Source organism: Accipiter gentilis, chromosome 17 (assembly GCF_929443795.1).
Source record: "Accipiter gentilis chromosome 17, bAccGen1.1, whole genome shotgun sequence".
Lineage (NCBI taxonomy): Eukaryota > Metazoa > Chordata > Aves > Accipitriformes > Accipitridae > Astur > Astur gentilis.
This window is the reverse complement of record NC_064896.1, coordinates 23,679,442-23,823,620: the sequence shown is the minus strand read 5'-3', so window position 1 is coordinate 23,823,620 and position 144,179 is coordinate 23,679,442. Positions and strand designations below refer to the sequence as shown.

The window sequence follows — 144,179 nt, the reverse complement described above, 5'->3', positions numbered from 1 at the left end:
GTGCATTAATTGTTGCACCCCTCCTTATACTGGTCTGGTGATAGAAGGCGAAAAGGTAGGTCTTCATATTCCCTTACCTTCCTGTAACCTGTCTGTGCTATCATGACTTACTTGGAGAAGAAGAAATAAGAGATAAAGAACACATGATTAGGAGGTTAAGAAGTCAATTCCACGAGAGAAGGCCTGGAAGGCATGCAATGTGCTGCGTCCTACAGATGAAACATTTGCTTTTCAAAGCAGCTGGGGAGAATGAGCTTCCAGCAATGACAAGAGAACCTAGAGATCCATTAGGAACCAGAGTTCAACTAGATGAAAGAAAAATCCCACCCATTTCTATCAGCATTTCCATCTAAACAGAACAGATTGAAAACATCTTTAGAGTCAAACTCCTTGCCATTTGCCTAATGCACTGATTAACTGATATTTTCTTTGAATTATTTGCTTTGCAATCTTTTTATTATTTAAATCAAGGTGAATGATTACATATTATAAAACTAAAGCTAATGGGAGCAGTAATAGTAATCTTCCACTGGGTTAAGAACTGGACAAACATTGCAAACCTTTCATTGAGACGAGGATTGTTTGGTTGGACAGAATTGCTTTCAGATTCAAAAAGTACTCATTCCTTCTGAAAAAGCATAATTAGTGCTATATGGTCTAATTGTGTAATGAAATCCTCATCACATGAGGAGGGCAATGAGGAACGTACATTCTAGATACTAAAACCCAGAAAAGGTTTTCAAGTGGATGGGACTTGTGCTAACAAGTATGGTTCCAAAAAATTCAAAACTCCAGTTATGTCTCAGGTTCTCTTTCAAGACTCAGTTTACCAAGAACCATATAATGTCCAGAATATTACAGAGCACCAAGACATCTAGTGAGTGAAAAATATATTGCAAGTAAAATTACATTATAAAAACTAAACAGCGTTGGGTTTAGTTATTAGATATGAGTCGTCTATGGGATCATTGCTAGAGGAGTATCATTACCGTATGAATTTTTCACCATACATTTACGATTCTTAAAGTTCCCAGGAAAAAAAATGAGTGGAAAGAGACTCCATCAAAACCCACCTGTGTGGGATGTCTGACACCCAACTGTATTCATATATTGCATTGCACTCAGCAGTGAAAGGAAAAAACTCAAGTTCCACCAGGAAAGGAATACCTCAGCTAGTGCTTTTGCAACTGCCATTTCCCCCTTCCCCAGAAATGGCAGAGGCAGATCCTTCAATCTGTGTGTCTGGGTGTCGTTTAAACTTTTATTCAGTAGTTTTTCTTATCTTGGGGGTTTTTACCATTGCAACGCTCTGGTCTTTTATCATGTTCTTGCTTTAGTAGAGACCCAGTACCATAAGAACTCGGAGAAATAATGTTTACTGGTCTTGCCAATAGTGCAGGTCTGGCATTAAGTCCTACCCGTTAAACAGATACCTGGCGTATTTATCACTATAGAGCACATTTATTTAACTTAAAATTCAAAACCCATGTGATGAAGCACATGGCACAGGATGCCTGAACCCTCCTTTCTTTCTAAAGGAAACACAAGTTTTTCACAACTGTATTGACATAAAGAAGTATGACAAAAACCTGGAATGACTTAATTCCTGAATCAATAAAAAGATGAAGCTAATTATTTTCCCCATGGGCCTGGCAAACACCGTTAAAGCGATCTACCGTCATCAGCTTCCAATATATCAGAACTGCTTCTTGAGGCTCACAAAATAAAGAGCAAGCAAATCAGTTCAGAGAGCAGAACCCCTGACATTCTGCTAGGAAACCATGTGTGGAAGACTACGTAGCAAAGAGGTAACATCGACACATGAATCACATTTGAGAAACAGAAACATATTCAAATCGAGGTCAAAATTATCAAATAATCATAATCAAAAATGGAGGTTTCAAAAAAAAAATCAATGTATTGTAACAGGGTCACTATAAATTGCCAAGGGTTGGTAATGATTAGAAACATTCGGATTCCTTGAAATTGCGAATTAGGTCAGATTCTCTTGTTTACACCTTTGTCTTTATCAATTCCCTTTTTTTTTTTTTAATTCTAAGCAAATTCTTATTGACCTTTATACACAATAAATAGCATATATTGGATATACACTGCATATATATTTGTTTCCCTATGAATCTTTCACTAAGAAAAAATATTCTTTACAAAAAGGAGCAGTAGGACAGAATTTTTTTGATTTTTTTCCCTTCAAGAACTTGAGGGGAAAAAAGTATTTTCCAACCACACTATTACAATCCCTGTTAAGTATGAGACTGACTATGTTAGTAGGGCAGGAAAGGCTTAGAGGGAATTTCTGTTTGTCAGAACCCCTTGAAAACAGACCCCTCAGTCTTTAGTCCTACATTTTATGCAGCGGTCTGCTGAGATGGAGACAGACCTTGTATTACCCATTGGCTGGCCTTTTTGCTAGGTCAGACATCCTTGACCTACTAAACTGCTTAGGTTTTAATTGCTTAGGTTTAATTGCTTACGTTTGACCTGGTATTTTCAGAGTTTTTGGTATGTGAACTTTGCTTCTTGTGGTGATGTGAGAAAATTTTGGATTGAAAGAAAAGGGAATCCCATAAATCTTGAGTTCAGACCACCTTCAGTTATCTGTAAGAGTTTCTTCTTCACATCGATTAGGATTCCATCATTAGTTATGGTTACATATCAAATTACTTTTGACAAATCTCTTGTATCACAATCTGGCCAGAGGCTTCTAAACCAGGATTTCTCAGAAATTCCCAATCATTTCACGAGTTGCAGCTTGTCTGGATTTTTAAAGGTGTTTGCACAGCTGCTGAAAAGCACTAAGAAATGGATAGTTAGGTAATCTAGAAGGATTGGCGAGTAACAGTCCTAGTGACAGCGAACACAAAATTAAGGGTTATATACTGGGTATTTTACTGCTGCTGGCAAAGAATTTTTTTAAAAAGTAGGTTAATTAGGTTTCATAAAAACCCTTCTGTTTTTTCACATATCTCGATTTTCAATACTGCAATATCATTACTAAACCGCACGCTGAGAATTTATGCATATCATCAGCTAACTACCTCATCAATGCCACAACCACACAAGCTTCAGAAGTCTCATAGAGGTTTCTTCCCAGAGATCATCTTCCAGACCATTTGCAGGGTGTTCAATTTTGCAGAGTAAACAGAGCGTTATTTTTTGCTTTTCTTTGTTATGTTGCTTTTCTCACAACATATAATGCTGCTAGGCACCAGATGCACAACCTGTACTGTTCATTTATCTGTGATACATTTGGGTGCTGCTCAAAGTGATGCTGGAAACTCTGTAAGGGCTGAGGGTATACAGGCTGCTAGCAACTCTTCAGTCCTACCAGAAACCTACACAACCATATAAGCAAATGCTGTCTTTGTACTTCTAAGACCTGCTTCTTGGTTTTCTCCGTCTGACAATGCAAATTCAGTTAGCTGTGAGACACAGCAACAGCTAAAATCTGATAGACAGGTACAATTTCTGGCTGGGAGGAACCGGAACCCAAACAAATAGAAATTTAGTTTGGATTGACCAGTAGTGTCGCTCACCAAAAAGCACAAGAAGCATGAGTTGATTCTCAGAAGATTATTGGGGCATTAGTTTACAAATCACAACATTAAGCCTCCTCTGTTTTCATAGTATTTTGAGGTGGTGGCGTGGTGGTTTTTTTAAATGGAAGTGTGATTATCATTCAATCCAGGTTTTTAATGAAAACATACCAAATACAAGACTCCGAAAAAAGTTGTGACAGTGACAATAATAACAGACCCAGTTGATCTCAAGACACAGCTAATGCTACAAAAGCTATGAACTGAAGTGACACAGGTAGGATTAACCTGACCAAGCAGGAGAGACCTGCACGGTAGATACCCTCCAAGACAGTAGTTATATACAATGGAAAGAAACACACACTTCTAGAGTTGAATTTGCCTTTCTGGAAGACCATTGCTGCACCCTGAGTATGCCAATACGTATCCACCGATACAAAAGAACGTGGTGGGAGTAGTTTACAAGGTAGGTGCCTAAAGTTAGGCGAGATGAAACTGAACCCAAGTGACTTTTGCTTTTCCTTTGTCTCCACTCCTTTGAGATAAATATTAGGAAAGGTATATCTGATTTAAACTGACGAGCAATTTCTAAAATTCGCCCACTTTGAGGCATATCAACAGTTGATCACCTAAGGAAAAACCTAGCACTTAAAACCACTCTTGAAAGTACACAGCACTGAGGCCAAATCTCGATGTTGCAAATCAAGTTGCATTTGAAATCCATGACACAGACTTTCATCCCTCCCCTCCCTTCTCCAGCAACAGGAAGAACTCGTCTTTCCAAAAAACTGGATTCTAAACTATGCCTCAGGCTGCAGTGAGTCAAGGTTTCATATGGGATTGGTTGAGCGGTTGTTTCTTTTTTGCCTTGTGGTTTTTGTTTTTTCTTCCCCTAAAAAACTACCAAAGGGATTTGGGGTGGACTCAAAGTGTAGGAAAGTTACCATGTCTTATAACTGGTAAGAGACAGGAAAACTTTTACTAAGTAATAACTGCTCTGCATATAGTACTTATTTGTGCGGTATTGGACATTATAATTGGTTATGATTTCCTTTATTGCCAAATTTTTTTTTTGTTTTTTTTTTTCTTTTTTTTCTTCTTTTTCCTTTTTTTTTCTTTTTTTTTTTTTTTTTGAAAGGGCAAGCACATCTGGCTTATAATGTTAGTTCCAGACATTCTTTGAGCTTGGTTTTTGCTCTACCAGGAAGCTTTTATTATATTTTTTAGCTTTTTAAAAAGTTCATATTGCCAAAGTGCATTTAGTTGCCTAGCAGAGCATGCCTTTAACTCATAATCAAGAACAACAACGTGGCAGCAAAGATGGAAACAAAATTAAAACAAAGTTGTGGAAAACATGTAGTGATCTGGTTTCTAGATAATATTCAATTGCATCTGTTTGAGACAGTGCCTCTTACAGCAATGGATCATCAGTGCAGTTAAAATAATACTGTACATGCTAGCCAATACAAAAAAGCCAGACAATTGAAAGTCTCCCTTATCACTCAGCTATTCAGTGTAACCCTGCCTCCTACACCTTCTTCCATATGTGTGTTTCTACCTGGCAACCAAAAGTGCTAATTTATGAAAGCTAGTAGCTTTCAGACATGCTCTAACATTGGCAGAGAGAAGTTACTTAGCTTGTCCTAGATTTATCAAAGAGTCAGAGGCAGAGGCAGCTATCTAACTCGGGAGTTTGAAATCAAGTTCTTTGATTTCATCACAAGACAGCATTCTCTACCCACTGTATATTGTCTCAATGTTAATTAAAGACTGTACTGGGTAATTCTACAAACTATACACAGCTAGACAAGAATTATTTTTTGAGATCATGATTCAAAAGCTTATAATTATTCATTTTACTTCCCTTTTGTGTTCAGGAACTGAAGCAACACTAAAACTTAGCCAAATGTTTTCCATATATATAAAAATACACATATTATATATATTAAGACTCCAAGAGAAGTACGTTTGAAATCTTTATGCAAATAAAACTATAATTTTATACCCTTGAAAAAGTCCCAAGATAAAACAGAACAAAAATGCTTCACAGTGTTAGAAGGAAGAAGAAAACAAACCAATCCCCGGATACACTTTGTAGATCGTATCATTAACTTGCGAGGTGTGTCTTTTGTTTACCAGTGATTTCGTCTAGAAAGTCTAGATGCAAACTCTTTTCATATAGGACTTAAGCATAATTTGCGACTGAATATGTGCAAAATTAAAAGGAAAGAGTAGCACAGTATTGCAATACTTGTATGACAAAGTCAAAACGCTAATTAATCCTGTTCTCTTCCTAACTAGCCTCTCTGTTGACCACACAGGGAAACGCAAGTTGCAGTGCACAGATATGAGTCACCATCCATGCATTCGTATCCTGCCAACCAGCTGTGTGCAGCAAAACCTTAACTGTAACTTAGATGCTAAGGGACACTGTTGTAAAAACAATTGGGGTTTTAGCATCAGTAGAGGAACTACATTTTCCTACCTCAATCCTTTCCCCCGAATATCCTTCAAAATGCATCCAAACAGAAGCTAAAACTGTCCTTATCAAGATCAAAAGCCTAAAATATTGTTCACTCAACATTAAACTTTTGAAATAAAACAATTTTAATTGTTACTATAAATAAAATAAGACGATTAAAAGACGTTTTTTCACAACGCTTCTGAAAAAACCCCAAACACTTTACTTCCCAGTAGTCAACACTTACCAGTGATTTCCATTCATTTCTCCCATGCGTATTCAGGTGAGAGAGCTAGTGCCCAAATAAGAATATACTACCTGGAGATGTTTAATCCCCTCTGCTCGAAGTATCTTACTTTGCATATATAAGTAGAAGTTCATGGATCAGAGACTGAAACTCACGTATCTTATTTTCTAGGCCAGTGGCTCCGGAATCATTATTACTTGTAAGTTATTCTGTAAAAAAACACAACAGTTTCAACAACAATGTCTGAGGGAGGTCAAATTCTGTAAATTTATTGGCAAGGACAGTAAATTAATGATAAATCACTATTCAAAACACTGAACTAGGCATGAAGTCGATTCATATTTTAAGTGACTATACCAAACATTTGAACCGCTTTACAAGAAGATTATGCCTTAAAAGTATCAAAGGCTTAAGGGTAAGTTGGAAGGTGCAATGCCACTTTTCAAGAGTTTTAAAAGGTATAATGTTGAAGCTTAGTTGCCTTACTCCTGTTTAAGCATTTCAATCCTGAAATATTATACCTCTGAAGCTGTCTTAGAAGAACCCTAACAATTTTATGTATGAGCAACACACCCAGACCACCTGAAATAACAAAAAAGTAGGGAGGTTTTTTCCAAAGATTTGTTTGTGTTGGAATCTCATGAAACATGACCAGCACATCCACTACATTCAGGAGATTACATAAAACCTTACCAATTTTCAAAGCTGTTCATCTTAACCAATATGGAAGTGAAAATAGTTCCATAGTCAGCATTTAAGTATGGACTATTTACAAATAGTTCAATAACAATTTAGGCCTAAAAAACAAGGGAGAAAAAACGCCCAAAACAAAACAAAAAGAGAAAAAAACATCAGCGGCACTTGGATCCTAGAGTTTCTTCAAATTAGAGTTCCTGTAACATTTTCTATTACTAGCAGATTAAACCAGTATGAGAATACTTTCCTTGCTAAATTCATTGGGGTCATATTACCCACTTCCCCTACACCAAGAATCTTGGTACAGTTAAACAGACTTACCCTCCCGTTTTCCTTCCTGAGGAGTACAAGAATTCGGATATGAAACAGTACCAAGTTCTGGAAAGCCATTTGAGGTTGAAGTACACGCAAGGAGACAAGGAAGTTTCATACAGTTTATGTCAGCTGCAATAGCCTGGAACATTATAAACAAGTGCTAGCCAAAAGCTTTGATGTTCAACCCTGTATCCATGCAGCAGCTTTGGCATTTAGCTTAATAAATATCACACTGTCTGGATACTACTGGTGAGGGTACTTCAAGCTGTTGTCGTTCACACTTGGCTCGGGATAATTTTGATACACCTCCGACAAACTGTGCATAGGGTGGCACAGCAAAAAGTGCTGGATGAGCACAATCACTCACTTGTTCTGGTTCAACATTGCATACATTCCTATGTCGTGTGAAACAACTAATGCAACATAGGTACCTTATTCTGCCCATTCACAGCTGCAGCCTCACTTGCCATCTGCCTTTCATCTTTGTTTCCTGCATCCCTGGCAGTTACATCTAGTGTGGAAATTGTTTTTGCAAACTTCCCATGTCCTTTTATCCATTTGTCATTGCCTGACTCAACATGCTCTGAGCTATGCTCAACTGGAACAGACATTCTAACAAACAGAGAGAGAAATCACTTCTGAACAGTGGAAATAAAACCATTGGCGTTAGCCTTTTAAACTAGTGCACTCGCTTAGCAAGAACAACACAGGAATTCCTGGGACCCATCCTCTCTAACTTGAGCGCAATTTCGTTAGCGAAGGCTGACATGTGGATTTATATCGGTATATTTGAAGGGCTCTTTGAACTCGGGCATACCACAGCTGTCTCGCCTTCCTCCTGGGTACTGATAAATATTCTAAATAGCTTTCGCTAACTGTTAGTTAAAGATGGACGCACAAGTGCCAATGTAAAGGGGAAACGGAAGAGCTTTCTCCTTACGCTAATCAACGTCTTAACAAAAAGGACCTATACCTTATGGATTTCATACCTGTACAACTATATATGGTGGCATTGTATAATAAAACTTGTAGGGGTTTTTTGGTTTTAGTCAGACTCAAGTTAGGGAGAAAACATTCTAGCATCTACTAACATTTTGGCATTGCCGGATTACTTATTAACAACTTGTTGCCTTAATCCCAAACCACATAACCTTGTGTTGTTTAAATGAATTACCTGTGAAAGTCAAAGACCCATCTTCCACAGAACCTATACACGAAAGCACCTATTGTGACATTTATCTAGGTGGGCTAACCACTTATTATTGTTTAGCACTAATAATACTGAAATAATTTCTGTTGTGACTTTAGTAAAAGAAACCGAAGTCCAAGTCCTTTGTAACAATATCATTATCAGTAACCTAATTGAATCCACCCTTGCATCTGGCCACAGCATAGTTCAATAGATTTTGATATTAAGGGCCTCAAGTATCCCACTTTTCAAATCACCCACCTTGCCAATTTTCTGTAAATTCAAATTTGGGTGTGATTTAAATATTTGCAATCCTTGCTTGAGTCGCTTAGACCAGGCGAATGCTTAAGTCCATGTACTAAGAAAAAGTCTTCACATTTTGCAAAAATTTACTCTCGCTTAACTACAGTTTTAAAGAATTGCCTAATAGGTCATTATGAAATGAGTTACACGTGTGAAAACATGGACATAACATTATATATGAGATGGAGGCTATGCTAACTGAATAGGCTTTAGGTCCTAGGCCTCAAATCCAGGAAAGCGTGACTGCTTTTGCCCTGCTTTATCAATGATCTCCCTAGCACATTTCAAGTTAATCGAGTGTTTATACACTTTACTAGATCAGGGTGCTCAGATTTCCTTTTCATTACCGAGTTTAAACACAGCTCGTGACGTTGCCCAGGGGACAGGAGTCTGGAACGTTCACCTTTTGACCACAGCGATAAAGTGTGAAATCTTCCATATTTACTCACAAAAATCTCCCAGTGAAAATCACCTCAGGACTACTGGCTGCTTTTCATTCTGGTTTTCAAAATGATAAATAAAGAAATTAATTTTACAATTAAACATGACACTGTCAAGGACATTATTAGAATCTGATGCAATTATTGGGTTCAGGTGAAGCCTTGGCTCCACACCAGAACCAGTAAGAAAACTTCCAACGGGGAAGTTGCATTATGTTACATTAACCAGACTACTTCCTAAGAATGAATGCCAGGCTGCCTACAGCAATAGCGACCTCTTATCACGTGCTTTTCTATGGCTTCTTTGGATCCGCTCTACTGCTTGTAGACTTTCAGCCCTGAAACATCGGGGTGAAGATCCACCGTCAACTACTGGAAAGTCAGGCTACTTTACAGAGCACCTACGCAGCAACTTTCGAAACCAGTAAAAGCTCCTAGGAGCTGTAATCCTTCACGGTGAGGTTGACTGGGGCGCTCTATGACAGACAGGTGGAGGTTGTGAATCCGAGAAGGATGCAGCAGCTGGGATTTTGAAGTGGTCTATGAATTCTTGCAACCAGAAGTTCTGCAAAACCAAGGGGATGAAAATAAGCTGAAGTTGAGTCTCATATTATTTTAGCAGCATAAACATCAAGATGCAAGATCTTGGATGGTTTCTAGCGAGTAATTCGAGATCCTGAAACTTGATCTACTGTGAAATTCCATGAGCAGAGAAATCCAGGAGAGAACTTAATAAGAGACTACAGAACGCTGTTTAAGCTACAACAAAGTGTTAAGATTTTATCTTTCTAACATCTGAGAAAGAATGGTGTAAATTAATTATTTGCCGCAACAGCATGAAATTATAGCTTTCTGTAACATACAATCTTAAGTTATGCCACAAGGTCAGATCGCTTTATTGTGTGGTTGATACCCTGTTGGAAAAAATCCAAACAATATTTCTCTTTGCTCAGCAAAACCATTATGTTGATTGAATGGGAGCCAATATGTACACTCATGAGATATCTTGCCTTAACCTTATTTGTAATTTCGTTAGGACAGAACTGCATTTACAATGCTATAGATAAGCTACAGCAAGGGCCTCACCTTAAGGCTGCTATTTCAGGGGTTGTAAGTCCACTGAAAGCCGGCTGTCTCCAAATGAAACACTGTTCTGACTCTGAAGACAGGATAAACCTTTCCACAGAAAATTTGGTGGAGGAAAAATAACACTATCTTTGGTTGGGAACAAAAACAGAATAATGGCTGTAGGTATTTATTAGTATTTTCTAAAATCTCTAAACCAGAATTCCAGTAAGTACTCAGTTTGATTATTCTGGCTGAGGCATCTGAAAGAAAACTACTAGACTTCAACATTTACTGCTATATTCCCATTCCTGAACGAAATGCACATTGAAGATTTATTTAGCCCTTCACCCTGGGTGCACACATGCAATCCTGAAGGACAACTCTATTTGGGTTAGCACAGGAACCCCTGTTAAATTGCCATTTGTCACTCTTCAACAGAAATCTCGTCAGTGATGTGTTATAGCAGAATCGCGCCAGAGATTCTTTCTTACTCTGTTAATATAAATGCTATCAATACCTATCTTCATACGATAGGCTATTTTATGTCACTACAAGCAAATAAATGCTAACTCAAATACCAAGTCTGAAATATACACTCAGATAATTATGTCCACACACCTTACCGGTGGCCACAGGCTATATTTCAGAAAAACTTTTAGAGGAAATACTAACATGATAGTATATAGCTCTTCAACTAAACCAGAGTCCCAAGAAACCTCTGTAAGCTAATCCAAAATTAATCATTTAAATTACAGTAAAATGCTGTCCCTTCATCTAAACACTAATGAGCTTCTGGTAGCATACACAATTGTCAAACTTCTGACTCTCGTAAGATGTCTCCACAGGGCAAGGTCAGCTGGAGACATTAACAACTAATCCATTAATCCACTAGTTTCATACCAATCCATCGTGGAGGTCCTTATAGAGAAAGCCGGGCACAGAGTTCTACATCTTGAAGATAATGTGCAGACTATTTCTGTGAAGCCCGTGTTCTCCTACTTAACAGAAACACAGTTTGACACTCTGCATATTTTATGGAGTCCAGACTTCTCCTAAGTGTATATAGTAAAATTAATATCAAATAAACACACAGAAGAGAATAGTGCACGAGCCATTAAAATTACTTTCTGCCTTTAAAAAAAACCCAAAACACCAAATCTGCAGTGAACCAAAAGCTTTACGTACTTTAGAATATGGAAGTAACCTATAAACAGCATTAAAAGAACATTCTAGTAAGTCACGGTGGTGGCCTTGCTAGGAGTTTTTATTGTCTTTAATGAGAGCTGCCTTACGTATCTTTGTTTTATTTACATATTAGAATAAATAGGAAAATAAACTGTTAAATAAATACAGCATTAAAAATTAACAGTTTTTACTCTGTATGCCCTGACAAATATTAGACTGCAGAAAGTCAGGCACTCTTAACAGACGTTCATTAACTAATACAATGATAACCCATGTTGCATATGACATATTTATAAATGTTTGGCGCTTGATTTACACGCTGTTACAGAGGTAAGAAGAACAGACCCATCAGGGACGCTGTGGAGCCTGGGTATCTTAGTGATAGTAGAAGTGAAATGCATCAGGTCAGCTTTTGCACCCACCGTACACGATAAATTGATGAATATCCTCATATACTCGTACTAGCTTTTGTCTATTTTGTCAGCTTAAATGATGCACCTTCAAGTATTAAAATGGACTTACACTGGTACTTAAATCTGTCCTACACAGCGGTCCCAATTTTAGTTGGTTTTAGCCACTACTATAATAAAATTATAGAATTGAATTAAAGAAGATTCACACATTGCTCTTTAAATCATTTTTTTCTTTTCCTTGTGATGAAGAATAGCTTTACGTTCAAGACTTTACATTTGACAGTGTAAAATGAAAAGTTAAACTCAATTGTATAACGTCCTTTGCACTGCTTTAACAATAGGTGAACATGAAGTACTTTGCGAAAGTCTAAATATGTGAGACTTCGCACTAATTCATATCATAAATTACTGACAAACACAAACCCGATAATCTAGTAACTACTGTAAGATGTTGCAGTCTTCTTATTATTTGGCATTACCTAGAAAGAACAGTCATAGGCATATTGTATAAACTGATTCACTCAAGGTAAGGGTACAAGTAATGTTTTAAGTATAAACTTGACATGAGATAGTTTAGTATTTTTCATGATTTGCTCTGAAGATATTTAAATTAATTATTAAGATTAGAAGCAGAATCAATACATTGGACTACTTACATGCCAGAATGTGCCTTAGTGGTTTTTTTACCATTTAAATTTTATAATATGTAATATACTTTTTAATATTGTGTCATTTTTAAAGGATGACAATGTATTTCTTAAAGCGATACAACTATGATAACAGGAAAAAGGCTTACTTCTTTCTGCTTTCTCCTTTTCACCACTGATCACAGAATTGCTGAGATTGGAAGGGACCTCTGGAAATCAGCTAGTCCGACTGCCTTGTTCAAAGCAGGGCCAGCTAAAGCCGGTTGCTCAGGGTCGTGTCCAGTAAGGTTTTGAGTATCTCCAAGGATGGAGACTCCACAACTTCTCTGGGCAACCTGTTCCAGGGTTTGATCACTCTCACTTCAAAAATTTCTGTCTCACGTTTAAATGGAATTTCCTGTACTTCGGTTTGTGCCCATTGCCTCTTCTCATGTCACTGAGCGCTACTGGGAAGGGTCTGCTCTGTCCTTCTCTCTCCACCCATCAGGTATTTACAGACATCGGCAAGATGTCCCCAGAGCTTTCCCTCCTCCGTGATGAACAGTCCCAGCTCTCTCAGCTTCTCTTTGTCCGTCAGATGCTCCAGTCCCTTAATCATCTTTGTGGCCCTTCACTGAGCTTGCTCCAGTATGTCCATGTCACTCTTTTACTGGGTTGCCCAGGACTGACCACAGCGCTCCAGACGTGGCCTCCACACCAGTGCCGAGCACAGGGGAAGGATCGCTTCCCTCAACTTGCTGGCCAACGCTCTTCCTCATGCAGCCAGCAGGCTGCTGGCCACCTTTGCCGCATCCATCACCTTTCTAGGTGACTGAGGTGAGGCTGACTGGCCTGTAGTTCTCCAGACCCACCGCCTTGAAGATAAGAGTTGACATCTGCTTTCTTCTAGCCCTCAGGAACCTCCCCTGATCACCACGACTTCTCAAAGATAATTGAGAGTGCCCTTACAATGGTATTTGCTACCTCCCTCAGCATTCACAGGTGCACCCTATCAGATCCCGTAGACCCGTGTATGTCCAGTTTGTTTAGATATTCCCTAAACTGATCCTCCACCACCAAGGTTGCCTCCCTTGCTCCAGATTTTTCCACTGGACACTGGGACCTGTGATTGCTGAGGTCAATCAGCAGATTGCCAGAAAAAAAAGAGTGAAGGCGGCATCAAGTACCTTGGCCTTTTCTATGTCCGTTTTCACCAAGCTCTTGCCCCATGCGGCAGTGGGCCCCCATTTGTCTTAATTTCCTTTTGCTGATGATATACCCACAGAAGCCCTTCTTGCTGCCCTTCACATCCCTTGCTAGTTTCAACTCCAGATAGGCTTTGCCTTTCCTAATCCCATTCCTGCGCACTTGGAAAGTGTTTCTATGTTCCACCAGGGTCACCTGTTCCTGCTGCCCCCTCTTGCATGCTTCCTTTTTCTATTTCATTTTAGTCAGGGGTTCCTTGTTCATCTATGCAGGCTTTCTGCTACTGCTGCTTGGCTTTCTGCTCAGTGGCATGGACCACCCTTGAGCTTGGAGGAAGCAATCCTTGAAAATCACCAGCTCTCCTGGACCCCTCTTTTCTCCATGACCATATTCCATAGGATTTTTCCAAGCAAGTTCCTGAACAGGACAAAATCTGCTCTCCTGAGTTTCAGGGTTGTGATCCTGCTATTTGTTCCCTCCTCTCAGGATCCTGAACTCCACCATCCGACGGTCACTGCAGGCAAAGCTGCCCCCAACCTTCCCATCCCTGACCAGGTCTCCCTTGTTTGTACATCAGGTCCAGCAAAGAGCTTCCCCTTGTCAGCTCCTTATCGGCTGTGTCAGGAAGTTCAGGAAGTTACCAATGCTCTCCAGAAACTCCCTTGACTGTTTGTGCCCTACTGTGTTGCCCTTCCAGCAGATTTCAGGATGGTTCAAGACTCCCTATGAGGCCAGGGTCTGCAAGCATAAGGCTTCTTCCAACTGCCTGAAGAATGCCACACACTTCCTCCTGGTCAGGTGGTCTGTAGCAGATGCCCACCACAACATTGCCTACCTCAGTCTCCCTTTTTACTCTTAACTCGTTAGGTCTCAGCTAATCATCAGCAAAACTTCATGCATTTCTCCTGCTCTCTCCCCGCCACGCCGTCCCAGCCTATGCTTCCTAAAGAGCCTGCATCCATCCACTGCAGCACTCCAGTGATGTAAGCTATCCCACCTACATCTCTGCGATCCCAATGACATCATAGCCCCGCAACTGCATGCAGGCCTTGAATTCCTTCTGCATTAAGCCAAGAATTGTCTTAAAGTCTGTTATAATGAGCACCTTTAAAATAACCCAGTAATACTGCTGCCCAGAAGAATAATCACATACAGAAAATAACTTCTTCAACAACAAAAGAGGAGAAAAGGAAGAAACAATCTGTGTGTTTTATTGGTATTGACATACAGTTCCATTACAATTAGCCAAATATGACTTTTTTTTTTTTTTTTCTCTTTTTTTACTAAAATGCAACATATAAAGAACCATATAAAAACGCCGATTGGTCAGCTATAAATACAAAGCCTGTTCACCCACCCCCCCCAAAAAAAGCAGCCTGTTTTGGACATATAACTACATATAACTTTATATTTATGGCCCAGTTCACTCAAGATCATAAGAATAGTTTTGTTTTCTGCACTATAACTGCTTTCTGCACAAGGATCCAATACAAGGGTTGGTTTTGGGCTTATAAATTACTCTAGATGAAGACACATGTGACTGACAAGATACAGGTCTCTTACTCTTCTTCATGGTAAGAACACCATCTTCCTTTGGAGGAGGCACATTTATAGGTTTCCAAGGAATGGGGTTACAATATGCTGGAGCTGGATACAAATTTCCATCAGCACACCCTAAAACATTTAGAAAATACGCATAACTAAAAAGGAATATTTACACTACAAGCTTTACAATGCAAGCAGTTATAATAATCATCTGGACTAACAAAGACAAAACAGTGTCTTCAGAGGAAGACAGCATAGGCACATCACATAATTTAAATGATTCAAAGTAATAAATCTTCCACCTTTTTTTTTTTTTAACCAATAACTGGCATATTGTTCATCTCTATTTAAAATAATAAGCAGGTCAAATGCTGTGTAACATTCAGAATGCTCAGTCCTTCGTATACTTAAAAGCTATAAATGTCTATGAATTGGATCCTTAGCATTATTTCAAAACATTTATAAATAAAACTTCCTGTCACCACGTATGCAAAGCTCACATATTTTTCCGTCTTTGCTTAACTGTTATTCTTCATTTTATTGAGGAGAAAAATACACTGATTATCCACATATACATTAATAATCTGCAATTAATAACCTACGGCCCATAAAGCAATATCAGAAAAACTAAAATGCAACAGAAGGAACATGTTGCCCCATCAGTCATTTGTCTGTAGTGAAATTTCAGTGCATACATCATGTGGTTCGGTAAAACAAAGCCTGTAATATATTCTATTGCATGAACACAACTGAGTAGAGAAATATTTTTCAACAATCACTTAAACAAGTGATTGCAGCTGTGGGGAAATAATGAAGGTCCAAAACAAAACATGAAGGCAAAGTGTATCCCCGTCTATAAACACATGTAAGCAAACGAGCAAAGGTCGTTCACCTGCTTTATACATTTTCTTAAACATTCAGAGCCTGGAATTTACGTCCTAAAATATTTTCTGTTGTGAATTCAAATAATAACAATGATTTTAATTATATAAAAAAATAAAGGCAAAAGTATATATGTACTTTTTAAAGAAAATTTAATTAAGCACTCAAATGTAAAAATGCAATGCTATTTCTTACTGCTCTTCTGCTTTTGTACCATGCGGGATGACAAAAAAATACAAAAATAAAGTGAGACTCACAAAACACCACACTACCAACAGCATTCTCTTTAACACTTCCTTTTAAAACAAAAAAGGAATAGGATTACAGAAGCCAAGAAGGTGTGATGCAAGTGTAAAGCTAAATGGAAAGGAAATCTTAGCTTGGAACACAGGTTGATTCCCATGTCTCCTTTTTCAGACAGGACTTCTGTCAGCCTCTTATTAACCTTTGCATCTGAAAAACACCCCTCTTTTCTAAGGGGGATTCAGGTGCAATAAGGTCGCACACACCTTCTGTAACACGAACACTAACTTTACAAGTATGCCAGCATAACTGATTTGCTTCAAAGGAACCAGTGATTGGCTCTCATGATTCCTACGCCTGATAAGGAAAATGAGATCAAAATCAGTTATAATTTGGTATGCTATATTACTCTCTCAAATAATATGAATTTTCTCCCAAATAACATGAAGGGCTACAAAAAAATGCACACAGGGTCTCAGAGTAAAAGCTTCTCTGACTTATACCATATGAGATATTCATTCCCATGTGCCAAAATGAAATACTGGATGAAAATCTTAAACAGGCTTCATTTCCCATTAAACGATTAGGGGGAAGGAACCACAAACCTAAGTAACTACGTTTGTGTAGCAGAAGTACAAACCTGTAGACTTCCCACGTGGGAAGCCATAACCATTTAAAACAGGGCGTGGTTTATTTCTAGCATTATGTAGCCATTCCTTAAAGATCTTCTCTGATCTTGCTTTCTTCTCCTGTAGTTCAGCTTCCCTTTCTTTTTCTTTTTCCTAGAAGTAAAAAAAACCCCAAACCTAAGATATTTATAGACAAAGCCCTGTACAATAACTGCTGAATATATTTCAAATATGTTTTCAAATAGAAATACATTTTCCTGACCCTAGAAAAGTTGCTTTTTTTTTTTTTTATTTAAGTCTGGGCAGAAAAAAAAAATAAAAATAAACCTCTACATTAATCCAGTGTTTCTCTGAGAAAAACCTCTCAGAAGATATTCTGAATATAATGGGCAGATGGCCAGGGCCTACTGTGCTGCAGTTAGCCTAAAGAGGCTATTGCATCTGGGACAATCGTCCACTCTTCTCACTTACCCACGTTCGTACAACCCTGTATCAGCCATGACTGGGTTGCCTCCAAGCCTGGAGCAGGCTTGGGGAACCATTAATCAGAAGTAAAACAGTGTATTTAGGCATAGCGTTTGGATTTAAACTAAGTTTAATTGATACTGTGAACATGGCTTACAGAACCTACAACATGAAGAGGTAACTAAAAGAAAGCATATGGTTTAAAACTGTCTGATGACTTTCATTTTCTTGGGTTTCGAGGTCCTTCTACTGCGCATTTTAGAGGCTCAGCAGAGACAGAGAATCAGTGTGCTAAGCAGGAAATAACCACCACCAGTACAGAATATTTAAGTGTGCTTTAATTAGATGGGAAATTTTGAAAAACTGCAAAATTAAGGTCATTAAGACCTGAAAGTTGATCTGATACAGTTTACAATATTTTAAAGTTAATCCAAAGAAATTATTATACGTACTCGTGAAATACTTATAGTTGTGTTCTGCACTTTAAGAACAACTGCTGTAATTACAGGGGGAATATAGATAAATTCTTCTCACCACAATCCTTCCCCACTTAGCTACAACAGTAGTGTAGTACTCCTATAATATCACATATTCTACTGAAAAAATTATACTGTAATGTTAATTAAATTAAAATACAATCAATCAGCTTCACAGATAAGACTTCTGGTCACACATTTCATAGTTTTCAGGCATAATCATTACCAATATGTGATATTTCAGAGGAATTCTGGATAATTCCTGCAAGCGTAGCCTTGTTAGAGCATTTGTTCTAGTGAGCGAGAGGACCTCAAAGCCTGTACTTTATGAAGTTTACAAGTAAGAAGTCTTCTGAAGCTCACTATAAAAATACATAGGTGATTAATTAATATGAAATAACATTAAAATCAGAACTCTTAGCATTCAGATTGGTACAGACAGATATGAAGAAAAATGCTTTTAATTAGATATATGTGCAAGTATAATGATAATATAATGATAGCAGTGGTGCTGGGAGAAAAATGCCCAGAATATGCTGCCTATTTTCTGCCTGGGTCACCCTGCAACAGACCGAGTAATAAAGGTACACTGTGTTGTTTGCATTTACCTTTCCCTTATCATATCACAATTGCAGTGGGTTTGCAAAGACTGTTAACAAAAATGTGTTAATACGCGTCTTGCTTTGCGGACCACACCTCAATGTCTTCAGTGCACTAACATTAGAACTTTTGAAAGTTTTTCTCATGTACAACATTGCCATTTGATAAATTCTAATCAATTCAATCAACCAATATATTTAATATAAATTACAAATCAGGTAACCCCATCCAAATAAATGATTAGTTGATTAATACCTTCTCTTTCTTCTTCTTTTCTGCCTCTTCAGCTCTCTTCTTCTTTAACCATTCTTTATACTTTACTTCTGCCTTTTCTTGTAACTGCATTTTTTCTAGTTCCTTTGTGGCTTTTTCTGCCATTTCTTTGCTCAGCTTTCGTTCCCTTTCCCTTCTTTCCTACATTAAACAGATTAAAGAAACAGAACAGAAACTTTTCAGTATATTTCAGTGGGCAATTCTTTTGAGGGATACAGTTAATTTTATTACATAATTACAAATAAAATTATCACAACCCTAAAAACCCATCATATTGGAAGATCTTTGAAGACAGAACCTATTCATCACTAGGTTCTGGATAAAATAGTTTTAAACATATGAACTTGTCAGAAAACATGATTAAAAAAATACTTTCAGCAGTCCTTATGCTATTAAGTTTACTACTGTGTTTTATTTATTCAGACTTTTTTTGAAACACTTCAGACACTTCTCAATATTTCTGGGAAAGAAATATATGTTGCAATTCTTGACAATAGCGTGTTAGTTTTACTTTTCAGTGAATCCAGAGCAAACTACAGTTCCAAATGGAAGTCAGGAAAACTGTCCCCTTCTAAGAGTCATTGAGATATGCAGATTGTTCAGCACACTTAAGCATAAATTGATATGAAAATAAGAAGTTCACATTAGAATCCAGCTCATGTTTTGTGGTATTGCCTACATTTTTTATATTCTTTAGATCATTTGTGTATGGATTTCTTCTATGAATCGATCCACGCATTTCTCTGCTTCCAATGATGAAAGGGAAAATGAGAAAACACATCCTAGGGCAGGCAAAAAGTGGCAACTGAGTGTGAAGTGAAATTGCTACCTGTATAATTTGTAAGATACAACACACAGAGGTGTCATTCACTTCTACGTCTTTTCAGGGTGCGTGTATCTTAACGGTACAGAACAATGTTTTGGGGGACCATTCTCTAAGCTAACAAGCCTTTTCTTGATCTGGAGAGGGAGGTATTTTCATTTGAAGACTAACAATAGCTCTCACTTTCCTTCCCTGTAACCTTTATGAAATGACTGGGATTCTACTGATTCAGTACTACTTCTGCTTAGCTTGCTTAGCTCTGAAGAACCTGCATACACACACGCAGAGGCAAAAATCTTTACCAGACAAGCTGTGCACATGACTTGGAGGGGAGGCAAAAGACTTGAGATCAAACAGTTTCCACTTCATAGAAAAGAACTGCTGAATAAAATCTTTTTCTTTTAAGCAATCTTTTTCTTGTATGCTCCCGTGCAAACTCCTCTTGAACAAAGATGTGTAGTTTAGCATGAACCGATGCTGACTTAGAATTATTACAGTTGGCAATATGGATGTCAAATGCCTAGAACTACAACTGCAAAGTATAAACTAGGTCTGTCTTCTTCATGGAAAAGAGGAAAAACACATTTAGAAGAAGAGCAGGAATATCCTTCCCTTCCCATTTTACCTCCTATAAGCATAAAAAGGCAGAAAGCTAGAGCTCTGCTCTGCTCTCCCCATGGGCCCCTCCCTCCTTTTTTCCAGATTTATTGTACTTTTGGAAAAATCAGTTATGCATAAAGAAGCAGAAGCCATAATACTGGAGCTGGAGACCAGCACAGTTCTCTCAGTCTGGTCTAAACAGGGCATCTGCTGGTTCAATCCTTGTCCTCCATACCAAAATCCACCAGTAATTCAATATAGTAGCATCATACAGAATAAAAATTTTAGCTTATATTGCCCTGCAAAACACTAACTCAATTCTGCCATTTATTGGATGAGATGACAAGTTGCAAAACCAGGGCAAATAAAGAGGAAATGCATTGCTTTCAGGTTAAAACATTTGCCATTTTTTTTGTAAGACCTAGTACTGGATATTAAACTCTTTCATGTTTGAATCCTTATCCACACTACATGAAATTGTCTCGATAAAGAAATCAGTCTAAGCATAATCTTAGCTTACTCTTGGCATTGTTTCTCTGAGCATGTCGTAATGCTAAACTGCAGACTTCTTATCAGAAGAAACCAGTTTACAGAATTGTTTGAGTTAGTGTGCCCCTCTGTGTTTGCCAACACTAGAAGCATTACTACAATTTTAACATCAGCAGCTAAATTATGCATTAACTCTGGGGTATTTCCCCCCCCTTTTACAAGCTGTACCTTATTAACTGTATTTACCATAATCTCTGAGGTGGATGTTTCTTCACCTAAACCACGATGATACTTTCAGTACCGCTGTTTTGGTACACTCTTGACAACTATTCTAATCTGGGGACAAAGAGTTATTTGTGTCCACACTGCACACAATTTCACAAAACAGTTAGCTACTAACTATATTTTTTCCTTGGGTTTGGAATGTTGGGGTTTTTTTCATTTCACTTCTAATCCATTCTAGTGAACATCAGCTGAATCTGTTCTGCAACGTAGGGAAAAAGGTCATATATGAATACACTCCAATTTCCATGCATATTCTGGAATGTAAAACTGTATAGAACTACAAAATAATGGAAGTCATATTAATATGATTTCACAACAACGTTTGTAAGGCCTGTACATGTGATAAAACTATTTACAACTAAGACCAATGAAAAAAGAATTTCATTCTGGGAAAAAAAAAAAAAAAAAGAAGTTGAGATTCTGAAATATTTTTGCACTACTTAAGAATGGAAACAAGATCTTTCTTAACATTAAACAAACCCTTCCATGCTTAAATATGTTAAAAAGGAAAAATAATCTATTTTTGGGCAAATTATGCAGATCCTAAGTATCACCCGCCTGAACAACAAATTACCAATTGTCTAAGCTTTTCCTCATTCTTCATGTAAAATTCATCTTAATCTCTTTTATTCAGAGCTTTTCCTCTGTCCCTTCATTACCAAATATTCCCCACATGCATCTCTCAACAACTCCTGTTTTGAGACAGTGATAGTCTGGGACACATAAAAAGCATTAAAGTAGATGAGAGATATATGCTAAAACAGTGAGCTAAAACCATTGGTGAAGAAGGCTTACAAAGATTTCGAATCTTTTGTTGTTTGCTGGCTTATCTCTGTTGTACATGAAAGTTACAAAAGTAAGGATCTTTCAAAGCTACGGCCTTTAGCTAAGGGTCTTACCAAATAAAAAGCATGAGAATAAATATAGGAGAAAAATGAAAAAAACTGGGGCCCTTCCATATCTAAAGGAAATTGTTCAATAATGGACAACAATTATAAGCAGAAAATAAGAATAAAAACCTTTCTGGAGACTGTAATTAAAAGGCAGGGAAGCTTCTTAAATTATCATCTTTAATCGCAATACTTCAGATGAGTTTAGCCACTATCTAGGCTGACCCAAAGTTAAATTAGCTCCTAATGTAAACAATGATATGCCATGCACGCTATCATGAAAGTCACAACTATCGCTAAGTTTCACTTGCAGTGAGACATCCTTAAGACAGGAGAGTCCCTGCAGAATTGCAGGCTTGCAGCTGCCTAGATTATTCTGCAGACAAATCAGAAATGCTTCCTCTTTCTCTCATGCACAGAACAGCTTTTTGTTCATAAAGTTAGTGTACACCACATTCCCAGCTGCTTTAATATAACCTGCTTCGTGTCAAGTTCCTGTCACCCTGGCCTTCCCAGCTTCTCCCATCCTCATTACTTTCCCTTATACAGCTTTATCAAAAACGCTAGGAATGTGCATATTAATGTACATGTTCTTCAATCCTCCCCTCACTCTCCCTCCACGTATATACAGGGCGACATACAGGAGGAGGGAAATTTTACAATTTGTTTATGCTTGGTGTTGTCAGATTGGGTTTTAAAAATTCCCTTTGATCTTGTGTTCAAAACAGACGTGATCTATTCACTAACCCACTAGCAAATTTACATATACTTTAAAATATGATAAGACATATTACATAAATTAAGGTATTGATTGTAAAACATCCAGTTACTCATTGCAAGAAAGGCGTGTTTTCCCACCACCCCACCCAAGCACATTATTAAGGAGAAAGGATACAAATCTGGCCTGCGGGTTCACTGCTCTGGGCTGCGATCCTATCAAGCCTCGGAACCTAATGAAGCCTGGGCTAGGTCAGTACTTGGAAATCCCCCACCCAGAACAAATCCAGCTATCCCACAAAGCAGTGATGGTGACTCAGGAGGCAGCATGTGTCTCTCTGAGTCAGTACCAAACCAATGTCTCAACAGCAGAACGACTAACTTTTCAAGAAAAGTCAGACCTATGCATATGTGGAGAATTCTCAAAGGAATTTAAAATTTGGAGAAGCATCCCACTTCCTTCCTGACAGAAGGCAGACATATTAAATAATTTTCCAGGCAGAAAAAAAGCCCAATTTCCATCAAAACAGAGATGCTATATCCAACTGGAAGAAAATTAATAAAATATTTTCTGTATTTTCATATAAATGATAAAATGAGAGGCTGGAAAGGGTAAAGGGCAAAGCTGCTTGCTGTTCTGCATTTTCTATGTAGAGTGTCACTGAATAGAAACATTTCCAGATATTAATGTTGTGGTTTATATTTTTTAAGATACTTCTCGTGGTAATCCCTTCCCATCTTCTGGTCTGCAGAATATGACAACATTTTTCTTTTTATAGATAACTGATGGTTCTATTTCACGGCTGTTTGCTCTGACATCTTAGCTACCATATTCTAGCATCATTTTATGCTGACTGATGGCAAAATATAGGAAAAGCCTACACTGCCAACACCAAAACATATATCCAAATTTCCTCATATATCCGCATAATAACCCTGAATGTCAATCACATTTAGCAGCCTCGGAAATCTGGGTTGTTCAGCCAATTCTTATTATCTTTTCAATTTAGCCCTATTACACAACTCAGTCACCAAGCCTAGCCTGCAGAAATACTTCTTTAATGTCTCCAGAATTGGCATGTGAAAAGAACAAGAGGCTAGAAAGGAGGTCAGTGAAACAACACTGAGCTGCATTCGTCTACTGACAGGCAGGTTTACAACAATTTACTGCTCAAGTTCACACAAAGTCAACGCAGACCCCACTGCAGTCTAGTAGCTGGAGAATTGAAAGATGGTTACATGCATGGATCTTTCTCCCAAACTGTGTTTCCTTCATGTGGGTACTCAATATACGTGACAAACAGAAAGTCTTAGTGTACTTGGTCTCTGAACACTCTCAGGGTCTTCAGAAGAATGCAGACTCCACAAATGCTGCTGAAATACAGGAGTACTCATATTTTACTCATCTGCCACCCTGAATTCCTCCTCCACAAATCTATCTAAAACTCATTCTAACACTAACCATGAGAAATTAGTTCATTCTGCTTACAGAAATCTCAAGGTAAGTCTGGACACAATTAAGATTCAGGTACAACCTAAAACTAGAAGCACAGCACTGGCCATGCAGAACCTCACAGAAAAGTTTTGTGTAAAGACACATCAACACTTGGGGGGGGGGGGGGGGGGGAAGAGACTGTCTTGTAAATTACTCCAGGTCTAGATGCTGAAAAACCCACAACATGCAGAAAAAAAAAACCCTATGAAATTAAGCCCAGAGTTACAAAAAAGTTTAGATATGTAAAGACAGACTTGGGCACCTAAACAGAAAATTTAAATTCTTAAATGATGTTGCTCCTCAAGGCTGGAAGGTATTTATGCTAGATATTTAAGCTTCCCTCACAAATACATTTCTTGAAAGGGTTCAGTCTTCACAAATGCGAACACCTCAGCATCCCTTTCAAGTCTAAACTGTCAGCAAAAAACCATAGCACATCAGGCTCTATATAAAATGTAGCAGCAAACACAGCTTTGACTTAGAATAGCTCAGCTGTTAGAACATTAACCTAGGACAGGGAAGATCTGGATTTCATTACCTCTCTCCCTGAGGGGATTCAGACTAACCTGTCCCGCTGTGGGGAGAAGACTCCATCTACCAGGCTGCAGGCCGGGATGGCAGGATTCTCCACCCCTTCTGTTGAAGCGGTACCACTCCTCACAAAATAATTAAGAACTCATTGGATGAAAGAGAGCATGAGCGGGCATGACTTTTTAACTTGAAAGTCATGCTCAAGCTGCTAAACAATCTGTATTCTATATTAGCAGTGGTGAGATAAAGTTGCATTAAGCAAAAATCTTTGGAGTAAGAGTTGAAGTCTAAGTCTTTCTTCTGTGAGGAATCACGCAGCACACCAAGAAAGGGAAGTCTGCTCCAAGAACATGATCATTCATTACGTTATAGTGTGTTGGTTGTAAGCGTTCATATTTCTTACTGCTTTTTCCTTCTTATAAAGATTATCAGCCAATAGCAAAGTAAATCATAAGAACAAAGTTTTCAATGAAAAATCATCAAAAGAGAATTTTCCTATCCTGTACCTGTTTTCCACTAAAATTATATTTTTCTGTAAGTAACGGGGACTTACTGAAAGAAAAAATGAACAACAAAAAGTTGAACAAAGTTCTATGATTAACGCCCGCTCTGCTCTTATTTAAAGAAAAAATAAAAACTGATGCCTTATTCTCTATTCAACAATGCAGAAAGTATTTGAAAAGCTAAAGTCAAATTAACATTGGTATTAGAATAATTAGTTTTTCCAATGTAAAATGTGTAGCTTCACTACTTGTGCTCTTACAACTTTGCTAGATATCACATTAATATAGCATAAAGTATTATATGCAAGTTAAAGACTAAAGACAGCATGAGTTTCAGAATTACAGTTATTTGGGGATGCAAGCATTCCGCTTTTGAGATTTCAGTTATTGTTGCAAATATATGTATTGCATATATACACTGGGCTTTGGCTGGGATGGAGTTAATTTTCTTCATAACTGCTTCTGTGGTGCTGTTTTGGATTTGTGACCAAAACAGTGCTGACAACACAACAGTGGTTTAGTTATTGCTGAGCAGTGCTTACACAGCTTCAAGGCCTTTTCTGTTTCTCACTGCCCTGACAGCAAGTAGGCTGGGGGTGCACGAGAAGCTCAGAGGGGACACAGTTGGGAGAGGTGACCCCAACTAACCCAAGGTGTATCCCGTGCCACATGATGCATTGCTCAGCAATAAAAGCTGGGGAAAGAAGGAGGAAGCAGGGGGATGTTAGGAGTTACGGATTTTGTCTTCCCAAGTACCCGTTATGGGAGATGAAGCCCTGTTTCTCTGGAGATGGCTGAACACCTGCCTGCCGATGGGAAGTAGTGAATGAACTCCTTATTTTGCTTTGCTTGTGCGCGTGGCTTTTGCTTGACCTATTAAACTGTCTTTATCTCAACCCACGAGTTTTCTGACTTTTACTCTTCCCATTCTCTTCCCCATCCCACTGTGGGGGAGTGAGAGAGCGGCTGCGTGGGGCTTAGCTGCCTATCGGGGCGAAGCCACAACAATATATAAATATTTATATGTACACATATGCATATACATTAATTGAATACTCTAGATAATTCTAAGTTCATATGCTATTGGCATTCTAAGAATGAAGTAGTTTTGCAGAGTCAGTAAAGGTGGATTAAATATGATTGGACGATACCATATTAAATAGAGTGCAGAGGGTAGACTGCACTGCATCAGTGTTGATTTTTTAAATATTTAATCAAAAAGCCATTGTCATTAGGCCTGACCTTTAATCCTAATAGTTTCTTCAGCATCAATTCATAAGAGGTTCTGACTGTTATGACAAGGTTCTAAAGAACTAAATGGTCACATCAGTTTACAGACACTTTACAAGTTATGCATCCACAGTGCATTTCTCAAAGCCTTGGTACTTTGATTTGAAGGCAATTAATCAGGACTTCAGCAATTACACGTACCTTACTTAAGTGTTCAATCCCATAGTTATTGATAGGAATGAGACTCCACAGCTTGGGATCAAAAGTTCATGTAAAACAGGAAAAGAAAAAGAAACCTGCTACTGCCAACAAGCTTCCTACTCTATAGTAAAACATTAGGAAGTAACTCATATATAACTGGGGTTCTTCAGATACAGTCTTCTAAACACAGCAGTCTTGATAGGTGGGCAAGTCTTAAACCCAAATTATGCTTACAAACTATAAAGGCAGGGGCTGGCCCCCCATTTACATGAAGATAACAACATTTCATGTGAGGTGAAATAAAGGTCATAAAGGTCCACAGTCAAAACCATCCTCAGTTCTTTAGAGAAATACCAGTAAGGGGACACAGAATAAGGAAGAAAGGGAGTCTGGGAAAACAAAGGTTTTATAAACCAAACTGTAAAAAGGAGTTCTCCATACTGCACCTCACTCCTGGGAGATGAGGCTGTCAGGGTAAAGCCTTCTTCCTGGAAGAAGGCTACATATGTCTTGAATTAATTAACTCAAGGGCAAATGAGGGCAAAAAACCCAAAGCGGCTTCAGACAGCAGCTTACATATTTTCCAAAAGAGAAGAGAAGCTTTTCACTAGCATCTCCAGAAACTTCCACTTAATAGAACACAGTAAATTATCAGGCAGTAGAACCAGTGCCTGGTCACACTGTGAAAGAACCTGGAACTGAACCACACTGGACAAATTCTGAATAGTAGTGGTCTTCAAAGGAAACACTGAAAAAGAAAGTATGAGTGAGTGACCAACTCTGAACATCTATGGCCTCACCTACCACTTTTTTTTTTTTTTCATGTTTTATACCCAGCCAGAGTTTTGTCATCACATATTAATCCATCAGATTTAGACAAGAGAGAAAAATCCTTGGAAGGAACCAGAAATGGGATTCCCTTTAAGATATTAAGCAGTACTTTTATTTTCGTTCTTAAACTGTTATTTACCCAGGTCTGTAAACAGTCTTGGTATCACCTACAGCCTGCTAAGCCAGTCACAAAACCTTCACTTGTTAAGCAAGAACACATCTGATAAAAGACAAGTCACAAAGATGCCACTATGGAGAGGAGATTTTCAAAATATATCACACACGTAGTTCCCCCGATCCAAATAATTCCAAGACACAGTTGGGGGGGGAGGTGAGTGAGGTGAGGGTGTTGTTGGTTGCTGTTTGGTTTTTTTTAAACTTAGTCAGTGGAGAAAATGACTGAAGTTAACTGGTCTGTTCAGCATCTACATGGAGTCAGCATATAAACATGAAACGATAAGACTTTGAAGGCCTCCTTTTTTTTTAATGATATATTCTAGCCATTCTTCACCTCTTGGTTTTACTTTCAATAAAAAACGTAATTCTACTAAGAATGGATCCTTTCTTGGCCCTTTAAATACTTCTTTCTGTCTGTACATGAGTGCTGTGTACTATTTCAGAATGGTTCCATAAACAGTTCAGGTTTTGTGCTTACTTAGCATACCAGCATATTAAACTACATAGTTACACTAAATAGATTCAACTTTTAAGAAAACATTCAGGTACAAAATCATTGTAGACAATGTCAGAAGGAGCTACATATAAATGGCTTTTCAAAATCAGTCCAGTACTGAAAATTTTACAGTCTAACATTTTAGAAATCTTTCAAAGGTTTAATCTAAATCCTAGTGTTTTAAAAGTATGAGTTTAGTCCTGACTACTGCCTCTTGTATAGTTCTTGAACTTGAACAGAAGAATCACATATTTTCAAAGAACTTGGAAGAATGCGGAGAGTCAGTGAAATCAGGTACTTTTTCCCTAAAGAAAAAATACCTTTTTCCCTGAAGCAATAAAGAACTATTAGAAGGATCCTAATAGTTTTTCAAGATTTTACTGAAAAAATAGAAAATAACAGTGGAAAAAACAGCTTACTTATTAATGTGAAAAAGTAGGCAAGTGAGCTTTCTATGGGATCTTTATGTATACACATATGGGAGTATATATAACAAAAGCAGTGGCTGACTTTCAAAACAGCACCGTAAGTAAGAAAAAGTTCATAGACTCAATAAAAATTTGAATTGATTTAGGAGCCAATACAACTACATAAATCTATACCTACCTTCTCCCAGCTTAGAAGTAGCTCAGGTTCTACATTATTTCACCAAAATACATCTTTGTACTTAAAATTTAATAAAATTTATTCTTGGCATAATGAATTATAAGCTTTCAACAGAGCTACACCGTTTCAATCCAAAATAAACGATACTTATATGGTCAATTTCACCTCTTAATAGCTTTACTCCTCCACATAATGTTAACAGATTTACCCATTTGTGGTTAGTGTAACTTTAAAAATAAAAAGAAAAAAAGAAAAAAAACACATTAAGTGCCAGAATGAACAACATAGAGAAAGTAAGCTTTCGCAAGCATTAAGTCTAACCTGAAGAAATGAGACAGTAGTTAGTTTTCAATACCTATTTAAGATTTAGTTCTACGACAAGATTGGGATCGAAGACATCAATTCCTTTCTTTTTAAACTTCACAGGTCCGCTGCGAGTTGCCTCACAGAACTCCTTCCCAAACTGGAGTCTAAATACAACAATTAGCAATCAAGCAATCATTTTAACATACCAGAAGGATTAAGACAGATTCTAATGGCTTTGCTGATCTATGTCCAGTTCTGCATACCATTCAAATCAAGGCTACTTTAATAACGAAAACATGACACTGAACACCAACTTTGCTTGCTCAGCATTTATAATCACGCCCCCCTCATTTCTTATTACTAAATCTAACAGTAACTCGGAAATAAAAGTTTTAGTTACATACAAAGTCATGTTGGGTTCAAGTAAATTTTCTTCTGGAATCAAAAGCATGTTTGGAGATATTTTAGAGTTAAAATATTTTGATTAATGCTTCTGCTATTTATTAAAAACAGAGCTCTATTACATCTAAACCAAAACAAGTCAAATAGACAATTTACTGTTTGTCCACAAATGACTCAGCCTTAGGAGAGAGTGAAAGTAAGACTATTTTTGTCCAGCAGAGATCTAGTATCTTATCGAAAATTCTAAAGGCATTAGTAGAACCAGGATAGCGCCTGATAGTTGATTTTATTAAGCTTTTAATTCCTAGTGAGCTGCAAAATTTTGCCATATTTACATAAACATATTTGACAGCTTAGAATGTTCTTTGATATCTCATATTTCAATATACTACTTCTAGTTCATTTACAACCTTTAAAATCACAAAAGCTATTTACATAGAAGGATAATAAATGGTTATGAATCCTTTATTTTCAAAAATAGTTTAACTCAAAATGATTGGAAGCATAAAAAAAAAAACTTCACAGCATATAGTTTTAAATATATATTAAGCAATAAAAAAATGAAACTGCCAGTGAACAGAAATAGTGTTCAAGCTTTTCTTCCTAACCAGACCCTAAAGGACCATATTTACGAGTCAGAGCATCACAATGGACATTGCCATGCAACAAAATACAAGAAAACTGGCTTGGCATACAGAAAACCAGCAGAATTCTTTTATGTACACACAAACATTCTACCTCTGATATAAATGTATCTCACATTCACAGTGTGAAGATTTTTCCAGCAGCGTCTCCTGGTGCTGGATGCTCAAGATGAAGAAAAAAGTTTCACGAACGCTCAACCATCCCTTACTTCCTTTGTCAGTACAGTATTCAGCAATGGGAAAGGATACAGACTTGTGGACATCACATAGGTAACATCCCCAAAAGTACTGCCTCCTGTCAAGTAAAGCATTTAGTGCAGTCTACACACAGGGGCTCAGAGTACAAAAATACACAGGCTGGATACAAAAAAGGTGAGTGCTTAATGCATATTTCAGTGAAGAATACTCCGAGTTTTGCCTCAAGGAGCACCTTTTGATGCTTCTAGAAGGAAATGAAGTGAACTTTCCCTAATATGAGATGTGTACGTGCTCTCCAAGAAAATCACAGCAACTGTCAGTGCTCATGAATCTAACCTTAAACTTCGTGTGAAATCTTCATGCAATTCTAAACACCTTCTTAGTCACTGAATTGACATATTTATCCTTCAGTCTGTGTCCAGATCCACAGATAATCTTGCGGAAACTTGAAGTGGTAAAGATCTATGCAGCACAAATGTTAACATCCTAAAGACAGCTAAGCTTTTAAGTTCAGTTTGTTCTTGATTCGAGTGTGGTTTACAGAAAAGACTAGCCAATGAATCATCCGATTTAAATGAAAATCAGATTACTTTTGGTAAAAGCTTGGGACATGGCCTAAAGATGACCTTATCCTTTCAAAATATAATATGATAAAGTCCAGACACAAATATGTTTCTTCCTCTGTCCTCTGGGCTGATGCGAATACCATAAAAAAAGACCTCCTATTCCCATTGACAATAGAAAATAAGTAGTTAATCAGTAAATCGACAAAGACAAAGGTCTTTGGAAGACCTAAACAGGTAGAAGTTTACAGAAGTCAAAGGCGGGGGGGGGCGGTGAGGAAAGAGGCGGGAGGAGGAAGAACAAGAATTTTCACTGTTTTGAACTGTGAACAATTTTAACAGGCAGCCCAAACTCTTTCAAGCCAATGGTTACAGACACATATGATTTAATTTGCATTTTAGAAGAGGAAAATGGCATTGTTTGTGCTGAATAATAAATCTTCAACTTTTTGCTGTGTACTTTAATAAGGGAGGACCCTTTCTACATCATAATAAATGCTTAGAGCAGGATTGGTTTGGGGGTGGGTTTATGCCAATCATCCAGTTAGCATTGAGATTAAGAGTAATTAGGTTAGATCCAAATTCACATTATTCTAGTGGTTCTAGATTGAATCTGAAAAAAGAGTTCTGCAATGGTGAAATGTATGAGGTCTGGATATCTAGCCCAGCTAGTGCCATTGTATTCAATTTTCATCTGATTTTATTCAGAAACAGAAGTACGGAACGGTAAGAAACTGGTATTGCTACAGACCGTAAGAAAATGAATGCATGTGCCCACAAACTACCAGGGGCTGAACAAGCTTAAACCTTCCAAACGTTCCCATTTTTGCCACCCAGTACACATGCTTGCATTGTGTGACACTGAGCTGTACAGTGCCCTGTGGAGGTCAGGATTCGTCTGCTTCTGACTCTGGACTTAGGCATCCTTCTCAAGAGAGCTTAAAAAAATTTTTGATCCCTCTCAGAAATGACTTTTTGGATGAAGGAATTCCCAATTGCTAACTGTGGTGTACTGAGAATTTCCTGAATCTGGCCTCGCACCTCAATTATCCCTCTAAACTCTACCATACTATTTGCCTGTCCACAATGGTACTTAACTAAATCCTTCTTCTGGCTCTACTTGGTGTGCAAGACATTGCAGACAGTTAAGATGTACACTTTACCCAAAATGCTTGGGCATTGAACCTAGGAAGTCAGAAAGAGTAGGGTAGACTGAAGATCAGAACCCCAGCTATAATTAGCAGAAGGCTACTGCACAAGATGTAGGTCAATTATCAGTTACCTGACTACTCGGAAAACAAATCTCTTTCTACTTTATGGGAAAAAAAAGAAATCAGTCTTGGAAAAATGTTTTAACTGTGTTGGCATGGTTTTATAATTTTCAATTAAAACAGCCATTCATTCAGCAAACTAAAAACATGGTTTTCCAAACAGTCTAAGTAAATTTTACATAGGTTTACTTAAGCATGGTATGTGCTAGAATATTTGCAGTCAAAGCAATATTTACCTCTTCTCTTTTTTTTTGGACCCATTCCTTGTGCTTCTCTTCAGCTATCCTTTTTCTCCTTTCACATTCTTGCCTTTGCTTCATCTTCTCAAGCTGTATATTCATTTCCTAATTAAAGAAAAAGCATACATCTTAAATCTGTGGTGACCATCTACACCAGTACCCTCAATACTGGAAATAGTGCTGCAGTTAAAACAATGTAAGCATTAGATTTTGAATTTTTTTTCTGCATTAAGATTTTGGAAAAAAAGGATGACAGTCAATACAGAAATATTATGAAATACAATCAATGGAAATGTGTAATATTTAAAATATGAACTGGAAACATGTATTTTAATTAGGCTTTGGAAACAACTCAACATAACAAATCACTCCTCAGCTTATTTAAATGCCCTTTCAGTCAGTCGAATCTTAATTTGCAGCAGTACTTTTCTACAACACTTAAAATTTACATGGTGTACTGCTCTGCATTCAGGAAGGCGTCAAAAGCCAAGTGAAATACTACTCACTTGTGATGTTTAGTACCAGAACTACAGAAAACTTAGGGCTTAACCCAAAGCTTATTAAAGCCAAAATTACTGCAGATTTTAGCAAACTATGAACCAGGAGCTCTGTTTTGAAGGCAACAGAAGAAATTCTGAAGTATTTTATCTTTGTAGGACATACAGTATATATGCGATCACTTCTCTCTCTCCAAGGAAAAAAATCGATCAAGAAAAAAACATGACCAAGACGATAATTTGAGATGCCTAGCTTCTCTAACAGTAGCATCAGCACAAAGTGCTATTTTTCAATGAAAATTCATACCTTCAAACAGAGATGGAATTATTTCCATGAAACTGATTTTATGGTCCTTACACTGCCGTCAGTTTCAGAGGGAACCCCCTCTTCTTTTAACTTTGAATTTGAATTTATTAAGTCCTCAAGAAAAAATAGGAGCTTACAGAAAGCTCAGAGAAAACACTCACAACACAGACATAGTTTGAAAATATAGTTGTTGCTATATTGAGGGCAAAGTTACAGCAACTAACACCTCCTTTGACTTCTAAGACATCTGTAGTGCAGGGTTCCTGGTTTCTGTAAAAGGTGATGGCGCTCTAAGGACCTTAGAAGACCCCATCCACGATCCATTCAAAATGTTTATCCACATTTCCGACATTCAGGGCAGACTTGGTGCTGATGTCAGCAAAATATCTGGGACTTCACAGTTGTTTCTTAGGATATCAGTTTAGGATACTTTTTATATGCGAATGTAGTAATACATTTTTATATCACAATCGCATACTTCGTTCTCTTCTGCCATCTTCCAAAAAGGTTAATTGTATTTTTTCCCCTGATATAATCTGAGTTGCCCGCATCGCAGTTTAACACCTAATATTCTCAAAATCTTACAAATTAAAAATAAAACACTATTCCACCAATTTCTACACAGCTTTAAGTAATGCTTGTCCTATGACTGCTCCTAATATATATTTAAGAGACATCTTCTAGCTTACATTTACTACTGTATAAACGCTATTGTGTGATACACAAGAATAAATTGCTCTGGTTTCTCATCAAGACCACGTGAGAAGTCCATACACAAACCATGTTTTCTACATGACACCAGAAATTACTTTGGCTCCTTTTTTGTACTTAAAAATCAAAACAGGGAGATGACCACCCAAAATGGAATGTAAAGGGGAAGTCATGAAATGTGTGGTGCATATTAACGGATCAGAACACATTCCTCAAGTTCAACAAACTATTTTGGTGTTATGCTGACCTCTGAAAGACTGTTCCAGAACCTTCCAGCAGTGGCTGTTTTATAAAAAAACTAAGGTAGCCCACATAAAACAGCTGTATGTTATATTCACTGTACAGATAAAGCAAATCACAGAAAGGTTAGGACATTGCTCAAGGTCAAACAGTAAATCAGTAACTAAAGTGAGAAATGATGTAACTTTGATGTGATTGTTCTAACCACTACCCAATACTTCCAATTTGATCTTAAACAACAGTATGATTTAATCAACTGCAACTACAAATATATTAATCAAGAAAAGATATAATGCTCTCACTTAACTCTGCCCCAGTATTCCAGAACTGTTCATTTGCAAGGGGGCAAAAGATAGAGGGAAGGGAAAATAATGCTGGGGCAGGGAAACCTATCCTGGGAAAGGACACCAAACAGTTGTATAATTACACACTAAGTGTGTAACAACACGGTGCCTCATATCTAACCAAGTAGTTTGGCATACTTATACCCAGTACACGCCCTGTCGTGTTTTACTACCTACATGCAGGCGTATGTACCCATGATGAAAATCAAGGTACCAATTATATAAATAAATTTTAATCCTTTAAACCTGAACCATCACCTGACAGTTGGATAAGCAAAATATTATACAGCACCACTTCAATGAAGCATAACATTTAGCAAAAGAGAATGCATGTAGCATGAATCATGTCAGCATTATCAAACACAAACACTACGGAGGCCTAAGATACTAAAAAATAATGGACAAAACTACTAGTGTTTCCACAACCAAAAACCAAAAAAAATTCCCGTGCTTGCTATGTTCTATTAGACTTCACATCAGTCCAACTGGATGCATTCACCTCTGCAGCTCTAGCTTGTAAGCGGGCACGTAGTTCCTTCTCTTTGCCAATGAACCATTCTTCCCATGGTGAAAGATTATCTTTCAAAGGTGACTCTTTTTCCTCCCCTGCTATTTCAGAGTCTTCAGCCTTCCTGATTTAAGAACAAGAAATGTGAAAGAATATTATCTGCAATATACTTGGCTGAAAAGTTAAGCAGTGCTACTGCCTTAAAATTCCATTTCTATTATGGCATATTGTGACAACGATGACATCATTTTTCTACTTGCTTAGGAATCTCCAGAATGGATAACTTGCCTTTATAACGCACCTCTGACCATGCCCCTTACATTCTACTTATTGAATTCTAGCTTTTTAGTGATTCCCCGCCCGCCCCCGCCCCGTTCCAAACTGTGGAACAGATTCAAACATTACCTTTTATGAACTAAACAAAAACTAACACCAGAAACATCAAAGTGCCACCTTCCTACTCACATATGGAAACCAAAGGAAATCAGAGATTTAATATTAAAATCCTGTCCTTGGTCACCGAAAGGCTCCATGTATCAACTGGCCTTTAGCAGGAGCAAAGAATAATCAAGAGTATTTTTTTCTTCTTTTAAGTCCTACAGAATTGGATTAATGATATCAAGCAATCTCAGCCCTAAGAATCCATTCACTCTAACAGGTAAAGTTTTCCACTCTAAAAAGCTTTCACAGGAAACATACTTAAGAAATACGGCTTGCGTACAATACTTGATAATATTATACAAGGTTCTATTAGACTTTTAATAGAGTACCTTGCATAACTCACTCATAACTTCTTTACTCATGAATAATGCAGCAATCCTAGCCCCAGGCCAGAAATATCTTTTATAATATTCTAAACGTGTACTATCTCATAAGCAAGACAGTATATTAGGCTCTAAGTCAATAAAAATTGAAAACATGCCAATAGATTTCTTTATAAGATTTCTTCTGTCTTATACAGAATTCTTTCTTAAACAACAAAACAGTGAAACTAAACTTCAGTTTCGTATTTTATATGGACATATGGGCTCTGGAAATACCTACCTATGTACATAATGTGCTACAGTGAGTAACTCTGCTGAATTCAAGGTACAGAAGAGGCACCCCAACAAGCATATTATGTTAATGCTCCTGAAATAAATCTTTTAAGCATAGGATACCTGTTTTTTATCAATATAGAAGTATTACATATTCACAAGGAACAGCAATACTCTGTTAGAGAACATTTTACGTCCCGGCAATATTTAGAATATATTTCTGTGATACAAAGCATTTGAGGACAATGTCAGTGCCCATGAGTTTTGTCCTACTCTTCTCCATTGTTGTTACCCACATGTGTGTGCACTAACATGATCATTCGCTGGTCAAGCCAGGACATGCCCATGGGAACTGATTCACGCTGAAACTAACCTGGAAAAGGGTTGTTTTCCCCACACACAATCAGCCCCCAACCCGCCTCATACTGTGCTGCCACAGAGATGTAGCACAACAGAACTGACAGGACACCCTGACAATGCACGGACAGAAGCAGCACAGGCCAAGCGCTCCCAAGCCCAGTGTTGTCCGACGCATTCTGCTGCACCTTAGGGCTTTTATGCTACAGCGTTAACAAAGACCAAAAATTTAAGAGAGACAGTTTTTGAACAGGTACGCATAATAAGGGATGCAACTTGAGAATGCATAATAACATATTTTGTTAGAAAATAACTCTCGGAAAGTTTATTAAAGATAAGGATAAAAGTATTATGCATTCAAATTCAGGAAACCAACGCAACTTTGTCCAGACTTGACATTTTGGGCAGGGATACTTCCTCAACACATTCTTTTGCTGTGCATGATTTGCATTATGGCACCTTGAACTAGAATAATGCTGACGTATTAGACCGACCTAAGAAAAAGTACTAGTAGAAAGACTGAATTAAGAAAAGTAATATTTACTATGTGTTTTCTTGTATGAGTAATTATAAAGTTCACGCTGTTAACTGCTCAAAAAAATAATTCACAGTAACGAATTAAAAACTTACTGTATACAAGTAAAAAAGAACAGAAAATGAAGTTTAAACAGAGTAAAACACAAGCTCAATATGATGAACTGTTCGGAGAAACATTTCTTCTCATTCTGCAGTACTGTCTAAAGCTCTCAGGTTGCACCAGAGCACAGACTGGAATCCAATCCTTCCCAGTGTGCGTCCCAGCCACCATCACACTCTCCCTGGCACACCGATTACGTATTTTGAGCCACAGAGACCTTGAATATCATGGGACCATTTTCTGAAATGCTAGCATGTTCACGTGTATGACCTTGCTCTGAATAATTAAAATAACAGACTTCTTAAAGTACCACATTCTCAAGTGCATTTATTTTTAAATAAGTATCTTAAATCAAATTAGATGTATTTGGCATTAGAACTGAAGTCTGATTAATAGAAAACACTGTGATTATCATTTACCATATATTCACTTAAGTCACGCCATCAAACATAACACCGATCCATAATGGAAGTATGAAAACACCTAATACCATTTCACAAGGCCTTGCTTTCAGCCTTTCTCTTTTGCAAATATTGCATTTCCCACATTAAATGTCTGCCTCAGGCTAATTTTGTGTAGTTTTAAGAGGACAACAACAACAAAAAGACTCTTTGAGAGAGCGTGTGTATACGTTGAGGGTAGTGGCTGTGTAAAAAGAAGTGTTTCTTATTATTATACTTCTGACATCTTGGCAGTTGTACACGGAAGCTGCTATATGAACGTTTGGTAGACACTTATTACAACACAGCAGCAGTATTACTCAGGTACAGTGTCTGCACGAGTGAAGTATATATTGTGCTTGCAGAGTTTCATGAGATTGTTCCAAGTCAGGCCCTAACAGAGGTCATCTTCAGTTCCATCTTACCACCACCAGGAAATAACTGCAGCAACAGGCCCGAAAATTGACAGCTGTTTCAAGCAGCAGCTCAAGCTGCAAAGACACGTAGCAGTTTGAACCGAGTGCTACAGAACTTCAAGGTACGTGAACAAAATTGCTTATTGGGAAGGAGTGAAAGGACAGGTAACAGAAAACTGGAAACAGGAGGGACCGTAAACAGGCTAATATCCTTTTCATTCTGAAGCTTCTATTTCTGGCTACAGTTGAACACTTCCCCTGGACTTTTAGCACCTTTTTCAAGAAATGCTTGTAAGAAAAGTTCAGCATGGCCCGTACACCTTCAGTCCATCTGGGAGGTGTGCGCTGCTCTCCATGAGAGTTTGAGAACCACACCGGGACCCTGCGCTCCCATGAAGCTCGGCTATCCTCCCCTTACCCCACCGGCACTTTCAGCTCAGCTCAGTCTTGCTAGTTACATCCACCATCAGTTACTGCACAGATCTGCGAAGTTTCCATTGTGAAGGTTGTATTCCAGGCACTCCCTGCTCCTCCCCCTTCTATTTTAAAGGGAGGAATAAGTATTATTTATTTTCCTGTCAGGCAGAGAAGATCCCGAGGGAAAGAAGACATATTAAGTTTGCGTACAATTAAAAGGGAATGAAGTTAAGCCACAGGAACAAGAACCATGAAACTGACTCTGGATACGGCTAGGTACGCTAGGCAAAATAGCCCTTTAGTCTCCAAGATCGTTTAGAAGGATGACAGGAACGGCTGTACCTTTTTTAACTCGCAAAGACCCCGAGGCTCAGTTCAACAGCTCATAGATCTTTTACAAACCCACGACGACGCTCAACTGCCCGCAGAAAAGACTGCCGTAACCTGCCACTTCCCAAAAAAGGGACCGAGGGGCCTAAAGCGCTTATCTCCGCGAACAAGCCCGTACTTCTGTGAAATAACCTTCCGTCCCCAACGGAGGCCTCAAGCGGAGGGAGAGCCGGGTTCGGGAGCCCGGCTCCCCGGGCGGGGGGCGGCCCCCAGCTCCCCGCTCCAACCTGGGCCCAGACGCAGGGGTTACCTATCGCCTCGACGGCTCCGGCAGGCCGCCGCCCGCTCCTCCTCCTCCTCCTCCTCCTCGCCGCTCGGGGAGCCGGGGCGGGACGGGGGGGAGAGCGGGGAGCAGCTAGAGGGACTGAGGGGCTCCTCGCCCTCGGAGCTGGCGGAGGCCGGCGGGCTGAGGCGGGCGGCCCTCCTCCTCCTCCTCCTCCTGCTGCTGCCGCGGGTCCGGGCGCCGCTGCTCATGCCGGCGGCCGGCCCCTGAGGGAAAGGGCGGCGGTTAACGGCCGCCCGTCCCCGCACAGCGGCGGCGGCGGCCTCCGCCAAGCGCAGACGGCCCGGCCCGCCACAGCCCGCGCTCCCGGCGGCCCCCGCGGCTTCCCCCTCCACTCCCCGGGCTCCCCGCCGCCGCCGCCGCCATGGCAACCGCGACGCCTCAGCCGCGCCTGCGCCCGCCTCGCCTCAGCCCTCTCCCGCCTGAGGGAGGAGCGGGCGGCCCCGGCCCTGCCGCCCGCCTCGGCTCCCAGCTGCCTCGCCTTCCCGCCGCCGGCGGCGAGGGCTGAGGCAGCGCCGGGGAAGGGACGCCGGGGAAATACGGGTTCTGTGTGGAGCAGTGAAGTCCTCTCCCGGGGTGAGGGGGGGGGAACGCCGGGCCAGGGAAGGCAGCAGCCCCTGCAGGCGCCTGCCTGGCCCTGGTCCTCTCCACGGCCATCACTAACGCCCTCCTATGCCAACTGATACGAGCCCTTTACAGCTGTTCTTTATTAACGTTCTTGCACGCTTACCGGTTCCGTCAGCAGGTACCAGCAACCTCATCCTCAGATGAAGATTCCAGTATGTCAGAAGAAGGCAGCGCAGTGTTTTCTAACAGCCAAGTCAAAGTTCGTCACCTATCCTTATGTTAAACTGCAGCGTCCCATTGCAGTCCCCACACTTAGAATCTTGCTTCTGATTCAAAGTCTTAAAGACTTTTGTTTTTCATGCACTTCTGCTAGGCTAAGGATGTCCTTTTCCTTCCCTCCCATCAGTTATTCTCCAGTGAGTCTACAACAATCTGTCCTAAATAACACTTTTTTTTTTCTTAATACATTCCTCTCCTTTCTTGTTTGCCACTGGATACTTTGTCAATATTCCATCATGGCTCCAAATCCCAGGAACACAGTCCCTCTTTACTGCCAATGTTGGGCCACCTCGACCACGTTTTTAGCCAAATCCTCAATCCCAGGGTGGCTTCTGTGAGAAGCTGCTGGAAGCTTCCCCCATGTCGGACAGAGCCAATGCCAGCCGGCTCCAAGACGGACCCGCCGCTGGCCAAGGCCGAGCCCGTCAGCGACAGTGGTAGTGCCTCTGAGAGAACTTAAAAAGGGGGGAAAAAACCTGCACACCTGCAGCTGGAGAGAGGAGACAGAGTATGTGAGAGAAAGAACCCTGCAGACCCCCAGGTCAGTGCAGAAGGAGGGCAGGAGATGCTCCAGGCGCCGGAGCAGAGATTCCCCTGCAGCCCCTGGGGATGAAGACCACGGTGAGGCAGGCTGTCCCCCTGCAGCCCAGGGAGGTCCACGGGGGAGCAGATCTCCACCTGCAGCCCGGGAACAGAGGACCCCACGCCGGAGCAGGGGGATGCCCGAAGGAGGCTGGGACCCCGTGGGAAGCCCGCGCTGGAGCAGGCTCCTGGCAGGACCTGCGGCCCCGTGGGGAGAGGAGCCCAGGCTGGAGCAGGTTTTCTGGCAGGACTTGTGACCCTGCGGGGGACCCACGCTGGAGCAGGCTGTGCCTGAAGGACTGCAGCCCGGGGAAGAGACCCACGTTGAAGTTCGTGGAGGACTGTCTCCCGTGGGAGGGACCCCACGGTGGAGCAGGGGAGAAGTGTAAGGAGTCCTGCCCCTGAGGAGGAAGGAGCAGCAGAGACAACGTGTGATGAACTGACCCCAAACCCCATTCCCCGTCCCCCTGTGCTGCTGTAGGTGGTAAGTAAAGAATACAGAGTGAAGCTGCGCCTGGGAAGAAGGGAGGTGTGGGAGGAAAGTGTTTGAAGATTTGGGTTCATTTCTTATTACCCTACTCCGGTTTGATTGGCAATGAATTAAGTTAGTTTCCCCCAAGTTGAGTGTGTTTTGCCCGTGTCAGTAATTAGGCGAGTGATCTCTCCCTGTCCTTCTCTCGACCCACGAGCCTTTTGTTGTATTTTCTCTCCCCTGTCCAGTTCTGGAGGGGAGTGATAGAGCGGCTGCGTGGCGCTGAGCTGCTGGCTAGGGTTAAACCATGACAACATGAGATACCAAAGTTTGAAAGTGATGGTAAATTTGGTAGCTTTATTGATATAATTGTTCTTGCCAAGATTCTGCAGGTAGGTGAGTTTAACAAGAAATATATTTTTAGTTGGATAGGGAAGTTGAAATATAAGCAACAGCATTAAAAATTATTTGTCTAAAATGGGAAGGTCATTTGTGACATTTGAGGCAATTGATTTGCCATAAAAATTGAATTTCACTGGCTCAATGACGTAAAAAGGCCATCAAACCTACACAAACATTAGGTGTGCCTAGACACCACCAAAAATAAGTGCCATGAGGTGGGAAACATTTCAATGCTATCACTAACAGTCCTAAAGAATACCCAAATGATCATATTTGGGAATTTTGAGATGGGCTGTTTGGTGCTTGGGCTGCAGATTCACAGGCACCCAATTCCATCGTTTCTCCACCAAAAGTTCTGCATCTCTCCTGTCTCTCAGGAGCATGTACTTCTCCCTCCCTCTTGCTCACGGGACGCTTCACCGAGCCACACTGCCTTAATAATGTAATAGAAAACCATCCAAATTGTTGGCCAAGCAACTTGCGGTCTGAGCGAGTTAAAGCTCAGGGAGACGTCTGACAAGCACGAGGCCAAACCAAGGCAAGTGCCAGGAGTGCACGGCCACAAAGTGGAAGGAAGGGAGAGGCAGAGGTGAGCTGTGAGGGATTTCCCCCTTTCAGTGGTGGAGCTTCTTAATTTGGCTTACCTTCTCATGGGAACTGCAGTTTTGACAGCTTGGAGAAATCTCATTACGGTTCCTGTAAGGAAAAAAACAAGTGTTATCCTATTGCTGATAATACGTGCCGATAAGCAGCTGATCATCTGGAACGGTTTTCCAGCAAGCTGAAAACTGAATGCACCGCTGATCGAAGCACTCCTATAATACTGACTACATCACTATGCAGCAAATTCATATTCACGATATTAACATAGCTCTAGCCACTCGTGGGAGATTGTTGAGCTGATCATCATCAACTAAAGATCCAAGTATTACTAGCTACGCTGTCTAACAGAGAGCATATTGCACCTGTTAAAATAATTTAAGCTGATGATTCAAGTACTGGGGACAACAGAATATCACTAGAACCTAAATTTCATGCCAAGGAAAGTTACAAGACCAAGAAAATTTCAAATCAGACTGAATTCTTAGGATACAAGGTGCGCAATGCAATGCCTCAGCTTTGTTAAACACAAAACACCTATGGTTTTACATGAACGTCTGTGTACGTGCTGCATGCAGCTAAGAAGTGAAAGAAGTATAAAAGTTGTTTACTACATGGCTGAACAAGCACTAGGAGCAAAGCTCCATGTCACGGTGGGCATGAAAACTTCCAAGTATTTCAACAGGCTGCAGACTAAAGAAATTTCAAAACATCTTTGGAATGCTTGAAAACCTCACCCGACCTTAAAGCCCATCTCATAGTGAAGACTGGCAACAGTCTTAAATGAACAGGAAAAAAAAGGAAAAAAAAAAAAAAGTCCTGTTGTCTCACTGAACTGAGGAGTTCCGGAGGTCACTGCACTGGGCATCTCTTGCTTCCGATGAGGCCCCACAGCTGCTCATCCAGGATGGCCAGAAACTATGAAATGGATGTCTCAAGGCAAGGCAGCAGCCAGCTACAATCTTGGCAGACACAAACATTTGAGTCTTCCTGTTCCCTCTCTATATTATTATACAGAATAAGATAATTCCTTGGGGATTCAAGAACAGAAATTGGGCAAATAGCTTATATTAACAAACCTTGTGACAAGGAACCAGAGTTTATGCATTAAGACTGCCTATACAGAGGGCGGCGAGAGCCAGTTCACCTTTCGGGGAATTAAAGCCCCGTTACTGGAATGGCAGAAGCATCCAACTTTGAAGAGAAGTGAAAGTATAAAATAATATCGTTGTTATCCCTCTTCTTATCATTCTGCCCAACTTGTCAAGCCAGCTCCACAGCCACTGTGCCCCAGTTAATACAGGCAAGGTAAAAACCCAAACAATGTCATTTTGTAAAATACTAACAATTGAAACAACAACCCTGCAGGTTCAGGTACACAACTCCTATGGCCGCAGAATGACTGACAAGCAGACAAATTGCACGTTACAAGGTCGTACTTCATGGCAAAACCTTAATTCTGTCAACTTAGCGTCATAATAGGAAAGCCTGCCTCTAAAAAGCATCTGCCCTGGCAGGAATTAAGCACCAACAGTGCTAAAGCCTATGGGCAAAATCAAACTGACACAATGAAGCACAAAAGTTGCCACAAACAATAGAGTGTAGTGAATAAATATATATACACACAGCCCTCTGGTTGTTACTATTGTGAAAAATTAGCCTAATTTCTCGCCAAAGAAATTACAAAACTGACATTTAGTCTTTCAGTGCTAACTGAAACCTCACCACCATAGACTATGGAATAAGTACTTTAAGCTATCTAGCAACAGGGAGTTAAATTCAGAGTAAACGCAGCGCGATATACTCACAGACCTATACTTTGACTGTTGAATCATGCCAATCAGTCTGTTTGAACATCCAAATGCTCCTGACAAATTGCTCACAAGTAATCCCTAATTGCCATCCACAGTATTTGAAAAACCATTTTACATAGAAAGTGATATCAAGAAAGCAATCCTACAGGTATCAAACATAGGAATTAATTAAATTCTAGGCATAAGCAACTACCCTGAATCACCAACTACCCTGATTTGACAACTCTGAAATATTTGAAGTTGCCAGCTGTTCTTTATGAATTAGTTTAGAAATTCAACTGTAACCTGATCAACTCAGTCTCCAAAAACTTAAGAGCCATCAGAAGGAAACCTCTCAGTTCAACTTGATTAACAGTAGCCAGATTTAATGAAAATAATCAGACAAGATTGCTTTCAAATGTAATGTCTAGTTCCACACTTGTCTTCAGGAACACAGAAAAAGCATAAAAATAATCCTACCGAAAAAACAACCTTACTAAATTTAAGCACAAACTAAGGCATAGACAATATGCCTTAAGCTTGTTGTCCAAGTATACATTTGTGAAGAAGAGAATATATATCTTGATTTTACTTGCAACCTGGAAAAAAAAGAATAGAAAATTTGAGCCAAATGTAGTCAAATTTAGGAAGCCTTCCCAAGCCTTCAGATTTTCCAGTGTGGGGTCATGGTTTAACCCCAGCCAGCAACTAAGCACCACGCAGCTCCTCGCTCACTCCCCGTGCCCAGTGGGATGGGGGAGAGAATCTGAAGGAAAAAGGTAAAACTGCTGAGTTATGAACAGTTTAATAGAACAGCAAGGAAGACACTAATAATTATAACAATAATAAAATAATAATTAAAGAATTAGAATATACAAAACAAGCAATGGATAATGCAATAGCTTACCACTTGCCGACAGATGCCAGTTAGTTCCCAAGCAGCACTCCCCTCAGGCCAACTCCCCCCAGTTTATATACTGGGCATGACATCACATGGCATGGAATGTCCCTTTGGCCAGTTTGGGTCAGCCACCCTGGCTGTGTCCCCTCCCAACTTCTTGTGCCCCTCCAGCCTTCTTGCTGGTTGGGCATGGGAAGCTGAAAAATCCTTAAGTCTAAACACTACTTAGCAACAACTGAAAACATCAGTGTGTTATCAAGATTATTCTCATACTGAATCCAAGACATAGCTCCATACCAGCTATTAGAAAAAAAAAAATAATTAACTCTATCCCAGCTGAAACCAGGACAAGGGAAAAATGGTGCAGCAGGCACGGGAGCGAGAAAGCAAGCTACTTGGCTCCACGCTCGGTGTCAGAGCTGACCAAGCACTGTCTATACTCTTCTAGTGGCTATTTTGGTGCCTGCACGTGTAGTTCTGCTTGACTAGAGGCTGCGAAATCTGAGAGGTCCTGGATTGCTTCAGGTTTCCTTCACGGCACGGTGTACTCTCATCTGTGCAATACACTGTACCCGCTGCTGGTCCCAGTCCAGATTCTGTTGACCGCAGATGCGGAGCCATCTGCGTTCAAGGAGCGCGGCCTCCAGAAGGTGAGAATTTCTCTCTCGCTTAGGGGAATGTGCAAGAACTCTACAAAACACATTTCTATTCAAATCCCATCTTTTTGAACCAATAGCAGGATCTCCTCAACTCAGCTGTTTTACGTTAGTTGGAGATCACAGCCCTGCTGCTTTTGAACAGCCTTTGCTTGTTCAGCTAGTTTATGCTTCTGCACAAAGTCTTTATCTCTTTTTAAAGCTGCAGTTAACAGATTGAGTTGTTCATTTTTGGGCTGAAGTTTTCAAAACACACTTACAGGTTATAGTTTTTTTACTGGAAACCAGTGAGACACTTCGTATTTTGTTAGCCTCAAATCTAAATAATTTCCTTACAGTAAATGCCACAGCGACCATTAACTAGTATTTCTTCGGTAAAACCTAAATTTTATAGTAGCATAGTGCCGTGAACGCAACATATGAAATGCGTCCATTCACCCTCCAAGTTCTTACAGTATGCAACAGTAAAGAAAACAGTAATTTGTGATGTATTACCCCACTTGAGATTTAATTCATTTCCTTATTTACTGAATTAACTTCAGCTGAGCTCTAGTGCTCAGTGTAAATCAGTCAGATGCTACTGTACGATACGTGCAAGGTAATATTAAAAAAAATCTCTTGCTAAAAATAAACCTATGCTAGCAGCAAAAGATCAAAAGCATCTATGTAATTAAAAATTATTGAGAGTACATATGAAACAAACTCTGCAGGGTGCTTTTAATTAAAAATATTACCCTGTAAATTAAAACTGAAGGCTTAAAAATAGTAATCAAGGTCAAAAGAATTATTAGAGAAAAGTATCTTTGTGTAACTTGGAAATTTCTGAGTAAATTTATGATTAAAAATAGGAAGTGCTACTGGAAAGAAATGAAAAGGGGTAAAAGGGATCTGGACCAAAAAGTTGCTTAAGTAGATGCATTATTTTTGTAAGAGAATAAAAAGGCTCCGTTTCAAATTAAAAGATCTCATCAGCATAGTGCCACAGAGCAGGCCAATAGCTGTCCGTAAGAAATTACTCTCAATGGGGGGGAAAGGTAGGGAATACCTTAGCAACAACTTTGGCAATCTTATTTGCGACTGCCTCCCTGCAGAAAGCTGCTTCCTCACAACAGCAGCAGATGAGGAAGGAAAACAAACAAACAAACAAACATTCTCCTTGTCGTAAGTTTTCCTTTATTTAAAGCCAAGAGCAAATTCTTTTCGTCTGCTAAATCCAGCGCTGGGCTCAGAACAGCAGCTGTTCAGAAGGGTTTAGAAGCAAGGTATGTGACATCGCCACGTAAGAACAGTTTCGGCTAGCTTTAGACTCTAGGAAATCACAGGATTTCTTTCCTGCGGACACCCCAGAAGAGTCTAACTTGTGAAGTTTCAGTCATTTGAGTATCAAAACTGAAATTAGGAAGCTTTGCCTCGCTAAAGGAGAAGGCTGCCTGGGCGACAGCTCTGAAAGCCGCTTGTACAGAGGTAACTGAAAAACCGCACGCATTGCTAACACAGCACAGCTTTAAGGCAAGTTGTCCCCACATACATGATACCGCTTTTGGAGGGGGGGAGGAGAGGGAGCAAGTTCCCAGTGGATCCCTTTCCTATTGTGGCTGTGAGCATCCAAACATTGTGCCCTGCTACCGAGACCCGCTTGTCCATCAAAGACACGACACAGAGGCACCGAGTACCTGGTTTCTCCGGGTTCTCCCTACGCGATCGTCCAAAGGGGTTGGGCACGTGGCGATGTTGAGACAGGCAAGTTTTGCAGCACTGCTTCTTGACGGGCTGATTTTAGTAGCCGGTGCCTGTGTTTTCACCTGTACCAGCAGATAAAACCTGTGTGTGTTGGAAGACACTGGGCTGACTGCATTAAATCAAAACCATATTGATGTATGAATTAAACACTAACTCCAAACGGATCACATCTGACCACTTTAATAGCATTTCAGTGAAAACTCATTTGTAAAACAGAAGAAGAAATAAATCCATACTCAAAAACACTGTTTGAAGTTGACAGTTGGATTTCCTTCCCTACCGATTATGAAATGGCATCTGACATTTCTTGTCCTTTTTGAGAAGTATTCTTGTCAGAAGCAGGCTCGTTACCTGTGACTGGTTGGCCAACATAGAGAGTGTGGAACAGGCTGGGACTCTTACAAGACTATGGCTAACCCCACCCCCGCACAACTCTCAGCATGGAAATCTTATCAAAACCAAAATCATCATCTGTATGATTTTTCCAAGCCATACTAAAAACATTTCAACACAAATACAATATGTAGTAATATCTTTATTAAAGAGATTGCTTTCTAAGAGGGCAAACACTTCTCTGAAGGTTTTAACCTTTTGCATGCCAAGAGTCAGCATCAGTCCGAGATCATAAATCCACTTGCAAATTGGCAACTTTCTTACTTTGCTGGCAATTTTTTCCTAAACTCTCACCACACGCAGTGGAGAGCAAATGACACGTTATTTACGCTCAATAATTTCACATGTGCACCATTTTCAGCCTTAACTTTTGAAAAACAGAGATAAATAACAATCAATAGTCATGTACCCTTTATTTGCTCTCAGTGTAACATTCCATGCTAATTGCAGATGTAATATTCACGAGTGTAAATATAAGAATTAACAACTCTGGGTTGGTTTTCTTCTCTCTTGTTTTTACATGTGAATATTTTGGCTTACAAAATTAACAGCATACAGTAAATAATCCTCCCATACTTTGTACAAACTACATGATTTTGATATACAAGGATTCTGTTTTTATTACAGTGACAATATACAACCATGTCTATTTACAATGCAAAAAGTATATAAAACCACATTTTAAACATTCTGCTACTGGCAGCCACTATTGTTTAGGAGGTAGCTTTAATTAACAAAATGAACTGAAGCCACATTTCCCATCATGTGCCCTATCAAATAATTTACAATACAAAGATAAAAATTCATTGTATGAACAGTATATACAGTTTAATTCTTAAAACAGCAATCTAGCTTTAAATCTTAATGAGAATGTCTCCAGAGTAACTAGGATGGCAGTGGATTTGCTCTCGATTTAGTGTTTTGTTTAAGAAACATACGTAATTACTTAATCATGCATTCATAACTTTATATCGATCAGATTTCAAACTAAACGTAGATAAATGGATCACTGATTGTACTTAAATCATTTGGGTCGCAGGACTTGAATGGTTTTAAAATAGGGCACTGATTTACATGAAAATCAGTGACTTTGCACAGTGTACTTCACTCTCAGCAAAATAATTGGCAAAAATGGTTTTCTTTTATTGCAAAATTGCTTTCTGTTTTCCCTCTATTTGCTAAAATCTCAAGTCTGTTTGTAGATATTATTGGGGTGTTGCAACATTCAACAGGCTGCAGTATTCCCCAGTCTTTCTGCAAAGACACGAGCTGTATACATCGACAGCACTGCTAACACCCACCGATGCATCGATAACTCCTTCCAACAGTGTGACCCGACTGCATAATACTGAAGAAAGTTGCTGTGGTTCACCTGAAGTCATGCATCATCACTGGAAAAATGCGTTCAACCCTATTATTCCTGACAGCTCTTACTACGCTTATTTCATAGTCTACAGGTAGCGTAGATTACACGAGTGCTTTATTGTAACGTGACCTTTTTTTTAAAAAATTGAACGTTGGCTTGAAATACAAAACAAACTTGGTATTCCTATATTGCTGTCACAGTTATGTATGGGAGAATTAGTCCCTTTTTTGGCCCTGCAGTAAAATTCATCCTGAGATTCAATGCTGAATACACTATACAAAGCTAGCAAGAGAGGTTTTTTTGCTTAATTATAGAAAAGTCACATTTAAAAATAATTTCTTTAATATTAAACAGCTGTCCTTTATATTGTGCTTTGGCAGAAAAAATAAAGAAAAAACATCAACAGAACTTACCTTGCCAACAGCAGAAGTAAAGTACAACTGGAGTACAACGTGGAAACACGCCACTAGCATGTAAAAAACCGTATAAAAGAAACCACTATCGCGTGGAAAGAGTAAAAATATTGGGTAACAAATTTGGTTTACCAATTATTTACAGTCAGGGCAATCGATTTATTTGTTTAATTATTTTTAAACGTATGGCTCAAGAAGTTACTGCCCGCTTCCCTTCTTTATAAACGACACTAAATGATGATTACAAAAGTGCTTCCTGCTCGAAAGGTCAAAACAGGCAACAGTCTACGAAGCGTTATACCTCTTTATTGGAACAGCTGATGGCACAAAGCCTTTTCAGTCTTTAATTCTCGGTATGTTGTAGGCGTAGCGAACCAAAGGGAATCCTCGGCTTTGGTAGAAACACGCGCGGCCGCAGGCCTGCACTTGGTCTGAGCTGTCCGAGACAAAGGAGTCGTCCTCGTCCGCGTAGTCGGAGTGGGCTGACTGGGTGCCGCAGTCCGACCAGTAGCCGTCCGGCCTTTGACAAGGCACCACCGCCAGCGCGGGGCAGCTGTGTGATTTTATTAAATGTTTACAGGGCACGGGCTTGGATAAGAGGAGCGATTCGCAACATTCGCACACGGCGATGTTACCCTGCAAATGGGTGTACACGCCGCAGTCGTAGTAGAAATCCTGCGCCGCGCAGCCCCCTTGAGCGTTGGCGATCGCTACCGCTCCGTTCTTCCTGCTCATGTAGCGCCTGAGCAACTTCCAGTCTTCCTTGAACTTTGGGTTGAAGAACACGTACAGAACTGGATTCAGGCAAGCAGGTAATGGGAAAAATATCAAAGTAACAGACTTCATGATTTCAGGGCTGATAGAGATCGCGGTGATCAACGGTGCAAATGAGAAAAACGCAACAGGGCAGAAAAAGATGCAGTTCGTGAAGATTAGCCAAGCGACATGCTTAATCATGCTGGACTGCGAGTTCTCGGAGAGGTCCTCTTTTTCCAAGTTGCAATACAGTTTAGTGTAGATAACAGCCATTAGCAAAAACGCTAATGAATTCAGGAGCACTAGAGTTACTGTGAAACCTAACGAAGGCGTTTCTCCAGTGGGGAAGGGCAAGCAAAGGGGTGATGCCGAGTACTCCGCTTTATAAAAAAGTGGTAAGCATCCCGCTACCACAGCACACAGGAAAGCAAAAACTGCCGCAATTTGAAATTGTTTTTGGCGATTGCTTTTCCCCTTTTTAATGATCTCCTTCGCAGAGAAGCTCCGTTCAACAGCTGCCAACATCAGGAAAAAAATGGCACTTTCTGACGAAAAGACTGCAAGAAACCCAGCAACTCTGCAACCACTGCCAGTCTCCCACCATATGCCAAATTCAGCAAATCTTCCCCAAGAGACAGCATCCAAGAAAGTTAAAATACCAGTATAGACTCCCATAAATAAGTTAGAGACAGAAATCAGGCCTATAAACAGTTTGGAAGATGGCAATGGAGTACAGGATGCAAATATTGTTAACATGACAAGCAGGTTGAAGAACAAAGCAACCAAAAAAATAAACCAGACAGTAAGTCGAATCATCCAGCTGCCCAATAAATATTCACAAGGCTTAAAAGCACCTAGAAGAAAAAAAAAAAAAAAAACAACAAAAAAAACAACAAAAAACCAAACATAAGCACAACCAATTTAGGAAAAAAAATCATGCCTGAATAAGCAAGATTTTCAAAAGGTATTACAAGAGAACTCATTAATTCATGAATAGAGTACACAGCTGAATTGCTAAATAGGACAGTTAAAAGTAAACTATTCTGCTGAAGCTATTTACTAATTAATTATGCCTGAAATAATTACTGCGATGAATGGTCACTTGAGAATACTTTGTATAAACAAGCTAGCTAAACAAACTTAATTACCTTTTAGCTACTCAAAATAGCTTTTATTAATGCCACCTAAATACTTTTTATTTTCTTTATATTTCATACTTCATAAAAAAAATTGGTAACAAAACAAAAGCAAGTGGGGGAAAGAATTTTTTAGAAGCAACGTGTTCTCTCAAAAAATGATTCACAACCATGCCTCCTGGAGTAACTTTTGGTCACAAGGAAATATCTGTAAAACAGCCGACAAATTCAATTTATCAGCTTTAATAGGGACAGGAATTCACCACAAGCCCCACCCCCGTCACTGAAGGGCACTGTGAGCTTGGAAAGTCATATAAGGAAAATTATTTTTTTCTTCTTCTTTTGCCACTTAAAAAAGCTTAAATAATAAAAAACTTCCAACAAGCAAAATAATATGAGGCGAGACAAGTAAAAAAGGTCACTACTACTGCTTACCCTTCTAATCCTTCTAATTGCTATTTATTCCATAGGGAAATCCTACTGATTTTAAGTAACAATTAGAAGAGTTTAACCTCTCCTACATCCCCATTAAGCACAGCTAATTGTCCAAAGCACAATAGCTGGGGATCTCTCCCTGCAGTCGGGCACACTGGGAGCTGGAGGCAAAGCAGAAAAATGCCAAATTGTGCTGCAACCTCGGGCCGGAGCTTCTGAGCCGGATTCAGCCGGCGACTCCTGGCTCTGCGCAGCTCTTGCCTTCCCTTTAGGCAGGTGAAAGGTAAGTACAACCCATCTCAAATGTGGGCTGCAGCAACTGCGGAGAACGATTAAATGTCAGTGCAAAAGTCTCCCGAGGCCTAAAGCAACTTCCAGAAATTACTGAACTGACAAGTCAAAAAAGAATCTTTTTGTTTAAACGAGCAAGCTTCATTTCTGGGCAGGAATAACGGTGCTATCTGGATTATCAGACCAGTAAAATCCCCTTTTTTTGCAGGTATTCCCAAGTAAGACATTCTTGCCAAAATAACTATTTTTGCAGTACATTCACATGATGCAACAACAGCTGCTAAACTGAGTCTACTTAAAAATAAAAACAACTTCCTACTTAGGAAATTTAAAAATGCTGATGCTGTGCTTCCAAAATCAATCTGAAGTCTGTTTTCTAGTAGCTGTACAGTGAGGTATCTTCAGACAAACCAACCCCACCACACTTTCCTCCCTTGTCTTTCTCCCAAGGTCTAACTATCCTTAGAGCTAAAAGTTACCCTCCTCTCTCGCTAATATTCCCAGCCCACCAGGGGAAGTTCATGCTCGGAAGGATGAGTTTCACGGCTTTCAGTGCTTTGCTACTTGAGTGCCACTGTTCAGCAATCCACTCCTGCCATTAGGCAAAGCGGAAAGTGGATCTACGAGATGAGCAATGATTCACAACTTACACCGTGGGTGGAGTGTCCTACTTATGACCAGACGACAGCATGGCATAGAAAACAAGTTGTTAGTATGGGAGGGACTGGTGAAAAACAAGGCAAATTGTGAACTTGTAAAACAAGCTCTTCCTTCCCTTTTAGAGCTACAGCATCTCTGGCATGGGCAAAAAAAGAGAAGAGAGCTACAGGCTTTAAAGATTTAACCCATGTAACACACCATCTGAATTCTCATTCTGTGAACAGGAGATCAAAAGCAAATAAGTAGCCTTCGTCAAATTAATTCTTAGATCACGTACAGTTACATTAATAATGTATTTGACTTTCTGACCACAATTTTTTTTGGCTGTGATCAAGAAATCCCTGTGATATTCTGTATACTAAAGCTGGAGCTAGCCCAAAAGACGAAGACCCAACAGATTTTCATAATGGATGTAAAATACCAGTTTAGGAGAAGAGAATGAAACAAGACTTGGAAAACCCCTGCTCATCCAGAAGTAACTTCACTGGAAGCACACAGTTCCCCCCATCTATGTATTCCTGTTTATGCAAACAGGAGGGTACAAGATGTATAGAAGGAATCCTCTGGAGAGCCCATGGCAAAGGCAAGGAAGCAGGAGGCACCAGAGCAAGCGCTTTAGGAGCTGAGTGGAACCACGTGTGGAAATTTGCAGTTTGAGGAAGATAAGCAGAAGGGCAGCAACAAAGCTGCCTAGAATGAAAATATTAGTTTGCAAGATCAAAGACTTTCAGCACTCCTGGACTGTTCAAGCCCGAGTTGGAGCAGTTCTGGTATGCCAATAAGACTACTCATTGGGCAAATATCTGTAGCAGTTTAAGATGCTACTGCCTGCTCCAGCTACTTGTAATAGCCCTCTACTGTCAGTTAATGCGGCTATAGCAGGGCTGGGGAACCGATCACACGAGCGTTCCTCATCCTCTCTTCTGCAAAGACATCAAGCTTAGTTAAAACCACCAATGACAGCAGTTTGAGTTAAGCTTTTAAAGCACAGGCTGACTTCTCACTGAAACAGATGAGCATTCATACAGCCTGCTCCACAGACATCTCTTTGGCAAGAGTAATGCAGAATTAGGGGGCAGTGCATTAAACACAGCAGGCTCCAAATAGAAGTATTACCGTCTTGAGTGTTCTGCTTATGGAACAAAACTTCTGTTTTTCTCCTAGCATAGTTCTCCGATATAGTGCTATGTGTCTAAAGCTGAGCCAAATCTTTGTGACTGCTCATCCAAAACAACACTGACATCAAATGAAGTTTCACCCAGGCATTGCAGAATTTAATCTTCTGTGTACAGAATGACTACAAGGAATGAAACATGTAATTCTGCAGACAGCTATTTGCATAACACCATGCCTGAAGTTCACAATGTGGCTAAAGCACATTATAAGATTTACCTGTTGCTGGTGTACAGTGAATAATAGTCTGTCCCAGTTCCTCATTTTCCTCATTTCTTAGAACATCTGCATCAGCTGTTTCCAAGTAAAAATTAAAAACAGGTTAGTTGCAGGAAAGAAAAAAAAAAAAGTGAAATGCAATGAAGCTGCCTAGGATGGAAATAGTCCTTTGAAAGATCAAAGGCCTAACACTTCACCAACATTCAAGCTTTAACAAGTGGAGCTGTTCCAGTTTGTTACGTAAGGTCAAACGCTCAGTGCGGAAATCGCTGCAGCAGTTGAATTACTACTGCCTGTCCCAGCTACTCGGAATGCTTTCTAACAAAGCAGCAACATCTTTCATCACCAGGGAAAGATCTATGGGCCTTGAAGTAGTCAGTGGAAGGATAAGTCCTTTCTGAACAGGAAGGCTGAAATACTGAGAACCATTTCTGCCAGAGCAGAAAATGACAGAAACAATACCAGCAGTTTAGAATTTTTTTAAAATATGGATTTTTTTTTAATTAATAAAAAATAGGCAAATCTTACACTCTCAGATAAATCCATTTCACGCATTTAGAAGGAACATGGCACTGCCGATCTGTAAGTAACTGCTAAGCACTTTCAGAGACAGCTTTTGTATCCTTATAAAGATACACATTTTTCCAAATTTCCTTATTCAAAGACAACATACACTGTTATTCGGTCTAGTCTGGCCCAAAATAACACTGCCAGTTTAGTACAACGAAACACTTACCCTTCTCGCGATCCATCAAGGCACCTTGATCTTGGTGACTGGAATCTTCAGCATTAGAGTTTAAATAAGAATCACAACCCCAAAATGCACAGCACTGGTAAGCATACGGTACAGAGAGTGACCTGAAATACAGGCAGAACATCAAAGACCGTTACCCATTGTAACCGAAGATTACCATCTATTAAAAATATTTCAGTGGCTCACTTCAGTGCTAAAACTGAAGCTTCTTTTGGTCATAGTTGTTAATAGTAAACTATTTCAAATTGGATCAGTTGTAACCATTTCTGATGAACTTCTGCAATGAGATAAAGGATAAGTGATGGATCCAAGTCTCGTCTGCTGCAACGGGTACAAAGAAAATTCTGTGATGTTTAGCTCTCTACTACTCATTCCACTCCATGTACAAATCAAATTCCGACCAGTGTTTGTGGTGTTGCTGTACAAATTAAACTAGAAGCTAATTAAGCAAGTTAATTGAAGAGTAACTGCTTTTTAAGAAGGTTAATTCCCAGATGACCACAACGTTAAAAATTACATCTTTTCTTCTCACTTCATTTTGTGGCCCTGAAAGGAGATTTCCCCCCCCTATTTTTTTGTGTGTTTGACAGAAATGGTACATACCATTAATTCTGGTAGAGAAGAAGTACAGCTGCACAGAGAGTTTTTAAAAGTTCACATAAACAGTGAGATAATAGCAGACAGAAGCTAATTTTTCTGACTCAAGGCTACAGTATCAACTATCTGCAGTACTGTTCCTGAATTCTGTTCTGGTAAACATTGGGGAGGAACATCAGCCTAAAGGATCCCACAATGCATTAGTTCTCAAACACACATCAAAACCCAAAAACAGATCTGCTGTGTCCACAGGACCGCTGAAGCCTGATTCTAAAAGTGACATGGATTCATTTGCTGGCCTTACAACAAATTAACAGTATCTTCGTCTCCATTTTTTCCATCAGACACTATGGGAAACAATTTTTAACTGCTTCTTCTTAAGGTGCAGAAGGATCTTTGAAAATGCAAAGCAGTTAATCACTGTTTGATCCACCTCCCACTGAAATAAGTACAAGGTTTCCATTTGAAACATTACTGTTACTCTTTATTATTTGCCTCCAAGAATAAACAGCGTATGTATAAAGCACGGTGATTATGGAATCAGACACCTGCGCATCTGCTCCCGTTTTCCACACTCTGAATGACAGATGTGCTCAGTTCAATAACAAATGGAATCCACCCAAACCACTACTCCAAAGTCATATGATAACTTCCTGAAAAGCGGTGGAGTAAAAATACAAAAGGTTCCAAGAAAATTGTCTGCAAATGGCTTCTATACCAGAAGAGACAGATGCCCTTTCATATATATACCAACGTTAAGGCACTACAGGACTCAGCAAAGGGTCTGACCATTTGTCATGAGTATTATCTGAACTGGCTTCATTTATTGTCACATTACTTGTTACTGTCAAAATAAGCAAGGCTCTCTGGTGTTATTTACCAACGTACCGGAGCTTTGCAAAGTTCTTTGCTGCCAAAGCTTCTTTCAACTCAGAATTGCCTGCAAGTTTAAGCTGGTTCAGTCCACTCAATCCTTCCGTTGGAACTGAAGTGAGTTCATTGAAACTTAGGTCTCTGAAACGTGAATATTAAGACAGTGTTACAACAAAGTACGTTTGAAGATCCTATAGCATACATTTCATTGAAGTAGGAAGGCTTTTTCAAGTGCCATATTGAGGTTGTGGTCTGGCAAATGCCTGTCAGCGCAGCAGGCACTTTAAAGAAGCGTGCCCTGCATATGTTCAGCTAGCGAGAGGTTTCGTGATTCACAGAGATGAAACACGATGGGCACGTATTAATTTTAAGCTAAAAATATTTACTATTTCACAAGTTTAATGATAGAGAGAGGAGGTCGCTGCACAGAATAGCCTACTTACAGGTTAACAATAGCTCCAACAGTGGTGAAAGCTTCCTTGTGGATCTGATGGATCCGATTTCTACTGAGGTCGCTGCAATGAATGCCAAATGAGATTATTTTAGCAGTTTCATCAAAACTTTGTTAACAGCCACCGTACGGAGAAAAAAAGCCAAGGTGACAAAGACATTATGCCTTTGTCAGCAAAGCTGAACAACCCTCCCGTTTCCCCTCTCTCCCCAGTCAGCCAGGTGCAGCAGCAGCCAAATCCCTCGGTAAGGCAGCTGTATCCTGCTTCACCTCATCCCCAAAGCAGAATCCATCTCCCATTCCTGCCCCCTTTCCCTTCCTTCCTGGTGCTAGCAGCTCAGCCTGCGCTCCCCAGGTAGAGCCTGGCTCTGCCACCACCCACGGCCAGGCTGAAGGTGCCAGGACGATCCCTGCGGTGACAACCGCACCTGCGGCAGGGCACGTCGGCAGGGCTGGGGGAAGACAACACGAGAACAAGCAGAAGGCCAGCGGCTTTGCTGGGTTTCAAATTCCAGATCCAGCTCCCGCTGGACCACCATGACTTGTATTATGACTCTTCTTTTAAAACACCTGTCAATTTGTGGATTTTTTTTCTGATAATTTCAGCGTTCCTATACAATTTTCATACAGCTAGAGATGTAAGGGGAAGGGATAATTTTGTTTACTTGTCTGCTCCTCATGAGGAAAACAGACAGGATCTCTCCAATAAATACTATATAATGGGATAATATAGTAAAAATATAATGCAAAATAGTAGGCTACCAAAAAAACCCCCTCCTTTTTTTCTCTCCATACATAATATATATGTATCTATAAAAAAATATAGGCTAGAAAAACAAAATGGAGAATAGAAAGAACAGGACTGAAACTGGCTGCTGCTAGTATCTCTTGTACATCGTTTGCTTCACCTTAGGATCCACCATACCCGGCCCTTTGCCATCAGCCGGATTTGTAACACCAAACCCTAACATCAGTTTACATGGGAATTAAAAAAATTATCTTGCTTTACTCAGCATGCAGCTATGTGCACTTACAGGATACGAAGGGAGGACAGTCCTTGAAAGGTATCCTCTGTGATTTCATGGATTTGATTATGCTGCAAGGAACTGCAAAGTGGAAAAGTAGAAACAGAAGTTTATTGGCTAACTGGGCTGAATTCAAATCAAGGGGTAGTTTCATGCCTGCTCATATATAGATTTAGCCTGACCAATAATAAGATTTTTCTTGTTTCCCCTTGTAGGCAAACTGTTTAAGTATTTCGCATTAGCCATGTTAATACAACCACGAAGCTCTTTCATGGCACCTCTGCCCAATCCCAATTCACAAGTCACTTAATTTAGAAGAGACTGTTAAGTGTGGACTGAATTATTTCCGAGCTAAAAGTAACATTTTGTGAACTTTGAGGGGGTCACACTAAAATTTAAAACAAATCTACTTCATTCTGCAGGGAATCTTCAGGCATATTCTAACCCTGAGTGAACTTTCACTTCTCAAAATACAGATTTATCAAAGGAAAATGCTGAGTAACACCTCAGGACCTAACAGGCAAATTATACGTCCAGTTCACTAGCTGCCTTTACAATTAACCATGTGTACAAGCCTGAAGATGTCAAGAGTGTAACAGGAAAGGCCTGTGAGAAGTCTCTCAGCCCCACTCTGGTGAAGGGGAAAGAAGCTTGAGTGCAGCAGAGGTAGAAGGAGAAGTAGGAACATATGCAGGCAGAAACATTGTATAGGGCCTGGAAATTAAGCTTAAGAAGCTTTAAAGCAGTGAAGTAAGGAAAAGCAAAGATGAGCTTTGAACGTGTCTTACAGGGGCTGGAGGAAAAAACATTGTACGCAAGGACAGGCTGATGGATGGAACTGAAGACTGGAAGAGATATGAGGCAGGAAGGAAAACACATAAATGCTCATTCCATTTATGTGTATAGCAGTACTACTATGAAATGCAGGATTAAGGTGCCCTTCGTTCTTTTTCGCATCAGAGGAACAATTAAACCTTAGCTAAATTGAGGAAACCCCAAGTGGTTGAATTTTCTGTCCAGCACACTCCTCACATGAGATGGTCATATTATCTCTGTCCTGAATCTTAGAAACTTAGGATGAAACACGAAGCAAATAAAGTTTCTAGAGACTCAGCATACTAAGGAGGTAATTAAGATAAATAACATGTATTTCTACTTACATTTCTTCCAAGGAGTGGCAGCCCTTAAAACTTGGGAGGTCCTTTATATTGTTATAAGACAAATCCCTTCAAAACAGAAAATGGGAGAAAGGTGCTTAGTTCAACTCTTTTCTGCCTGAAACATCTCATCACTTGTAACCACGTCCTGGTTTCCGTTGGGATACAGTCAATTTTCTTCCCAATAGTTGGTATAGTGCGGTGTTTTGGATTGTATGATGAGAATAATGTTGATAACACATTGATGTTTTAGTTGTTGCTACGCAGTGGTCAAGGATTCTTCAGCTTCTCATACTGCCCTGCCAGTGAGTAGGCTTGGGGGGGGACAAGAAGTCGGTAGGAGATACAGCCAGGACAGCTGACCCCAACTGACCAAAGGGATGTTCCATACCATATAACGTCATGCTGAGTATATCAACTGGAGGGAAAGCTGGCTGGGGGCTGCTGCTCGGGAACTGGCTGGGCATCGGTTGGCAGGTGGTGAGCAATTGCATTGTGCATCACTTGTTTTGTATATTCTAATTCTTTTATCATTACTATTTCCCCCTTCTTTTCTGCTGTCCTATTAAACTGTATTTATCTCAACCCACAAATTTTACTCTTTTTTTTTTTCTGATCATCCCCCCCTTCCCACTGTGGGCGGGCAGGGGGAGTGAGAGAACGGCTGTGTAGTGTTTAGCTGCCTGCTGGGTTAAACAACGACAAACCATTAAATGGATTGGCAGAAAAATCTTCCTGTTAGTAACATGCTGTGAAAAAACTAAGGGCAGTTTAAAGAAAATCATGAAGGGAATCACATGTGTGATCTCTCCACAGCTGTCCTAAATAGCCCCACTATGTACTTTGATTATACATACACACACCCAAAAACGTAGAAAGACATAACTGCTATGTCAAGCTTGCAACAGTCAGCAAATAGCAGAAATAAGGCTGTCTATATAACTGTAAAATGTTGATTCATTGCCTTACGTTCACTCTATTTGTGTAACCTTTTCAAAAGCTACATTTCTCTCTCCTCTCTCTTTTTGCCTCTGAATTCAGTGAACAATTTTATGGTTTTTACTTTCCTGAAATATTCAGCCAGCGATGTAAAGCAAGCAAGCATTAAAAAAATTTCATCCCAAAACTCTCTCCATGACAAACCTTAACAACTGACACTAGTGCCCTGTAATTGAAAAGTAATGGAGAAACAGGCTGTGCCTTTGTAGGGGCTTCAACAGTTCATGAGATCCCTCCCAACCAGTATTTTTGATTCTATATTCTATTTCTATGTATATTCTCTATTCTATTTCACTGCTTTCAGCTCTGCATCTGGATATTTGCATACCCCAAAACCATACTGTACAAATTCCCTGAATTCTGAGAGTTGTAATCTAAACAGGTTTACTGATAATCTGCTTTTTCAGAACAAACTGGATGATGGTATGCAATGGAGGAATTTTGTGCAAATTTTGATTTAGTGTGCTGGTACCTCCCTAAGCAGAGCTAGGGAAGTTCAAAATCTTCTGTGAACCTACGCAGCAAAAAAGGAGACGAGAGACTTGCAAACAATCTTCAAATTTCTGTTCAAAATATAAACTGCCATTTGAAAATAAATCCTACCTCATCATTCCTTCTCTCCAGTTTTTCTTCCAAAAAACAGAACACCTTTTTCAGCACTTTCTTTTGTTCCAAATTTTCCCATGTGTATCCTTTGTAAACATGTCTTTGCCTCTACCCTCCCAATGGTTTCATTTACCAGTCTGGGGTTTTTTGCATTTATTTTAACACATCCTTACTGCTTTTTCGGTCTTGCCTTTGTATTACTATCCTCTTCCTAATCCTCATCTGCATTTCTCTTAGTTCCTGATGCTCTCTTCTGTGTTCCCAAACACAAAAAGTCAAAGCACTATAACTAAACTCTTCCTTAACCTCTGAAAGTAGGTGACTACTGTTGTGTTAAGAACGAATAGTGGCTGAGTGAATTTGAAGATGCAAAGACTGTTCTGCAGCACCATATCTTTTATAACATATGAAACAAATACAGTGCACCCCTATAAAGGGGACCCTGTTTCAGGAATATAAATCATTACATCAACTCTGCCATGAATCTTGATTTGAAGAGTCAAGAAACCAGAATGAGATTTCCAACTTTCATAGAACTAGTAGGATGAGCGATTCTAAGCAATACTTTTGCTTTAAATTAGATTTAAATTTCTTTTAAAACAGTTTGATGCAGATGAAAATAGCAGCACAAGATATATACTTACAAAGTTCGTAGCACCTTTTGCTCTTGGCATAAATTAACAGGAATACTGTTTATCTTGGTCCCTGTTAGAGTTCTGGGGGAAAAAAATAAACCAACCCATACATAAATGTTTGCGTTGTTGATGGTAGATGGCATAACAAGCATATGGAAGAGCAGAATAAGGATGGTGTCTCAGCTCTCAGGGTGCTAGATTCACCCACCAAAATTTTTTGGGGGTTGGTTTTTTGGAAGAGGCCAACTTTTCTGTTTTTCAGTTCTGGGAGAGGGGGGTTAGTATCAATGGCCTTTTCATAGGCTGTTGTCAGCTTACCCTATTAAAAAAATAATAATTAAGAGGCACCCAGGTATCACAGTAAGGAAGGCTATATAATTACATTTATTGACAGGGAAGAGAACATATATCCAGTTGCTCTCCAGATCCACTAGTCATATTTAATCACTTCACAAAAGGCAAACCCAAGAAATTATTGGAAATTATTTCTGTAGAAGATACTTACAAGCTCTCCAGATTAACCGTTCCTGTCAAATTAGGAAACCACTGCACCATGCTGGCACCCCGAATGACCCTAAAAAATTCCCCACAAAAATTAGCTGTAAACTATTATGCAAATGAATTGTTACATTCAATCCTGCTATCAGGTAGATATTTTCACTGAGGAGACATTCTAACATTCTTACTGCTTTTGTTTAAATTTTACACACGAATAGCATGTAAAAGCTAAGTTTTTTTCACTGCTGCATATACTAGCAATTTGCTTAATAAATTACTCCTCCATTAGCAAACCACTGGAATTCACCAAGCCGGGAAGAGTCACATCAATACACATAGGAAAAGGGCATAAACTCATAGGTAGTTTGCAGTTTTAAGTTCTCACTCCATTTTGCTTACTTGTCACCCCCAGAACTGACACGTTTCGAGAGCATGCATGCACTAACCTGCAAAACATTCTCACAATGTACATCTCTGTTCAAAAACCACCTAGGACACATTGCAGTTTGTTTAAGTAAGAACCTGAGCATTTGGCCTGAGGTTATGTGTCTTATGCAAGATAATGAAGATTTTTTAAAAAAATTAAAAAAATAAAAAGGTTGTAAAGCATATTTACTAGAGCTTCTTAAGAAACTGGATATTCCCAACAATAACAATGTTTATTAAAGCTTACTGCAAAAAAATTATAAGGTAAGAGGCAGTCAGAAAATTTAGTTATTTTGTGTTCTTAGCCATAACATTTCTTATCCATTTAGTATACTATGTAGCTGAGAGGATACTTACAGGGAATGCAGATCTGACAGATTCTGAAATGCTGAGTTCCCCACAAAAGACAAAGGATTATCATACAAATGTCTGGAAAATGAAGAACATGTTTCAGTTATTGTTCTTATAGTCATCGTCTGCTAAAGACTAAAAATAGATGCATGAAAATTACTTACATCGTTCTTAGAAGGGGGTTTCCTGCAAATGCACCATCAGGAATTATGGAAATGTAGTTACTGTGAAATCCCCTAAAGATATTAGCAAAGAAGAAACCCAAAATTTAAAAATATACTGCCAGTAAATTCAACCAATAGTAATTTTCTTCACACCTACTCAACTCCCATTCCTGCCAAAAATAGGATTGTAGTTAAATAGGAGTAAGTCAAACTGTAGGAACAACTTTGAAGGTATGATTTCTGTCTAGTGCACATCAGCTAAACTGAAAATATTTCATTAAACTATTCTGTACAAAACACGATCCTGTGCTTTCTCTCTTCTTCCTCCTCTCTCAAGGAGGGGACAAGGAAAACGTGTGATCAGTGAATACTTCATTCTGCTACTGGAGGCCAAAACCAGCTCAATGATTAAGATCTATGCTAATGGTTCTCCTGAATAATTGCTTGCTTATATAACTCCAAAATAATTTTCAATAGGTTCCCCCTCTAGCTGATGATTGCATTTTCCTTTAATTATAGCTTCACTTAGCATAACTTAATCTGATTTAGGTTGCTGCATAATGAGACCAGCATTCTTAAATCCAGGAATTTCTTTTCTCTTTTTATTTATGGAAAGGAGGAAGAAAACTGGTAAAAAGGGAGAATAAGTAATACTCACAACTCCTTTAGACTTGGGAGTGCTTTTATGGCTTCAGGGAACTCTACCATGTTATTATAATTTAAATCCCTAGAAAAAACAGATTTTGTAAAATTGTAAAATTCTTCGTAGTGATCGTGAATCGTCAAAATAATTTTTGTTTAAGACAATTCAATGAAAGTAAACTAGGCCACAGAATAACTTAACTTAAATTTAGTTTTCTGATGTTTTACATGCTTTATAACCAGCTAATAACTTAGGTAAGATATTTAATATTATCCAGAGGATTATTCATATTAAGTCAAATGACATTTCCTTACAGTGAAGCTCAGTATTTTTCAACACCTCACAGACTTTTCTTCGACAGAATTTACATGGAAATGAACTAAGATTTCAAAGTTTAAAAAAACCCCAAATAACAGTAGATACAAACAACTACTCTTTATTAGCTTACTAAGAAACCTTTTCTTTCAGGTTTTATAAAACAAACAGTAAATAAGCCATTAGGTAATAGCAGACCTTGTAGCAAAAACAATTATAAATACTGAACAGAGGCAGAGGAAAATCTCATCACACTGAATCAGTGCACATCAGTGATAGGGATCAGTTGAAATCTCAGTTAACTTGTCATCATTCTAGCAGTAATGTCAGGACCTGCCACAGTCATTTTTCTGCAAAAAGGACTCCTTGTGAGCAGCAAAAACATTTTGAGAGCCTTACATCAGCTGGGCATATTTACATAGCATCTAATTATTACTTCATTGAGGTTCTTAACTGATGGATGAGGAGCCAACAGAGAACTTATCGGTCAGGATTAAAGGGAGGGCAGACAGAAGTGACATTACAGTGGGGGTCTGCTACAGGCCACCCGGCCATAAAGACCGAGCAGATGAGGCCCTCTACAGACAAAGACGACCAGCCTCGTGTTCACAAGCCCTGGTCCTCACGGGGGACTTGAGCCACCCCAATATCTGTTGGAGGGACAACACAGCAGGCCATAAGCAGTCCAGGAGGTTCCTGGAATTTCCTCCTCCAAGCAATGGAAGAGTCAACGAGGAAAGGTGCTACGCTGGACCTTGTTCTCACCGACAAGGAGGGGCTGGCGGGGAATGTGAAGCTCAAGGGCAGCCTTGGCTGCATTGACCGTGAAATGGTGGAGTTCAAGATCCTGAGGGCGGTGAGGAGGGCGCACAGCCAGCTCCCTACCCTGGCCTTGAGGAGAGCAGACTTTGGCCTCTTCAGGAATCCGCTTGATAGAGTACCATGGGATACAGCCCTGGAGGGAAGAGGGGCCCAAGCAAGCTGGTCAATATTCAAGGATCACCTCTTCCAAGCTCAGGAGCCATTCATCCCAACAAAGAGGAAGTCACGCAAAAACACCAGGAGGCCTGCATGGGTGAACAGGGAGCTCCTGGACAAACTCAAAGAGGAAGCCTACAGAGGGTGGAAACAAGGACAGGTAGCCTGGGAGGAATACAGAGAAACTGTCTGAGCAGCCAGGGATCAGGTTCGGAAAGCTAAAGCCCTGCTAGAATTAAATCTGGCCAGGAACGTCAAGGGCAACAAGAAAAGCTTCTATAGGTACGTCGTTGATAAAAGGAAGACTAGGAAAAATGCGGGCCCTCTCTGGAAGCAAACGGGAGACCTGGTTACCGGGGTCATGGAGAAGGCTGAGGTACTCAACAACTTTTTTGCCTCAGTCTTCACCAGCAAGTGCTCCAGCCACACTGCCCAAGTTGCAGAAGGCAAAGGCAGAGACTGGGACAATGAAGAACTGTCAGGAGAAAATCAGGTTTGAGACCATCTCGGGAACCTGAAGGTACACAAGTCCATGGGACCTGATGAGATGCGTCTGCGGGTCCTGAGGGAACTAGCGGAGGAAGTGGTTAAGCCATTATCCATCCTATTTAAGAAGTCATGGAAGTCCAGGGAAGTTCCCACTGACTGGAAAAGGGGAAACATAACCCCCATTTTTAAAAAGAGAAAAGAGGAAAAGCCAGGGAACTACAGGCCAGTCAGTCTCACCTCTGTGCCCAGGAAGATCATGCAGCAGATCCTCCTGCAAACTATGCTAAGGAACATGGAAAATAAGGAGGTGATTGGTGACAGCCAACATGGCTTCACTAAGGGCAAACTGTGCCTGACAAATTTGGTGGCCTTCTGTGACAGGGTTACAGCACCGGTGGATAAGGGAAGAGCGACTAATGTCATTTATCTGGACTTGTGCAAAGCATTTGACGCTGTCCTGCATGACATCCTTGTCTCTAAATTGGAGAGACATGCATTTGACTGATGGACCACTTGGTGGATAAAGAATTGGCTGGATGGTTGCACTCACAGAGTTGCAGTCAATGGCTCGATGTCCAAGTGGAGACTAGTGACGAGCAGCATTCCTCAGGGGTTGGTATTGGGACCAGCGCCATTTAACATCTTTGTTGGCTACTTGGACAGTGGGATTGAGTGCACCATCAGCAAGTTTGCTGATGACACCGAGCTGTGTGGTGTGGTCAACACGCTGGAGGGAAGGGATGACATCCAGAGGGGCCTTGACAGGCTTGAAAGGCAGGCCCATGTGAACCTCATGAAGTTCAACAAGGCCAAGTGCAAGGTCCTGCACATAGGTCACGGCAATCCCAAGCACAAAGCAGCCCGAAGGAGAAGGACTTGGGGGTGCTGGTTGACAAGAAGCTCAGCATGACCTGGCAATGTCTGTTTGCAGCCCAGAAAGCCAACTGTATCCTGGGCCGCATCAGAAGAAGCGTGACCAACAGGTTGAGGGAGGGGATCCTCTCCCTCTACTGTGCTCTCATGAGACCCCACCTGCAGTACTGCATTCAGCTCTGGGGCCCCCAACATAAGAAGGACGTGGACCTGTTGGAGCGAGTCCAGAGGAGGGCCATGAAGATGACTGGGGGCTGGAGCACCTCTGCTATGAAGACAGCCTGAGAAAGCTGAGGTTGTTCAGCCTGGACAAGAGAAGGCTCCGGGGAGACCTTAGAGCAGCCTGCCAGTACCTAAAGGGGGCCTACAAGAAAGCCAGAGAGGGACTTTTTCCAAGGGCGTGCAGTGATAGGACAAGGGGTAATGGCTTTAAACTGAAAGAGGATAGATTTAGATTAGATGTAAGGAAAAAGTTCTTCACTGTGAGGGTGGTGAGGCACTGGAACAGATTGCCCACAGAGGTTGCGGATGCCCCATCTCTGGAAGTGTCCAAGGCCATGTTAGATGGGACTTTGAGCAACCTGGTCTAGTAGAAAGTGTACCTGCCCACTGCACGGGGGTTAGAACTAGATAATCTTTAAGGTCCCTTCCAACCCAAACCATTCTAAGACTCTATATACAGACTCTAAGAGAATGACAAGATCTGGAGTAAGCAGCATTCCTGGACTCCTCCAACTCCCCACGGTAACAGAAGTTGTCACTGGCTTGCCCTTGCCCTCCTTCATTTGTTTTATTTATTTAGCATTCTCCTAAGCATAACGAAATGCACCACTGAAGGAGACACCACTTATTAGAAATTCACTGAGTGAGCTGAAGGGAAATGGAGATTGTGACCCAAGTGGCTGAAAACCACTCCTCGCCAAGGCGGCACTCTGGAGGTTGAGGAGTACTGCGGAGCTAGGATCCGGCCACTCCAGACTCCCAGTTCTGGGGGGAGTATGAATTGTCAGCGGGGACAGCAGACATGGGGCGAGGGGAAGGTGATGCTTCCTGCCCCCATTCCCTGTTTCTGTCTGAAGGAACATAAGGCTCACTGCTTCAGATAAGCCAGTCCATAATCTTAATATTTGCCAGTATTTTAAGTGAACTCAGGGAAATCTCTTGTACGAGAGCCTGGGAACCAGCAGCTGGGCTGTCTTCTACCCGCATGCACAGGATCAGTTCAGGAGCTGCAGGGATGCAGGAGCAAGAGTCTCCTTGGCGGGCACTGGTGCCCATCCAGTAATGGAGGAGCAGTGGTGAACAGCCCGCTGCGGCCGTCTGAGAAACCTCCTGTCATCACACAACAGTTTTGGCAGTGTCTCTCAAATATGTTTGATCCTACACTAAATCTGAGAAACAAATATTTGTCCCTTATCACCCACAGGGCCACTCAAACACTTCTGATATATCCACCTGACTCAGTGGAGTGCTATGCAAAGATATACCAGCTAGCTCAGAGCTAGGAACATTAGAGCCACATCATGGCCTAGGTGACGTTTCACCCAGGCTAATATTTACCTGCTTCTCAGCATAGTTAATTAGTTTTGGTGGAGCACTGCACTGATACTAGCCTTCAGTTCCAATACCTGAGCTGGACCTAAATGTTGGTGGTATGTGTTGCATGGTGCACACATGCCTTATTTGCAAAATCTTCACCATACCAGTAAGGTAACCTGGATTAAGATGGGAATGAGACAAACACCGAATTACATATTACTTTAAGAAACATACTTACAAGGTTTCAAGGTTGTCTAATCCATCAAAACAGTGTTTTCCTATAGTTTTTATTTTATTATTATGAAGATGCCTACAAAGCAAAAACAAAACAAGCATGAAAACAAGTGAATGATTTCATATAAGTTAACGCATTAGCAGATATTTCTATGAAACCAAGACAGCTAAATGGTTTAGAAAAAACATTGCATGGGGTGGATTATGCAGAATAATGTCTTTTACTTCCAGACAGAAATATTTCATCCTCATATGGGAACAGAATAGATTGCCTGCAGTCAAGACCACCTATTTTAAACCTTTACTCATTCTCCAGAAGCGTGATAAAAATATGATTTAAACATATAAATCAAACTAATTTTTCATATTCATCCTTGGAGATATTTAAGACTACACAGAAACAGGTCTGTGGCAGAGCATATTTTCTTCTTTTAATATCTCTGAAAGCTTTCTCTGACAACCACTGGTTTGAAATATTCATTACTAAAATGAGATGTCAGGAAAATATATACATCAATCTCACCACCCATAGCCCATTTGACTTTCTGTTTAGGGGAAAGCCTTTAGCAAACCTTCAGCAGATTGGCTAGTATATATGGTGTCATCTCGTGCTGGTGGCATAGGTTGTTACTAGACAACTGAGCTAAAACATAGCAAAATACCATTTGCAGTGCCATCCTAGATTAATCAAAACTAACTGAGGAGAGAATCAAGGTGACCTACGAAATACATTTACAGATACTCACAGAACAACAAGACTTGAAAGGTTTGTAAATGCGTAGTCAGGAATGTGTGTTATTTTGTTGAGAGCCAGCGTTAACGCCTGCAGAGAGGGGAGATTGCTGAGCGGATAGATGGGAACTTCTGTCAAACTGTTGTCATCCAACCAAAGGTGACGCAACTGCACCAGACCCTCAAAACTGTCTTCTGGTATGGCAGTAATATGGTTAGCATCTAAACGCCTACATTAAAACACAAAAAATTCACATAGTGAACTCACAAACTACAGATAAGTAAAAAAAAAGCAATTAAAGTCCTATTACTCCTGAATATTTTTCTGAAGCTTAAATGTGCTTTACTGAAATAACTTAATATTGGAAAGTTCAAAGGTTTACTGAATGATGCATGAACACCCCATAAGGCAAATGAAGAGCCCATAAAAGAAAGCTTCATAAAAAACTTCTCAGACATTTTTAATGAAACATTTTAACAAATTCATATGCTTATAATCAGCTTAACAAATTGAATTGGTAACTCAATAGACATCTCGCCCCCGCAAAACCCCCAGCTGCTAATACTGGAACGAGTCTTCAAAATGGTAGCTTGATAGTGTACCAAAGATTGCAGAGGCATTTACTCATTTGAACTGATTATCCCTACAGCTACATTGTCGATAGCATCATATACTGTTATATGCTTTGTTTTGTGGTACTGCTGTACACCTTCAGCGACTACTTTAGAGAACAAGATTATTAAAAGCAGCTCTTGAACAAAGTCAGAGTTATGAATTATCCTGACAAATAAAACATCATATCATCAACCAAAACTGAGAAATTTCTTTCACTCTTGCACCTAATCCTTTTTAACATCCTCGACAACAAAACGCAAAACAGCACATTTGCACTGTTGACTCTTGTACATACATTACCGGATTTGCCATCACACTTTTTTCCCCAAATGAACTCCGATCGCAAACATTAGTAGTAGTAACACACGTAGAAAGTGACTTAACTGTCTTCCATACAGGAAGTCAAACCACGTGCAACAATTAGTTCTGCTACAGCTACCAGCTCACCTATGCTATGGGGTTTCACTGCTTCTTCAGGTTTCAAAGCATCAAAAAAACCCCAACCCACCCCACACTCCACACCTGGAAACCTAGGAGGCTAAAATGCACATCCTCAGCTCCAGCTCCAGATGTGAAGCCCTCACAACGGGACGTGCAGGTGTTACTGTCAGAGTCTCGGCCAGAATCCTGATCCATGACAAATGACAAACCTGATACTGCAACTCCTTGTCTGACGGCTCTGGCAGTGACAACAGACACTCTCGTGCAAAATGACATGTGCTTTTTCCTCATGCAATGCTCTCTGAACCAAGTTGGTTTTTTTCATCTTCCTACACTAGCAGTGTAGTTACTTGGATAGCATCAATGGCAACCAGGGCAGGCAAATGACACAGATGGGGACTGGTTCAGGTTCATCCACACTATGCCATGTAACCAGGTGTGTCAGCGACAAAAGTGGAAGACCACCCAGACTAACAGCTTAAGCTTGGATTTACACAGATGGAAGCCCCAGGGATGGGCACGGGCAAGGGATGAGCCAGGAAGAAGCAAAACATTAAGAAAGCACTATTCTTCATATGGGGATGAGAGGAAAGGTCAGCAGTGATAGCCCACGAGATGAAAAAAACGGGATCGTAACCGATCCAAGCCAGCATAGGGCTGAGAGCAACAGGCAATGTTTGACTGGCCTCTGACCTAGAGGCTGTCTTCTCTAGATCAGCACTTCAGCTGAACCGTGGTGACTTTGCTGCAAACATGGAAAGAAAACACCTTGCATAACCGCTTTGAAATGACTGGTGTACCAGCCATGGTGTGTACGCTGCTGTCCGGGGAGACAAAACACGTATACCCTCCTCCATTACCATCGATGTTCATTACGACACAAATCAGCACAGGTTTTGAGTTACATTAAGCGTTCACTGTGTTTCTAAAGCCATGATCAGACATGCTCTTGAAAGTCCAGCTGGGTTAGTTTAAGAAGTTATTGCCTCCAGCCATTCATCCCGTCCCTCTCTGGGCTGGCAGAGCGGACCAAGCGACTGTGCTGCATTTGTCCCTGGGCACAGTCACGACGGCTTCAGTAGCAGCAAAAGTGCTTCTGGTCCTCAACACTTAAAAGGACGTGCTGAATTCAAAGGGAGAAGACAAGCTTGATCAAGAATTAATGCACTTAATCTATTTCCATAAAAGAGTTTTGTTGTTGTGATGTACAATGGTTTACATATTTCAAACTATTAGGAAAAAAAGTCAGCAGCTGAATTTCCATGTAATAAAGTCAAGAAATACATCAAATTAAGCAACAAATACACCAATACAAGTGGGAACTTACAAAACTGTCTGCAGTTAAAGGCTCTCTCCTTAGATGAGTGAGGTGCCATTAGCTCTAAAGCTATACATCAAAGAGGCAATTCCTATGGTTCATATAACTGGCATCCCCTTATCATTTGCCCCATGGTCTGACAGGTGTGTACACTGTTCTGTTTGAATGCTTTTAGGCTGCACTGAGACTGGAACGTTTCAGAGAAATTAAATGTCTGATAATAATAAAGAAAAAAATGGAAGGGGGGGAAGAGGAAAAAAGCCTGCGGCTCTGCTTCAGAAAAAAAAAACAAAACTAGAAATTACCTGTCTTTCTTCTCTCTCCTAAATTCACACACCTCCCTGAAGATCAAAAGAATTATTTTCCAGTGGAATAAACATATCCGAGTCTTCTCCAACTAATTTCTCCCTGACCCCCCCCCCCCCCCCCCTCCTTTTTGGGGGTTTGGTTTTTGTTGTTTGGTTGGGTTTTTTTAAGAGAGAGACTCGAGAGGCAGGCCTCAGTCCTTGTGACTACTTGTCTACGCCTTGTTTGTACTTTCACTGTGCTCCTTGCTAAATTCCATTTACTCTAGCAGACTTCAGAAAACAAAAACACACGATGAAGCCCCACACCCTGCTCCTCCACTCCCACCGTTAAAGCAGAAGATGACCAGAGGAGAGATGGACACACGTAACGAGGGAGTTGAACTCACAGCCAGGGAGAACAAAGAGGGTCATGGAGAAGATGATGGACGCTTCATCCCTACCTTGCTTTGCCAAAACCTCTGTCTCCCAGCGCAGGCGGATCAAGTACCGAAGTAACTCTGCATCTTAAACTGATGGCTCTCCACAGCCATCCAGTCTGTTGTGTTCATCCTCTCCTGCCCATAGCAATAAAGCCAAGGAGGGGAAAGGAGAACACCGCCCGCCGTTGTCATTGAGCAGGGAGGCTTGGAAGGTGAAAGAGGGCGTTTTTCTGGCTCTTCTGTCACTTCTTTACAAACTTTTGGCACCATCTTAACAAACGCGATGTCTGAATAGGGCTGAAAGTAATCAGCAATGCTAAATCATAAAGCCAAAGTCAAGAAGAAAGACAGGGCATCCTGCTGTGATTATTTGCCTGTCTCCCACCCTCCATTTACATAGCCACTTCCCGATCCCTGCCTCTGAAGATCACTGTGCTAGCCCAAGGTTTTCCCAGAGGCCAACAGATATATCAAGAAAATAGTTGAAAACGGATGGTTTGCCCAGAGTTTCCATTGACCTTCCTTTACAGTTTTAAAGGGAAAACCTGTGATTTACAAGTGTTATAGCAACAAGCACAGCATCAAAAGAACCAAAGTGGGTATTACTATGATTACACAAAGAATATTTGTTGGTGCTGGATTTCTGTTACTAATTGTCATACCTCAAGACTTATTTTTAACTAATTTGGGCATTTCTGTCTCATCCGCATTCTGTCTCATCTGTTCCTTCACGCCTCTTAGCGTAAGCCTGATGTGCCACAGTTATTTTTTTCTTTTTTTTCTCTTCCAAACTGTCAAACCTTATCCACATTACGTTGAATGAACAAAACACAGCTGAAACGCTTCTATTTAGTGTGAAACGCACATAATGGAGTACCTTGTGAAACAGCTGAAAAGCAAACCTAAAACATTTGACAACTTCCACAAAATATTACAACTGAGGACCACACCTCTTGAAGATGGGATAAGGGAGTATTCACTAGCTCCAATAACTAGCAAAGTACAAGTAATATTCTTCTCTTGGACTGAACTTTTTCAAAGACTGTCCTTTTCCATTAAAGTGTTAAAGATAAGACTATGTTCTTTAAATTAGAGCTTGCAGCATGTACTTAAATTCCTTAATCTTTCAGAAGCTACTCCAATTCCAGCTTCCCTATAGGCATTGGCTTGTGAGAGACCTTTACATTTTAGTCTATAAATTCAGAGTTTACTTGCGGAGCTGTCATCTTCACTTTCATTACCTGTCAGGTTCCCTCCTCAAACAAACTCCAATTCCACAAGAAGAAAGAGCAGGAGGATGATAGAACCTATATATTCAGCAGCTCTTATATCAGTATTTGACATATTGTTAAAACAGGTAAAGAACATAGCAACTTAAAGGTCTTCAAGCAATTAACTCAGTTTTAAGGAAACTGTAAACTAATACGAACTCCTACCTCAATTCAAATGAATAAAACTTCCAAAGTCGAACAGACACATATATATGAATTTTTTATATTTATACAGTAATATAAACAAACACAAAACCACCATTCTGACTTCAGTGTATTTCAAATTTTCATAAAGCTTTTCACTACAAGTCTTAGGCCACGCCTGCCAGAGTACACTCGTATATGGAGAGCCGATACCTGGGAGGTGGCACAGCATGGCAGCCAGCTTTTCTAATATATTACAGTGGGGAGGGGGGGAAGGCAGGAAAAAACTAAGTTTATTCGTTTCTGGAGCATTGGGAGCTTAAGGAAAAAAAATAAAATTAAAAAAAAAAAAATAAAAAAAAATCGCCAGATCTCCTCAGTGTTTCCCTGGAATCTCCCAGGACCCATCCAAGCTCCCTCCTCCCCTGATCTCAGAAACAGCCCCGCACCACACCAAACCGCAGCAGAAGCTCCCGCGCCAGACACTTGCGCAAAAGCAGGTGCTTGCCAATGAAGCGGGCGCAGCAGCACTGTTACTGGGCACAGCACCTACTTACAGGCTTAAAAGGGCTAAGAGGCCAGGTCACCGTGGAGGAAAGGACATTCATGGTCCCAGTTTGGGCTGGCCAGCAGCACTGCTTAGGGCAGGCACCCTACAGCCTGCATCCCTTGTGGATAGTGCCGGGGGCGGGCCTCCAGAACCACGCTAGCGCGTCTCCTCCGGCTGCCCAGTCCCTCTAGTGCTGCTCCTCTGGTTTATTCTTCTCCCATCCTCCAAAAGATGCCAGGTGCTAGGCAGTGAGGATGCCTGCCCGCCGGACCAGGGGTAGGCAAAGGCAGAGCATCCCTCGGCCACGCAGGCAGGGTCGTGCTGCGGCCAGGCTGCGAAATCCGCAGCTCTGTGTGATCCCAGCTCGTCTGGAGGGACCGGGAACATGAGGGGGAGAGCTGGGCACAAAGCTCAGTAGGAGGAGGAAAAAACCCCTATGTTCTGCTCCCACCGTGTAGTCTCTCCAGGTGTGTTATGGTCAACTCTCGCTCTGCTGGGACAAACCACAAACAGCATGCCGGTGTCCATCGCTGGAGATGCTCCCCAAGGAGCCGGCCAGGCTCCTTGCCACAAAGCCCACCTGGGTGTTGCGCATGCAAGATACAGCTCATAAACATCACCTTAGTAATAATATTCATTACGAATGCACTACCACACAGTTTGTTAATACTACCTGCCTCAACAGAGGAGACCACTACAGATTTATTCGCAGCTGCTATCCCAGCCTCACTAGCTCTCATCTGTGACCACACTCAGCCTTCAGCAACTGGGAAATTTTAACAGCCTCGTACTAATAGCAGGAGTTTAACGTTGATGTTAACAAAAGGAAAATCACTCCCAATTCATGTTAAACCACTTCTGCTCAATGGCAATTGTTAAAGAACTTTGCTCTTTAAAGTGCTCCTTCAAAAACCACAAAGAAAACATTCAAATAACACTGGAGTAGATTTTTAGGTTTTAAGTCGAGTACTGATAAGCCTGGTACCTAGGAAGTTCTACTACAATGCAAGGCAATAAACCCACCATGTTAACAGAGGTACTTTAAAATACTCAGCGCGTTTGCTCACCGTATCAAGCAGCGGCTCTCTGTACCTTATGTGTTGAGAACATCAATACAAGGATTTGCTTTATTCAAAGACAAATTTACACCAGCTCTCAGAAACTAATGATACATGTCATATTTCAGCCACCAGTACTGATGTGCCAGCACATCTATTTCTTCCATTTAAATGTTTAAGATGGTACCAGTCAGAGATTATACCAAGTTTGCTACATTGCCCTTAGAGAATTCAGCTAATTTTTATGTACATGCTGTGTAACTTCCACCATCCTGGTTAAGTTTCTGGTCATTCTGTTTCTAAATTACTTCCTGACTTTTATTTAAACATCAGCAATTCCTTAAGCAAGCCCAGACAGTTAAAAAAAAAAAAATAAATAAATATGGCTACAAAAATCCCAGAGATTCCTAAAGCTCACAAGAAATACCCGTATCTCACTTTCAAGAAAACCAGAGCAGCTTCTAAAAGTGAACATAGAAAAAAAACTGAGACTCTTGTCATTCAGCAAGTATGTAAAGTTCACGAAGCAGTATATTTAAACTGCTGCATATTTAAAGATTTGTCAGCACAATCAAACAGGCACAGGAGAGCTCTTATACATTCTTTACTCTAAAAAAACGCAAGGGAGAAAAGCGTATTCAGCATATTTAAGTTTGTATTGGTTTTGCAGGTTAAAAAGAAAATGCATGTGAATTTCTTCCTTCCCCATTCCGGTAGTGATAGTTTAATCCTATAGCTTAACACAGACTCACTTGAGGGCTGGTCCCCTTTAACCCTTTAATAACAGCAAAGCAGGAAACTAAAAAAAAATCTGAAAATGAAAATTTGATTAGTTGAAAAACCACCTGCCACTGTTAAAGGTGCATACTACATATAAGACCATATAATGCTTCTTAACGTCATCTAGTCATTGCTGTTAATGAACATCTTCCACAGCCTCCCAGACAAGCCTATGCTTACAGATACCCCTGTCCTTCAAAACTCTATAATCCAGAATTACAAAACTATCAACAGAAGCCATAAAACACTCCTTAAGAAAAAATTAGCAGAATTAGAACAGAACGGTATTTTTTTGATACAAGACATTGTTTGCATTGTCCTTTCCAAATTCAGAGATCTTCCCTTCCGACACCTTTCAACGTGCTTATGGTTTACGTTACTAAAATTACGTGAACTACCGCTTAAAGCTGTGTTGTTTCATTATGGTACCAGCAGAATGTTCCTAGATTTGATTTGGGTTTTGGTTTTTTATAAATACAGATGTAACTTGATCTATGTAAGGAATCCTTCCCAAAATCAGAAAAAGCTAGAAATGCCAGGCTGTAGCCGATATGTGCTACAGCACATATTTTAAGTGTGTCCCGACTGACTGAAATACACCTCCATCCTCTGTCACCACCCTTTCGCCGTGCATCTTTACCCTGCAAAGCAAGATCCTGCTCTCATTTCTTTCAATCCCACACCAGGATCCCAGTCTTTCCTGCCTGGGCCAAGCTGATTCCCTCTCCCAGAAAATATAATGTCCCGGTTCAGCACATTCATGCTTCCTGCCTCATCCTGCCTCAAGCCTGCTCCAGCCTTCGGAGATAGGGAGGCAGACGCCAGAACTGGTTACGATCCTGCAGCGGAGACTGCGAGCAGACCAGGCTGGGGAGCCAGAACTGCTACCGGGTACCGCAGAAAATTACTGCTGACCACATGCATGAAGACACTTACCCTGCAGCTCAGGTGAACACCCACACAAAGAGAAAGGCAGGAGCTATCGCAGTTGAGTACCACACTGGCACGAGCCCAATACCCACAATTTGGGAATCTGGCATAACAGCGTAGCTGCAGCGCTTTGAACTATTGCTGCAGAACGCTCTAATATTCCCTGCACGTGGGCATGTCTGCACATGTGCAGGGACAGTAACTCGGTGATTCCTGAACTACAATTATAATACATCGCCTCCGATACATTAGCAGCTATTGACAAGCTTTCAGAAATTATTCCTGGATTTGATGGCAAATGCCCACTAAAATTAGCAGCAATTAGGGGTTTTTGAGTTTAAATGCAAGACAGCTCCCCTTTCCAAAGCATCTGAAAGTCTTTGTTTAAATAAACTAATTCCAGTATTCGTTACACCCTGAGGATTGTACTAGAATATTCTGTGCTCTGATTTAAAATTCTGTGTAGCTGGGTTTCTGGAGCGAGTTAGAGCAACCCTAGAAGTTGCTGTAGTTTACAGAACCGTTTTACAAATCCCCGCAGTTTGGGTCAAAGCTTGGCATAAGTAGTGTTACCAAAAGAAGTCATCGCCGTCAAATATGCTAAGGCCCTTAAAGAAGTGACCCTCCGCATTGGCTTCCCGGTCCTTTCAGGCTCTGCGCACGCTGCTGGAGCAGCACACCGCTTTAACCGCCTCCGGCTCTCCCTGTGACCCTTGGATCGCCAATAAACCTCACCGACACCATTTCCAGACTTAAAATACAAAGTATGCTGCTTCATTACCTTGTTATGACAAAAATACACTGTTGATGCTTTGCAGTTATTGAAATGCATCAAGACTATTGTTTACATTTGGGAAGCTCCTTATTTGTCAGCTTTTGCTGCTGCCAAAAGCTGCGGGCACAAGCTGGGCTACTAGTAGTGCCTTCTGTCTCGGCAGTGCAGTCCCACGGTCCAGATACCCCAGCATCTTGCGATACGAGAATACATCCCACCAGCTAAACTTTTCTGGGGAGCTAGGCAGTGAGTTTCCACTCAGCAAAACTCTTTCATTTTGCTGAATTTCACCTCCATAAATAAGGACTCTATTCTAACTCTCTTTCGGAGGCCAAAGCTGGGAAAATATCCAACGTAAACAGAAAATAAAGAGCTGTCGTTTAGTATTCTGAACCAGGCTGGCTACTCGCCAGCTATAATATAAACATTAGAGATCATGAAGCTCCTGTAACCATCTCCTTTATTTCCACCCAGGTATGTTTACTGGGCTTGTTAATACATACAGTGTGGCAACCGTCTTCCTACGCAGCTAGAAATTGGAGCACATCAAGAGAGAAATTGGATAGTTCTACAGGAGTTGCAAACCAAATGATTATCAATATACTATAAAGTTTTATGAGCAAGTAATTTGTGTCTTCACCAAGAAAAAAATCCCCCTAAAGCCTACTTCAGAGCAAACTGGGAAACTGCCAAAACAGAGTCAGTTAAGTGATGTTTAAACTTGCAGGTTTTGGATGGAGATTGTATATTAAGAAGGTAGAAGCAGGTTTTCTAACATATATTCTGCTAGAAGAAGGTCACAGCAGCTCAGGAGCTTTAAATCCATTTTTGACACAAATTCCGGGGCGGGGGGGGGGGATGCGCGCGAAATAAGTCACACACACCCACACCCTTTTTCCCCCCTTTTAAAAAAAATTAATAAAGCAGCATGCTGACACTTATGTTTCCATGCCTACAACAAAATTCAGAGGACCAGTCCTACATTCTGTTGCCAGAAGGTGCTCCCTACATTAGTATGGGATATGCATAATTACACTGTAATTTTATGAGTGATGCAAGAAGCTGAAAGTTTTCCTGAAATTCATTAAAGTTACAGAAATACATTCTGGTGAAGTAAACAAATTGCTTAGGAAAAATGCTTTACATTTCTCACTACGCTTGTCTCAAAAACTTATTTATTTTCGAACTGTTGCCAATTCTAACAAATTATGGTGATCTTGCAATGCAGACAGATATCCTTCTTGGGAACAAACAGGGGGACAACCCAAAGCCTGATCCACACCAGTGGAAGAAAAAAAAATAAAAATTAAAAAAAAAAAATATTCAAACAACAACAAAAACGCCCCACCTTTCTGAGCTTCTGACACTGATGACTTCCAGACTGCATTTGCCCACCGTATTTCTAACAGCTACTCTGAAATCTCAGTTTTGTTTTCCTCAGAAAAAGAAGTAACAAGTAGCTTGCCACTTATTAACCCAATTTCCTCCTTTTTCACCTTCCTAAAATTGACACAGTTTGTCATTTGCCTATGAACAATGAAGCTCCCAGAAAGAGAAACCTCACCACACTTCAAATTGTTACTGTTATTTTAATTACAATGATGTTATGTCAAGCGATTATACTGGTTACATTATACAATAGTACATAATCATTCCATGATTTTTTTCAACAATTAAAATGTCTGCTTTTTTTAAATAGCTCTAACATCATCTTCTTTCCAATCATATTAAAAATTCATTGATTTAAAATTTAAAAAAAAAAAAAAAAGAGATATGCTGGCTTCATTTATACATTCATTTTTTTCCCCTTGATTTTGTCCTTTCCCTTTTGCAGATAAAACTATCATGAAACCAGCAACTGGAAATTTAATATTTTAAACTGTAATTAGAGAACAAACATTACTGTAAATAAGTAGAGAAAAAGAGAAAAAGGTCGAGAAAATGAAATGGATGATTTGTAGACAACAAAAGTATTTAGTAAAGTAGTTTCTTTTTTTGGCATCACAGAAATGCTGGAAGCCAGGAAGGAGTTTTGTTTTGTTTTTTTAAATAATTACTAAAGGGTTATTCACATCATGTAATTTGAAGGATTTTTATTATAACGCATAGTATTTGTGCAAAGCAGACTGTGGCCCTCAGACCAAGGTATTCTCTCCTCTACACACACACACACCCCCCCCAAAAACAAGAGGGAAAAGCGGATATTAAATTCGCAAAATGGCTGCAAATAGAAACCGGCATCTGTCCTTCTCTTGGATCCAAAAACCTGGAAAAGTCCTGGCCAACTCGTGGCACCAAAACTCGCTGCTCTCTCCTCCTACGAGGAGCGTGCTGCCCACGCAGGAGATCCGCGCTGGTAACAGCCCGGCAGAAGCGGGTCTGGGGCTGCACCGAGAGGTGGCACGTCCCTGCACCGCACAGGCTCCCGCTCCCCAGCGGGACAACCTGCACCCAATCTTATTTGGCCCGTGCTGCTTTCTCCAGATGGAAAAGGCGGGAATACCCAAGCAACTATGAAAAGGTAGTGGCCAAGATCCAAGTTTAGGGAATGCAGAAAGCACCTTTGCAAAAGTTGTGCAATAGTTTGCAAAGCAACTTTGCAAAGCTGTTTTTTTTAATTTTTTTTTTTTTTTTCCCAAAACTATTCCATAATCTGATGCAACACTGAAAGAAACAGGATCTTAGGCCAGAAACCTGAATTTTGGCACAGAGGGAATAATAAGCTGCCCTCTCTCTCTGTAGCTAAGGAGAAAGCAGGAAAAATTGTGAAACCCTTCCCCCCTCCGCCTCCTCACCACAGTGATAAGCATCTACCACCTAGAGAGCTGTAACTAACTATTAAAGTCTGATTAAGATGCTTTATAAAAACATAATAAGCCGTGAGATAGCATAAGCACATATGAAATATCTTACGAGCAACTAGCAATAATGGCCGAGGTCTTCATAACTGTCTGCGTGATTTCAACACCTTCCAGTAAAACCAATACTATGCATGTCTCAAACAATACTCCTTCCCAGAAACCCCTTCTCCTCCTCCGGATACAAAAGACCTGGGCATGATTCATTTTTGCACAACATTTTAAAATTGCTTAAACACCTTAGGACACACAAGAAAGATGATAAATATTTAACTCCACCATCACTGCGTTTACACAGCAATCTTGCACCTGCCTTTGGGTTTTGAAAGAGTTTGGATTTGGGTCACCCCACCAAAGATGACAAAATTCTTTATGAACTTAACTTGGGAAACTTTGCTCCAGTTGAAATTGCAATATCAGAAAGTCCAGGTACATTATTACACATACATGATTATACTTCAAGACTCTATAGAACAAAGCAGATGCATACAACGCGACTGAAAGTAGAAACTGGAGAACAATACAAGAACAAAAGCAAAGTAAGAAAACTTACAAGGACTGTAAACCACTTAATCCTCTGATGGCCTCATTAGGTACAGTCTTCAGCTGATTGTTCTGTAGGGTTCTGTAAAAATCCATTGCGTTAGTAAAGTAGAATTTTACAATAATCTTTATCAATAGTAGAGGTGACAGAAGAGCCCATGGTCCTGTCATGATTTCACAGATTTCTAGTGTACATAAAAGCATGTAGAATTATCAAGACCAGACACCCAAAGGCAACAATGAAACAAGAAAATGGTCTCTCTCAGTTTTATTTACAACTCATTAATTAACTGCATTAATTTGCAGAGAACAAGCCTCTGACATAACATGCTGAAATTCCCCTGGGAACTCACTGAAGAGGCTGAACAACTTAACACTAGTACAAATTTGCTACAATGAGTGATATTTTATTATTTTCTTGTGAAATCATCCTATACATGCTACAAAATATACAAACCTCTAATTTTTCTTAAAGCCGCATCAATACACAATGCATTAGCAATCTAATTTACAAAGTGTGTTCACAACAAAACACCTCTGGGCACAACATTAAAAAGACACAGAATGAAACTAGAGCCAAGCTGAATTAAGTTATACTGGGGGTTTTTTTAACAACTTCTCTTCTGGGACAACATATTATTGCATGATGAGTTCTTTTATACAGAGAATGTAAATAACTGAGATCTCACACATTATAAAATCTTATTAGATTTCGGTGCATACTGGCACAAAATGTGAGTGCACAAGTAAATGAACTGTTAATTAACATTGAAGTCCCAAAGTTTTCAAGAACTGCTAGAATTTCAGGCACCTCCAGTCTTGAGGATCCTGACAGAGACACCTTCAAGAGCTTTGACACCCTGCGTTCAATTTACAAAACATCATATTAAGTAGTATTGCAGATGGGCAGTTTCCTAATCTGTACCCTGCTTATGCTGTCTGTTTATGCTTCTTTCTTTACAACCTCACGGTCCTTTTCCACTATTTATTTTAAATATCTGTTTAATTAACTATTACCCTACCAGCAATTGGAAATATTTACATCAGCATAAATGCTACAATTTCTGGGTACACGTTTGTTGTTTTTTTTTCTAATAGTAAGTAATTTTCACCTATAGAAGCATCAAACTATAGAAATTATTTCTATCACTGGTAGCGGACAATTGAAAGGTCAACGGTATTCTAAATGTCTGTAAATACTAGTACTACCTGATAATGTTGGGGCACCTGATGGAGTAAACTGAGAAAGTAGAGAACAACAAAAAGCTTTACGTGTCCTTTTTAAGATTTTTCCTTTTCTTAGGATTCTTCTGCTACAAGATATACTTCAGAAGCAAGTAAGTGTTCTAATTAAACACAGTAATTAAGAATTTAGTCAAGTTCACAGCTCATCATCACCACTTATAGGAGGCTTTGTTAAAAAAAAAGTAGGAGAGCTATAACTGGGGAGGGGGGCAAAAAAATTTCCTCCAGCCTACCAGTAAACAGGCTGGCCGTGCACTAAGAAAGCATGCAGCTAGCTATGAAGCTCTAAAACCCGATTACTTACAGAACTTTGAGTTCTTTCAACCCAGACAAGGCCTTTGGATGGATAAAAGAAAGGTCATTGCCAGCCAGTCGCCTGGAAAAAAATTGCAATAATAATTTCAGTCACAAAATACAGTACTTCTACAACCATCTAACAAGAAAAATCACCAATACATCAAATTTTGCAAGCAATTATGCATTTTGCATTTGATTAAGCCATATTCATGACCTTCGAAGTCTGCAACAGTTATTGTAGTCATCGCACATTTTTAACGACGAGAAGGAACTACTCAGCTTCATGGATATACTTTTGCAAACGTGCCAGAAAAAACACACCCCAGCATGATAAAGAATCTTCTTATGGTACTGCATTTGAAATGTGCAGTATTAACATGATCCTCTGGCTTTCAGCATTGCTCTGCTGAACCATGCTCTGGTACCCATGTGTTTTTAATCTATACAGCAGTTTCTAAAGAAACTATGCAGTTAAGTAAAAATAGCTGGATGCTAGCACAAGGCAGGGAAAAGTTTCTATGAGAATCCCAAATGTGAAGACGATACTCGCAAGCAGGCGGTACATTCACAGTGCTGACAATTGACAGGACGCCTGCTGACATTACCAAGACGTAATCTTGGTAATATTTCATCTTTTTGGTCAGCTATTTGGACAAACTTTTCAGGAAAGAAAAAACTCTTTTGGGGGAGGGAGAAAGGGAACAGGATCCTCAGCCATACTCACTCTCTCTCAAGATGTGGCCAGTTTCAAACTTGGGCTGCTGGACACTAACACAAAGTAAATTGTGAAAACCACCATGATATTGAAAGTAATAAATACAGGAGACACTGCAGAACACAAAGCAGGAAAGCAGAAACAGCAGCCAAAACAGCTGCTTTCACATAGCTCATTCCCCCTTCCCCCACTCCTTTTTTTTTTCTTCAACCTTTTTACCTCTATCCTGACCAGCAGACCCTGTGTGGTCCAACCTTTGTTGAGCTGCTAATAGTTGTGACACAAGGTATTTTATTAAGGGTAAAAGACAATAATGCAGAACACCTGGTAATCCACAGCTGCCAAAAGATGCCATCATTTCAGCCAAAGCATTTGCTTTCAGACTTGGTTTCACATCCAAGCTAAGCAAAGGCAACGTGGGAGACGGGCTGTACAATGAAATCATCCAGTGGAAATCCTATGTACAGTGCCGTAAGTGTTAATAATTAAAAAATAGTCAATGTGCTTTAACAAAGGTTACAAGATATCAAAACCCACCTCTGCTGTTACAGGGCACTGTGAAGCAAGCCAGACACACTAAGGGGAAAATATTATTTCAAAGAGGCAAACGAAGGAAATAACAAGAGCATCGTCTAAAGTATCAGCTTGCCAGAACATAGCAAAGTTATTACTTTTTTATCTTAAGTCTCTACTTCTAACTACATAAAAGAGATTACCCAAAGCATATGATGCCTACAGAAATCTGCTTGCAACAGAATTTATGACTTAATAAAATGCTGCCTGATAGAGAGGATGCTAGTTATGTTTATCAAATCCATTTGTCAAAGGTAGATGGTTTTATTTATAAACGAAGGGAGAAGAGGACGGCTTCTCGTGAACAGGAAGGTGACAGCAGCAGCAGATTACCACTCGATTTTAGAAAACTGTTACTATCGTTTATTGAAGTAGATCTTGGTATTTAGTCCTTGTATTCTCATGCACACCCCAATCGCCACAGCTATGGCTCTGACATGATTACAGGCATGCTTAAATCTCAGCTTCCTCTGTCTTCCAAAAAAAAAAAAAAAAAAAAAAAAAAGAGAAAAAAAAAAGACTTCTCCTGACTGCTGAGAAAAGTTTGTCTGCATGTCTTGTGTATAACCAAACAGCTCCGAGACCTGAGACCAGAAGAAAAATCAAAAGAATCAGTGTATACTTATTCTTGAAATCTCCTGTCTGCAAACAACCTCAGGATTTCAGAGCTGTGACATGATTTTTCAAATACTTCGAATTTTTAACATGAATGAAAAATTCCAGATGGCAACTAAACACTCCCCTAAAATTCATTTTGTTGTCAGTAGCTACCCAAATCAACTGCTTTAACTTTATCTGGCGGGACGTTGAGGGAGGTTTGCAATATTTCACGTCTTCCTTTTTAAAAATTTCCTAAGAAGTTCACTGTAAACAGAAAAAAATGTTGATGAAACATGCTGGGTCTCTATACCAGAGAGCCAATGATCTGCAAAACACATGTTTTTTTTCAAAAAAGCATTCAAAACATCAAAATAGAAATCCTTAAATCAACTGAGTCTATAGCACCGAATTATTTTGGCACTCCAACACTACTAGTTGATGCTGATTACCTACCGCACGCTTCGAGAAGCGGCAGCCCTGGTACATGTGTGTCAGGCAGCTCTGGCTGCAGCTCTGCCGCGGATCCGCATTAAACAGGCTGGTGTGCGGCTCGTCAGGCGTCTGCTGGAACTTCTCCCTCCGCCCAAAGAGGCTGGGGATTATGATTTGTTTTAAAAAAGCTAAACTAAATCCAGTTGGAATAGCCTCCCCCAACCTCACTGAGTGTCACTAACACAACCTACAGAGCACTGGAAACAAAATACAGCTGAGCCAGAGCAAGGCTTGCGTGACTTCAAATAGCAAGACTTCGCCTACCTCAAGGCAACTCCTGTTTATTCAGCCTTTTTGCAACCAACCAACAGAAAAAAAGCCTCGCAATCCATTACATTTCCGTTTCTCCTCCATCTGGCAGCCTTCCAGGAAACAGGATACAACTAGCCAAGTGTGCAAAGGCTTTACTAATCAGATTGCCAAATATACATTTATCATTCATGTCCTAGCCTTGGGGAACGTGGCTGCTCATTCAGAGGTTTCAACTGCAGCTCTCCAGCAGGCAAAGACCAACATATCCTACGCCGCTCTCAACACGCTTCCCTCTGCTGCAGCATGCAGCAGCTGCGAGGACGGAAAGATTTCTCTTTACATAACCAGGTTCATTTTAAAGAGAGAAATGAAAAATTAATAGCATATAATATAGTGCACCTACAGCATATAAATTAAGATGTCACTGAAATCGTCCAGTCAGGTTTTCCACCTTACCTCCTTTCAGCATGTCTCAAAAATAGTCACATCCAGATTTTCAAATATAACGTTTAAAACAATTAGATACTTAGAAAGCACCTCTGTTTCTCTCTTTCCGTCTCTCCCGCACACATGGTAAACGGGCTAAGGAAAATCACAGCTTTACCAAGCCCCAGACTCCAGCCCAGCAGAAAGGAAGGGAGCTTCATCTCCTTGCAGCAAGACTCACTGACCTGCTTGGGACCAGCCCATGGTGGGACAACTCCACTCTGCTACGAAGCTACCCGAAGGCAGCCCTACATTAATGCTATCGAGAGCCGAGTACCCATCCTTGCCTTCATTTTGAGTGGAAAGAGTCTCAGAGACCTGGTCTGAAAGTCCTTCTAAAGTTAGTGAGTCAAGGCACATCACCGTTAGAGCTCTTTTCCCAAAAGGCAGAGGACTGTGAAACAGATTCATCCACAAAGACAGTAAAGACTTAATTTAATAGAGGACTGACAAGTGCCCTGCTATCCTATAGGCCACAAAAACTCAATTTGCTGTCTTTTACTTCTCAAGGTACGCAAGAACAGCAGCAGGCATCATCTGAAGTGGGGCGTAAACGCGTATCACACTGACCAAGAGGTTTCCTGCTAACTCGATCATGACTCCCCTTGTTGGGAAACTCTGCCCAGGACTGCAGGTATCCTGAATTAGCCCAGCCGAGTTACACCTTGGAGGCTTCTGCAGTGGAATCACAGTTGTAATGTGTGACCACATCAGTATCTTTCTTCTAGGTTGGCAATCTCTCCTTGTAATTGCTTGGTATTGAAAATGGTAGGCCTCTATTTTTACTTAAAAAAAATAAAAAGAAGAGTGTTTCAGTGGGACAAAAGTTCTGCAAATTCGAGTAGACAGAATCAATTTCAGCATAGCAGGATAACAGAGTAGGACATATGGAGTACAAAATACTTCTGCTATCCTGTCATATATAGGTGAGCAACACCCTCCAGCCATTATTTTAAGGGACAGAGTAAATGATCTCCAGACGTAGAGGACACCTTGTTGTTATTACAGAAATCAGGATACAATCTGGCTAGGGAATAATCTTCCATGGTATCTCATTCCCGGAGTACACAGCAAGCATAGCTTCCTGCACTGAAACTCTTTGGAAAGCAAAGACTGTTTTCTCTCTTTTGGGAAATTAAAACTTCTGCAATTACGAGTCTGGCAACCCGGCTGCACGTTAACCGAGCCAAGTTAATCACTAGTGTCACTCCAAAATCAGGGAGGATGTCCCAGGGATACATTTTTGTCCGTAACAATTAAAACCATCACTCTCATTTTGACAGGATGCAATACAAACTTCTTGGAAACCTCTCTGCTTGCCTCGCATCCCAGATGGTGGTGAACCTCAGGTTACTTAAGCAAAGAATTAGGTCTCCTCCCGTCCTTCTGAAGATCTCGTGCCCGTACAAAAAGAGGTTTTGCTGTGGCTTTTTTTTCCTTTGGTGGTATTCTGGGATCCTCCTAACCTTATCTGTCCATCTTGTCTCTGATAACAACACATTGGCTACTTTTTCGATGGATCAACTGTAACCTCACTTCCTCACTGAAAATTCAAATACTGACACAGACTGCAATCCTGACATGTCATAATAAATCACCTGATTCATTATTTTTATTTCTACACTACCTGTTTTCTGGTAGACCCAAGACTCCTATTTCAAGATCCAGTCAAGGCTGAACCTTCTGCATCCCTTACAGATGGTCCATTACTGCCCCTCCGCCCACTCAACATCTTATTTTAGCTTTCCAACTTCTATCTACCTATTTTCATCCCATTTGAAAATATTTCACTGCTTGCCCACTTGCACTTCTGCAATTTCTTTACTTTTTTGCTGTCTTACATCAAACTATTCTGCCACCCTTGCACACCTGTCCCTAACATCAACTTTTTCAGGGTTCTTCATGCTTCCCACACAAACTTGAATTTGAGTTCATGTTCTCCTGCAGAAGATGTAATCTTTGAAAATGCCCTATAGACAGACTTGCTGGGTATCATGGATTGAATTTTCTCAAACTCAAGAAAAGAGCTTCAGGTTCCACTTATTCCAGAAAAGCAGCCATTTTGGAACAGAAAGCAGTTTTCTTACCAGATGATGCATAGTTACGTGCTACAACCTATTCATCAAGGCTTGAAACTTCACACAAGAGGTACAGACATCTGCAGGAAAATACCAGGGGCTCGCTGCTCCCCCCGTGCAGAGATCCCCTGCCTGGCCGAGGGCACACACCTGTACAGACAGCTCCTACCCAAGCTGGGCAGCTGCAGAAGCGGACGGGCTGGTAAATGGAAGCCATATCGCCGGACTAAATATTGCTTTGCTTATCTGTGATTAGCAAACAGCCCCTTTGGGACTTTTGTCAGCTGCAGCCTGCTGCACTGCTGTGAAGCCAATCAATAGCCTACAGATTTCTCCCAATTCTTCCACGCCAATTTAGCATAACTAAATGGATACTTTATTCTGCTGCTGCTAATGGAAAACGCATTTGTCCCCTTCTCCTTTTCTTGCAGCAGTTTCAGTATTACACAGCCTCAACCGCTATTTATAAAACCGTGAGTATATAAGCCAAGACACTTCAGGACTGAAAAAGGAAGCCTATAACTACAACCATCACTGAACTGCACCCACTCCATCCAGCTGAGTAGGCACTTCTCATCCTGAGCCTTCCCTTTCTAGCACTTCGAGCCTTCTCAAAATTATACTGAACTTCAAGGTAATAGCTTGTTTTCAAAATGCATTCCTGGTCTAAAAATTTAAAATGTCTAAGTAAACTAATTTGATTAAGAAGAAGTCAAAGCCTGTCCATATGTTCTACTGCTACCTCATCAGCAAGAGTCACCAGCACCCTCTGCAAGACAAAACATGGCTCTATGAAACTGCTTTTCATGGACTATCGAAGGATATTTACAATTATGTTTTTTTCTTGTTAACTGGAAAATAAATTGCGATGGATTTTGAAAAAAGCAAGCATTCTCATCCATGCAAAATATGGTCTATCATTCAATTTGCAAGCAATATCTGTAATGGGGCAAGACGTCCTTGAAGTAGAGCCCACAGGGTACAACATACATGCACTGAAGGAAACACATATGACCTAAAACAACTGTTACACAACACGAGCTGTTGAAGCAAGCTGTCTTTGTAGTCCCAAATAGTATTCTCCAGCAAAAACCAGAGGTTTGCACAAATTTTCTATCGCAGACACGTCTTAGAAATAAGCAACAATATCCCATTGTCTTGAAAATTGCTAACACCTAGTCTACAGCAGTAGTGACAAGTTGTTGCAGTAAGCAACTTCGATTCCTCTCACTTCTAAAGCAGAAAGCAGAATACGTTTTATAAAATGCACCTTCTCCCTAATCGCCTTTGCACATCTTGCACTGTATCGTGATAACTTTCCTTTGCTCTACCATAGGCCAGGTAGACCTTTGCCTTGAAGGCACTCGGGTGAGTTTGCATATGCTGATCCAGGTTCTGCTACTCTGGATTTCTGTTTCCCTCTAACTTCTCACTGCACAAACAGCAATCATTACAGATGCCACTATGTTTACTCAAGGAGCTACCCGAGACAGATATTCCATGTTCCCCCACCATGATGCTCAAACTTAAATACTTCAGTGGCAGAGTAGGGAGGAGGTGGTGGGTGGCTTTCAGGATTTTATTGCTTTTTGCTCTCCCCTCAAAAAGCCACATCTAATTTTAACTTCTCCTTTTCACCGTGGATGCTGAGAGATCGGAGGCACTTCGCTGTGCTATAAAAATGACTTCCACAGCAGTGGACCGGCTGCTGAGAAAGCAGAGGGGGATTTGTGGTTGACAGCTCCGGTTCAGAGGACTCCGACACTCTGAGAGGGATCTGTGGATTTGATACCGACTTCATCATGGGCCAGCACAGACAGCGGCACAGGAGGGAGACAGGCTCTCGGCTGCCCGTGCGGATCAGCAGATGGGCTGCTACACTGAACTGACAGGAGCTCTTGTGGCATCAACACGCTCCTTCCTAGCTATAAATATATTTCACTTACCTAGTCTGTAAAGCAGAGACACAGAGATGAAAGTAACCAAGCTTGGTTTTGATCAACAGGGACGCAACAACTGAATCAACTACAGATTTGTGCTTTTAGCAGATAGTGCTGTTTGGGTGCTCTGAAGGTCTCCAGGATCATGAAATACGTTAATGGTTAGACGCGAGAGGGTGAAAAAATGACTGTTGATACAGTAAATCCTCAAAGTTGCTTCGATCTGTCCATACAGCCTGTCTCTTGCCCTGGCAGTTATTGCCTTTCCAGGCATGGGATCTTATGAATGCCTATGCATTTGGCAAGTGACACTGCAAAACGTGGAAGTGGATTAAATCTACACATATTTGGCAATTAAAACTTTGTTACCTATTTTCTAACCACTTCAGATACGTACCGGCTAAATATAAGACCCAGGTTTTGTAGACACCTCCACAATGAATGACCTTAGAGAAGTGGGAGTAATTTTCAATATGATTCTTTGTTTCAGATTTAGGTCAACTGTTAACTTACTACCAGCTGAAAAAAAAAACCCAAATATTTTATCAGAATCATCTAGAATTTTACTTTCATATAGGAAGGGCAGGAAAAGAACTTCACATGAGTACTGGTTACTACTTTTGTGCCAAGATAAGATCTGCCAATGCTAATTAGGTAAGAGCACCTCAGTACTCACAAAAAATATACCAAAATACAACCACCCAAGAGCAGGGGAGGAAAGGAGGTAAAAGAGGTAAAAGAATGACTTAGTTCCTCACCGTGTCTTCTTATGGTAACATACAGTGTCATACCACAACACTACGATGACAGAATGCACTCAATTACTTTCTCAAGAGTATGGGAAAAACACATTTACCTCCAACGTATAGGATTTGGTTTTTCTGCTTTTCTGTCTGACTATCTAAGTTGCAGAGCTACATGTGACTCTTCTTGAGGCTTGAGCCTGGAACTGGCTACCTGCTCACTCGCACATGTACATCTTTTGTCCACACTCCAATTCCTGAAACCAAAAGGAGGAGGTGGACTGCACGGAACGAGCGCTGTTTGGGGGACGCTACCTGGAGAGACCCAGCCTGAGAGCTTCTGAGGCTACTGCTCGGCCTCCAGAAGTTTCTTATCGGGTTTATACGTTCAGACAGCCCCAACCCAGCAGCTCAGGCAGTATAATAAATTCAGGCTCGTAAGACGGGTCTTGAAGCGTAACACCGCAAAGTTCAGCCTCCAGGCCATTTAGCTAAGCCAGCTTCTGTGTGCATGCGCATGTGAAAATAATGCTGAACGCTGAAACTCTGAGACAACAGATAGGGAAAAAGTTTCGTTTCCCTCTAAAAGTACTTGCAGCAGAATAACCAGTCTTGGGATCCTTATACACAACCATGCCAACTTTTGGAATTAACATGTAGAAACAGAAACTGGAAAGAAACTTCCTCATCTTCTGAAAACAATGGAATTTACTCAACCTACTAGCATCTGTCCCCACAAACGGGAAAAATATGCCACTGTTAAGCACAGCAAGAACCTTCTAAGCTACAGAAATATTATTCTTGTATCAGCAGGACTGAAACTCATCCAGAATCAAACTGATTTAGGACTCGCATAGATAAGAAAACATTAATTAGACACAGGTTGGCCAACATGTTTTTAAACATCATTTAGCATCTAGTGCAGACCAAGTAGGTGATGTTTAAAAATATCTTAGCTGACTGTGGTTAATTCTACTTGGGAGTCTTTGCCTAAAGGTTTGTCTTGACTAGAATTTGAAGGTGCAAGTTACAACATGCTGACGCATTTTCTAAAGCTCCGGCGCACATAAGGCAGCAAACGTATCTAATGTATGCTAGCTGATCAAGTCGAAGCTTAGGCTCTTAACTTGCTACCACACGTGAAACCTACACCTTGCATTTTCTTCATTAGAACTTTACCTCTTGGAATTCAAGCTGAAGCAACTGAGGAAATTACCTCCTCCAGCTGTTCAAATATTCGGAGCTGGCAGATGGATGAAGAGCACTCATCGGCTTCCAAGCCAACGTCAGCTGGCTATTTCTGAAATGCCAACAGAGGACGTCTACACTGGCTGCCTTTATAACAAAGCAGCTGAAGAGAGCTCTCGGCTCGTTCCTCCGTCCCTGCTGGTGGGGCTGAATGGACAGATATGGGGTGGTAACGTCTCCAATTGTACCAGCTAGTTTCACAAGAGGATGTTTAACCACAGCCTCAGTTACCACACGTCTGCTAACGCAAGGCATCGGGAGAGCTTTTCTCATGACGATTCATCCTTACCTTTTCTACTCGAAACAAGCCCTTCGTCTCCAGCTTCCCACTACAAATCCTGGGACTACTCACGTTTATGAAAGGGAGAAGAACTGCGCCATCTCGTCAACATTTACACGCTACCTTGAAAATACTACTTTAAAAGACCTAGCACTGAAGGACAGAAAACATCCTCCCACCAAATGTTCCACAACCAGGTGAGGAAAGACACAGCATCCCCAACTAACAGCTCAGCCCTGGTGGCCTTGGCAGAACTCCAAGACATGCCTTATTCATAAAACCGAAGTAATAAAAAAGATAGACACACCCCCTCCCTCCCCAGGGATAATACAACTTGGTGCTGATGCAGAAATTAGAAGGAAGGGGACCATCTAAATTACACACTGAAATAGATACTACAAAAGCAAGCAGCTGTGACATTTCAGCCAGGTGGTCATCTTCAGCTGCAGTCAAGAGGAAAAATAACTCTAGACATTTCCCTTGCAGATACTTCCTGATTACAACCTTATGGCAAAACCACCACATTTTCACTGCCAGTATGCATTTTAATTAATCCTTATGTTCTTAAGATATACTTCGTCCATTAAAAGCCATGTTCAGAGACTCTGGCAGGGGGGGAGGAGAGGGGTTTGAGAAGTTTAAGCAAGACCTCTTAGTGCTGTAATCAGCACCGATATAATTAAATAGTCAAGCAAATTCTCAGTTGTACTATTTCTTTTCCTGAAAAATTAGCTGCAGATGTGCTGTCTCTCACTCGCTGTTTATTCATCTCTCAAAAAGCAGATTAGCATTGCCTTTCAGAAAAAACTTTTATTGATCTAAACCTTCCTTTTATCACTTTATTTCCCTAACCATTTTCACCAGCCACTAAATAAAAACCTTAATATTAAGTTTTGCCCTTGACTGATAAAAAAAAATATATCTGACGGTAGTGTCACAGAAGAGAGACTGCTTCATATCATGTATGAACAAAAACCAGAAACACAAGAGACCTTGACAACAGACCTTGGCATCAGCACACATCTGGAAGGTAATCAAGCACTGCTGTCTCTCAGTGCTTTCAGGAAGGACTGTTTTCCTTGCAGCATTACTGGGCACGATATGGTCTTCAAAACCACAAAAGTCAGAGAGCAGAGAGCGTCCTCCCTAACCCTTGCTGGAGGTCAGAGACCTGCCCCGAGGTCGACTGGCTGGGAGGTGACCGGTGCTCCCGTTCAGATAACCATGTGTTCGTGTAACAGGCAACCTACGGACAGACAGCAGGACAGCTTGCTGTCCTCTGCCTGCCTGCTGCCTCTCACGTGGACCAGCAGACAGTCAGTCAAAACCTTACCATCTAAAGCTTAGCCACCAGTGCAGGGCAAATAAGATGACAACATTTTAAAAGGTTAAGAGCAGAAATCAAAACAAGGTTAAAAAGTCATTAAGTCACGGAGACTTGTTTTATTCAAGTGGTTCAAGTTTCTGAAGTCAGACTAGAAAACTGGCCAAAAATAAAAATAATTTTGATTTGCCCTCCTTGATGAGACAGTGCCCTTTTAATTAATCCAGCAGATCATTCACAAATAATAGTGAATGGAAATCATATAGTTAAAATCTTCCAGACTACTTTAGATAACTTTAAGTATTAGAAGGAACTGCATCGAAACGTAACACAGCCTGGCTCTTCCACTTAAAAATCCACACTGGAAAATGGTTTCTGCTTTCTAAAAACACTGCATTATCTAACTATATTTCCCTCTTCTAGCTTTCTATAAATACTTTAAGGTGTGGTTGGAAAACTGTGGCCAAGTTCTTCAAGGATTTTTAGTTTCCATATCGAGTTCAGGGCTGCAGCGTATTTACATTAACATTTTCTGGAGAATACACTTCATTAACTGCTGTGGCAAAACCCTTGGTGGTCTGCTCCTCGCCGACTCTGACCATTGCCGTTTCAATCATTTGCAAATTACTTCCAGATGGGTATCAGTTACACAGAGATAGAGAATTTTTATAACATTTATAAATAGTGCAAGAATCCTACAGACATCCGATAAGCGCGCTATGCAGTGACACGTACGATGAGGCTGTGAACCAGGGCACGTGGAGCACATAACCCAACGTGCAGATTCTGCCCACAGACAAGCTGGAACCCCTTTGCTTTTACCTCCGAGTAATAGGTAGAACACTATCTCAAAGGTACAAAAAACTCAAGACTATACGTGCAAATTTTATACTTCGCAGGGGAGTCAGTCCCCTGAACACGGCCATTTAGTGCCATTTCAGACGTCCTCTTCCACCTGGCCCCAACTGCCATTCCAGGCAGCAATCCGTCTCCCATCTGCATCCTATCTGCCAGCCTTGTACGGGTGTCTTGGATAACCCAGCACATCTAAAAATGGCATGGGATGCATACATCGAAGCACCCAGGTTGCTCCCCCTTTGGTGATGTAGCAGGCACCTTTTAATCGAGCAGCCAGCTTTTACAAGTTTGGTACGCTGCTTCTTTCACTTTTATTTGCTAGTGTTCATTTTAGGATTCGGAAAATGATCCTCTGAAGTCTCTCCAGACTACCGAATAACTCATTGCATTAAGGAAACGACAACCCCCATTTTAAATGGCTCCTACTGCAATTTTTAATCCCATCCTCTCCGTAAGTGCACTGTGTAAGACTCGGTTGCCTACACAATACATCTAATTGCCTCCCATTTACATTCAATTAAATTCTGCGATACTGTTTTGCAATATTAATTAACTATGTCAGGGGCTAATCGCCCAGAGAATTTGACAAATGGCAGGGCTAAAGCACGGTATAAAAAGAGAAAGGTGTCTGGGGCTGTCTCCTGGATGAAGAGCTACTATAGTCCGTGATGGTGTGGGTACTTACTGCATTGCCATTAGTCTGTGGGATTTTCATTTGCTTTAGATGTGTAGTTCTTGGGAAAAGTTCTAGATGTAAAAGCCACTTCTAGCACAGATCTCAACACCACTTTGCTTTAACGCTGTCTCTTTTTCTTTGGCGTGGAGACTCACACCCAGGTTTCTGTGCTGAAAAGGCAGCTTTGCTAGTGCCTGGCAGTCAGAATTTGCATCTGTTCAACCATAAATAAAAGCCAGGAAGAAAGTTTGAAAATCATCTTAGAGCGGAGAAGGAAAATTGTGGTTGTACAGTGGCAAGTACGACAGTTTCGGTTTTTTCTGTCCATAACCAGCAAAAATAAAGACCAAAAAAATTCTCTACCCTGTCCCATAAAGAAGGAATGGGCAGAATTAAAAATGCATCATGTCTGGTGCTGGTCATTTCTATTAAGGACAGAAGCTGCTTTCGTTTGAATCTACTTTACTGTATTCCCTCTAGGAAGAACATTAACTGAAGCAAAGGAACCTGGATTTGACTTGTGCATGGATGACCATACCCAGGTCTTTAAAGACAAGGAAGAAGCCTTCCTCATTTCACTGCTGGTGGGCATGGCCAGAGCCTCTGCTGCAAATTCAAAGCAGGCTGCTGCTGCAAAGCATTACTAACAACTTAAAAGTCTCAGTTAATGGTTTTCAACTGAGAAGTACTGGATGCAGGTACTGTCTACTTATGGCTCTGCTCTCACGGTCGTTCTCCTGTCTTTCTGCATCTGTGACAGCTGGTGAATTGGAGTTTTTCTTTTTAGTCTTTCTGGAGATTCTCCTACCTCTGCAGCTGTAGGAGGTAACTTGAACATGAAATTAAAGTTCTATGGGTTTCTTATATTGTATTAAGGAATCATGATTGATTTGAGTATGTTCAAACATTCAGAAAGTATCATTTTTACTGTAAAGTTGTTGGGGTTTGGGTTGGGTTTTGGTTTGTTTGGTTTTTTGTGGTTTTTTCCAGAAGTTGCTTTAACATATCAACTAAGCTTGCTAGGAATGATTTAAATCTTCTGGGTGTTCACATATAATTCTGAGCTTAATGCCAGCCTATTTTTTTGCAATCTGAAATGCTGGAATTTAGGGGGACAATGAGGTACACATAGCAAATGGCTCTTGGGCAATAAGCACAATAGATGATGGCTGAAGGCTCTGCCTTTTCTCTTTACCTCCTGACACACCCCAGGGTTTAAGGAAGTTACACAATATGCACACCCACCAGTTAGGTTTTATTGCTTAATTACTTATAGGGAAAAAATGAAGTCTCCCACAGTCATCCGAAGCTGGGAAAACTGAACTGTTCATTTATTTTCTTTTCCAACTTTCGGTGTGAAATATGACTATAAAGAATTTGGGAAAAAATGGACTACAAATATAGTCTAACAAAGCATACAGACACACAGCAGCACATATTATAAAGCACAAAGGGAATGTTGGCTAGTATATACTCTGAGCCAAGCAAGCCTTCCCAGGCCTCTAATTTTTTTGTTTGTTTGTTTTAAATTGACTGCTCATGCCACAGAGCCCTTCTTAAATTGTGTGTCAATTACACACATGCACCATCTGAAGTCCTGGTAAATCTACCTTCCTTCCCAAGGTATTCTCAACTATATCGCAAATTTAAGCAATACCTAAAGTCAGAGGGAATCCACCAGAACCTGTTAAGCATGAAATAAGGTATCACACACAATTCATCTGACACAAATAAGTTCAACTGCACTTCATAGTTGTACTGACCCGAGTCAAAACTACTTAAGAACCAGGGAAGATGGAGTTATTTCAGTGTATAAGCAATGGCAGCTAATACATCATCAGGATATGAGAGACATCAAAATTATAAGGAGAGGTAGAACACCTTATTGGACCAGCCAGAGTAGCTGGGGTGCAAGAAGGAAAATCCAGAGAAGCTTTCAGGAACACAAGCCTTTCTTCAGGAGCAAGTGATCCAACTCTTATCAATTTCTCAGTAACTTTGTTCCAGAGAGGTGCAGTGGTTGTATTGGGTATAGCAGATAACCAGAGTCAAAAGGTTCTGGGCTTTATCTGCAGTTTTGCTATGGGGTTAATTTATCCTGTTAACCTCCACAAATGGCTTGCTTGCTTTGCTTCAGTTTCCTCATCCATAAAGTCGGAAGAATGCCTCCCTACTTCATAAGGGTTTATCTCTTTGGGGAAATGAGCTGTTCTTTCCCTAAAGTGCATTTATTGAAAAATCTCTCAACGCAACATTCGTAGTTCCAGCCTAGTCAAAGTCACAAATTAGGACAGCCTCACTTCGTATTTTAAATGCTCTTTGATATGAGAAATGCTACTTTGACATTGAAAATGCAAAAGAAGCAAAGCAAATTGCAGTGGTTTTGTCTTATCTATTGCTTATTACTGGAAGTTCTCAACGCTCTCTGGCAAAGGTTGAACCATTACCCTCTCTTCATAGATAAGGAAACTAAGGCACACAGAAGTCACTTGTCACATAATAGTACTTACTGAAGTAGTAATTGAAAGTCAAAGCCTTCTCCCTGTTTATTGACTCTGAAATCCAATCTAGTTTAGGGCTATGCTGTGAAAGGGTGCTTCACTTTGCAAAGGCATGTCAGTTAGGACTTCAGTTCAGCAAAACACTAGGCACACGAGCCTTAGTGCAGCTCGAGGATTCAGAAGTGCAAGTACTACATAAGTAAAACCTAAAAAAAAAAAAAAGCTTAAAAGAGAGTGGGACAAGAGGGAGATGGGAACTAGAGAATTTCTGCCAGAGAAACTAAGAACAAGAAGCCCTGCACCACAGAACTTGAATTTCTGATGCAAGTCAGGATGGGCTTTTGAGCACTGCATTTGCAGCCTACAGGGGCAATGGAAGCAAGCTGCTCAGTAAATGAAACAACATATATTTTATGGAACTTATGCAACAGCTATACTGTAGTTCCTTTGCAAACAATGGTAATTACACACCTCTTGTGTTATCTTTGGATAACACTGTAATTAGTATGTGTCATCACTCCAGCCATGATTAAAATAATTACCGTAAAAAGTCCCTTGTAAGTAGCATTTACTGTTCCGGTTTCCAAACGCGTACAGGATTATTTTTTTTTTTTTTTAAGTGTAATTGCTTTCTCTGTTTGCAGCTCTACTCAACACTATCTCCCCACCCACCTTCCACTTTACGCAGCCATCCAACGTTGTAGCAAAACTTTAATGTATGTGAAATACTTACAGCTCTTCCAAGTAGGGAAAGTTCTTGAATGCATCTTCTGGTAGCCTTGTGATGTTATTCATGCTGATATCCCTGGAGAAGAAGAAATAGAGATTTATCAATAAACAGTAAGGGATTTTTACACTCTAGGAAAAGGAGGATAAAAAGAAAGCCTAATCAGATGGTATGAGAGCAGAAAAAAAATATTCTAGCATCACACAGTAATATCTCTTCCTAGAAATTTCCATGCTAAACTTTCAAAGCAGAGTAGTTTGAGAATCCAGATGCAGCAAAGACCTCTATCATGGAAAGTTGATAAAAATGGGTTTTGACACCTCCAAGCAAAAAAATTACAGTGAAACTAGAGTATGCCTGTATGGAAGAGGCTGTATGGTACTGTTAACCTCAGTACTAATTTTTACCAACTTACACATGCATACAATTTTAACACAGACGATTAAGACTGCTCTAAAACCACAGCATATGAAAAAATAATAAAAAAAAAGATTGTGACCACCCACCACGTAAATTTTCATCCCATAATGTCTTAAAAAAAAAGAATACACGCATTGGGACTTAATAAAGAGCTTCTGGCAAACACAGCTTCTGGAACAACTGACAAGAATAGCAGAAACATGTCCTAGCTCTACCACAGTCATTTTTTTTCCTACAAAACCTATAGAAGTCCTCGAGGTAATAGTTTTAAGCAGATTTCATTCTCAGTCCGTGAGCAGAGACAGGCCAGCAGCAAGTGCTTACATGATAGGTATGCAGACCTGTTCAGCTTTTTTCTTTCAAAAGGAGCAGTAAGTGGCAAACTTGGTGCCATCACCTCAGTTCACACCTACATAACCATCACAGATAATCCAGTCCTAAAGCAAGTTATTACTCAATGTGAGTAAAAGTAGCACGAAAACAATTCAGTTTGATAATTAAACTAGTAACTGCCTAACAGTTCATGACATAACCCAAATTCTTACTTTCCACTTGGTTACTGCCTTTTTTTTTTTTTTTAATACGCAGTTTAACAAGCAATTCAATGAGACTCATTAGTGCAGCCCTCTCAACTTCCTTCTGCTTGCTGTCTTCCACACATTGTTCTCTAGCATCTATGTGCCACCTCCCCACATACTTTGGGTAAAGAGCAAACAAAACCAAACCACCCCTTCCATTTCACTGGTAGTCAACAAGTACTGCTGAAGCTCCTGCATGAAGATCTGAAGGTCTGGTGACTGCATGCAGGGCAACAAATTTTGTTTGCCACCTAGAAAGCTCGACCTCAGTGTAAAGTACCAGCCCTTGCCTACTGCTCAGGCAGATGTTCTTAGTCCATCCATAGCCACCACTGTTTTTCAAACATCTGCCTCAACTGGAATTATCACTTCTTCTGATGAAGAAGAGAAAGGTCAATTTAGACTCTTCCTGCTATACTGAAAGGGCACAAATCCCTGAAGAACTATTTTGTAGCAGCAAAAACCACCCCTTTGAGAAATTATACAGTTTCACATTCAGGGTATCTTCCATGGCTCCCACCCATGACAGCACTCAGCACTGACCTTAGGAAGTTCAGGGTCAGACCCCTAAGGGAAGCAAGGAGCATGCGGAGGGGTTGCTGCTCCTTCTGACAAAATGGTGTCTTGGGACATTTGTGCGTTCTTTCATGCTGTGACGAACCAAATGCCATGTCAGTACCATACAACCTACCAAAAATGTTGCAGCAGCTAGTTACACCACTTTTTGCAAAGAGTGCCCATGTTATTCCTCCAGCTGCCAGACCATAATGTCGAACATAGCTCATTAAAAAAAGTTTCCTTATTTATACTGACAACAGAATGCACTACATAAAAAACCCCATAGTTACCAGGGAAAAAAAATAATATTATTTTCCCCACAGCAGTTGACAATGTCAACTGATGTCAGTGAATTTTTGTTGACATTAACAAGTAACTGGCAACTGGTCTGCTGCCCCTGACCGAGCAGCACAGCCCCCCAGCCACCACTGACATGAACACTACGCTCTTACATTAAATCTAGATGCAATTGTTCCTTTAAACTAAGTGTTTATTAAATAGCAGGCCAAAACTTCATTCCTCATACCCCAGTATAAACCAAGAGTTATTCCTCAGCAGCTGCTAAGAGTATACTAACGCAACTCAAGAGCAATGGAGATCAGAATAAGTTTCAGCACATACAAAACAAACCCAATTGTGAGAGAAGACCAAGAAAATCCACTATGGCACAACAGACTCCTTCACTAAGCTCCAGAAGGAGCTGAACTGGAGATGATTTATTTCTGAACTCTACAGCCGGCGTGCTTTAAGAGGTGCTTTTTGTCTCAGCAGCAGCTTGGGTACCGTGAGATGCTGCAGTTGCTGCAGGGGACTTTTTTTGCAGGAAAGTAAATAAAAGTATCAGATACATGAATCATCAGCTGTCTGCTCCATGGGAGACTGCAACTTTTATTCTCCCTACCCCCCATATACATTTTTCAAATTGTCACGAATACGTGCATTTCACACATCCAGGCTAGTCCTCTCCTTTCTGGACGACTACACGTCCCCTTCCAGTATCAACTGGGAAGCGTTTATGAATAGGGCAGAAGGGTAAGAAGGGAGTGGAGACCCTACATGAGTCCTAAGAAGGAGTAACCCATGCAAGAAACTCACAACTCTCTCAAAAGACTGTCCAGGTAATATAAAACCCTATTATCGTATATACCATATTAAATGGTGGTAGTAAAAATAAGTCAACAGTACATATCATCAGAAAGCACTTTATGAATGGCCATACATCACTTGGTCAAGGATTTTGACTGCAACCACGTTTGTTGCACTACGCGATAGCTCCTTAGGACAGAAGCAGTAAGAAATCACATCCATCTGAAAGCAATGCTCTCGAAGTTTCCAGACCTATAAAGCCTGATTTTCAGAAGTGTCATATGCAATCCTACACGAAGTCAATGGAAACCATGGAGACACACAGTATGGCTGACATCCAAATTCTACGTAATTCCAGCCTTCTCTGGGATCTGAAATTAGCAAAGAATGTTTTTTGCCTGTAGCTCCAAGCGTTGGCATCTACAGTTTTAATACGGGGAGTATACTCTTCGGATGTAAGCACAAAACAGAACACCTTCATAATGAAGATTTGAGAAGCATCATCAATATTCACAAATTCTCCTGAAATTTATTTTCAGCGAAACTGCGTTTATTAAAAAAACAGGCACAAAGACACACTACAATTCTGTCTTCAGCATTATCATGTGAAGCTTCAGGGACTGCTTATCATGACACCTTGTTAAAAAGCTAGAATTATTACAAAGTTTCTGTATTTGCCTTCATTACATGGGATAGTAACTCCTACTCAGTAAATATGCCAACCTTTATAGCACTGATTAGCAGACTTTGGTGAACATCAAGCCACCAGCTTTCAAAGTTTAAGTTTTAAATCAATTTCTGTTTAATTAAAAGCATTATGTAAAAGCAGTTTTGCTGCAGAAATAACAAACTGATTGTCAGTCCCTCACCAACCAACAGGCTTGGGTAAATCACAGTTTGAAAAACTGCTAGAAAAAAAATGAAGTTTCAATGTAGGAGATGAGAAGGTGAAAACACAATCTTACCTGAACTGCACTATCAGCAAAAAAAGCAACCAATATAGAAGGGGAAAAAAACACAAGGAATTGTAGAAGCCAAAAATCAGACACTTGGGTTTTTATTTTCTTTTCATTTCACTCTACAGAATATCCTCAAAGAATCAGTTCGTGGGAGCTATTTGCTGGTAATAAAATATTAAGTAGTTCACAAGCTTCAATGCAAGAATTTACAAACAATATTAGCAAACACCCATATCACTAAAATTAGATGACTTAGTAACTGCTCTTTAAGACGTTTTCCCAGTTAATTTGGAAGATAGTTTTAATAACGCATGCTTCCTAGAAGAATTACAACAAAAAACAGACTAGCACCCTATATTATGACAAAATAATGGCAAATATTCTCCCCAAAACCACTGCCCAAAGCAAAAATAGCTTTTATTTTAGAAAATATTCATTTTACTATTCCTAAACTTTCAAAAAACAAGTAAGTCTATGCAGAATCAAGGAAGCTGTCCATGTGATAAGGATAAAATATTAGTACAGGCCTTGGATACGTCAAAGAAATTTCCACTGAGAAGCTGCCCTACTCCACCTCTTCCTCCACCTTTACTAGAAAGGCCTCAGGCCTATGAGCCCAGAGCTCTTTTAGGGTCCTAATATATAAAATAAAGTTCTAAGAATGAACAAAACGAATACCTAAGAGTACTTTCCCAACCTCCAGCTAGTGTCCACGGGAACGATGCTATCGCGCAACAGAAGGATCACGTCAGCAGCTGCCTAATGCCCCGTTTCAGCAGGACTACGCTGAAGGACCCGTTCTGGTTTGGGTTATTACATCCAGACATAGGTCCCCTAAAAACAGCACAACACCTACAAACCTCTCAGTCGCCACCAAACAAAACAAAACAACACAACAACAAACAAAACAGAACACCAGAAAACCTCCACGCTTGCCCTAAACTGTACTGGTACGCTGAAGTTCACACTCCGTGTCCGAAAGGCTTATCTTAAATTCTTGTTCTTTCGTCACTTCACAGTATCGTCTGTCAGCCCGCGCAACCTACAGCTCTGTCTTGAAACTAAACTCGGCCCCATGCTTATATTTGGGGTGTTTTCCCTGGGATGTGCAAAACGGACACAACAGCTGTAAGAGGGAAAAGACGAGGGCAGCGATTCCTGCCCATAGATCTGTCAGGAAAACGAAGGAGAAGCCGGGGTAGACCTACACCTTTCAGCAGTTAGCCATTAACCAGGCTTATCTGTACTAAGCAGCCAGGCTAAATCTTCACTCGCTAACCAACTTTAACCGAGGCACGTCAGGGCGTGATCGGGCAAGGAGCTGGCATCGAAACTAAAATGATGAGCAGCCAAAGGTGGTAACCTCTTTAGCAAGAAGAGGCTGCATCTCGGGGATAACATGAATCACAGCCTTACAGTTACAATTAGTTTCGCCATTTCAGGTAGAAGAGATTTAACGCCAGAATATAAACACAACCATGCTCCCTCCTACAGTGTTATTGGTGCCGTAGCTGCAGTTTTGAACAATAAATAAGGCTCCCACACTCGGTCAGAAGTTTTGTCCTTCTTCCAGGAAGGTACTACAGAAAAGAAAAACAACAACAACAACAAAACAAAACCAAAAATCCCCCAGCAAAAAAAAACCCCAAACAACTAAAACAAGTAACTTGAAGAAACCTACTGAAAATGTTATTTCACCATGCCAGGTACTGCAGAGACTAATTTTTACAGGCCAAAGGTGAAAAATCAGGCCACGGTACTCCAGCAGTCATTTGCTGTCTTCAGCCTGCTTCAGAAGGTCCCTTCAGGACATTCTGACAACTGCTTCAATCTTTATTTCCAGCTTAGTTTAGCAAAGTCCCCTGCTTTCACCTAACACAGAAACACTTTAAAGCCTTTAAAAACACTTGTACGTATACTAACCAGCAAGGATGCTAAGAGCTATGAAAACCTCCCTCTGTTGAAAATAGGCATCAAGTGAGATAAATTAACTTGGAAGAGGAAAGCACTTTTGTTGGACACAGTAAAAACACAAAGCACCACATCTCTTCTCTGCAGAAAGCAGGTGATTTAAACTACTCTCAAAGCAACCAGCAGTGGTGGAGATTTCAGAAACCTGAATTAGGCAATGTAACGCACCTAAACTTTTTTATTATACTCCTTCTGTGCAAGAATTTCAGTTCCTGATGGAATGTTTTGGATGGTTTTTTGTTTTAAGGATTCTTTATTCTACCACTAACCAGAGTCAAACTTCCCCAGACTTCAGGGTGAGCAAATACTTCGTATCTTGAATGGCAACTAGCTAATTCTCTCTCATTTAAAAAAAAAAAAAACAGAAACTCTTAATTATCTTTAGAAAGTGGATTCAGTCACAGCTTTTATCAGTGGTATCATGCAAAAGAGAATTAGCCAAAATGCACAGCATGTCACAGCGTCTCCTGCAGGGCACAGATAGCTTTCTCCCTCATTTTCAAGTACTGCCTCTACCATCAAGTAGCCTGACCCTTGTTAGATTTATCCAAAACGTCTTTCTTATCGATTGCCAGAGCGGGATTCTGGCTAGAAAGGCCAGCTGACTAGAGACAATGGAATCGGAGGAGGGGGACTATAATTCTTGCACGAGAAGAAAAGCTGCAACAACAAAGAGGGACCACAAAATGGGAAACACAGGCTTCCCGTAGAGGGCTACAGAAAGGACAGGCAAAAATGATAAATAAATTAGCCCAAGATATCGGCAGAGAATGAAAGCTAACAACCCACAATAACTGATGGGCATCGGAAAGGAAAGTGATGCCAGTCTCTCTGAACCGAGGGACGATTTAGCTGCAACAGCCTTTTTTTTTTCTTTTTTTTTTTTTTTTTAATTTTTTGACAATACCTACCGTTCTCCACTGCATTTCCCCAGCCAAAAGGTTTGCACATTTTAGGCAAAGAAACCTTCCTCGCTACCCAGCTCTGGTGTGCTGGCCTGCCTTCTAAAACTCCTAGGAGATGCTGGTCCTATGCTTTCTATCCTACATTGCAGCCTCGGCTATCAACACATGAATCTGCACTGGACTGGGGGCACGCACACCTTCCCACCACATTCACGCACTGCATCTGAAAGCATGCTAACGACTTAAAATACTCCACTTCGTAAAAAAGATCCTAAGCTGGAAAAACATGAACTATCTAGCTACGGACAAGGAAAATTAGATCTCAGCCAAACCCAATCGAGATTGACTGCTTTAAAAATAAAATCAAAATACTCCCCTGTGCTCCCCTGCACTTCATTAATAGCTAACTGCTTTTTGGCTCTCCACCTAACCTCTATCTTTTGTGAAGTTTAGAAGGGAAGGGGAAGAGAGAATATGAGAGAGAGAGGGAGAGGGAGGGAGGGAGGAGTGTTTGTTGAAGGGAAGAAGATCATGTTTCAACAAGGCACCTTTAAAATCCTGTAAAATACTCCCTCTGAGCAAGCTTAACCTGTTTGCTGATAGATAATAGCATGTAATACTGTAGGCTCCATTCAGTCTTTTCCAAGGTCTGGGCCCTCTGCCACCGAGTTATTTAATTATAACACTTACAAAATGATTTAGGCAGAGCTATCTGTATTTGAATAAAGCCCTCCTACCTACCTGTACAAAACCATTAGGTAAAAGGTCTTAATCTTATGTAGAATTCCTCAGGTAGTAACCCTGATCTAGCTTCAGCAGTACTAGGAAAAGCTGGAGCTGTTAGTATTTTTAGAAACTACATTAAATAAGCCAGGTTATTGCAAATGCAAGTCAAAATGATGCTGGAAAATACTCAACAACAATTAGCCATCCCTTACCACCGGGACCATTGATATGTGGATAATGTCCCGATTACGTTAACGTCAGTGAAGATCAACAAGACTAAGCAGCAGATATTTTTCTTCGTATACCAGACCAACAATTCTTTGCTGATTATCTGGGGGGCGGGGGGCGAGAAAAAGAAAAAAAGGACAGAACTACATGTAGCTGTATGGCAATGGTCAGTGCTTCAAATTTGGTCCAGGTCTCATCTGCATTAACCAGGAGAACTGCCTGGTGTGGCAGCAGGGAGAGGCAGAGCACAAGAGGAGAAATCAGGGAGACTCAAGGTTAGACCAATCTAAGTTGCACTGTGGTGCTACAGTCTTGAAGAAACACATTCGGTGCCTAACTCCTTGTAGGAACACGCTCACACGATGAAAACCAACGTAATTTTCAACCAAATCACGCACCTTAGCAGCCGGTCCCAGGGGAGACCAGGAGCTGAATTACACCCCTGATTTAGACTTATTCCCCCTTTTTGCCAGTTTCTTCAGGATGAACATAAAACCACCGAAGGGACAGAGTAAATGAGTTTGCATTAATACTGTCCCACGTCTTAATCAAATTCGGTATGTAATGGAAGTATAGAAAGCCTAGAGGATCAGCAAGGCTTGAATTAAATTCATTTCTTTAAAAAGAAAAATTTGGGGTTTTTTTTGTTTGTTTTACTTTATCTTCCTGATAACAAGAAGCGAACAACAATTCTCTTCCAGAAGCACCACCTCACAACTACTGCTTTGAACTGTAATTGCCTGCACTGTGAATCCAATGACCGTAGCTGAAATTCAAGGATATGTGTTACACGCAGACACGCCAACCTCAACAGCTAGAAATCATGAACAGAAGGCAAACAAATATCACGCAAAGGAAAGATGATGTTTACAGAGGAGCCTACACTTGGAAAGCGTTTAAACTTGCATTGGTGTTTGAGTTTAAAAACAAGTTGAAGTAATATGCTGAATAATTAATTTCTTACCTTTTATATACTACCTCTATCTATTACCGCAAGGTTTGGCTAGCTCAGCCTATACTATTAGCTAACATTTATATGGTAATACCACACCGATACCCCAATATATTAGACTGGAATTTTATTTAAAATTTACATTCTCCCGATTTCCGACAAAGTCTGCACAACTACCAGTGCCCATCTCCCAGCGGGAAGGGCCCAGCTCAAGGGCGCCTCTGGGTACGCCAACAGCCAGGACTCTGCAGTATTAACTATCCCATATCCTCCAACCCTTACTGCTGTGCCCCATCGTGTTTTTCTCCTCCTGATCTTCATCTACTGTTCCTTTTAACACGAACAAAATTGTTAATGATAAAACAAAATGGAAGGTTCGAAACCATTTTTTGCATTAATGTAGATTTCTCTCCTTGTGATTCCACCTCTCCCCAACAATCTTAAGTACGGCCCTACTGCCTCTGACACGATCACAGAGGCCTCCAACACTTAAAAGGCACAGAAACCTGTTCTGTATTCACAGCCCATTTTGCAGTCACAAAAAGCCTATCAGCCATGCCATTTTTTCATTTATGAGCGTGTTGCCTCTTCTTCTAGGAAACTTTCTTGTAAGAAAGGAAATACCCAAATTAATTGAAACGTTAGTCAACATCTGCTGTGACTGGCTGAATAAGACATAGGTTGCATTCCCACCCAGCAAATACACTAGCCATTTCCTAAGTACCCATGCTATCTCTCTAATGAGCACAGCGTCTTATCATCTGTTGTTTGTATTGCATCAAGAAGCTAAGGGCCCCAGTTCAACACGTCAACGTGATTGGCACTGTACAAATACACAGCTGGAGACACTCCTCACCGAGAGTTTGCTGCTTAAATGGACAAGACAAACAGCATGGACGGGAAAACAGGCACACAGAGGTGAAGTAACCTGCCCAAAGGCACCAGCAGAGCCTGGAGCCCCCTCCAGTTGCCCAATGCTGCTCTCATGTGCTATGCCCAGCTACTACCCGCCACGTCCTTTTCAAAACAAAGTAATTACCTTAATTTTTCCTTTGGTTTTTTTGTAACAGGGAAACGGGACAAGAGATTGATCCGACAGTTTCTCATTTGCTAGATGTGCAGGTTCACTCCATTTGGTAGCGGTGAAAAGAAATTACGCTCTAACAGCTATGCAAGCAGCTTACATGCAATGTTTCCATCCACTTTTCTGTGGCTTAAACTGGAACATTCATGTGACTGCTCACTTAGGATGAAGCACTTAACCTGCTCTTTCATGGAAGCAACCAAACTTCAGCATAACCACCAACCCTGGCGATTAGAGGGGACTGAGATAATTCAGAAGTTTTAGGAAACAGGGGTACACGGAGCCCTTTTTCAGTACAAATATGAAAAAAAGTATAGAAATCCTGTTGATTCCAGTAAGCTTTTAGCATTTTGCTGAAGCAGGACCTACAACATTTTCACTGACAGTCACAGAACGGCTGAAAAAATTCAGACAGGTCTGTTCCTGCAAGAGAAGTAACGTCCCCCTCTTTCCCCTACCATATTTCTAAGTTATTTCTCCTGCCTCCTCCTTCCCATGTCACATCAACCTGTTGTGGGTTTTTTTTCTTCCAACATGATGTCTTAGCTTTCTTTCAGACACAGTAACTAGCTCTAATGTACTCTATTCATGTGCCAATCAAGCCATCATCAAGATCTTAGAGAGAACAATACTTGTATGCAAAGCCCTATTTTGAACTGGTATTTGAGTCACTGCAGGCCAGCCATTAAGCAATCACACATACGGTTAATGGCCTATGTTGACACATGGTGGGGAATTAACCCAGAAAAAAATTCCACTGCATTATTATGAAAGAGATCATATCCTGGAATAGGAATACAGCGCAAGTTAACATGCTCTTCGGTTCATTTTTAAGAGCCACACGTTTGGTGCGGATTACAGGCTGAAGGAGGAAAAAAAAATGTCTTTCAGTACAAGAGTATTTCCCTTACATAGTTGGAGATTATTTATAGAAGAGACTAAAATTATGCATTATTCATGGTTTTATAATTATTTACTCTCTGGAATACAGTAACACCAGGGAATTGAGCAGAAAAATAATAATCAGGCCACAAAGGTGACAGGCACATTAGTCAAGCAGTCTGAGGGCAAGCCTGTGCCAAGATACACCTCGTATACCTATGAGTATCCATCACAAAAAGCAAATAACCAATCTGTGCAAAACCATGAAGAAGTCCATGGACAAAACCGAGTGGGAACTCAGATCATCCACACCCCCAATCTGTAACCAACCTTGCAAGTCCTCATAGAATCATAAAATCATTTAGGTTGGAAAAGACCTTCAAGATCATCGAGTCCAACCATCATCCACACCCACTAAACCACCCAAACTCCTGGCAGGGAACCTCTCACAGCTACCCTCCGACTTCAAAGTTTTTAAAAGTCATTTATAAATAAGTAACATGGTTATCCAGGACTCCAAGAGTAACTACAGATTAAAATGCCGGAAAAGTCATTATAAGTATTCGGTGATAATCCCCTCAGGTTCACACCCACTTAGGGTAACACAGACTACAGGGGGACTTCAGGAAAGCAGCAAGGCAGTTAAAATCAGTAAGGACCAACATTTTTTGAAGGGCCACTGCAAAGCATCTTTGCCAGGCAGACTCATCATGCCCCGCAACTAGCACAGCAGTTGTTGAGTGGGATCAAATCTAAGCAATGTAATTATTTTATGCCTACTGCATGTCTTCTGCAATTTATCCAGCTTGTCTCCTGCCTCCCGACAGCACGGCTCGGGCTACACGCGAAGCCATGGCAAGTTGTAAACCTGGCGGTGGAGCCTTTGGGTGCAAGCGTTCAAAAAGCTCTTCTCCTATTAGCGATACTTTTGCATTTCACTGACATGTCTTCCAGATATGGGGAACTATGAGGAATACTTTCATGCCTTCATCTCATTTAGCAACAGTCCCAGTCAACTGGCTGGAGTAACAACTCTCCAGGTAAGGGGCTTGAACCTGGGATCACCTTAGCCCAAACCACGTGCATCCAAACCATTCACTACAACCATCGTTTCTGGCAAGACTTAAGATTATTTGTAAAAGCCAGTAAAGGTAAGCAGAAGGAATTATTTTTTTTTATAATCCATAGGTATCTACATATAAAGGGAAAAGGGGAACACAGCAACAGGTTACATGCTTAAGGCTTCAACCTACTACATCCTCCAGGGTGTAGTCGTACGATGTATTTTCTTTCTGACGAAGGAAATTGGCTTATATTCCTATCACTTTCCACCTCCATGGTGGAACTGTTTACAGTCAGCATTCTGTAATCAGATCATTATAATAATCTGGATGTAAACAAAACCCTTTCCGGGTTTTGGTCTACTTTTTTTGTTTTAATCAGATGGGGTTAGCTGTCGTCTATATAGCATGGCCTCAGAGAGAGCCACATCAGCACGACTGTGGAGCAGCAGACTCCTATGGTAGTAGGAAAGAGGAAGGGTACTGAAAGAGACAGTGGGAACTCAGCACTAAAAGAAAATGTAACATGAAACTATGCCTGCAATGAAATCAACACCAGATTCCCTACAGGAGTTTTACAGAAAGATATTTGTCATGTTTTAAGTAAATAAAGTTTAACACTGTGTTTGCAACCAAGTTAAAGTAGGGCAGCATCGTCAGTTGCAACAGTTGTCCTTATCACCACAGTCATATTGAACCGTCAACCACCAAGGTAACTAAGTCATTTTTAAATCACTCCAACTTTCATTTTTCTTCAATGAGTTAAGTCAGCTCAGGTTAGACACATATCAGAGTTTTAATTTAAAGCACATATTGCTAAACCCTGACACAGACACTTCACAGGTGACCAAGCCGCATAACTATTCGTAACTATTGAGGAAGTTCTCAGGCATTTTTTCCTTATTGAAAACTTCTGTGAACAACCATTGCTGAAACACTAGGAACATCACCAAACTATGTAATCCAACCAGTTTAATGAGATCTGGGTGTCCCCCCCCCCTCCAGTCTCAGGTCCCTGCTGCATAACCAGGAACACCTACAAGGCACGTTTTGTTCCATTTAACAGCCTCAAGGGCAATTCCATAAAACTTAAACTGCCTCAACAGGAGCACTGGGGAGCCAGGCTCACCCTTTGGACTCCAAGGACACCACATCCCTCTCCACCTAGCAACACGATATTTACTACAACAAACGTTTATTTCACACCAAAGCTCCCCGTTACAACTCCGGACACAGACCTGCTGAGGTTCAGTTCCTTGCCCCAGCAGAGACTCATTTTGTGGGTTTGGACAGGTTGCTTCCCCTTCCCAAACCCCAGGTTCAAAGGAGAATAATCTTTTCTGCATCTGTGAGGAAGGGGGAGGGTAACGCTACCGATGTCTCTGAGCTGCCCAGACAGAGCCCGGCACTTAAATCTGTTTACACTGATAGGAAAGCAGTGCTATCATTACACACATACATTTGTATAAAATCTTCTGTTGCATTTTCACTCTGTGTTTTTGCTCTGTTGCAAAAAGAGAGCACAAACAGCTACAAATCCAATTTCATAAAAATGCCAACTTTAGTAACTCTAAGTACTTTTAATTTTATTCATTTTCTTCTGGTTTATTTTGGTCTCCTCGTCTGTCCCACCCAATGTTTAGAAAGCAACCTGAGCCTCAAAAGTCTGGGTAAGCCCTACATTTTTAGAAGGCTAAAAGCAAAAAAGCAAAACCAAATTGGTGTATGAACACAGTTACAGATCCAATAAAGCCGGAAGATGAAATGTAAACACTTAAATCAGTCCAAAACTATATACAACAGCCTTAGCATTTAAGAATTTTTTTCACTTACATGTAACATGGAACTTGCACGTAACTGAAAATTATTTCTGGCAAAAATAAAATCTTTTTCTGCAATACAGCGCTGTAATTATCTAGACACTGTGGGAAAACTAAAAGCACACAGTACAGCTTTCTCATGTCAAAATAGATTTCATGGCAGCACCTGGAATGGCCTTTATAGAACCAAACATGCTTTTATGTAGCAATTTTCAAGGCATCTTGAAGTAGCTCATGAAGCACGAGCAGTTTTAGTAAGATGTAAAACTTAGGGTTTGGAACATTCTTGATCATCAACTATTGCACTGTACTTTAACAGAAGAGTAATTTCCACTTTATGCATTTGAAGGATTAAAGTGTGCCTGAAGTCTTCTGAAGTCTCCCACGTGGCAGCCTTCATGCGTGCTAACACACAACCCTTGCGTTTCACTCCAGAAACGGCACCTTCAACAAATGGTAAGGCGAGGGTTGCTGCCTACTGACAAGACGTGTAGCTAAATACAAGAATCCAAACAGCCTCGCCAGCTTTGTACAAGCTTCCCAACCTTTTGAGTTATACTGATTTCAGCTACATTCCTCTTTTTGATTTATTTGAGATGGGTGGCCAAGTCCCTTACATGCTTGAAGACATGGGTTGAGCATCCACCTTACCTTCCAGTGAACCTTAGACACGAATCGAAACGAAAGCTGCCCAAAATGTCTGCCAGGACACTCTTAGAGAAGAGATACAGGTTCAGCTTCTGCTTCAATAGTACAGGACTGAACAAGGGGCAGCAAGGAAGTATTCGAAAGCAATTTTATTTCTTCTTCTTCTATAATGAAAGCGTCAGGAATTATCTCGTTCGTATCTGACTTATCACAGAGCTAATTAGTTCATTTCAAGAAGCAAAACTTCATGTATGCTTTGCCTTTTCAAAAAACACAACTCTTTCCTTGGCAGTCAAAGTTGCATAGCTTTTATTCCTACCTCCCGCCCAACCTGCATTTGCTGTCATCTTAAAGCAACAGAATACGCTTCCAAGTTCAGGATCTACAGTGACAGCAGCATGCGTGCATACAAATAGCGGTGGGTTTTCTCCCCCAGAGTCTGTGGTAAAAAACTAGCTAGTGTTACGAGCATTTGGGAAAGGGGAAGGGAGAAAAAAAAAAAAAAAAGAAAAAAAAGACAAGTGATTATTCCATTGCTTTTCAAATTTGGCCACCAACTGGTCCTCTCTCAAGAAGATGGGCAGACTAACTCTACTTCTGCAAGTAACCCTCAGATAAAGCTTTCTCCCCCAGCCTCCCACCAGCCAGAGCAGGGTCTCACACCTGGAGACCTCCCTTTGCTGGAACATCAGATTTCGGGACACTGCTTCCCCGAGAGCCCCCGTGCCCAGGAGGGGGTCGCCCTTGTCCCCGCTGACGCGTCCACGCACACAAGCCATGGCTGCCAGCATCACGTGGGCGACCTGACGGCACCACGCACGTACGCGTCTCGCATCTCGCATTCCTGGGAACTTGGCAGAGGTACGGCCCTACCGCTGACACCGGCCAACAGATGACAAGTGCCCGCAGAGCCGCATCCTCCGACCGTTGTAGAGCCGCAAGCGAGGCTGCCTGCACCACGCCAAGCTCACGAGGGGCACAACTAACTTCAATCAACGCGGGTTGGCAATAGAGTGGGAACTGGCAGGAGCAGTCACGTCTGCAGGTAACGAGCCATCCAGTAAGAAAATCTGTAAAGGAAAATAAGCAGTCTGGATGCAGAGAAACCAACCGAAAGCACAAAAACGGCCTCTTTATGCACCAAGAGATGAAGGAGGAGTGTCCTCATAGCACTTCCACCTCTGAAGGTCAGAGGACAAAAGGCACACTCTCCTTTCACCTGTAGCAGAAAGCCACATAAGATGAGGAACACCACTTTTTTTTTTTTAATACTATTATTAACTATGCCGAAATGCAGATTTCAGATGGCTATACAGAGAGGCCAGCACAAAAGCAGATGAGAAGTCTTTCAGTGTAACAAACTAAGATGGATCAACTCTGGCTGAAACGTGGGCCCTTTCTCAAAACTTGCCCCAAACTGGAGGAGAGTTCTCCAGAATCAAAACAGTCGGAGAACCTGGTTCTCCATCAGCTGAGTCTTTTCACAGACTTATAAACTACAACTAGAGACTCAAAGAAAGAAAACTTGGGGAGAAAGGAATAAATGTTGAATTATAAAAGTGAGAGTTGTGGGAGAAGATTTTATAACATACTGGACCAACTGATAGAGATGTGGGAAAAAGGGTGGCAAGTTGCAGGCACAGAGACACTGTCTGAGGTCCCTAATGGCATGCAGACATTTATTTTGCCGTTGCAGGGCTCTCTGCTAACCTGTGGAGGTTGTCCCTCCGTTACTACAGCACACAAAGCAGCCAGCGCAGTCTGAGCTGGCAGCCATAAGAGGGTTAATGCACACTGCACACCAATTAGAAAAACCCTATAGTTAAAATTAACTGCAACTGCAAAGAGAAAAAGAATATAAGAGGAGAAAAAGAAACCCCAAAAACCTCACACTCTGACATGCCCAGAGAAAAAGCCAAGTACACTGTTAGTGTGGGGAATCCAGCCCTTTACACATTCCCATTCCACGCCAGCGTATTCACAGTAGTTTTCAACAAACATCTACACGAGTCACTGGAGGGGAAAAAAAAAATAAAAAAAATCTGTTTTCTTTCATACAATTCCACAAAAATAACTGTCATCACAACCATCCTTGTGGCAGAAAAGTCCATATTTGCCTGCAGTGAAATCCGTCTGCAGCTGCCCTGTGGAAAAGACAGCCAATAATTGGCTTCTTTCACCTCTGTTAACCACGAACAAAAGCGTCATTCAGCTCCCAAATGGACAGAAGGCACCAATGGATGGTCAGCTCCCTGAGCCAATGGGCTGGAATAACAATAACCCTGTAGCATTTTCTTTTTCCTTTTGTTTAGTCTTTCAAAGCCCTTAATTAAGACCCTCACAAAGCACCCCTACAGGCTTCTTTCAATGAGGCATTACACGCCTGTTTTCTTGTATTTAAGGAAGAAAAGTAACAGGGATTTCTGAAACACATTAAGCAGTACACACAATTTCCATGTATTCACAACTGAAATACTGTTACATTTTAGCTTTTAAATATTATCATCAATAAAAAGAAGTTCAAGCTTACTGTGCCCGCACGTTGCTGTACATCCCTTGCTAAGTCAAGAAAAAAAATAAATACAGGCGGTCATAAACCTGGCATAACTACAACAGCTCGCCCAAATCCATCGCGAGCCAGCAGTTCCGAAACGAAGGCAAGCGGAACAGCGCATGTTGATGAAACATCCCTGGGCATCCTGAAGCAGACAGCTGAGAAAGGACCGCGTAACGCAGGGAACTAATTTGTTGAGACTGCACATGACGCACTGGCATTGTCTGAAAATGGGAGCTTGCGAAGGCTAAGGTATAGACCCTGCTGGTTTAGTGGCCTCACGTACAAGTAAATATCTGCTTGCATTTAATATACATGAAGGTGACCTGCACTTCGTCATTTACGGCCAGACTGATGCAATACCGATGTCTGTATATTAAACGGGACATTTGAGGACTACCTCTCCCTTTCAGCAGCACAGGCGGTCTCTGCTTAACAGAAACGGCGTAGAAAGTTGCACCATTTGAGCAAACAATATTTGAGCAGCTCCTTTCTTGAAGGACTCAGCCCCCAGCCACGAACGGGAAATAAAAGAGTTTTAAGAAAACACCATTGAAATATCACCCTCGTAGGTGCAGGCTAGTTTGGGGAAACCTAGTCATCTAGTCCTTTCCCACCACAAACTAGCCGGAGCGGCACGCTAACGCGGCGGCTGTTTTTTTGTGGGGCACCCAGCGTGTGAGGCGATGGGTGCAGGGGTGGGTGGTGAGCATCAGGTACAACCACCACCTAACAAAGCCATCACCCGGCCAGGGACGGTCCAGGTCCAGCCCCTCCAGTGTGCCGCTGCCTCTCTCCATTGTCTTGTAAATGGCCTTGTCCTGTGAAAGGCGGCATATGGTTCCTCGCAGGAGACCGGCCCGGCAATAGAAGGTGCAGCCCAAAACTACCAAAATCATTAGCAGAGGGTATTTTTCACGTCAAAGAACCACAGGCTGAGGCTCTGGTAGTCTCCAAAACGCTCTCTCCCCTGCAAGAAAACGGGCATGGCCTTTTTATGACTGACAGAAACCCCACGCAACACGAAGAGAGAATAGAACAAAGACTTTTTTTATTGCTACCACCAATCTGAACGAACACAAAAAGCAATGGTTTAAAATCCTCCTCTCTACACTACCTACGTATCCAGCAGGCATTCTTTAACAAGCACTGCTTGCTATAAAGACTGCATGCATCTAGGCAAAATGCAACTGGGTATAAATCTGCTTAGACCTTTTTTTCATTAATTTTTTTTAAAAAAATACCAAAGAGTTAGCTGCTTGTATCTGTATTCACAGAGTCAAGGAAGTAACTTGCCTTTCAGGAATGGTAATCTAGCAGCAGTACTCAGTGATTTTGCTTTTCAAAAATCAGACTCCCTATTTAGGTACTATACACCAAAATCTCTTCTAGTCTTACCTTAGACCACTGAATTAAGGCCCCAGCAAATAATACATTGACTATCACCTGTCCTATACAGTGTTCCTGTTTCCTCCTACTACAAGAAAATACGATGTAACTGTAGTAAAAGATAAGAAAACAAAAAGACAACGTCTGCATGACATGGCTTTGAAGGCCTAACCCCAAACACACATTTTTAGAAAGCCTGTTCACAAGCCTTTATCAGAACGTGCTGTATCACTGACCTTGACAGAGCTTCAACATCGATCATGCAGGAGTTTGCTCTCAAGTTCTGTTATACTATTGACAATTTCTGTGATTATTTACCACAGCAGTTCAGGAGGGAGTCCTCTCCAGCAGCAAAGAGCAAGAAAAGTAATTTGTATTCTGAAAACGAGCATGAAACGTCATCTTAAGTGCATCAGCTACAATCCAAATTCAGATTGCGAGTATCTGATAAAACTGCAATATAACATGAAAATATGCCACAGCAATATAATGAAAAAAAAAGAAACCAACAAAACAAGACCTAGCCCCTCCCATGCCCCCAAAGCCCCAGACACAGCTCCCAGTAGCACACGCAAAGGGTAAGGCTTGCCTCTTACTAGTTGTATGGCTCAGCGTCCAGGACAGGGGTATCTCAGTACCTAAACTGCTATGGTCTTCAAACAAACAAACAAAAACAATACCAAAAAAAACCAAACACACACACCCCCCCCCCCCCCCCAAAAAAAAAAGAGTCTCGACATCTGAGGCGCTAGCCAGCATGATTTCGCTGGCTAGGAATCACAGCCCAAACTGGATAGTTGTGCTAACCAAATTTTGTTGTACAGCTCTGGACTTCTGGATTCCGCCCTAACATGAATAAAAATAATACTACTCACCACTGCTGACCCAAGAATATAAACCAATAAAAAATTAGCAGATTTTCTAATTTTTAAGGACAAGGTATACAAGCAAATGAAATCTTTCACAGAAACCCTCAGCCAAAAAAAACTGATAGCCATCGCTCGTCATTATAAATAAGAGGTCAAAGCAGCACTTTTTACTAGTAATTTTCTTGAAAAGGTTACGTTCTCTCTTCAGTTTAACTCTGTTCTCAGGATTTACATGACTCCACCTATTTAAAACTGAAGAGATTTTAATCACTAAACTGTCAAGAAAAAAACCAGCATACTTAATGCAAACAGAACATTACAAGTATTTACATGAAAAACAAAGACCTACCACATTAACTATCCAACCCACACTCTTAGCAACAGAGATTAAGGCTTGTCAAGTTTAATCATGTACATAGGATCAATTTTATACATAAACACATCTAATGCATGCGCGATGGAAAAGCAAGAGACCCACAAAAGGCAATCAAGTAATCCACCCATATGTCTAGCCTGCTTGTAGACAGAAATAGCGCATGCATCTTTCCAGCAATATGGATTTTAGACACGAACTCCAAGAGGCAAACTGGGCTCGTGAACCCTTGTCTCCTTGGCCATCTCCACACCACAAACATCGGCATAGTTTTACTTCATCAGAGCTACCCTATAGGCAAGGAAACACTCTAGCTCTTAGCTAAAGGCCACCAGTCAATGTAAATTCCTTTTTGATGTATAAACCTATGCTGCAGTGAAGACAACTCTAATGGATGCAAGATGGACAAAGAATACCCCTCCCAAGCTCCATTAATAAAAAGATCTGGTTTTTCTTGTTCTCACTTGTTTCAAAGAAGTCCGGTTTCTTCTGCCTTGAAAGACTATGGGTTTTACTGAATCAGTAAACTGGGGCCAGTAAAACTTGCCATGCAGCTCAAAACCTGCCCCCAATATGGACACCTTAGTGCTACTGACACCCTGTTTTCCCCATTACCGATTTCATCATTTACTACCATCAACACATCAATTTTTCCAATCTATCACCAGCAGAATTGTGAAGTTACTATTTAAAAAAAATTAACGCCCTCAAAGTCGAGAGGGTTGAAACTGGCAGACCATGTCCTCTTTTCATTTTTAATAACAATACACCTATTAACAACAGTATTTAAGCTACCAGAAATGAAGTAATGCTCTGCAATTATGGCGTCACATCCCACAATAAATACCAACACATCTTATATTTGCTACCGAATCTGAAAAGTATAAAGCAGATCTAGTAATTTATTTTAACTTTTAGTTGAGGGACAAGTAATCGTGCAACAGATCAGAGATTAGAGCTTTAAGAGACGACCTTAAAAGAAAAGGTGAGAAAACGTTCAAAACATGATCACTTTTGGCCTGCGCTCAAGCAAACATCAGGATATAATGAAGGCGGCAGTGTAATTTAAAAACATGCATAGCTTTGTCACAGTCAAAAGTTTATTTTGTCCACATACATACATGAAGACTATTACTATTACATACTATTACCGTGTAATTAATCGTAGAGTTAAATAATTATTCCATCTTAATAACAGCACTAAATATTCAGAGGTCCAAGACAAATGGAACCTTTTGCTACTTTTCATTATATTTACCACAAAATAGTTATAATAATGTAAGGACTATTTACAGTAAACATGGTAGAGAATGAAGCATCCCTATCCCTTTGACATATCAGATCGTATTTTGTATAGCACACAGATTAATACAAGTTGCAGAAGACAAAGCTTTTAGAACTAATTCTGTACCACCCATTCCACGAAATGATCAGTCGTACCTCCTCTAGCTACTTTTGACTCAAAATTAAAAAGATTTTAACAAAGAATTTATGCACTTTATTCATGTTGGTCTTTACTATTCGTGTTTTCTTTTCTCCATACTACTTATTAGCATGGACAGCATGAGGAGCAATCCTAAGGATATAATCCTGAGAAATTTCCACAAGATTAAATATGTATTTCTTTGCTATCACAGGAGCAATCAGTCTGGCAGCATTGCATCACACTCATCTCATAAGGAGTCATTCTCTTTTGACATTTAAATAGTGTATGACTAAACAACAGCTGCTAGTAGAAAGAAATGGTTGAATTAATGGATGTTATTTGCTAACTTAAATGTCCTTTCCTTTCTACCTGTATCACCCCACTACAGAATCGATGTGCAGCGTAAACTGGTACTTTTCTGCTGAACTCATACCACCTTTAGTTAAGGGAGAAACATTTAGACCTTGCTAATTCAGTACACCTAGTAGTTGAGTTTCAGCAAACTGAAGCTTAACAACATGCTATGTAAAAGGCATAAATTATCTTTCCAAGACAGCTCCAGGCACTGCCTTGTTTGGAGTTGCTTACCGAGCAACTACGTTTCTCCAAACAAACTAATGTGCAGAAGGGTAAAGGGCAGTGAAGGTAATTATTGGAAGGAAATCTCTCCCTAGGCCAGAAAAGAATAATTAAGCTTGTGCATGTTAAATCACATAGGGGAAGTGAACACTGAAGTAATCGAGTGTAAGCGATAGCAAGACCTATCTACAATCTTCTTGAAAAGAAATTAAGGCAGGGGGTAACCTAAAGCGGGATTGTTTAGGCAGCACGAAGGCAGTATCCCCAAACTTCATTCACGGTTCTTTGTATAAATGTACATGTTTCCCCTACACACACGCGCACATACCCCCCCACAGCGGAGAAAACGTTCAGTAACCCAGTAATTAAATGAGTGTGCTGAAACCTACAGCAGTTAAACTGCATTCTGCAAGCCTGGATCCAACGTAGTTTACTTATTGCTCATTAATCTCTCCACAGACAATATCTTTTTAACAGGTAAAAACGCTTAAAATATGAGCAAGATTTTCAATGTTTAAGATGCCTCTTGTGCTTCGACCACCACAGTGTTTTGGAAACTGCCTTGTCTAAATGAATGCAACATATGGCAATAAGTGCGATGAGTTTCTAGTCTAGTCCTTCCTCAAAAGCCTTGGGCTATTGTGTGAAAACTTAATGAAAGTCATTTGCACAACCCTGAAAAGCTGGTGAAGAAAAGCTGTAACAGAATCTCCTCCTGAGCTTCTGAGTTGCATATCTGGGGAAAAGAGCCTTTCTAAGACATCAGCAATGCACTGTTGCTGCTGACAAGATGGGTGTTTTTAATCACACACACTCTTGGTTGTTACTTGCTGAAGCTTCTTGGATGATCTGCATATATTCTCCAAAAATATACTATATGCTAACTGCTTTTAAAGTATAAACAACTACGGAGCAACAGTCCATATTTCTAACATCCTATGCACTTCAGGGAGATCTAAACCAAAAAGAGACTACTTCATAATGACAGGTTAACAAGCAATCTCATTTAAGGTCACACTTGTATGTCTGAGCTCCAAAAGGAGAGAAACAAAATGTGTAACATAGCCAAACCTTAAGGCCTTCCCAATAATTCTACAGGTATGAATTGTTAAGAGATCTGCTATCAGCCTCAAATGAAGCATCTGCTAGCACTGTTCTGCTTCCTTTACCAAACTTTGTAACTTGTCACTTAACCCTGTTCACAAAGTCCTTGGATTAACTTTCAAAGCTGGATATCTCTACACACCAACAGATTTCCACTGATGTACAACAGAGCTAAAAAGAATGGTATCTGGGCAGGGAACCTAACCACTATCATACACAAGGCTTGCACGGCAATGCAAACATACAGGCAGGGCTCAAATCCTGAAGCAGGGTGCTACTACTCAGCGGATTTTCCTTCTTTAAATCAGAGATGCAAAGGGCTTTTGTAATATTGAAAATGGTCATATGAAAAAATACCCCTACATTTTCACTGTTGATTCACACCGATTCACCTGTTCTCTTAAATTCAGAAGCTACTTTTCAATTTGACATAGTAGTCTAAGAAGGGCACCAACAATTAAAACTTACTTAGCATGTGGGATGAGCGATTGTAGGCACTACATACTTCTTGTCCTTTTTGTCTGCAACAGCACAATGCAACTAATGTATCGTGTTTTAAAAGAAGCGGGTTGATTTTGGGGTTTTTGTTTGGTTTTTTTTAAATGTACATATATCAAACACCACGTAGAACCCTCAGTTTCCCCAGTACCTCTAAGATGTGAAAAACCAAGCAGGGACCGGTTGCGCAGGAGCTATCAGTGAAACTGCTGTGTTCAACTAGTGGCTGTTGAAGAAAAGTACTCGAACGCGGACAACTCCTCAGTGATGCTGTCAGTCCTGAATGCTGCAGTACCAAACAGGGCAGGAAAAAAAGGCAGAAGCTCTCATTTTAAAAAGCCAGCTAAAGTTCAGTATAGAATACCTGTTGCTTGTTTAGCCACTCAACAGATCCAGCTCCACGTAGCTGGCTCCATACCCATTTTTGCCACGGCAAGTATTTACTACTCCAATATTGCAGAAAAAAGATCAAATTCCAGCTGTACTCTCAACAAATGGGGGGACTCCAGTGAGCATAACATGGTTTTAGCAGACATAGCAAAACAGAGACAGCCACAAATGTCTGCCAGTTTGCATGGTATTCTACAAAACAGCCCCAAACCAGAAGGACAACGGGAACCTACGGCAGTACATGTATTCTGGCCAAGCAGACTAGCGGACAGCACAGGCATGGCCCAAGCAGTCAAGTACGCATCCCACAGTGACCAGGAAACAAAGCACATGAATCAAATATTGCTCTTCCATATTGTGGCACATTTATAGCTATGTATTCTCCGCTGGCACAAGTGAAGTTCATGGAGGAAGACTTCATGTTGCCATGGCACAACAGAAATTCTCAACGTGGTGATTACTTGCACATTACATTCCTTACAGTTTGAAGCATTTGTTTCTATTATATTTATTATGGTAACAAAGCTTACACAGGCAAGAAGTACTCGTCTGGCACAGACGTTAAGACAGCAAGCAGTCAAGGATCAAACTGTACAAAGCTCCCCCAGCCCTCCCAAAAACCTTATACAGAAAAGCCCAAGGGCCTCAGCGGCTCCATACAAACTGCGAGCAAGGAGCAAGCCTCAAGCCGTGTCTCCTGCCAGGCGCTCACAGGACGGAGATGAAACAGTAGATGTCTATTCCCATTGAAGATGCCAAAGAACAAACTGGTGGGCAGAGCAATCTGCACAGCAAAATGCCCTACAATATCAGCCTGACCCTTTTATAGTAAAATAAATCAGACCAGACACCAAATTCGCTGGGCCCAATATAATGAAAAATGGCATTAAGAATGAATTTTTTTATTTTTTTTTTAATGTTATTATTCCACTATTCTCTATTCCTGATGGCACTGAATCAACTGGGACCAGGTGATGCTCTTTGCCTGAAGGAAATGAGGAATTTATTTAGTGAGATAAACATCCAGGGTATTTGGAAATAAGCATCTATCTGATATATGTTACAGAACTTCTCGCATCAATGCAGTTATTTATTAGGGCAAAAAAAATTATCTTAGGTGAGTGGAGAGACAATGACACTGCAAGCAGTCCTACACTTAAGCAGGATTTCTGATATGTTATTGTTTGAACAATAGCCTTCTCTTTTGAACACATTGTAGATTTATTTCACTGGCACAATCACTTAGGAGAGTTGAAAAAGATTTTCTTTTAAGGAGGAAAAACTAGCCTTGCTGCACAGTTGCAGAGGCTTCTGCTGAAGCAATAAACAACTGCCATTTATTATCCTCAAAACAAATCAAAACCTGCTTAAAACTCCTAGACATCAAGATACTGTACGTTTTCGGTCTGGAAACTAGAGACCTGTCTTTGCAGGAAGCAGGTTAAAAAAACCCAACATATAAACAAACTAGTTGAAATTTTTGAAAATGAGATGTCAAGCAAGAGTAAGTCAATTCTAAATAAATGATTAATTGACCTGGATATTGAAGAGATTTAATGCCTCCACTAAACACTTAGCATAGAGCCAGCAGATTTGCCCTTGGAAAAGACATGGATTTTCTACACCTAGCAAGACTCACACTAGTTCTGTAAAATATTAACAGTTTGGTCAATATTAGCACATACATTTTTTTTCTTTTTTTTTTTTTTTTTTCTCCTTTAAACCCACATGTTAAAACCAACAGCAGTAAAAGAGTACCAAAAGGCAGAAGCCTGTCCCAGTCCAAACCACCAGCAACTATGTTCTCAAAGTAGGGCCCCTTACGAAAGGCCATATCCTTTTCTCTCCCCAGCTCAGCTTTCTCCCTCTAATTCCATGAAGACCACAAAGACCCCAAGGAGATACCCAGAGGAAACACAGCAGGGTGAGCATTTAGTGCCCCAAGAGGGTAGCCACTTGAGTGAAACTGCAACTAAGAGAGATGAACAAGGACTTGTAGACTGCTGATGGCAGCAGCTTTGCAAAATTCCATTAAAGAACGTGTAAGTCTTGGCCTAACTGCATCAATCTTCCAAACAGCATGGGCTCCCTTCAGTAGGTTCAAGGGCTCCCAATTTGCAGGAGCAGCTCGCAGAACTGCTGAGAGAGCCACAAGCATGTTTCTCAGTTTGGGCAAGGTTTCCCCCACTTAAAAACCCAACACATTTCTAGGGCTTCCAACCATAGCCCCTGAAAAAGAAGATAGCCCCTGAAAAAGAAGATAGCACCTTCACAGCTTTTACGTACAAGAATCGAGTGAGGGCCAGATCCACCGGTTCTGCCAAGTGAAGAACACCAGGCAGGTTTCCACACAGAAAGAACCTCTGCCATAGAGAGGCCTCCACACCAAAGTCACAGGTTTCAGAGTCCCTTCACTTTTCCAGATGAACCAACTCCATCTGCTACTGTTCCAGATCAACATATAGAAAAACAGTTCGGAAGTAAGAGTTATGGAAAGGAATTTTAAAATAAGACAGCCAGGACGCTCCTTACGTGAAATTTTAGCAACGAAGGAAGGATTGAAGCTGGACACCACCGAATCCTTTTGACAGACATGGAGCAGCAAGTTTCCCCAAACATCTTCTCCTGACTTGCACCATCTTCTCCTCCAAGGTGGTGCTGCAACAGGATCAGACTGTCCCTGCAGCCCTGACGCAACCCCAAAGCCCTGCCTGCAGGAAAAACAAACTCTCACTTGACAAGCTAACACACTGCGGTGTCCTGTTTGGATGACAGGGAACAGTTGGTCCCATTTTGTGCTGTGAAAGGGGACGTAACGGGCATGGCAGGAGATAGACCCCGAGGCACGTTCCAATGGGACCCTCGCATCTGCGCTCACATCTTCCGCACCTCCTGAACACCAAATACCAACCGCCACCACAGTGCCCAAACAGTTGAGAAAAAAACATCGCTTAGTATCACCTATTGGGAAAAAAGGAAACGCGACCACGGTGAACTCTGCTGCCTGGTCACGTTATTGAAGTGGCAATGCCAAAATGGCTTTGCTCTACAGCTGGGGTTCTGGTCCCACGGCACAACACAGCACCACGCAAAGCGGCAAGCCTTGTGGCTAGCTTACCGATCTAGCATGAAGCCTGAAGCCCCCAGCCCTCTGCCCTTACAGCCCCCGTACACCGCTTGCAAAGAGGGGAGTGAAATATTCCATATGTTTCTTTTGTCAGTGACATGCCTATTGAAAGTACAGCCACGCCGCTCTCCCTGCCGGGGCACTGGGTCAGGCTATTCATCTGTAACCATGCAGATGTCAAGAAGGTAATGGGAAAACTCCCAAACAAAAACACGTTTTCACAGAACAAGGTTATAAAATACACAACTGCATTTGCAGCATTATTAAGCTAAATTAAACAGGTTTAGGCCTCCCCTGCATACCTCTGAAATTGCACATCCATTTATGATTCATTGCTAATTGTGTACCATTTAAAAGTCCAAACACATTTGCTCAAAAATTTTAGGGCAAAGAAAGTCCTTGCAAGACCTAGCATTCCTCCAGGATTGGTTGGGGAGAAAAAAAGGAGGAGGAACACCACTTTAAAAAAAAAAAAAAAGTCTTTATATTTTAGTAAGAAAATGCTCAGCTGAGCACTGCAAAGACAGCTGTTTACTCTCTGAGGGCCTGACTTCTCAGGGTGCTCTTAGAAGCGCCCTCAACAACTTCACCTGACTTTAGATTTTTTTCTTCATCTTTTCCTCAGGATAAAGAATTCGCACTTGCTCTCTTGGAGAGAGAAAAAAAAAAATTAAAAAGTCTTTTTTTTCTGCCCCAAAGACAGCATCTTCTGCTTAACTTCTACCTCTTCTTCCAGACCATGTTGATGGTTTGAGGCTTCTCCTGCATTTTTAATGCAAAGCTTACAGGAGTTAGTTACTGTACTTTAAAAAAAGTGATAGAGTTCTTAGCTTGTAATAGTTTTGTTACCCCAAAGGAAAGAATTAACTTTACTATTTTCTTAACTTCAGATCAAAAAAACACCAAAAAAATTTCAGACTCAAAAATTACTTCAATTACATCTTCACTGTGCCAAAGTCTTGAGATCGAGCTGTCAAAAAAATCACCAAGCATTGTCTGAATTACCTACAGGTAAGAAAGTTATAAACCAAGATTTTTTAATTACCTGTGTATTTATCAATATTAGATTTGAACAACATCAACAAAACAACCTAACAATGATGCACACTGAGCATCAAATTTCAGCAACAGACCTTACATGTTTTAGTGTTATCACATGTTATACCAACAAACAACTGACTACATTTAAAACTGCTATCACTTGAGAAACAGGAGAAACTTTCTTCAGTAGTGAAAAAACATATTGCTCTTATCTTCCACATGCTCCTTACTCTACAGGTTTCTTTACTGAATTGTATTTGTCAAATAGAAATGCAAAAGGCACGCAGAAGCCTAAGGAATTCATTTTTATTTCTGCCACGCTATGAAGATCATTCTTCCCTTGAGAAGACATTGATTAAACAAGATATACTGAATAATATGCTTTTTAATAGGTATAAAAAAAATTAATGCCCAAAGCTTAGCCAACAAAGTTTTACTAACTCCAAAACGCACTGTATGACTGAAACAGGCCACCTAAGAAAAATATGACTTCCCTACAACTCAGTAAGTATAAACAGCAAATATAAAAAAAAACACACCAGGAAAATGAGGCTGACAAAAAAATCATGAAGGGATATTCTTACTTCCCAAAACCAAACACATCCCTCACAGGTGTCAGACCCCAGTCCACCAGGGAATATATATCAGTATCACCTGTTCAAAAATAGCTATCTACATTTTTTAAAACATGTTATCACATTGATTGACATTATGCATAATGCCATCAGTTAGCTGTTATATATTCTAATTCAACAATAGTTTACAGACACCTACCTTAAAATGTTATTTTTGAGATCATTACAGTCCTCTCTGTTGTTTTGTAAAAGATGTATATCATTAATAATGTAAGTTGACTGGCTGTATGCAGAATGTGCTTTCAAATTCAGGGTAAAGCTCCAATACAGATTTCCCCTAAGCTTTCAGCGACAGTAATGTGTTTCTGGGAAGTGGAAAGTTCTGACCTTGTCACAATCCTCTAACAGTTAAATCATTCAGCAGTACAATAAAATGCATTCTGCTATTTCAACTATGTATTTTAAAATAGATGACATACGATTTGAAAATATTGGAAACTTTCAACTTCAGTGGAACTCACTGACAGCTGCAGTAACTCAGCACTTTAAAGCAAAAAAAGCAAAAAGGTCAACTGCTTTGCCAGGTAGATCACATGCCGTTTCTGCATGATTTAATTACGCTTTCCAGGCACTCATGCATCTAGCGCTAGATGTTTCCGATTTGGACATACCAGCTCTATTTGGAACACAAAATTGAATAAATCTGGGCTTGATTCAAAACCAAAGGCTTTCAAACAAGTTTACAGCGAGGACAGCTATCTATACAGTAACGCCAAGATCCTCCCCTCCTCTGCGTGAGCCACTGTAACACCCATCGCCGCACGCAATTCCACATCAACTGAACCGGCTGCCCATCTATCAGCAAAGGAAATACCAACGGCTGCCTCCACGTTTCCAAATGCGTTGTGCAGGGCAAGCTGGCGGTGGGAAAGCATTAAGAACCAACATCACATGACCAGAAATCTCTTTTCAGACCAACGTTTGAGAACATCTTATCAGAAAACTGCAGCAGTACCTGAAAGGCAGGTATGAAAAACTGCAGAAGAATACTTCCCTGTAGCAAAATCCTAGGTCACCGCTACAGCAGATGGTGAGTCTACCGGGTGGGACGGATGGCCAGGGACCTCTAAACCATGAAATGCTGTTCATACCTCTGTTAGCAAAGGCCTTGTAACTTTTAAATCTCTGTTGCCTCAATTTACAGGTTTCTTCAAATAGGGATGGTTTCTTCTCCTCTCTTATGCACCTTCTCCCACCTTTGTCTCCTATTTCTAGGATTACACAAATCTCTCTTAATTCTTCCTCAAGCTATTTTTGACTTTCTGCTTCTTCCGTAAAGAACCCCAAAACCACAACTTGGCAGCACAGAGCTGCTGCCTGAAACACATTCATCCCTTAATAGAATAACTGCTGGCCATGAGGTCCCATGTGGCCGTGCTGAAGCTAACCAGCCCCATCCATTTCACTCCCTCGCTTGTTTGCAAAACAAGGAGCAGGCAAACCTGAGTTGTTGGCAAATCCTCCAGAACATAAACACAACATCAGCTCCTGCCCCATTCCCAAAAAGAGGACCATCTTTAGAAGCAAGCTTTCAGGACAAGCACAAGGGTGGCCAAGAGGAGGGAAGGGAGAGGAGGGTCTCTGACATTCAGAGGCGCTCCCGGAGCCCCACAGCTCCCATGCTCTCTAAAATGAGATATGGGTGCTCAGCCCTTCTGAAATCTAGGCCAGTAATTTTCTCTGGGTAAATAAGAGCTTGTGTTCTGCAAAAATTGCTGGCTTAGATGTAGAATACAAAACAAATAAAGATCCTTGCGGAGGAGGTTTCTTTGGGTTTTGTTTTGTTTTTCAGTCCTTATATTACAGCTTCCATATTTTCCATCTCAAGCAGATAGTTACTAGTAAATTCCTCTCAAGAACTGAAAAGGTAATTATTTACTAGCATAAACTTGCTTACACTAAAGTCCAAGGTTTTTTTCCATGCTGCAGACTTATCTTAGCATTTATTCCCCAAAAATCACACTTACAAGCCACTGCCAGTAAGCATCAAACAAGAAATGACATATTGCTGATACAAAAGGGCTCAATGTACAAAATAAATGCCAAATACCTGACAAATTACATGCTATGGCAGGGCACGGGGTTTTCCGGGGGGAGGAATAAAAGCAAAAGAGGAAAACACCAAATTTGCTGCCAATAGAGAGCATAAAAAGGGTAAAAATATTTAAGAAACTTTGAAACAACAACTTCACTTTCCTGTGCACTACCTAAAAGTGTCTACTTTTTTTTTTTTTTTTTTTTTTTTTTTTTTTTTTTTTTTTACACAAGACCAACAGACAAATCAGCCAGTTTAAAATGCATCATAAAGACTCCAATCCTTGGGCAAAACCTGCTGGGGAGACTGTCACTGGAGACCCTGGGCTCTGGTCCAGTCACCAGGCACCGGATGCTGCACCAGCAAACTCAAGTTGCCTCCCTGCCCATGGGATTTCTCAGGCCTGTACAAATCTAACACATTTCTGCCGACTAATAGGAATATTCATATTAAAATGATACGACCTTGTCTTTCCAAAAGAAGTATGGAAAGCATGCTTTTAAAAAGACAGAATAAGCCTTTTATTACTTGCCATCACATCACCAGCATGTGGCATAGGCAAATGAAAAACTAAACGGTGTAACTGTAAAACCTTCAAACCTCTAATTAGATAAGGCTTTTCTATCTCAGGAGGACTGCAATTACGCTACATTTTCCAGACTCAAGGTCATGTCTGGACATCTTTACTTTTCACCGTAATAACTCTGCTAGACAGCATTCACAAAACCTCAGCCAGGTCCTTACTGTGCTTATCTGACCATAGTGGGATGCTAAATACCTGCGCGTTCGTACCGGACGTATTAGAGGATGACATTTCACATCTACCTAGTGCGTTTCATCGCCATTCTACAAAAAATAAAAGCGCCAGATGAAAAGACAAAAAATCATGCAAGCTCTGCTGAATCCAAAGAGAACCTTATCATTTTGCCATTTATACATAAACGGAGCAGGACATCTGACTCAAACTCAAGCGTGAGACAGTGTAGGTATTTCCAGACAGTCTGCATGCTGAAAAGAAGACAGTCAACTCTCCGCAACTGCTGAGGCAACCTGTGGTATGAAACAAGTAAAAAAAAAAAAAGGATCCTTCTCAACTACCACATCTTGACCTTACAAAGCTAGTGCCTTACACAGCACACAGAAAGACAGTCACTATTAGGTTAAATGAGTAATAAAAAAACCCAAAAGATCAAAGATGATCATTTCATCCTGAAGTTCTATCCTCTAGGGCAGCCGGGACTTGCAAGCCTTCCCTTCACAACTCAAAGAAGGAAAAATTAAAGCAAGGGACTCTGCCATTCCCTGAAAATACAAACAAGAAGCACCAGAAGGAAAATTATCTGTACTGTTTTCATATTTCAAGTGCCCAAAATATAACTGCAGGCACTGAGAAGGGACTACATTCTTCATGGTTGTCAGGCAAGCCCCTAAAACAGCCAGGCCCATGTAAGATGGCTCCAAAGTCATTACCTCGAATTATCTGCTTTTCGTCTCCTGCACAAGACTCACACAAGTATCAAAACCCCGAAACTAGAACTCGAGTTCTCAAACTGACAACCACGAGGAACGCAAGTACAAGTATGCCCTACCAAAACCGTCTTCCACTAACATGGATGTTTTCTAGCACACGGCACGTGAAATATCATCGCAAAGATCAGGAGTGTACTGCATTGATTAAAAAACCCAAACAAACAGCATTTTCACATTCTTGCATAGGCATCTCAACTTGCTAGACGACAGTTATTTTGCAACAAAGCAAAATCACAACCTTCATAAACAGAAAAACAGGCAGCTGGTAATTAAGAGTTACATAAACACCTACCTAAATTATACAGAACAAATGGCCGCCTACAGTAAAAGTATCAAGTAATTATCCCTGGTCATGTCCTCCTGACTCCCTCTGCGTTCCTTCCCATCCATCCCATCCCCTCCCCTCCCGCCCCTCAGAGAGCCTGGATCTAGTGCTGCCACCTCTCTCTTTTCCAACCACTGGTATATCTCCCAAAAATCTCTTCACCAGGATGACTGCGGTTGGGACGACGTACTCACCTTTCTTTATTCAAATTCCATCTCTCAAAGCACACTGATGACTCAAAAGTAATGAGCAGATACTCTGTCTTTCCAAGCTGCTCGGTCTGATGCAACCACCCTCACGTGACCACACTGTACTTCGGTAACCACATAACCCCCCCGGTATGACCCCTGTCCTTCCCTCCCTGCACCCCAGCACTACGGTTATAATACATTTAGCCAGGTACGAATGCAGCGGCGTGTCTACCCAATGCACGTTCCACAGAAAAAAGAAGTCTGCTGTGTTTGGAGGAGCTTTCTAACCACCACAGCAAGCAAGGAAGGAGCAGCAGATCAGTCAAGAGCTGAAGAAGAAAGAGAAATAAGGAAAGAAAAGGGGAATCTGAAAGGATATGCTTTTGAGGCTCCACAGAAATCGCTGCCTGACCATTCGTGACAGCCCAAGAAACATGGCTGTAGTTTAAAAATACACCTTGGAAGTTATGTCAAATTATTAAAATGAATGCAAAGCAATTAAGACTGCAGGAAAACAGAAGTCATGAAAATTAAATAGCAACCCCCTTCTCAACTGCCTTGAAACTCATTCACTTGCCAACGTGGGTTGTGAGCAACTTTCCCTCAGTTGCTCTCTCCTGGCCAAAGCCAAAACCTGGGCACAACTTTGCTTTAGTATTGCAGAATATCACTTGGAACACTCTTTCAGCCATCTCTGCGCTACGGACTCTCTGCTGCTATAGCTATAATAAAAAAAAAAAAAAAAAACCCAAGAAAAAAAAAAGCCTTGTAGCAATGCTAAGGGGATTTCCTGGCATCGTTATGCTGCCTGACATGATGAAGCATAGAAAACCTTTCTGCTCTTCACGTAGCTAAGACGCTTTGCCATGACACAAACATGTCAGCTACGGGGTGTGATTTTATTTTCTTTTTTTTTTTTTTCCTCCACTCAAGCCAACTCAAAACTATACATTGCCCGGCCCAAGCAGGTCAGAAACAAGTCTTCTATTGCCTATGAAACTCTTTTCTACATACCCTAAACTTCCAGTGGCCTTGCTACAACACGAGAGTATTCAAGCTCAGAAGTGCCAAGAAGTCACCCATTTTTTTTCCCTTCGGTAAATAAGGAAACAGGAGCTAAACACAAACAAGGACCAAGAGTATCCTTCACTGCCACAGAACGAGGGAGCTAAAAGTTTCTGCTTGAGTTTAAAGAAACAAAACCAACAGCGACACAAAGTCATCCCAAAACACGCTTAAGTGCGTGCAGATCTCCTCTCGCTGTTGCCCCAAGTGTTAAGTCAGCTTCTGGAAATTTACCTGCACAGTAAGGAAGAACTTACAAACTGAAACTCTTTGGCAACCTTATCTCTGATGGGTGTTGGCTGTGACGACTTGTACCCATTAGACAATGAATGCCATGTTGCAGACAGGCAGGGATGTACCGAGCCCATTTTACAAGACAGCCAGACAATGTGGTAGCCATAAAACCTTGCGCTTAAGTGCAGCTTTTACCAGACAGGCTTCAAGTACTATGAGATTGGGTAACTTACTTCCCTGTTTTATCCGTGGAGGAAAGAGAAGACAGTTTACCAGCGAGTCCCGGGCTTCGCAACGGCAGGTCCTGGCTCCCTACCCGAAACACTCACAAGACACCGCTTCTGCCACAGAAAACCCACCGTGAAGTCGGCTCCCGCTAACACCGTACCAGCACAAGAAGGAACAAAACATTTAAGCGCAGGTAACGGCTGAAACCTGTAGCTTTTGCCATTCATCAAGTACCACACAAGCAAAAGGCCCGGTAACCTTTCTCCACCCAGCTCGAACAATTGAAAGAAAAAACCAATCCAAACAGGTAGCAGAAATTGGAAACCTGCTCAGTGAACAAAACCTCCAGTAACTAAGAACCAGACTCTCTTTGCATATTAAGTAAGCGCAGGCAAAGAAGGGAAGAAAAGGTGGCATTTTCGAAGGCACACACCACTACTGTATTTTGACAACGCAGCAGTTGAGTCCCAATCTGAAACCACGCGCCGTAATTTGCTGTAGCGCGCTCTGTATTGTATGTTGTAAACGCAGCGAAGCTTTAGTAATAGCAGACCTGACCACTGGCCCATACAAGACCTCGCTCCAGCCTGTGAAATCTTTGCTGAGAAGTGGGGCAAGACTGACAGGTTTTATTGTGAAACTTAACAGGTTTGTGGATTAGCAGAACTACCATATTGAAAGCTGCAAATCCCTCTTCGGTCATGTCTCTACAGAACGGAGCGTTCGTTCCTCCATTAAAATTTTATTATTAAAGTTACCAAAACTCAGCGCAAGATCCACCAGTTTGCGCCCGCTTTCCGATATCACCACAGGATACCGCAGAAAGCGTTCTAAGAGTTTGTATTTTTCTCCGTCCACAAGCAAAACTCGACAAAGCTCCCGAGGCTTGTTTACGCTGGGGGTTTTTTCCAGGGTTCAGCTGCGCGTCCCATACCGAGAGGTTCCGTAAAAGCGAAGGCATCCTAATTTAACCGGATTTATGCCTGCTGCGGACTGAACACGCCTCGACTTCGGGAGAACACCGGCGAGCCTGGGGACCGTTTTCCGGCGAAAACTGAGGAGAAAAGCGCCTTCGGTGCGAGGACATCGCGCAGAGCCACACACATGCGCGGGCTGCGGTTGTGTCCCCCCCTCAGGACGGCACCAGGACTGAGCCGGACCCCGCCGAACCCCCACACCGCGATCCTCGTCCCCCCCCTCATCCCCACAGGCCCCGAGCAGCTCCCCCCGCCGACCCTCCCGGCCCTTTTCGATCTCCCGAGGCCGATCCCTTTGGGCTTTCCGAGGGCTCTACCGGAGCCCAGGGGCCGGGGCCAGGTACCGCCTCAGGCCCCCCGCCGCCCTCACCTGCCCCGGCGGGGCCGGGCCCTGCGTGCGGTGCGGCCCGGCCGGTGCCGCCGCTGCCCACAGGCCGCCCCCCGCGGGCCGGGCCGGGCCGGGCCGCCTCACACCCGTCAACGACAACAACTACATCCAACAGCCGACGATCGGGGTCTTCCTGACATAAGGGGGGGGACGGACACAAAAAGCACCCGGCCCCACCGCGGCTACCTGCCCGCCCGCCCGCCCCCCCAGCCCGGCCCCGGTCCCCCGCCCCGACTCACAGGGCGTGCGTGAAGGCGCTGAGTCCCGGGGGCACGGCGGCCAGCCCCCGCCCGGAGCAGTCCACGCCGCGGTCGCCGTCGCAGCTGCAGGAGGCCGGGCAGGGCGGGGGGGACGCTCCGCCGCTGGGCCCGGCCCAGCTCCCCAGGCCCCAGGCGACGAGGCCGAGCAGAGCGAGGCACCGCATCGCCGAACGCCGGCCAGCCTCCCCCGGCCCGGCTCGGCTCGGCTCCGGCCTGCCGCTCTCCGCCGGCGCCCCTCCGCGCTCCGAGCCTCCCCCCGCCCCCCGCCACCGGCTGGCGGAAAAACAGAGCGAAAAAATAACAGCAACAACACTGCCCCCCACCCCCCCCCAAAAAAAAAAAAAAAATTTAAAAAAAAAAAAAAAAAAAAAAAACAAACCACCACACCAAAAATAAAAAGGCGCCTCCGGCCGGCGCGGCGCGGCCCTGGGGCTGCCTCAGCGGCGCGCCCGGGAAGCCAGCCCTCCGCCGCCCGCCCGCCCCATCCAACGCCCGCAGCGCCCGCCGCCGCTGCTGCTCATCTCAGCCCTGCAGGTACCGCGCGGGGGCGGCCATGGCCGGCTCGCCCGCCCCGCTGCCGGCGGATGGTGGCGGTCCTCCCCGGGGGAAGCGCCCCGGCCCCCGCGGCTGCCTGCGGCGGGGCTGCCCTCGGCTCCCGGCCCTCGGTCGCTGCGAGCCGCGGCGGCGGCGGCGGCTGCTCTGCGCCCAGCGCCGAGGTGCATATGCTAATGAGCGGCCGCCCCCGCGCCGCTATTGGCCGCAGAGCGGGCGCGGGGCCGGTGAATATGCAAAGCGGAGCTCGGCCGCGGCCAACGGGCGCGGGGGGGGGCGGGGCTGACGGGCGTCACGGCCCCGCCCCCTCCTTCCTCGGGGAGCGGGACGGGAGCGCGGGAGCGGCGGGGCCCGCGGGTGCGCTGCTTTGCTCTTCCACCAAATTTTTTTTTTTTTTTTCTCCTTCTTTTAATTGCTTTCATTAAATTTCATTAATTTCCTAACCCCCAGCCGCCACCAGGAACGAGCCTGCTGCTGCACGTTCGGCTCGGCTCGCCCCACGCCCCGTGCTCCACGCAATCACCGTACCTTACTGGGGACGTCCCAGTAGCACTGGGGTAACACCAGTTGGGACCTCTCGCTGTTGGGCTCCCTCCGGTCCAGACCTCGCAACGGGCTCCGAGCCCGCAGACCTGGCTGAAGCCAGCACCGCGAAGGCACCCCAGCCGTCCCCGGTGGGGAACGCCGTCTACTTTAACGGGTCTCGTTTGGGCGCTCCGAACCCCCTTGGGGAGTTGCCGGAACACCCCGGATCACACCCGGGCAAGGCGTCTGCACAGCCCAACCTAAACAGCACAAGGCATCCAGAGAGCCCGCTAAAGGGCGAAGCTCTCCCAACGTGGTGGGTTGACCCTGGCTGGACACCAATACACCTAAGCCCTTCTGCAGCCACCCAAGCGGGCAGGTATCCTTCTGCTCCTCTCCTGGAGAGACGACGGAGGAGCACGGAGACAGGGAACCGACCGACAAGCTGCCTCCGCCGGGAAATGGGACGAACCACCCCGCCACCCAGCTCCCGCCGACTTCCCCGAAGCCGGGAGCGGATTCGCGACGGGGATGGAACCCTCGGTCCGAAGCGGGAGCAACCACGCCGGGGTTTCGCATCAGCCCTTGCTTCAAGTTCTTCGAAATCCCAAATACGCGCACGGCGAGCCAAACGGGTCGGGGACGTGGCACCTTGCTCCCGGCAGAGCCTCGGTGAAGAGGCAGCGTTCGCAGCGACCCCGGCCCCGGCTCCGATGCGCACGCGGGGGGTGAGGAGTTGAGGGTACCTTACACCTCATTCCTCACACGATTCCATACCTTACACCTCATTCCTTACACGATTCCATACCTTACACCTCACCTTACCGAGGACTGCCCCCACCGAGACGGACATCGCCGAGGCCGCTCTCCACACCGGGCTGAGGACTGGGCTAGTCGTGCCTTCCTTGTGCCGACTGAGGTGGGGGAAAAGAAGAAAAGTGTCGGCTTAAAAGCGGCCGTTTGGTGAAATTTAAAAATCAGGCACGTAAACAGTGGAGACCTGGAGATTTAAAATGCCCTGTGCTCAAGAAGGTAGAGTACGCACTGAGGACGCTAAAAATATAGATCTTCCAGCCGCCACGCCCGCCTCCTACATTTTTTCTCATCGGTTTTTCAACTGTTAATTCCCTTCTAAAAATGTTAACGCTATTTTACCTAATATATTATTGTCTTCCATATCGGGAAGCCTGTTCCCGATGCACTGATTTTGTATAAACACCATCATGCGTCACTGCAAAAATGAGGTTGTTTTAATAACTCCCTGTGTGCTTGTCCCATACCGTGTGAGCAGTACAAAATTCTCACCAAAGTTGAATTTACCGACGTATGATCAAGCTTTGCCGTACGTACGCAGACACATACGGTTATCTCTTGTCCTTCTCCCTGCTTGATCTTGGCAGGGGAAACGCGTCAAGTCAAAACCATCCCGTTCTAAGAACTGTCGGGTCCAAAGACACCGCACACTCGTGTCACGGTCCCTGTGCCTGCGCTCAGGGGCAGCGATGGAGGAGTAGCAACCAGAATAGCAGGCGAAAAAAATGAAAAAGGAATTCTTTTCCAGACATCCCTCTACCAAAGAGACCCAAACCAATGCAGGTAAGAAAAAGTGACCTTTTTTCCCCCATCTGGCAAAGAAAAATCGCAAAGCGCTTATACTCACTCTGCAAATAGTCTCACTTCACTAAGCAAAGATAATGGGAGCAGAAATGGCCCTCGGTGCCTGCACGGCGTTTGGAAGACGAATAGTAGCACAGAGCATACTTTGTACTGCAGTAGGGGCGACCTGCAACACCTGCAAAACTTCTCTTCTGGAAAAAAAGGACAAAAGATTTCCAGTAAAAGCAGAATATCAAAACACTTTTTTTCATCCCTTGAAACGCTGGAATAATTTAGCTTTTCCTCTCAATCCTTGCCTGGTGTCAGTCTTTCGAGTTCTTTTCCCAGCCTCGCTTCAGGCGTTCTTTCCTTAGTGGATCTATCTCAAGTCTCCGTCTTCCAAACTCCTGTCCTAGGAGCGATCCACTTGTCCTTTTCATTCAGATGATACTGCTTTGCTGCTTCCAGTTAGTCCGTAACTTGTAGCGGCAAATTAACTTCAATACTTCCCTTATTTTTTCAACCTCTGCCTCTCCCTTGCCAGCACTGTTGGAGCAGTGCGCTCTGCTCTCCATCAACAGCCCACGTTTCTCTCTCTTTCTTCTTATGCAACCACCTGTTTGCAGGCATTTATTGATTTTATTTTCCTTTGTGAGGAAACCCCTAATGTTTATTGCAAAGCTGGTCTATTTATATGAAGATCTACATGCTAAGGTATTTCAAGCTGAAAAAAGGTAATGGGTACTTTTTATTATACGACCTATTTAACTAAAAATCGTACCCACGGACTTTGAAATTGTCGTAGTTTAAAAACCTAGTCTGAAACAATCCTCAATGCCACAAATTCCAAGAAGCATCCTCCAAAATACAGCATAAGGCAGGAATCAGCTTGCTTAATTAAAAAAAAAAAAAAAAAAAAAAAAAAAAAAAACAACCTGCAAAGGAGAGAAAAATCTCAACGTGTGCTTTAAACCAGGCGAAGGAGATGAGGAGCTAACAACCACGTCAATGCAAAAAAAAATAAATGAAAGATTCACTTCGGTTGAGCTGTGGAGAAACTACGCTCTGCTCTTCTTCAGGGAAACTGGAAAGCACCATAAACCAGTCTATCGCTGCATAAGATCTTCAGGATTTAGAGCCTGATATATAGGCAGGTGTTCGTGAAACTTTTGTCAGGCATTTGCTGAAAAGGCATTAGGAAAGCTTGAAAGACATAGGGAAAAATGACAAAAAGTCTGAATATTAGATTTTTCTGCTATTGCCACAAAACCACAACCACTTCTGGCAAAAGTCTGACAAAAATCCCCCTTCAAAGACGCGGATTCAGCTGGATTCGATGGGAGTTTGATGTGAAGGAGCATGCAGATTAAGACCCGAAGCACAGATACAAAAATAATACAATTGCAAGTTTGACTGGAGCAGCAGAACTGGTGGCTGGAGCTGTGCCATGGGAGGATGGCAAGTGAATGAGAACGTGAAGCTCATAGTCACGATAAAAACTTCGGTTTGCTTTAAGAAATGATTAGACTTTATAAAACAGGTAGCTCACCAGTATTGGACCAGCGACATCAACCCCAGATTTTTCTTCTCCAACGTTGCTGTTGCCAATTGATGCCATGAAAGCAGCGCTGATTTAAGAAGGAATTGTGCAAATGGTTAATGCTACTATCGGTCTGGAGGGGGCGAGAGGTCCGGCAGAGAGAGGCAAGGGCTGACACTGACCCTTGGGATAAACGATCCTGCCCGTGCCCTGACACGGGCAAAACCAGCACCAGCTTTCTCACCTTCAGCACCGCCGCCGACCGCCAAAGCTGACCTGGGGAGCCAACCAAGGGGTTTTGCGTGGAAGTTTCCATTTATACGTTGGGGTGAAGTGCCGTCGGTCCGTCGGTCCCGCATCGTGAGCTGCTCCGTCCCCGGTATCACCGCTGGCTTCACGCAGCCCAAATGATCCTCGCTCAGAAAGTCTAACGTGGAGAGACGGGCTCGAAGGGCTGTTCCCCTCCCTGAGGACCGCCCAGGCCCGGTGTAGCGTGCGTACGTAAACACACAAGCGTACGCAGTTTGGAACAGCTTTACATCTCAATGTGTCGCTGTCTAGTGATAAAAGTAAGGTTTACTCTCCAATAGGCTAGAGATGGATCTGAAGGATTTATCCAAAGCCTGCTGTACCTAAGTGTCCTCAGCAAAACCTGCTGATGATGCTATTTGAGCCCCGTGCTGCCAGGAAATTCAATTAACGCTTCCAGTTGCAAGGAAATTAACAGTATGCTGGAGAACATCGCGTAGAGCTGCTGCGAGTAGAAAAAGAACAAAGTCTGGAATATCCGCGCTGACAAAGGGGTTCTCTTAAAAATTAAAGTCTGCTGCTTCCCAGAAAATTGGCTGAAGTTTTACTCGGCTGAAGGAGAACTGAAAATCGCTTCAGGAAACAAGTGTCAAATGAAAGAGAGAGGCTAAACCAAGTTCAGAGTGTTGTTAAGAAAAGGAAGGTAGAGACCCAAACCTTGGTATAGCAGAAACACAGAAAGAATGTAAGACTTCAGAAAAATGCCTGGATTGAAAAAAACTGAGAATTATTTTGGTAGGGCCAAAAGCTTGCCCAGAATCAATTCCTACTTCACACCTCTGTAACACGAGAAAAACTAACGAAGACAAGCAAGACCACTAAGATCCGTAGTTTAAAAACAGCACATGGAGAGTAAAGAAAAGAAATATACAACTTAAATATTGAATAAAAACAGGAGAGCAAATTAATTTTAAAAATGCGCACAATTAAATATTACCTTTATACGTAAACAATACTTAACTGCCAATGGTACAGTGCCTCTAACTAACTCTATTTGTGTATATGGATTGCCTAGATGGTCCAGAGCGTAAAATATTTTGCAGTCTGGCCTGACGAATCTATCCTTGCTCAGTTATCCCAAAAGCTGCCTCCAGAATGCAGTGAGCTGGGCTGTGAATAGAAAAGGGATGTTATACCATAAATACAAGAGAATAACACCAGGCAGTTTATTCCAACACCTTCAGTAAATTGGATAGTGCAAAGCCAAAAGAGAGGACAACCCACAGAAGTGGAGGGTTTGGGTCGTTTGTTTGTTTGTTTGTTTGGGCTTTTTTAGCCTAGAATTGCCATCTCCTCTGCTGTCTAGAAGTAGCTCTGGATGTTCTCCAGTGCTATGGATTCCCCTTGAAAGAAAAGGGAGAACAGTTCCCACTGTAACGTAATAGCATAATAAAATAACAAATTAATTGTACCTTAGCACTCTAACCCAATGATCAGCTGAAAACAGGTAACTCTACAGGAATGGAAAAGCAATTTAGGGCAAAATAACTAGGAAGTAAGGTTAGGGTTTAGCCCAGCATTCATATCAACCTGTATTCCATCTAGAAAGTTCTTGTAATAAAAGGTGCTAAGCGTCTCCACGGGCAGTCTGACCTCCTGGTCAGGATCCCAGCTTCTCCCGCTTTCGGATGAATCCCCCCCAAAACTGCAGGCCTTTGGCAGAACCCCCCGATGGGGCAGACACCGCACACCTCTCCTCTGCCTGACCGCTCGCCTCCTCCCCGATACGCTGGTTTAGATTTGAGCATCACTTCACTTTGTATGCCCTTTGCGGTAATTAGCAAGTTTCTGAGGTAGACTGAGCTAATGGACCCTCACTCATTTTAAAGAAATAGGAACGATAAGTGCTAAAACGCAGGTGGTTCTGATTTTAAAGGTTAGTTTTCTCCTATAAAATATTCATTACAAGCACGGCGCGATCAAGATATTCTACAGACGTTCTAGCACAAAATACTTTTCCAATTAAGTCAAATCAAATGATAGCCAAAGTGAAATCGGCTCATGACCAGACGGTTTATATATGATGAGCAAGTACTTTGCAGGGAGGGGGTTGCAAAGCAGCACACGTAATTCGGCGAAGACAGAGCCGCTGTTTTTAAGAGCTGAATAGGGAACCAACCTGCAAGAACAAAGGCCGACAGCTCAAAGCCAAGCGTACCCGCCAACTCACTTGCTGAAAAGGCAGCGTCCATATCCGCCGATAGGGATTTTATGCGTTTTGGCGTATTTGACAATACGCGGCCAGCTGAGGAGTAGCAAGAGGAGCACTTTGGGTGAGAAGGGGGGCAGGGGCAAGCGCTTGCCCAGCCCACCCCAGCGCATGGGCAACAGCTACTGCCCTCCTGGTGGCCCTTTCCTGAGATCCTCCAGAGGAAACAACCACCACGCTATTTTTCAAGTCGTGCAGCCTATTTTTACCGTTTTTTATAAGCCACTGAAGCGCTGACCAGTATAAAATTGAAGGCAAGACATTATACTAGGAATTAAAAAACCTAAACAAAGCAGTGCTTTAAGGGTGAAATCTGCCTTTGCAGAGGACCAGCTTAAGGATTATGTAGCTTTAAATCCTACTTAAGCCCTATTTTGAAGAATTATAGTGGAGCCCAAGTAATGTAAAGGAGTAAACTTAACTTCAATGATAAATTATTCCCAGAACATGCCCACGATCCTAAGCTGTTTCGCAAAATATTATTAAAGCTCCTGCGTTAGAGTGAATAAAGTCCTTTTGTTTAAGTTCTTTATTGAAAAAAACTCAGTTTGATACATTACCTATCATCACCACAGAATAAGTCAAACTCTCTGGGGAAAACCAAAAATACACGTGGAGAAATACATGGGATCGTATAAAGGAACGATTAATCATAACGTAATTGTTTGGTAATGAAGGATTTCCAGTGCGGTGCTAACAAATTATTTCTTTTTAAGTCACAGATACAAGAATATCGCTGCTGAAGACCAAGGGGATACACTCCCCGTAGGTTTCAAGTTGAATTTTCTATTAGTCTAAATTAACCCAATAACATTCCCAGATGCAATGTAGTGATTTAAATCACATTGCGCGCCTGCCAGGTACCTTCTTTTGGCATGTTCTCTAAAATGACTAGGTCACTGCACAAGACTGATTTCCTCCTGTACCTGGAGCTTCGAAGATGAATAGAAGTGTTGGGTTTATTTCCTTAGAGCATGCGACTCCTCATCGCTATCTTTGTCTCTCACTCAAATGCTGCAGTGGAACAAAAATCTTATACTGCTTCAGAACATGAATAAAAATAAGCATTACTAACCTGTGGGTGCCTTAGTTTCTGTAGGACTGAGTTTAGATTGTCCTTTTGAAAAGCTCTTGTAGTTACAAGGCAACTTGACTTAACAGGCTTTGGCAGAGTCCTTGTTACCAGAGGAACTGAGGAATCCCAGCCTTAGTTTAAGTAGTTTGTATCGTGGGGGGAGGAAGGGAAGCAAACTGCTAAGTAATTGAGATTCGTCACCAAGTTGAGCTATCAGATGCTAAGCTATCTTCAAAATTTGGGGCATAACCACACTAGTCATTTTGGGCCTATGTTATGCTATTTTATCCTGCCTGCCAATTTTTTATCCTTGTCTTTTTTGCTCACTGCTAAGTCACTTCCCAGAATTTCTCTCTGGCTTGCCACGCAGAGAGGTTCAAGTTTTGTTCTGACGCACGAGGTTAACGCGAAAACGGCTGTACCTGCAAAAAAACCCGAAAAGCTGCAAACGCCAGAGCCCGCTTGTTCGCCCAGAGAACTGCCCGGCTTTTAACTCGCAGGAGACGGGTTGTTATGGTTCTTCTGCCAGGCTGCGCCCCTCGCCAAGCCGGGCTTAACCCAAAGCTTGCCTTCGGTATTTGCAGATGGGGTGTACGCCACAGAACAAAATCCAGACAAATCAATCCTTTAGAAGCCACGAGCGTTTCTCCACCGTGGGGATGGGTTTGTTTGGAGGCAGCCAACTGATTTTTGGAACTATTTTTATGATGTCTTCTCTGTCATTAGATACTGAGAAGGGTATATAAAAGCTGAAAAATTCTTCAAGTTTTGAAATCACAACCAAGGCTAAAGGTGACAGTATGGATTTCCACCGGGGAGGAGCTGCTGCCAGGTCAAGAACGGACACACGCCAACACTGATGCTCCCCGAGGGAGCCAGGCGCTTTTTCAGAGATACATTTGGTGGAGACGAGCAAACTTACCAGCCGCTGATGAATCACTGCTTAGGACATACATCCACTGGCCACCACACCAAGAATGGCCTAACAACACGGTATTAATGCCTAGCAAGCCAGACAGGACATGAAAATTAACATGAAAACTTTGGGGGACACCTAGGATAAAGCGACAAACCTATTTGGCAATGCTTAACGGGTGACAGAAACTTCAAAGACACAGCATCGCTTTTCCTAAATAACTGCAATCCTTTATCATCATGGTCCTTTTTTTTTTTTTTTTTTTTTACTTACCTAGTTGCATTCTGCTTCTCCAGTTAGAATTACTCTTGCTATTTCATTTGAATATGTCCTCACGTTTATCTAAAGCTGTTGTACGTGGCTAAATTGCAGTGTGACCCACGCCTAACGCCAGCAGCAGCTCAGACACACACATTATATACATTTAATACTTTCACAAAACAGCAAAACAAACGCCATTTCTTAGGGACTCCGCATTTATCATGGAGATGACCGAAAAAAAGCATGGCTACTACAGGCTCTCGGCTTCAGTAAGATTACAGTCAGGAGCCTGCCAAAAAAATAGCAAGTTTTAATACATATTCCAGAGTAGGTATTTGCACCTCAAGCTGTCTGCTCATGTTGAGGGACAGGCTCACTGTTGTACTCCTCAGAGGAGAGGGGGAAAAAAATAAAAAATTTGCCCCAAATGAAATTGCAGAGGAAACTGCAAAAAAGTAATATTTCATTTTCTACCGTATTTTTTTCCCCCCACTTCTCAGAAACATTTATCTTACAATACCAACCACAAAACCTGCAATTTCTTAGCAAGAGATTGAGGCTCTCTGGAGCCAAACTATTTGTTCTGTGTTTGTACGCTGCAAAATACAATAGGATCCCGATTTAAACCCGGGACTTCTAGGCGCTACCGCAATGCCAGCACTACAATAAATCACTAACTTTTGCCTTTTACTTACAGCCACTTGAAGTAGGTGAAAGGCCTGATGAGTTATTTCCCTGCTGTTAGCCATCCAGTCTCCAACACAGATTAGATTTTATTCAGACAATGCTACCGCACTGCTCCGGCAGAGAAGCGGAGCTGCGATTAGATAAGAACCAGGTACAGGTGGTTTTACTTACCTTTCGAAGTATACAGCTCGAAGTCTTGCGCTGTTCAGGACAACTTCGTGGTGGTGGTGGTGGTGTGTTTTGGGGGTTTTTTCCCCCTCTACAGTTCTATTTGCTAGATAGTCAAGGAGAAATCAAAAAAGAAACGTGGAAGAACGTATGTCTGAGCGCCTAGAATGGATGGTATGATGGAAAAAAGAGCCAGTAACTCCATACAAAATACTGGGGAACTCTTAGATAGCCGTGTTTGCCTTCATGCTATCAAATCAGATTAACCAGCCAGAAAAATATACTCTTTAAAAAAAACTGGTGAAAAGCTGGGCGGGGGGAGTGGGGTGGTGGAAATTTACTCTAGAGGGAGAAAACGACTGTTTAAGTATCACCATTTCTCAACAGGACACATCATTTCAGTGTAAGGTTTTGTAAGATGGAACGTGGATGCCCAGCAACATCGGAACGTATCCATCTTACTCGAGCTTTTGTATTAACACAAGCCTTTCTATGTAGGCAAGATTTAGCAATACATCAAACTATACAATTAAACAGATACAAAGGTCATATAGGCATCTGAGGATTGTTCAGTTTGGAATTAATCGATCCAGGTTCCCAAGTCCTGCAAGGTGCGACGCGGCTCCTTCATTTTTCTTTGAGAAGTGGGGAAGAAATGATTAGCACGTGCCTGAGCAGAAGGCTATTTCAAGCCTTTTAAGCCCCTGTTACCAACAAAATACCCAATTTACTTAAGAAAACCAAGCAACCAAAAACCCCAACAATCAAAGGTTGAGGGATACAACGTGCTTGTTTTACTTTTCATGTTTTGCCGCTCTAGACCTAAGACGGGTCTCTAAACCAACAAGAAATAGTAGCACATCAAGACTTCAAACTCAATGCTAACTTAATTTTAAAAGACTTCCCTGGAACTTTTTTTGCAGTTTTCTTAGGTTTTTTGTGATTAGAACTAGCTACCAATTTTATCCCGAGGCATACTTCTGAATTTCAAATGTCTTTTGCTGAGCGTGCTGTCTTAGCCTCAGACTCTCCAGGCAAAGGACAACTTCCCTATCAAGTGAGCACTGCAACCCAGGCTTTTTTCTAAAACCAGCTTCTAATCAGGATTTTGCAAGACAAAGAATCACAGAAACCCAGACTGCTCTGCATCTTGGGCTTCCCTGTAATTCCAGTCAGTTTGTCTACCTACCACGGTCTCACCCTTTCCTTGCACCAATGCAATTCCTTTGACCATGCACTTTGCTTTTTGAGTTCACTTACGTCAATGGAAATAGACTCAAAAAACCCGACAACACAATTCATTGCTTTCTGCTAGCTCACGGAACTGAAATGGCTCTGTACGTGGTCAAAAACCAGCAAGTGCCAGTACAAGCAAGTACTCATAGTTGAGGACAAGAGGCTGACAGGAGTGCCAAGTTTCATCGCTTTATGCCAATATGTAGGCAGCCTCAGATACATAGGCTTGCTTTTTCAAATTAGCATTTTTGGTTTTAAATTAAGATGAAAACACGTTTTTGCATTCAGCACCAGCCTCCAGAAGAAATGATCGGAAGAGAAGAAATTAATTTTGCAGTAAAACACTGAAGTTGCTTCTTTTGTTAAGTGTGGTTCTGCTCAGTCCATGCACGTTTAGGGTGGGATGCTGGCTCGGCCAAAATACTTTTTTCCAGCTTGCCTGGATAATGACTGCTAGATCACAGTTGAAATCAGAACTCAGAAATAAAGTATGTTCCATGAACTTTTTCAGTTGTTTTAAGATCAGTTAAGCCTGTAATTGCAATGAAAAACATGAGGTAGATAAACTGGTGCTTTTTAAGTTATGAAATTACATTAACTTCCATCAGTCTTTGGTTCAGTGTTAGAAGCCTTATGTTGAAATTCACAGTTGATCTCCATAAATTTGAACCATATTTAGCAGAACAGAGATAGCCACTGTGTAAGCCAGAGCATGGAATTTATTTGATTTTAAAATAAAATTGAAAATGTGTTTTTATTTCCAGTTCATGTGTTATCAATCCTCTACATCAAGTAAAAATATTCACATAAACATTTTCGCATCTATTTTCAATTCACAGTCCAGCCTACCTACACTAAACAAGTCTTTTTACATTCAGAACTGAGGCATTTTC

General features: G+C 41.5%; 2 protein-coding genes across 2 annotated transcripts; both read right to left on the bottom strand.

Moving 5' to 3' along the window:
- Positions 1-14,893: 14,893 nt before the first annotated feature.
- CCDC34 (coiled-coil domain containing 34) lies at positions 14,894-39,151 on the bottom strand. The gene is made up of 6 exons (XM_049821022.1): positions 38,865-39,151; positions 34,912-35,044; positions 32,311-32,418; positions 18,799-18,957; positions 17,014-17,155; positions 14,894-15,377 (listed from the first exon to the last, which is right to left on the bottom strand). The coding sequence occupies exons 1-6, from the start codon at positions 39,086-39,088 to the stop codon at positions 15,163-15,165; spliced, it is 981 nt and encodes a 326-aa protein (XP_049676979.1). The 5' UTR covers positions 39,089-39,151; the 3' UTR covers positions 14,894-15,162.
- An 8,253-nt stretch (positions 39,152-47,404) lies between these two features.
- On the bottom strand, positions 47,405-132,447 carry LGR4 (leucine rich repeat containing G protein-coupled receptor 4). The gene is made up of 18 exons (XM_049821401.1): positions 132,192-132,447; positions 97,123-97,194; positions 81,631-81,702; positions 80,092-80,163; positions 68,085-68,300; positions 67,343-67,414; positions 62,926-62,994; positions 62,268-62,339; positions 62,110-62,181; positions 61,334-61,402; positions 60,838-60,909; positions 58,592-58,657; positions 57,441-57,512; positions 56,399-56,470; positions 55,971-56,096; positions 54,468-54,589; positions 53,732-53,806; positions 47,405-50,671 (listed from the first exon to the last, which is right to left on the bottom strand). Exons 1-18 carry the CDS (start codon positions 132,374-132,376, stop codon positions 49,398-49,400), a joined length of 2,850 nt encoding a protein of 949 aa, XP_049677358.1. The 5' UTR covers positions 132,377-132,447; the 3' UTR covers positions 47,405-49,397.
- Between the last annotated feature and the right edge of the window lie 11,732 nt (positions 132,448-144,179).

What these genes read in the sequence shown, in the direction of transcription:
- CCDC34 (XM_049821022.1), bottom strand. Translation starts at nt 39,088, where the DNA reads ATGAGCAGCGGCGCCCGGACCCGCGGCAGCAGCAGGAGGAGGAGGAGG. An exon ending in CGGAGCCGTCGAGGCGATAG is followed by an intron (nt 35,045 to 38,864) that starts GTAACCCCTGCG and finishes TTCTTAAATCAG; the next exon opens with GAAGGCTGAAGACTCTGAAA. An exon ending in TACAAGCTAGAGCTGCAGAG is followed by an intron (nt 32,419 to 34,911) that starts GTGAATGCATCC and finishes TTCTTTAATTAG; the next exon opens with GAAATGAATATACAGCTTGA.
- LGR4 (XM_049821401.1), bottom strand. Translation starts at nt 132,376, where the DNA reads ATGCGGTGCCTCGCTCTGCTCGGCCTCGTCGCCTGGGGCCTGGGGAGC. An exon ending in CTTTCAAGTCTTGTTGTTCT is followed by an intron (nt 67,415 to 68,084) that starts GTGAGTATCTGT and finishes TTTGCTTTGTAG; the next exon opens with GCATCTTCATAATAATAAAA. An exon ending in ACGGTTAATCTGGAGAGCTT is followed by an intron (nt 60,910 to 61,333) that starts GTAAGTATCTTC and finishes TTTTTCCCCCAG; the next exon opens with AACTCTAACAGGGACCAAGA.